Consider the following 141,965-nt stretch of genomic DNA (forward strand, 5'->3'; position numbering starts at 1 on the left):
GGAACAAATAGAGCAGAGCTGCTCCTCCTCTCTGCACTTCAGACACCACGCTCATGTCCTAGTTTTTACTTTTTTTGTGTCACCTCAAGTTTCTTGTTGTAAGGGGGTGGCCTTGTTATTTCACTGCTCTCAAATTCATCTTCATGCAGAGGAAACTTTGTGTTCTAGCTGCCCTATAAACAGAGGGGTTGGGGACAGTGCTCTGTTTTTTGGGTTTGGGCAATCTATAACAAAAGTAAAGAATATATCTTGTCAAAAAGAAATTCAAGGTTCTTCACTTCACGAAAAAATCCAATGAACATCATATTACTGCAAAGAATGTGGCCAAAACTGCCAGGACATGCCACAAACCCAAAGTAAAGTGTCTGAAAGTATTAAAGTCTTATTTGTGTTATTTAAGCATACGAAAAAGTGTGAAGGGAGTTGTCTAAAAGTTAACAAGCAGTATTTACTTAAAACACTTTCCCTATCTTGTTTGTGACATTTTCCAAAAACAACACTTTGGGCAAAGAAAAACTGAATTTGACTAAATCTCTGGAGAATTTAGAAACATTTGTTCCCAACAGCAGGTACCTAAACTTTGAACAAAAGAGAGATTTATTTCACTTTAGCGAACATATGGTGTACCAGGAAAATTAAAAAATTGTAAATATGATTGCTGCTGGCGTACACTAGAGCTCCTGCTCCAACACCTCACACATTGGTGTTTGACCCTCCTCAGCTGCCCCTCTCCGTCTCCTACTTTAGCTCGAGATTTAGCTTTTTCACTCTTTCAGTCTCCCTTGTTTCCTCAAAGGCAGAAAAAACTTTCCGACTGTAGTCACATTGATTGTACATCTGTTTTCACTATTCAATAACAGAAAAAAACAGCTATTTACAGTCACACCACTCACTGAGTCATATGGTCCCCCTCTTATCTGTCTAAATCCTTCAATAACCCTCCATTTCATGTTGAATTTCATTATCCCAATTGCGACAGTCACAGTGGAATTCTCATAGAGCCGAATGTAACACATATAAATGCAATTGAGTGATACAAATGTACGTTTTTAATGATAAACAAATAATAGTATATGCACAATAGGGAGTTTATATTCCCAGAGCTCTCATAAATATAATATGTTAAAGCAACCACTAAAAGTAATTGTTCAGATTTGTTCTGAAATTAACAGAGATCAATACGTACATCAGTTATATCGATTAAAAACACCTTAATTTTAACAGTATCCCTTATAAGTTTCATCCTGAATACATTTTTCACGGAACAATTTAGTAAAAAACACTAACATTTATTTTATTGCTTGTTTTATGTGCTTAATACAATTGGGACTACATTTCCCACAATTCCACTTGGTATTTGCTCCTCGCTGTTGGTTGGCCCCAGTTGATGACGCTAAAAACATGCGCATGTAACCTTGTGCTAGTGTGTAGTTTTGTTGTAAAACCAGCTATTGAAACGGCGTTAAAACACATTTGAATGTTATATTTAGCATTCATAGATACTCGGTAGTCATGAACAAATATATTTTACCAGTTTCTGTCTTTGGGACAGTGTTTGGAGTTGCTGTTTTACTGAAGTGAGTACAAATGACTGTCTCTGTATCATGATGTAACTGTACATTTCAAACTGCATGTGTCACATTTGCTGCTGAATACAGTGTTAGCTTTACATTCAGACTTAGTTAACAATATATTTACTTAATATAATGTCTAGTTGGTTCAAAACGTACTTTTTGTTGTACTGGTTTGAAGGTAGCTTAATTGGTTTAGGTTTTAAGTGTGCTTAAGTATTATGTTATTTCCTCCCATTATGAGTGATTAACTCTTAAGCTGTTATATATAAACCAGTACACAACATCTTCACAAAGAACAGCCCAGTTATATAAATATATCTTCTTCATAAAGGCAGCTTTTATAACAGGGTGGATGTATTGGATTGAGTAGATGTAAAGGTGTTAATGACATTCTGCTCACTCATTCACAGTTAATAAGGATTGTGTGAACGCTGGGGAATTCTTTGTTTTTATGTGTGTTATCTCACTTACAGTTATGAGCCTCAATAGTTCATTCAGTTCAAGTCAAGGAACAAACACCTTTTTTTGAAGGTGAGGTCAAAAGTTCAAGACTGTGATGAAAACAAAAACATTGTGTGTTTCAGTCACAAAACTGGATTCATGGCAGAATAAACCTACAGTATGAGGGGATTTCTTGGATATAGTTCAGCTGGTTGGCCCCAATTCCTCCCCATCTTTATGCAATTTGAACAGTATTAATAGGCTGGTTGTCCCCAAGTTTGTTGTGCAACCAATTGAACATATCCAATATGAACCATAACACTGAAAAAAGGACCTTAACTTAGATTTTGGCCCACTTTAAAAACACTACACAGCCATAGTCAATCCGCTGGGGTTGTTTCCCTTATGTTTATGATTAGGATTCATGCATTCATTTTACACTTAGCTACGGCCCTTATTGGATCAGTTAATATTGTGATTAAGTGCTGCATATTCCCGAACCAAAATAGCACAAATAATTTTCACAGTAAACCCTGAGCTGTACTGGGCCTCTGCAGTTGCTTTGCCCATTTGCTAAGTCTACCTTGAGGTGACTGGACTGGATATAACTTGAGTATGACTTTCCTCAATATATGTTAATTCCAGCCTCCGGTACAATATTTCATAATTTCCCATCTGACACAGCTTGTAAAAGAAGCTCTCTATCCTGCTGTATAAAGATTTTCCTGAGTAAAATTATTGGGCTGATCAATTGGCAGCTGTTATATTATGTAAACAGACAGGTAAGGTAGACAAGATAGAAACAGTTGAGTCCAGGCTCATTAAGAAGCAAGAGAGACATAACTGAGATTTCCTGGTTTCCATGCTGAAATAGGAGGCTTGTTCAAACGCAATGGCACTAAAATAATTATTCTTATAGGGAACATATGACTGGAGGCCGGTGTACTAGTAAAGCTACCTTAACTGGGAAGACTGTGGTGATAACGGGAGCCAACACCGGCATCGGGAAAGAAACCGCCCGGGACCTGGCAAAGAGAGGTGTGGAGCATTTGGTCATACAATCTTCAGTTGTTATTTTGCTCACAATGACATGCTTCTTTCTCCATTCTGGTATCATCAGGGGGTCGGATCATTATGGGATGTCGAGACATGGAAAAGTGCGAGTCAGCTGCCAAGGAAATACGAGGGAATACCCTGAATCCTCACGTTTATGCTTGCCAACTCGACCTGGCCTCAATGAAATCCATAAGAGAGTTTGCAGAGAAAATCAAACAAAGTGAGGAAACAAAACAAGTCACCGTCAGTACAGTTATGTGTTCAGTTATAGAGATGAAGCACACCGTAAAAGCTTATTTAATATGATTGTAAGTTATAGTTATACCATTTTAAAATCATATGGCTGTTTTTATCAGTAAGTGATTTATGTCTGTTGTCAAGTTTTGTGTGGAAACCAGGAAGAGTGTGGGGATCCTAATAACATCGTAACATCCTAAAATCGATGTTATTGTCTTGCAGAGGAGCAGCGTGTGGATGTTCTGATAAACAATGCAGGGGTCATGAGATGTCCAGAAGGGAAGACAGAAGATGGATTCGACATGCAGTTTGGAGTTAACCACCTAGGTACCTAATTTAAGTCAGAGTGAGTTTTTCTAAACTCTCCGAATGTACGCTTTTTTGAATGTAAATATCTGAACTCGATCACCACCTGATTCCGATAGCTTCTCTCTTCCTCCAGGCCACTTCTTGTTGACAAATCTTCTGCTGGATAAGTTGAAAGAATCCGCCCCCAGCAGAGTGATCAACCTGGCCTCCCTCGCCCACATCGTTGGAAAGATAGACTTCGAGGACTTGCACTGGGAGAAAAAGAAGTTTGATACCAAGCAGGCGTACTGTCAGAGCAAGCTTGCCAATGTTCTGTTCACCAGAGAGCTCGCCAAGCGATTACAAGGCGAGTCCACTGGCTGCTGCCTATGTGGGCATGTGTGGGAGGGAGTAGGGACTGTGCTCTTGTTTGTAATTGGCCATTGGATGTGTGTATTTTTAAAACAATGGTGTGTGTGTGTGTGTGTGTGTGTGTGTGTGTGTGTGTGTGTGTGTGTGTGTGTGTGTGTGTGTGTGTGTGTGTGTGTGTGTGTGTGTGTGTGTGTGTGTGTGTGTGTGTGTGTGTGTGTGTGTGTGTGTGTGTGTGTGTGTGTGTGTGTGTGTGTGTGTGTGTGTGTGTGTGTGTGTGTGTGTGTGTGTGTGTGTGTGTGTGTGTGTGTGTGTGTGTGTGTGTGAACAGACACAGGAGTCACGGTGAATGCTGTGCACCCGGGCGTTGTTGCCACGGAGCTCGGGAGGCACACCAATCTGCACCAATCACAGTTCTCCACCACTGTGCTCAGTGAGTATCCTGCTTGCTTCTTGGAGTCTGAGTTTAGAGAAATCAATAAATGTTAATCTAATGCAAATGCACAAATTACCTTGGACTGTATGAACTCTGTTACATGGCAGTAGTCTATTCTCATCTACTCTGTATGTATAAATACACTTTAACAGACTGCACTGCTGCCATAAAAAGTTTCCTACTGACAACCAAGTGTAGATGCTATTTGATTTAAAATGATTTCCATGGTTTAAAGTATTGGATTAAGTATTTAGATTCTTTGCTGAAGTAAAGGTAGCAATACAACTTAAAAAACTCCATTAACCACCTTGAGATATCTTCAGTAACAAAGGTATCTGTTCATGTATTACATATTTATACATATGCACATCATTAGTCTACAGTGTTTTGTTTTACAGTACAGTATTCCAGTACTTGTTCCATCCTATATTTTCATACTTTACTCATTCCTGCATTTTATTATTGCACTAACTAATTAGGTATTCTCTATGTTGCATTGTTGGATGAGCTTTCGATTTAATATTGTTACATCAACAACTATGCTCTAACTGTATGTATGAATATAAATAAAGCATTTACATTTTGAACCCCCCTACAGGTCCTTTTTTCTCGCTGTTAGTGAAGAGCCCAGAGCTGGGGGCCCAGCCCAGCATCTACCTGTCCGTGTCCGAGGAGGTGGAGGGGGTGACGGGGGCGTACTACGATGTGATGACAGAAAAGGAGCCGTGGCCTCAGGCTCTGGACGATGACGTGGCTCTCAGGCTGTGGGAGGTCAGCAGCAGGCTGGTGGGTCTGGAGGAGGAAGGACAACTGAAGCCCCCGACAGAGGTCCAGAACAGAGCCGCCCAGCCGGCCCTCACACAGCCGAGCGGACAGAGCGCAGATGTGGGAGCTGAGGGGCTGTAGCTGGCCTCTGGACCTGCAGGGGATAATGGACCTTTTATGGCTTGAGCTGAAACAACTCTCTGTCTGAGTCTGAGTGTCTGCTTGTCTCTGTAAATGTATTGTTTTGTACAAGCCTTCATGTTCCTGCATCAGGATATTTTCTTTAACACATGGCAGCCTTTAAAAGTGGACTCTGACTTCTTTTCTTTCTTTTTCAAATCAATCAATCAGAATCAAAATACTTTATTTATCCTGGGGGACATTGGGTTTTGTGACAGTTGATTTATTTTGAAATTAAATAAATAATGTTAAAGTAAAAAGGTCCAAAACAAGATCAAATAAAGTCAGCACATTGATATGCACATAAGAAGTTTATGTAAAAATGTGCACAGTGTACTCCAATAAAGTGACACTATGTAATATATTAGCACTTTCATTACCCTGCAAAGGAAAATGTCATAAATAAACACACTCTTTAATATACTCAGGGGTTTGCTTCTTCCGCCTCATTTGGTCTGATATGACCCGTAGCCTATAGAGGCTAATGTTGGCAATCTTTCAAAAAGATATTGCCATGTAATGAACATTAGTGAGTCACTTTGTTTCTTTGACTTTTCTACTTATTTAAGGGCTACTTTTACACAATACTTTAGTGTTATGCCTCCTGGAGAATTCATCCCTGAAATCACATTATACATAAGCACAGACAGTATCTCACACAGACATACTGTAAGGACAATGAGTGAGTCAAGTCTCAGTCAGTAATTTAAACCACATGTATTTACAGCAGAAGGCATTATTATACATATTTACTGCAGGTTCACATTGAGAGAGTTGCAAATGTTTATTATTGTGGATTGAAGCAGAAAATAATGACAAATTGCGCCATCTGGCTGCTGGAGTCTAAATACAGACGGTAGTTTGATGTTTTACAGATCATGCAAACAACACTGCTCATCATGTATCTAGGTGTGCAGATTTGTTCAAGTGTGTAAATGTTTTCTTTATATTGAAAGCCTTTGATTGGATGTATGTAAACCTGATAAGGAAGCCAGTTTGTAGATTACTTTTTGTAATCCATAATAGAAATATGATCTGCTTCAAACGAAAATCAGATGTGTAAATGTTGCATGGTTATTCGTTGCAGATTGCATTGGACTGCAAATCACTGCCCATACAGTACAATTTTATTATAATATTCACAACAAAATCAGAAAATGCTAAATACTTTTTCTAATTTTCTGGAATTGTTTGTGTAATGTATTATACTTGACTAGAAATATTGATATTGTAGAAAAAGCTAACACATTCAGACATATAAGTAAGGTAAGGTAAGAACAGTATAAGTTCATTTGAGGTAAAGCCACACTGTTTAACCTTTCTCTGGCATAAAATGAATTAGCACTAAACTAATTTAGTTAACTTTTTGTTTTGCTTTGGCTCTTGTTTACTCTTGCCTCTTAAAAAACAAATCAAGTTACAAAAGCACTCATCTCATTTTCTAATCATCTCAGACCTCTCAGTGCACAGAAGAATACCCATCCCAAAAGTATTTGAGAGATCCATTGCATAGGGCTTTTTCCAACAGTGAATCCCAAAGTACAGATCAATACGGGACACTCTCTGCTCTAATGCACACGATCATCATTTTCCCTGAAACTGTAAACCCTTGATCGTTTATTTCAGTGTTGGTTTACCAGTGGAGGCTCGCGCTGGTGCCTTCCCAGAGGATGATGGTTATTGTAGACGAGCAACACAATCACTGGGCTCTTCTAAGCTGTCCATATTGTTAGAGACTGAACACTCCCTGGAGCATGGTGCTGTCAGATATACTTTCTAGAATTAAGTAAAAATCAACTCTGACCTCTAAAGTCTACTTATACTATTTTCTAACCCTGTTTTATGTGTGTATCCTTCACAAAGTGGACAAAGAACTCAAATTGTTTACTTTTAAGTACAATTAGTTATACCACAGTGAAGAAATACAGTTTTACAATTAAAAGTCCTGTGTTCAAATGTTATTTCAAATACGGTATGAAAGAATTAGCAACTAAAAAAAGAACTCATTCTGCACAACAGCCCATTTGAAAAAAAATGTATATCTATGAATACTCACTACTTTTTTTTTTACAATATTCATACATACATACTTCTACTATTTTCTAACCCTGTTTTATGTTTGTATCTTTAACAAAGTGGACGAAGAACTCAAATTGTTTACTTTTAAGTGCAATTAGTTATACCACAGTGAATAAATACTGTTTTACGACTAAAAGTCCTGTATTCAAATGTTATTTCAAATACGGTAAGAATTAGCAACTAAAAAAATAACTCATTCTGCACAACAGCCCATTTGAAAAAAAATGTATATCTGAATACTCACTACTTTTTTTTTTTTTTTTTTACAATATTCATACATACTGCTGGGTAGCTTGTAATTTTTATCGAGTTGATATTTCAATCTATAATAATACATGATCTTTTATGATTAGGTTGTCCAAAGAAAGTCAAAAGGATATTATTTGCCTCAGATTTTCTGTGGAATAAATAGTATTTAGTAGCAGGAAATGGAAATACTGCATTAAAAAACAACTGTTTCAAATTGTACTTAAGTACAGTTAAGAAAATATGTTTAGTTACTATCCAGCACTGACATTCTTCCTATATTAACTTTGTCTGAATCAACAGTTGGACAGTGAGGTATCAGTGCCCTTGAACATACCCCTACCGGACTTCATTTCCCAGAATGCCTGGCTAAAGAGGCAAAAGTTAGCGTCCAAGGTACAAACAATGTCCTCTGCAAAGAAACACCTAATGAGTGAGTAATACATGTGAAGGTGGCTCGTCAGAGAAACGTCCTGTTTCGTGTGGAGGTCGTGTATCTTTGAAAGGAGTTGGACGGTCTCAGCGCTAACAAACTAGCTTGGCTTTTTCCAAAAGGTAAAACTACTGCAGCAGCTAGCTTCAACTAAACTTCACTGCGCAGTCCTTACATTTTAAAACTGTTGCACTCTGCAGATGTAGAAAGCATTACAATAACTTGATATGTTTACAGGGATAGACAAAATAAGATACAACCATTACATTATGATTCAGTCAGTTGCTAAAGCCTTGAAGTGCATCGTTGTGATAACTGCCACCATAACCTTTTTTATGTAACTGCCTTGACTCACTTTTAGTTTAGTTTTTTTATTTAGTAGGTAAATGACAATGTGAACACAAGTGCTTCGAATCAGAAGTTCAAGAGGAAGTTATGCATTTACAGCCCAGTCTTATACTGCTTTGTGATTAAAGTCAATTTAATTGCTAAACATTTATATGCATTATCTATCAGCATGGCAGAGCCACAGAAAAAAGGAGAAATGCTCCCTGAAGATGTTGGATCGGATGACTGCCTGACTTCATACACACACATCTACAGTCCAGATTTGTTAAAGTACGTATGAAAATAATTTTCCATGGACTGGCCAAAGTGAGCTAGTTGTTGACATGTTTGTTGCTGTTCTAATTACATTATCTATGATGGTTTGCCCCTTATTTTCCAGAGATCAGGTGGCTTTTATCACAGGTGGTGGATCTGGAATTGGACTGAGGATAGCTGAAATCTTCATGAGGTGAGAACACGTATTGTTTTGCCATAACATGCCCAGTGCAAGAACATCAAACATATTATGATACAGGTACTTATGAGTGCATGTGTTATAATAGAATAAATCCATGTTAAGGAATAAATGCTCTCTCAGCAATATGTTGTCACTATTTATCAACAGCAAAATGTGTGACTGAGATAGACTATATGTACTTTAAACTTTCTGGTTGTGTTATCTCACAGCCTGACATTCATAATTATGCTTGTGTGACAAAGTTGACAATACTCATGTGGTAAAAGTCTCTCTTGCTAAATTAGTGGAATACTTTGTAACCTTTTACAAGCAGCCAGATTAACATCAAATGGAACTTCTGCTCTTGACACTAATATTTATCAATTATTGTTATTTTTTGTGTGCTTTTGGCCTTTTATCCTTTTTTTTTTTTTTACCTTGCATTCACTTACTTCTGTCCCTCACTCTTGTTAACTATTTCATCCTAAATGAAATGTCTTCCCTTCAGCTGAATCTATTCAAGCATTGAGAATTCACTTTTGTGTTGTTATTTGAACTCTTTCTTTTCTTTCAGACATGGCTGTGACACAGTGATTGCGAGTAGGAACTTGGACAAGCTTAAAGAGGTGATTCCTCTAACTTATTTTCCATAAATTCTGTATCTCAAATTATAACTAATTGTATTAGCCTTATACAATCTGATCTTGTGTCACTCTAGGCAGCTACGAAGCTGTCTGCAGCATCTGGACGCCGCTGCCTCCCTCTGTGTATCGATGTGAGGCGGCCTGAGAGCATCGCAGCTGCTGTGGAGGAGACCCTGAAAGAGTTGGGCCGCATTGACATCCTCGTTAACAGTATGTAACACTTTAAAACATGTCTAGAAATGATCACCTAGTTTGTGTTGCCAATACATTTAAAGTTGTCTGAATGGTGAATATGTGCAAATGACCTTTAAACAACTATGAACGTTTTTGGTTTAATCATCAACTTTTCTGATTCTGTGTATCTTTATCTTTGCACCCTAATCTCCTTAACAAATTATTGCGTCACTAGCTTTAATGGCTTTGGTTAAAGTCATGGTTACTATTGTTGACAGATGCTGCTGGAAACTTCCTCTGCCCGGCTTCGTCACTCTCCTTCAATGCCTTCAAGACAGTGTTGGAGATAGACACTATGGGCACATTCAACACCAGCAAGGTGGTGTATGAGAAGTGGCTGCAGGTACAGTATTCTTTCTATCTATAGGACACAATATGTCTCAGTTAAGGACACACTAGTCTTAGTTAAGTGTTATTGATCATTTCAATAAGATTCGCTCATTGCAATTCAATTTGGTCACCAATAGAGGACAGTATAGATCAGAGATTATTGATTACCTTGTGTCTAAATGAGATTTAAAGTGCTGCTTCTGCTGTCTAAAGCTCATTTACCCATGCCATTGTTTTTGACACTCCCATCATTTTTGTGTGAAGGATCATGGTGGTTGCATCGTGAACATCTCTGCAACACTTGGATACAGGGGGCAGGCCCTTCAGGTGCATGCTGGCTCTGCTAAGGCTGCAAATGGTAAGAACTTTTTTAAATGTTATAAAATAATATTAAAATGTGATTCTAATGACTGAATTATGCCGCTCTTGTCCCCCAGATGCCATGACCAAGCACCTGGCGGTGGAGTGGGGCCCCAGTGGGGTGAGAGTCAACACTGTGGCTCCCGGTCCTGTCTCTGGCACAGAGGGCTTCCGCAGACTGGGTAAAGATTTAACACTATATCGACAAAAAACAGCTGATTTATGGGTAATCCATGAACACTTATGTCTCACGCTTAAGGAAAAATGGTCCCCATAAAAACCCATGTAAACCACACTTTGATTTGATCCCATGGCCATTACAGCATAAAAACATCAATTGTGTTACATCACACTTTTAAATGAATGTCATTGGCTTAAAAACCTTGCTTTTTTTCTACTATTTCTTACAAGATTGATCCATTATATCATGTTTTTTTATTTATTGGCCAGCTACATGCTATATTCCTAGACACAAACAATGCATACAATTCAAAGTTTATGCTTATCATTTCAATTCTGAAAAGAATCACACTAGAATATAGTAGTAATAATACTACTACAGTAATTATCTTTTGTAACCCTGACCCTAACAACACTGGTATTTTGTAAAATAAGTGGCATTTAAATAGATATTATTCATAAAATAAATGATCATTTGGTAGCTAGGATCAGCACATATGTTTGTTAAATGATTAAACTTGTGGAATAGGTATTTATAATATTTGTATGGCACGTTTAACTTGGAGGATTAATTAGCAGTCTTTTATAAAATAACAATAAACGGAAGCAGTATTTCAATGTAACTGAGCTTGTATTTCTTTTCTCTTAATGCCCCAGGTGGCCCCAGAGGCGAGGCTGCTGGTGCGTTTCAGTCCATTCCTCTGCAGCGAGCGGGCAACAAGACAGAGATGGCCCACTGCGCTCTCTTCCTGGCCAGCCGGGCCTCCTCCTACGTGACGGGGGCCATCATGGTGGCTGACGGCGGAGCGTGGCTGACTTCCGCTAACGACGTCTCCATGCTGATGGGTATAGCCTCTAAATCTGCTAAACTCTGAACAGGGGACACTCTGTCCTCCTCCTGACCCAGGTGTGTAGGAGGAGGTGCAGCTCTCCATGTGGAGAGACTGTGTGACTGAAAATGTGAATGTTCTGTGCATTGTATCACATCTCTGATATAAATTCTGATGACAGGAATACAGCAGTGTAACCTCTATTAATCCACTTGTTTTTATTTTCTTTCTTTTTTTCAGGTTATTGGTCATCTGAAAAGAAAAGAGACAATTGAAGGCTGAAAAAATACTAATTTAGGGGCCATCTGTTGGCCATGTACAGTATTTGCTTTAAGTATGTATTGCTGGTAGAGTTTAGCACAAACATATACGAAATGCTATATTTTATAATCTTAATAGTTCAATTATATAACAATTCCGGGTTTTTTACCCATTACAATGCTGTGTAGCGTCATCATGCATTTCATGTATAGTCATGTTTATCAAATGCCGTTTAATGTGATTTTTGTAATACATCTCATTTATAAATAAAACATTAATAATTACAGTTTACTATGGCAAATCATTTTGTTTGTTTTTAGTAATGTACAACTACGGTCTCCATCTTGCCTTCTTTTCTATTTGACTGGCATAAGGGCATGCTTTACTTAATCATACCTATTTTATTGATGCTATGAATTCGTACTTGTTTTTTTACTTTATATCTCGTTATTAACTGACACTTCAAAAATTGTTCCCTTATTTATTTATATTAATAGGGCGAATATAAATTATATAAGTGGTTCCCTACCTACCAAATCTAAGGTGCCACAAGTTGATTAAGGAAAATAGGACATTGGTGGTACTGTTCCCTTATTTTATTGTTCTGACTTTTCTCTTGTGAAAATTTGGATGTTATAACATTAATATTTGAATTATAATTTAATATAGTTTGTTCTGGTGTTCCTCAGACTGTATCATTTGATTTGATGACTAAAATAGGATAAAGCAATTGCACACCTGAAGACAACAAATACTTCTGAAAGTCAGATGGGGGCGCCAAAACATTACATTTGCAACCACTTAACATGACCAAAACACATCTCTCTCCACTTGAGGTCTGCCAACTATTACATATTGTTTTAAATGTACATTTATATTATTTTACTGAATAGTTCATGCTTACAAGCAGAGCTGGGATAAGTTCTCAGATCTTGTACTTAACTGAAAGTAGAAACACCAGAGTGTGGGATTCCTCTGTCATAAGTAAAAGTCCTGCATTCATAATGTTACTCAAGTAAAAGTACAAAAGTATTAGCATCCACATGTACTTAAAGTACCAAAAAGTAGTCATTATGCAAATTAGACCGTTATGCAAATTAGCCCGTTTCAGAATAATGTTATATGTTTTGACAACAATTATTGATTTGTTTATCAAGCTGGTAAAGGTGCAGGTAGTTTTAATAAATGTGTATGCTGCAGGGTAGCCTTTGAATTTTACTCCAGGTGTGACTAAAGTCTTATTTAAGTGTTGATTATATTTCACAGACTGAAACTTCTACCATCCTGAAGTCCCTGAAAGCTCCTCCTGCTCACCCTGAACTTTAACCTATGTGGTGCAGGGATGCTTGCCCACAATGTATGCATATTTGTGCAGGACGATGGCTAGAATAAAAACCTTGGGTATTGTGCAAAAACAAATCATAAGGCATCATTTGATAGCTAGTATGAAACCAGATACTGCGGGGTGTTTTGTACGCTTGCGTGAAACGTCAGTGGTGTGTATGCGGCTGGAGGAGGAGGAGGAGGATGGTACACTGCTGATGCTGATGCGAGAGCTTTCCGTTTTCTGTGATCAACATCGGAGGACTGACTGCCAAATGATGGAGCTTTTTAGTCCTATTTCAACCCCTTTTTGTTCCGTTGTTGACCTCAAAATGGGACGCAATGGCTGATGTGTTTTGGAGACGGATATCACAGGAGAATTTGAGGTGGAATCATCGGTTTCGTCTCGTCACTCGTCTGGCCTGACACAGGTGGATTTGCCGCTGGAAAAACGGTATCGAAATGAAGACATAATATTGGACTATAACAAAGGCAACAGTGTCTTTAGCTTCCTATTAAAACAGTGGAATATCTTAGCTACCATTTGGTGTAATATAACACGGAGAGGTAGGAGATAGACTGCTTTTCGTGTCTGCTAGCTAATAGGCTAATTTCGCTAGCTAGTCAGTTAGCATCTTCTCTGGCCAATGGCACGGCAGAAGTGGGATGCTCGAAGGAGGAGTTAACGTTAGTTGTTAGCATAAATTCATTGGTAGTTCTCACTGTCGGTGTTATATTTAGTTTACCGCTTTCTAATGAGAGATTTGAGGTTTTAACTTGAGGTTTGTTCAGCTTACAGAAACACATCGCTGCTCTTTCGACTCCTGTGAAAATTAGCTTGCGATGCACAAGATAGGATAATCGGCTAGTTGGAGCTAATGTTGACAAACTGTTGACTGAACGTGTTAATCTGTATTTGTTCAAATTGGCTCACGGTTGGATATGTTGTCAGTCGTTTTTGTTAGTTAATTTCTGAGGAGTCATTGCTGTGATATGCCAGCTTTCAGGCCGATGTGAAGCATGTTGGCGTTGGATGGTGTGAAGCGGAGACATTTGGAAACAACCAGGAGAGGACCTGCCATGACAGAGAGTCACATAGTAGGTCAAAACTCATTAAAATCAGTAAGGGTAAGACAGTAACTTAGTATGACTTTATTATAAATTTGGGTAACAGTGTTGTCAAGATGTGGATGGCAATTGCTGAAGTTAAAACACAATATACTTTGTGTTAATCCGTTGCCTTTCTGAACCTCTTTATCAATTACCCCTACTACTCTACATTCTAAAAAAAAATACAACGCCTCCCAGCATTGTTTTAATGAGGTAGACAATGCTTTATATACTTTCATATCATATCTGAGATGTGTAATGCCATTTAAAAACATGGCATTAAAGTTGAAGAGCTGGATCTGGACAGTGAGATAATACACCAGCTTTTGTGACGTCTGTAAAGTGGATCAGCTTTATACATGGAAGCGACAGTCCTGTCTGGCCCTTTGGGGCACACACAGTGGGAGTCAGAACTGCCATTTCCTCTCGGGTTTCACTCTCTGGAATCAGACAATGGAGGTGTGCTCTGTCAAAACAAGGGTGGCCAGACAGGTTTGGATTTCTTAAACTGCGATCAAACATCACAACAAAGTGAAGAAGAACACATTTACCAGGACAATCCGGCAGGGTTGGACAACCTCATAAATATCTCTGCTTTTTCCTGTGGAGATTTGCAGTTTGAGGGAGATCAGTCCAATATTTCCAAAGCTTCTCTCCATGGTTCTTGTATAGAGGAATTGTCCTTCACAGAAAAAACTGAGCCACCTGATGAGCTAAGTGACTACACTTTGTCATGGTTATTTTCTCCTAAACTCACTGATGTGGTTGGAAAAAACACAACCCATGAGGAATTGACTTTGACGCAGGAGACCCCTCTTGAGAGCTCAAATTCCCTTAGTAGTGAAGCTGGGCTAATAAGTCTCAGCGTACCGGGCTCTCCATTGAGAATTTCCAACACAGAAGATCCATTTTTGTTGGTAGATCTCTTCTCATATGAAAACTCTTGTCCCCCCGCAGAGTCCTTGGGTGAGTTGAACCCGCAGGGTGTCAGTGAGGAGCTGGTGGACCTGTCACAGGAGGAGCAGGCAGGACTCCCTCCCTCACCGAGCAGGGAGACTTTGTCACCTGAAACCGGAGACAAAAGTTTATTCCCTGATCAAGTGACTGATCTACCTGTTACCTGCAGCATAGGTTCACTTGAGAACTGCCTCCCACATGACCACGTCAACAGCACACCACTGGAGAGTTCGGCAGGATCTGTGCCTTTGTTGGATTCAGAGGTTCCAGATTGTGACAGCAGTCTCAGCCTGTGCCCCGCCAGTCCTGCCTCTGTTATCTGGACAGGTACGCCATTAGAATTATCAACAGAGGAGTCGGAGGTGGAACATGCAGGAGCTACCGTAAATAGAAATGTGACTTCACACAAACAAGGTGAGAATGACTCATTTGCTCTGGGTCTGTCGGCTGAACCTCCGTCACTGACGGTGCCTGCGGCTGGAGATGCCTTCATCCAGGGTGAATCCACCAGTGAGAGTTGCCATGTGGAAAATGAATCAAAGGATTTAATGGATGAGAATATTTGTTCTGAAGCCAAAAATCAGGGGAACGAGGCAATGGCTTTGGATCTGTGCCTGGCTGCTGAGGAGGTCCACGGCGAAGACATTTGGGACTTGAAACCTCAGGAGGATGTACAAATTGGAAGTATTTCCGATACAACAACTAAAGAGAAGGAAGAGGAGATGTTTACGGACAATAACCAGCTTGAAGGATCAGATTGTCACGACATGGCTTCTTTTGATTTTTCAGTTCAGGACTTACACAATTCTTCTCCTGAGGCAGGATGGACTAGTGAGCAAACTGTGGAGACATTATCGCTCTCTAAGATGGTGGGAAGTGACTCACTGCCAATGGTCTCAGCTGAGAGTACGAGGGAGGAAGAGGTCTCCCCATTAAAAGCTGTGTTCGATGCTTTGGACCAAGATGGCGATGGATTTGTTCGTATTGAGGAGTTTATGGAGTTTGCTGCTGCCTATGGGGCCGATCAGGTGAGATGCCTTCCTTTTCTGTTGACTTGTTTGCCTCCAGCCTGCAACTACTGGGTAATGCATGCTGAGGGAAGTTCTGTGCAAAACCATATAAAGCGTCATATATACGTAAATGATTTATAATTGATTTTCTACTTAACCTCTGAGAGCTTCCTGCAAAAAGCCTGCTTAATTCAATCAGCTGAAATCCGTCTGGCCGAAGTCAATTTGCTACGAGTGTTTCAAGTCCTTTAGGATGTTAATCTCTTTGTTTTAATAAGTAAAGTGATTGAAGGTGGTACAACTTTATATAACATTGTATAAAGGCATTTTAGTATGTTTCTAAAACTCTGTGATTTTGAACCTCCTGTTTGGTGCATGCATGCTTCCTACATAAGAAAGAAGCTCCTATCATTTGGTGTTATAGATTTGGTTAATACTGCGTCATGTTATTAAAACAATGCCTGGATTAGTTTGTCATCTATATTTGGCCAGTTTTCAAGAGTCCGGATTTGGGTTATCATCCAGATAAGTATGTCAAGCATATTGACTGTAATTAATTCTCTCCGGCCCGTCACTTCTCCATATGTCAAAGGACAAACCGTCATTGCCACATTTGCATATCCTGTGGATTGGGGATAATCTCTAGAGAAATGGCTGATGAGCCTCTCTCCACCCATCACCCTCACCCATGTGTTGCTTTTGTGAAATAGTTTCACTGTTACTTGCAAGTGAAGGGACAAGGAACAACTCCTAAACATAGGGCTGCTCGATTATGGCAAAAATCATAATCTCGATTTATTTGGGTCAATAATTGTAATTGCGATTATTCATTGACTTTGAAAACATAAATTTATTGGAGAAAAACAATTTGAACAGTATGTTAACAGTTGATTACCCTGAACTTTAAGTATAATTCAACTGAAAAAAGTAAAAGAAAGAGAAAAGTAATAATAAAAAAATAATCGTTTTATTTGGATTACGTTGTTTTCGTAATCGTTGCAAGCCGTAATCGTGATTTAAAATACGATTTTAATTGAGAAGCCCTATCTAAACATGAAACCTTTTGAATCGGATGGTGTCACGTAATGATTGAGATTGATAATTGTAATTAGTGAATCATGTATGTAATATTGCCATACTGTATTACATTGGTCTTTTGAGCATGGTAGACTCGTGCTCTGGGGTAAAAAAAGATGACGTCAGTTTCTTTTCCTGTCAGACGTGCTTGTCTGTCTGGATGTTTACAAGAACTGCAATGAGCTTCAGCATGTGATCACACCATTTGTAAATAACAGTTAAAGGGTGGATGCAAACGCAGATGTAAATGGTAGCAGGAAATTACCTTAACTATCAAGTGTGCCCTGATGAGCATGTATGAGATATTTGTTCAACTGATTTCTATTTGTTCATGAGGCAATAAGAATAATAGTGTCACTTATAGCATTTTTGATCCATTTGAAAATGTTTTGTTTGTCTTGTTTTAAATATGGGGCTGATTCAGGCAACATATTTCATTCTGAATATATTAACCAGCTTAGTTTTACCTCTTTTTGCTGAACTTTGTTCATGGCTTTTGGGTTAGGATGGGAACTAGTTGGTACTCCACACACAAAGTGTATTGCTGGCTCACTAATGCTTTTTAATCCCTTTTCCCCCAGTTCAAAGTGCCTCTGTTGCCCCTGATCTGTCCCGTGTCAAACCGTAGGTATCTGTGCCTCCCCATGCAGACAATTTGAAGGATTAAGAGTAAAATGTATTTTCCTGAGTCAGAGGGACTCCATGGTTTAGGTACAACTGCCCATGACCTTGTTTGTTTTGCTAGGCAGTGTTGAACAGGAGACATTTACATGACATCTCTCATAGGTGTGGTCTGTGTTACTGTTATTTCATAGTGTTTGGTTTCTGAGTTCTCCCACATCTCTCCTCCCAACTATCTAGGTTCCAGCTGTTTCCTTTGGATCTTTGTCTCTTAAAAGGTTTTCTTTGTACTGCCAACCAGATTGTACAGATTGATTACTTGTGCGTCTTTTTAAAATGTTTCGGCTATCTGGTTCGCAAGCGCTAATTTGTGTCCTTGCAAAAACTCCTCTCAGATTTCTGTCCTTCTGTGATCAGAGACGGAGACATAGGCTTTGGCGTGTTTGCCTTTTTCATTTACAATAAGTAGGCATGCAGGAGACAGTCTTATCTTCAGAATGTGTGGAATGTTATATAATGGATGTAACATTTCAGTGGATTTGGTATTCATTAGCTGAACTCAAGGACCAGTGGGAAAGTCAGGTCTGATCTAACAAGGCCGACATGCAGCTGAATTAAGAGTGCGGTTTGTTTCTTTGCTGAGCTAGAAAATTGTTTAATCTTTTCATATCAGCTTGCAATATTTATACGCTTTTCATATTTGAATAAGCCCTGGTATGCCCTTTTATTTTATCTGGAATTTAAAGTGGTTTCAATGACTTTCAAGCCTGGATCAGATTAGTGAAATTATACTCTTGCATCATGGTGGTAAAACAGGTATTTTAGCTGTATGGTTGTGAAAACCAAAGGGCAATAGGTCACTCTTAATTTATAAGGACATCCATAAGTTTGCTTAAAAACGATAAAAGTTTTAAATTGGACATTGGGATGTAAGCCAAGTGGAACTGGCGTTAAGAGCTGCACTTAAGATGTCACAGGGAGTTTTCTTAGCAGGATTTATTGTGTGATTAACCACGCTTGGTTTAGTTGTGATTTTCTTATTACATTTTCTTTTCTGGTGAGCATATACACAGGAGGTTTTCATATTTAAATGGTCAGAGTTTGGTTGTTTGTGTTTTACTGTATACCACACTGCACATTTCCCAGCAACTTGTCAGGCACAGCAGGAAGGTATTCATGAGGTATTTGCATGGATGTTCAGCTGGCGCTTGTCTGCTAAACATGAAAATATTTTATCCAGAATAATTCCAGGATATGATTGTGACCATGGGCAAACACACATTCTGCTTTGTGTGTGGATTTGATATGAGCATCCTGTCACATAGAATCATAAGAAGACAATATAGTCTATTGATAATGGGGCTGCAACTAATGATTATTTTCATAAACAATTAATTTGTAGATTATTTTCTAGATTTGTTGTTTGGTCTATAAAATATTAAATAATGCCTATCTATAAAACTGCCAATACTCCACTGATCTAGTCTCTCCTGGTGTCCCTCAGGGCTCAGTCCTTAGTTCCCTTCTTTTCATCCTGTGCAAAAAACTGCATTTCTGAGAGGTTTTTGATGTCATTTCCTGCAATTTTTGCATCAAAATGTAGTTTAACAATTATTTATTCTCCCAAACGGTATGTGATTTGATTTTTATTGACTTCTTGTTAAGACGACTAATTGAAAAAAAGTGTTGCATCTCTAATTTTAAACACATTTAACTTAAAACATGCCTTAAAAGCGCAGCCTTTACCACTTCTTCTTGGTGAGACATCTTTTTCAGGAAAACCACTTTGACTGGATATCTAAAGGTTGCAAATTAACATTCTTATTGTAAGTCTATGCCAGTGTCATAAAACAATATTATGTATAGCAGTGATGTGTTTAAGGAACACTTATGAGGAGTGAAAGCTGGGGTCTACTAATCAGGTACTGATCTACTTTTTGATGAATACCAGAAAGAAATGCCCTCAAACATGAACTGTCCTGCAGGCATGTGCCAAATCTGTGGATTCAACTATTGAAAAGATTTTCCTAGCCACCACTGATAGGATTCACTCACTGGTTTTGACCCTAATTCTGCACAATAGCCGTATTGAACTGCATTGTGGTCGTGTCTCTCTTGTCAGTCGACACTCCGACCCCACTTTGGCCAGCCTCGCTCCCCTCACCCGCTGCTTTTATGTTCTGCCCCTCTAATCCACAATGGAATGTCCCATGCCCTGAAACATCCCCCTCTCTTGAGGTCACCTTTGTCTGTTATGTGTGTCAATGTTTTATATCCTAAGAACCATTCTGCTTCTTTTTTTTTTTCATCATCTTTTGCCAGCCCACTAGGCTTATGATCACGGTTATCAGAGTTTTGTGTAGGAACTATTGTGAAGTCCCCTCCAGGAAAGACTTTCACCAACGCGTATTCTTCTCATGGGGTTATGCACAACGGCGGTCTGTGTGGAGGCGGTCAGGCGTGCCCCGGCACTGATTAGACGCAAATAGAGGAAACAGAAAAACCACAGTGCCTTCTCTGCACCGCTGAGCAGTGGAACTCACAGAGTTGCCTAAAGTTAGTTTAGTTTGTATCTGTCTTTCCACTGTCTCTCTGGGCTGTGCTTGTTAGGTGTAACAATTACAATTATTACATAAGACATTATCAATTAAAATACTGTGAATTACTACTATTTAAGAAAACAGAGAGACAGATAAGACATCTTTTAATACGGTATTCAAATAATACACATCTAGAAAGTACCAGTTTTTATTAAGTAAAAAGAAAAAAATGAGGCAGGTAAACTATAAATTAAGAATCAAAACAAAAAAAAGAGAACACAAATTGACTATACGTAACGCAGTGTTTTCAACAACATTAAACTAATGCATTAATAATAAGTTAAATTGCTCAATTTGCACTGACCCCTTTTTATATCAGGGTTTGCAGTAAACATTATCAATAATTTGCTTAAATGTTTTGTTTCTGTTTGCTAAAAACCTTTGAATAATGGTGACCAAGGATCATATTACCCAAAATAGTTGTGGTTCTACAGTCAGATTTTTGTACTCCTTTTTTTAACAGAAGATAAATCAAGTGGTTAACCAATTATGTGATAAATGGATAGCATACTTCAAAGAGTCTGTCTTCTCTCAAGTAGAGGCGAGAGGCTTTCAGTTTGCCAGCTTAACATCTGTGGAGAAGCTTTACCAGGGTCCTGGGGCAGCAATAAAACTTGACTGGAATTACTATCACCTCTAGTTTTTTAGGTTAGACCTAGGAATAGCCACTACGCTCTACTCACAAGACCTGAGGGGCCTGGCACTGCTGCACAGGCTTAACAACTCTGATGTAGGCCATGGATTGCTTCCATATTATAGTAGGTTTACAGTGCTCTGGTTGCTTTGTCACTTTGGTTTTTCCAGCTGTATAAGTTGTATGTTATCCAACACTGGCTCACTATTTTACTGCAGATGCAAAATCTAATAATATTTCAACTGAATTATGACAGTTTCTGACACTCATCACACCTCAGTTTTCTCACCTCACCCAGCAGAGGTGTTTCTGAACAGCTTCATGGCACATTATTTTCAGTCAACTCTGATTTTCCATTGTGACACGAAACTAAAAGCTAACGCCCACCGTTGAGCGCAGCCGCACACTTCTTTTCACAAGTTCAATCCTTTTTAAAGAAGTCATTTCTTCACCCGCCCTTCTTCAGCTTACAGTATCTTCTGTAGCAAATCTACTGGAGGTTCAGAATTGCAGAGAAAGAAGTATCATGCGTCTTGAACGCAGATGTTAAACTTAACATTTCAGTGTGAACATCCACTCAGATAGTTCAGCCACTCCCCTCCTCTCTCTCTAAGAACAGCTGGCCTTAATGAACCAAACCCAGATCATAAGCCACATGGGTTTTTGGAGTCAGTTTATTAGGAGTTTCAGCTTTCTCAGCCTCCCTGAGTTGGAGCTCAGTGTTGCTAAGCAGATCAGCTTGTTTTCATGTGTAACCGATACATACAAGTGTAGGAGAGAGGCCGCACACACACTGAACATCTCGGTGAAAAGACCGTGTTCTCGTTGTGTGCTAAGCTTCTTCGAGGAATAATGTGAGCTGAAACCACAGAAACCTCGCCCGACATACTCCCAGGCTCCTTCCAAGTTTGTCAGTCATACACCCCTTAAATTATGCTGTAATAGTGGGTTAGCATAATTTCGTGATGGATGACATTTGACTCGGTCTGTTATTTGTTTAAATAGGTTTCGATTGCTTGGCGCCACCAATAATTCTGCAAAGAACAAAGCGCATATTTAGTTCCCAGGTCTTTGTAAATAGGGCAATCTGCCAACACACAGATGAAGGCTCATATCAGATTTAATTTCATTTACAGTAGGAGTCGATTTTTTTATTAAAAATAAATAGTTGATTCATGCACATTTGTGTTTTATCAATGATCTGAGTTCCTGTTGTTACTTAAGCGCACATCCGCCTGTTGCCAGGTTACAGCCTGAAGAATATACAGTATGTATGTGCAGTTACATAAGCATTAAACCAGAGTTCAGCTAAGTTTCTGTGCACACAAGGCTTTATTGCTTTACATTATATAATGTTCATGCATGCATTGTAATAGATGTCCTACTTACTTGCTTCCATAAGCGATCTTTAATTGTATTACTTCCGATGGTGGTAAACGGCAAAGCTTTCAGTAACTGTTTGCATGTTCAAAGATAATAAAAGCTGTACCCTTTGCAAACCTGTACCCTGTTAAACTCACTCGACTCGTCTGCTAAACTGGTTTCATTTTAAAGTTCAAAAGTTGTGTTTATTGTTGCCGTTTTGCTTCTGTAATCAATCTTTGCAGCCCACGTGCTGTAACTCTGCAGTAAACCTGTCATGTTACTGAAATGACCTCAAGAAAGAGTTCTTAGTAGATGTATGTAGAACAAATCAGATCCAGTTCTGGCTGTTTCTCCTGCATGTGCTGTTTTATTGAAGTCAATGTGCTAACAGTGCAGTTATATCATTGTATCCCATGGGCTGAAAACTTCCCTTTACATAATCTATGACATAAACTTGAAGTATCCAAGAACATATGATAAAGCTATGGATGAAGGATGTTCTGCAGCTGCTGCCATGATGGAATTGAAGTTTTAAATGTCGTGTTTCTTTACTCTTTCAGGTGAAGGATCTGACCAAGTTTCTGGATCCCAGTGGTCTGGGAGTGATCAGCTTTGAAGACTTCCACCGGGGAATCACTGCAATCAGCAATGGAGGTGAGTTATGAGATTTTATTTTCATGTCATGCAAGTCACGTGTCTCTTAATGGTTTCCCTTCAAACGTATTATCTTGTGTTCTCTCGTTGTGCACCTTTTGGCCTGCTGTGGAAGTCTCTGTGTTCTACATTGAATGATCTGAAAAACCTACCTACTAAAAAAAATATGCTGACATAGAAATGTCACGTGTAACGAATGCTTTTATTGGATATGTTAACACATTCATCACAAATCAAAAAACGTGGAAGGGCAAGGCAATTTTATTTATATTACAGATTAAAAGCGAAAGACATTTAAGAACAAATGCAGCATAAATACGTTATTAAAAAGGAATTTAGTTGCTACATGGTGAACTTCTGCGTCCTGATGCTGGAATTCTATCTGTTTGTAGTACTCGGTGTGTGTTAGAACATTTATTTTCCTCTTTATATTGGCTAACCTGCCGTTAACCCAATTCTGCTGTAAAACGAAAAACCTGCCCAGGCAGCAAATACTTACACCTACATTTAGTCTCCAGCGTCTGGCTCAATCTCTCCGCATTCCCCATGGCGCTCAAATCATGTTGTCAACACAGTATGTTCACATCCATCGCTTAGCGGAGGGATTTCAAAAGGAAAGGCAGAAGACTGACCCAAATTCTGTGGACTCAAACTACTGTTATTCTGTCTTAAATCGCTTTGCTGCACTCCTGTTCCACTTTATACGCTTTAAAACTAATCTTGTAATGATATTGTATTTCCTCCTTAAATGGGAACACTTGATTAGCCTTTCTTCACAGTTATGTTATGGATTTAGAAACCCCAAAGTGACATCACTACCAGCAGTTTACAGTAGGGCTGCTCGATTATGGCAAAAATCATAATCTCGATTTATTTGGGTCAATAATTGTAATTGCGATTATTCATTGACTTTGAAAACATCCATTTATTGGAGAACAAAAATGTGAAAAGTATGTTTTTAACAGTTGATTACCCTGAACTTTAAGTATAATTCAACTGAAAAACCCCCCAAAAAGAAATTATTAAAAAAATTATCGTTTTTTTTCGATTACGTCGTTTCCATAATCGTTGCAAGCCATAATCGTAATCGCGATTTTTAAAATATGATTTAATTGAGCAGCCCTAGTTTACAGCAAACGCCGGTGGTGTTGACACGATGCACAGGTTGTGTTGACGTAACAGCGATAGTGCCCCGTTTACCTGGATCCACCCCCGCATATTGATTGGTGGCCTTCTTACCCAAGGCTTTTCTGGGTTGCACAGCTCCGGTTACTCTTTTCATTAATAAGTCATGCGCTGGAAAGCATGCGATGCACGGACACATGGGCTCGTTGGCGAGGTTTCAGAGCGGGAGTGGCAGAGAGATGGGGTTGGGTAGAGAGTCCTATTCAGCTAAATAATTCACTGTCCTCTCCCTCTGCTCTGGCCTCTCTGTTTCACCCGTGTCACTACTCACAAAGCTTTGTTGTTAAGACAGAGCACTCAGACAGGTGTAAACATCTACAAAAACACATTGTTGCGGAAATAGGAAATAATATGCCTTTTTTAAAAACACATTATATAAACTCCTCTGCCATTTATTCATTGTAGTCGTGTGTCCCTGAATCTGAATCTGTTGTGTTGCCTTGTTTTGCTAACTCGCATATCATGTAACCATGATGTAATGAGTGAGAATACAACAGGGGATCATTGACAATGCTCCCGTTACTCACTGTCCTCCTCTCTTAGCTCCCTCCCTTCAGTATTTCTCTGTGTAATCAGCCATGTGGAGAATGCATCAGTTACTTCCTCACAGTTTCCCATTAGTGTGTGAAGATCAAACCTGAACTGTAACTTCCCAGGTCGTTCACACACTGCTGAAAGAATTCCACTATTCTTGTTAAAGTTTTTTTTATTTTTTTATTTTTTAGACCAATGTTATGTTCCCTACCACAGTTTCTTCCCCATCTCTTCTGTGACCAGTTCCTAACCAGTCGTCTAGTTTTAATATTAGCTTGATTACACTCTGCTAAATCTTCAAAGATGGGTCAATTTATCCCTCAAAGGTAGGGTAGGTAAGATTGGAGAAACCAGCTCGAGTGCGCTAGAATTTGAAAGTATGCAGCCGAAAAAAAATCTGCCCCTTCCTTCAGACTTCCTTACAGAGCCCCTCCTCCAACACACACGAACACGCACATGACCAATGAGGGCACGAGATAAGTTTGTGCACAGATGGAAGGCTGACAGGCAGGTAGGCCATCCAGTTATTTTAGCCAGGCCGGCTCTGATGATTGGTCGTGCTTTTTACAGCGCCACAGTTTCCACAGATGACATTATTTTAATGTATTTATTGTCAAAGCACTTCATGTATTCTTTGCTATCGGGATGTTAAGAGCATTCCATGGAATATAACAAAAAGTGTTTCTGAAGTGAATTACCTACCCCACCTTTAATCGAGAGACAGATAAATAATCCCCAACTGTTTCGATAAATGGTTGATCAAAAATGTCAGAAAATGCTCTTTTCAGCTTCTCAAATATTGAGATTTCCTGCTTTTTCTATGTTTTATATCAAATTAACGTGAATATATTTAGTTTCGGACTGATACAAAAGGACATTTAAAGACTGCCTTGCACTCCGAGAAGCTGCATTAACATCTTTTAATTTTTCTGACATTTTATAGACAAAACTATTTATCTACGGATCTAGAAAAAATATAGTAGATACTCTGGCAAGGCTAGAATAATCAATGAGAATAATCATTGGTTGCAGGCCTTCATTCCACCAATTTCCTTCCTGCACAACTATTTAGTGTTCCTTTTTAACAAAGAGAAGCCTGCAGGCCATGGAAATGCCTTGCTCCCTGTAGTGGCTGTGGCATGTCTGCAATAACAAAAGTTGGTCTTGGAAATATTCCAGATATTTTGACATCGCGCCAAGAAGCTGCTGTTGTGTTGCTAAAACAGAAGCTAGCGTTTTGCAGACTCACTGCACTTAAATGGCCTGCGATGTGTACGAGTCTCAAAGAGCAACGGGTTTATGAGACCAGGGGGGCACAAAACCCTGGGGTCTGCTGGCGGCTACTGAACACAGTTTGTGCTCCTTTCTCTCCGCAGGGTGCTACTCACAGCTCTGTTTACTAGACACAGGAGCCGCAGTGGCTCCATCTTGCCGCTCCGCCTCAGGTTACACTGTTTGTCTGCAGGTGCTCCCAACAGAGGCCTGTATTGACAAACGTGCATTGGATATGGGTTGCCTCTTGTCCTTTGTGTATTGCTTTATTTCCCCACATACACTTATTACATGATATTCCTCGCCTTTTTGAAATGCGAGTTTAAAAGTTACATAATGTTTACTGTCACATTACGCTCAGATTGCTGACTGAACTAGGACATGCACTCTAAAATGTGCTGAGCAAACACATTACAGGCAAGGATATCAGTTTGACAAACAAAGGTTTGACCATTTATTCTGTTAAGAGTTCAGTCAAATGTATTACTACTTACACCAAGAGATGACTTCACCTGAGAGAAAAACAACAGCATGTACTTAATGGCTTTTATAATGCATTCCCACAATACTTTTCTTTCCCTTTTTGTGGGTAAGAACAGTTCATTTTAAATAACTACAAATTAAAGGATACATTATAATGTTAAAATCTTTAATGTGAATTAATATATAAAACATTCAGTGATAATTGCATTATATTTAACAGTATATAAGTACTATACTGTAGCAGATTAGGTTATTTTGATCAGGGTGAAGTCTAATCATAGAACTTCTATATATGATATTAGCAGACTTTTAAATGTACATTAAAATCCAATTAGGCATAGAGTTGGATTGTTATCATTACGTGTCTCTCTGTAAAGATCTTACAGTCTCCTTTGCATGTAATTGCTTATCATGTATTCAATGGTTATTACATTGCAGACTGCATATGAATTGTCTCTCTGTGTATTTTCAGTGTGTTAGCGCTAGCATGAACCTGCTGGGACACCTTCTTTCTTCATGGAGCCTGCTTTGTTTGCACCAGTCCTGTTTAGGTGGAGCCTCCTTTCCTGTTTGACTTAATGTATTTGATCTGCGCACATTAAACCTTCCTTCTTCCTCTCGTATCCACAGGTCCGGAGCCACAGATCTACAACTACAGTCCGGGTGACGGAGCGGTGGGCTGTCAGGAGGAATACGACGAGGTGAGCGCCGCACAGGAAGCCCCCCCCCCTCTGTAGCCACGCATGTGGTCTAGTCTGTGCTCCCAGTTGTTGCACACAGCAGCGCAGTGTGACGCTCACAGGCTGAACTCCCCGTGCACTCTCACTCTTCCCACTGAAATCCACTGGGCTATGATTACCGCTCTGGTTTGGCTGACACTGAATAGCTTCTGGCTGGCTTTTTGAGTATTCCTTGACAAATATTGAATTAGCTGGAATGTGCCAGAGTTTTTTTTGCATGCGTGTATGTAGACTTGGTGTTTTTACAGTGGCGGTTAACATATCTGGAATTCCTCTCTCCCTGGAACTTGTATATTTAACCATCATTGTTGCTGGCCTCTGCAGAATTTAAGTGTTCCTGCTATTGTGTTCATTGAGAGCACTGCTGGACGAGGACTGTTGTTTTCATGGCTGAACACGGCGCCCTATCAGCTCCCTCTCTTGGTAGGGTTTAGAAGTACAGGCCCATGATTCGGAGTGTGAGTGGGTTCCCAGTAGGGCTGCTCCATTATGGCAAAAATCATAATCTCGATTTATTTGGGTCAATAATTGATATCACGATTATTAAAAACGATTATCCGTTTACTTTGAAAACATCAATTTATTGGAGAATTTTTTTTTTAAACAGTATGCTTTTAACAGTTGATTACCCTGAACTATTAAGCTGTTAAGTATAGTTCAACTGAAAAAACAATAAAAAAATAATAATAAGTAATAATAAAAAAATAATCATTTTATTTCGATTACGTTTTCGTAATCGTTGCAAGCCATAATCGTAATTGCGATTAAAATATGATTAATTTAGCAGCCCTAGTTCCCAGCATTTAATCTAGTTTATGAGTTCATAAGATGATCATTCTTTGAAAGAAGCAGGCATTTGTCTGACACTAACACAAAGCCTGATTTGATTAAATGACCGCTCAAGAACACAGTGAAGGTTGTTAAGAACATTTCGATTTGTATCTTGAACTATAAGGGATAGGGTGAAATGAACATGATTTGAATTACTTGAAGTTGTTAAATAATCAGTTAATCGTATTGCTTTATCCATAATCCTTGTAAACAGAAATAGATCTTCCTCTCCTACATTTTCTTGAGAACTGATTTTTGTCCTTATGTTTCATAAAAAAAACAAAAAACAATTGGACCTGAAAATGAACACTAACAATGAGTAGAGCGCAGTGATTTATGAAGCGTCCTTGCTGTTTACTGGAACCTGTGCGCAGAGTTTTTGAGGAAGTTTGTGTTTACGCTTGAAGTAGACGCCACACCTGTGTCCCCGGCCTTGTTTTTTCCCTCCAGTTTCTGGCAGAAAAAGGGTTCCTCTCTCTCAATGGCCGCGCTGTTCTCACCCTGTTTGCTTTCAAAACAGGCAAGGTGAGGCTGTTCCGCCTGAGCCTGGCATCAGAGGAAAGCAACGCCCCGTCCACCACCCCGTTTTTACTGCTACTAAATATGTTCTGCTGCTGCTGCATTTCCCTTTTGGATTCATAAATAGAAACATAAACAGCAGTAATTGTTTACAGGGATCCAGGTTATTAACCTACCTACTGTACTGTATGTTAGTTTTTCAATTGGCACACAGTCCAGAAGTTATGAATGTTGTGATATCTTACACTCTTTAACTGTGCACTCTGCAACATTAAAGAACATGGCTTAATGATTTAATCTGTCACACCGGGCCAGGAAGGGAAGCTCACGGGAGCCAGAAGAGATTATTCAGCTGATCGTGTGTCATTTGAAAGCGTAGAAAGTCGGCTGGTTGAGCATTACAGCTGACTTCTGCCACTCTTTGGACTTTGCCTCTGTCTCCTCCCCTCTGACCACCCAGTGGAGCTCAACGAGGTGTTACAGTATTTTTTCCACTTTTTTCTTCTCTCTCTCTGAGAGTGAAGAAGCATTAGTAGTTATTAGCTCTCATGACAGGCTGGCTTCTCTTCCTTTGAGAGAATGGTTCTGAGCATGGTGGATAGCCCTCTGGGCCCTGCTTCTCCCAACGCTGCATTTATAATGGTACGTTATGTTTTCTAACATGACTCACCTCTCTCGGCTTTATTGCTGCTTCACAGCTCTGATACCTGATAAAGTGTCTCTTGTTGCTAATAGCTTCAGATGTTCTTCTTGGCATGCCGCAGTGTAGCAGTTGGTATTTGTTGCTTACTCATTTAGTTTGAACTTGTTGCTTATAGGTGTTTATGCAGCAGGTTTATTTTGCTTGGAGCAGCCATCTGAATCACAGCAGAGCGTCTCTGAAGTGTGTTCTCGCTCTGTGATTCGTTTGGGCGTAATTGGCATCGTTACCTACTGAGTAGACCTGAACATTAAAAATAGATTTTTTAAACTGTATCAACCCATAGGTGTGCTATCTGCCTTTCGCTTCACAGGGTTGCACATCATCCTGATTGCTGCTGACATTTAAAAGCTAGAACCAGAAGTAATTGCTCGGCTTGTTTATAATTGTAATGATGATTGCGGCACTAATTGTTTATCTGCAATATTGCTGCAGCAAAGCAGGATTGCTGTGTTTTTTAAATTTATTTGTAAAATACTGTCTTTTAATGCCCGCTTGTTGCCATGGTGAAATAGAGATCAGTGTTGTTTTGTCTGTTTACTGCTTAATAGGCATACTGTAATGTGTTTATTCTTTGTTCTTCAGCAAAATGAGGTGACGGACAGTGCGTACCTGGGCTCCGAGAGCACTTACAGCGAGTGTGAGACCTTCACCGATGAGGACACGGGGGCCCTGGTGCCCCCCGAGATGCACGAGGAAGTGGAGACGGACAGCGGCATCGAGGCCACGCTGCACGACCCGGAAGATAGTGGAAATAGGTCTGTAAAATCTTCAGCCATTTACACTACGTATATATGTCAACATCTTTGTGTTAAACGCTAAGAAGGCGAGTTGCTTCCCTGAATGACTTCTGCGATACAATTGTAATCCCCTTGTCTTGAGATCAACGTCATAATGCTGTCACTGCTGGCTGCAGAACTTTATCGTAAATGTGTCAAATCTCCAGCAAGGGGTTGGCTCTGGAGTTGCCCTGCGTTGAACTTTCACACAGATCATATGGTCACTTTGGTCCAACAGACAGACAGACAGATCAAACTTTTGGTAGAAAGTCGAACACAGAGATATTTATCCTACTCTTCTTTTTCTTGGTTTCATCCATTTAAGTGCAGCTCCTCGTGTATTGATACTCAATGTATTGTCAGGGAAAGTCTGAGGCCACACTCACCCAGGCAGCACAATCAGTGGGGACATTGACTGTTGATGTTTTCTGTCGGTCTGAACAGGAACAGCCCATTCAGAGATAACTCTAAATGAGCACAGTGTGAGCGCCAAAGTCCTTGAAAACAGCAAAAGCCTTCCACCATTCAGTGTGTCTGAGAGGATCATCATTTTGTGAAGGCTGAATAGGACTGAGATTCTCTCTCAAATCTAAGCAGACACTTCCACTGACACTGAGGGGAATACAACTAAACCTAAGCATTTTCAAATAGATTTCTTGTCACATTTTGTATGTCGCATTCTTTGGCGTTGGATTTGGATTCTTCTCATATTATTTCCTTATGATGTTAAGTGTTGGCTATTATTATTAGCTATGTGCACCTCACAGCCTGACTTAAAACCACCACTGTCCACTCAAAGCAGTCACAAATAATACACATCTCTTGCTAATGAGCCTGCTGCCTGTGTCATGAGGCTTTTGTCTATTAATAAATAGTCTGAATAATAATGGCTTTTGTTGGAGTCTTTTCCATTTAATTAGACCATATTAAACAGAGTAGCACCACAGAAACAAAATGTGCTTCTGTGATCCATTATTTGCATCAGAAAAGTAGGATGAGCAAGAGCATTGATACATTTTAAGGTGCACATCAAACCCTGATTTCTATCATCTTGATTCCTTCTCTCCTTTTGTCTACGATAGGTAGTTACTGTAGATGATGTCTATACATCTGGAACCCCTTGTTGCTGTAGTGTTAGGTCCAACATGAGTGAGGAAGTGCACAGCGCTGAGGCCGTTATCTGCTGACTCTGTGACCCGCCTGTCCGGCTTGGTGACGGCTCTGAGTGTTCTCCCTGACAGGGATGTGTTTGGACTTCCTATTCCATGATTGAGCCTTGAATTCCAGGAAGTGTTGAGTTGGCTCTTTTTTTTGGTTGTTTTGCCTTTTTCTCTTTGTGTCGCCCTGGATAATCTCAGTCTCTCCATCGCCTCTGCTTACGGGAACATTGTATGACCCTGTGACCTTTTTTCATATTCTCTCATTTAAGGCAGTCTGTTTGTGTACATCAAATTGTGATGACTCATTGCTGACTCACATCCTTGGTATTTTTTCATGTATAAACCTTTTTTACAGGGTTTTGCAAGTCACAAACAATTAGCTACTGTGAGTGGTTTTAATAGCTAGTAAATGCAACAAAAGGATCAATACCTAAACTTGATTTGTTGCCATGCTAGCTCTCGCCATATTCAGAGTTGGATTATACTGTATGCACTGGACGGGGGATTAAGACTGTAACAGGATTAACCTCCCCCACACACATTTGGCCCTTAGAAGGTCAGCGGACTGTCTGTTGGCCGTTGCTTAGCCTAAAGTCTGATTAGCCCACTCGCGGTCAACCCTCCCTGGTACCCGCCCCCTTCGGGTGGCACAGACGATGAAGTCATGTGGCACTGATTGGCAGCTCATTAGGAACACAGACTAAGCCGTTTTACAAAAGCAGACCCTTTTTTTTTTTTTTTTGTTCCCTCCCAGCTGGAGAGTCGTGGTTTTGTTTTAAATCAGTGTAGCCTGTGAAACTTCAGAATTCCACTTTGGTTGTCGGGGGTGTTGACTCCAGTTGCTCCACGGCTTTCACGCCAGAGCAGCGGAGGGCCTTTAAAGATGCCTTCTCTCTCCTCGCCGTCCCCCTTTGCAAGGGACCTCAATATGGGGCCATGTTGTAAGAGCCCGGAAGAAGGGTAAGTCTCCAAAGTTGGTTCTGTTTTTCCTAGTGGAGCATAGTGTTTGCAGAAGAAATTGCTGCAGGTTAAACTTCATGGATGTCTGGTGAAAGCAAATTAGAAGGGACATTTGTCTTTATAAGAGACTACAGTTTTAGGTTTTGGTGGTTGTGTTTTAGCTTTGAAGTGAGCACTTTGTCTTGTAAACAATGAAAAGGATCTTTGTCGCTGTGTCATGAAAGGGCAAGCTTTTCTGCTGATTTAGACTTCCTCGTCCTGTGTTTGCTTAAGACATCCAACGTATCCTGTTAGACAACAGGAAAGGCCATCTTTCCAGCTTTCCTGTTAAACAAATACAAAGGACTTTATTAACTTAAACCTCACCATAACAGGCAAAGACTTCCAGAAGAGTTTTCCTCAGTTGTGTTAGATACCCGGCCAAAGCCAAAGTCAAAACCTGTTTTTTATCAGCGATGTTAATAAAATGTCTTAAAGGTGGGGTATGTAATTCACTTCAGAAACACTTTTTGTTATATTCCATGGAATGCTCTCAACATCCCGATAGCAATGAATATAAAAATGCTTTGACAATAGATATATACAAAATGTATTTCATCTGTGGAAGCCGTGGCGCTGTAAAAAGCAAGTCCAATCAGCTGAGCCGGCCCGGCTAAAGTAACTGGATGGCCTACCTGCCTGTCAGCCTTCCATCTATGCACAAACTTATCGTGTGCCCTCATTGGTCATGTGCGCGTTCGTGTGTGTTGGAGAAGGGGCTCTGTAAGGAAGTCTGAAGGAAGGGGCAGATTTTTTTTCGGTTCTCTACTTTCAAATTCTAGCGCACTCGAGCTGGTTTCTCCATTCTTACCTACCCTACCTTTAAGGCAGACTCACATGTAATGTTCGTCTCACGTCTCAAGTTCTTCCCTCGTGGTTTTGCATTACCAGCCAGGAGATCTTTAGTTTCAACCGAAGCAGACTTTGGGATTAATGTGAATTAACAGATTACCTTTGAAGTGATCGTTGAACTTCAGACTGCCGCTCTTTCTGGGTGGAGCAATTGTACTTGTTTGAGATTTACTAAAGGCTCTAGTTATTTCCCAACTATTGGGTCCAGCACACACACACAACTTGTACTATTGCTCAAATATTATGGCATCATGTCGTTTTTCTCAACTCAAACGACGGGGCTTGTTTGTTTTGGCTAATGGCTAATGTGTCTATATCCAGTCAGACGTCCATTTTTATCCCGTCTAAGCTTGACACACTTCCCTTTATTTTTGGCCGCGGCCTAAACTTAACCGTTCCGTTGTTGTGTACACATCGGATCACACACACGCTAACACGGTAATCCTTTCCTCTGTGGCCCCTCAGGTTCTCCCTGAACTCGGAGCTGCACAACCACTCGCTGGTGTCGGTCATCGGGGGAGAGGAGGAGCACTTCGAGGACTTTGGGGAAAGTAACACCTCGGAGTTACTGGAGAGCAGCGTGGAGGGGAGGGAGGGTGAGGGAGTCTCCCCTCTCGAGAAGACACCCGCACAGAACAATGGCTCCTCACTGCTCTCTCCCAGGTATGACCTACACGACTAAACCAGAGTACCTCTTTACGGACATGTTTTAAACGTTCTGATATGAGGTATTAGACTAAGCACAGGTAGCACAGGTGACTATGTCAGTTGGCTGCACAAGTAAATATTTGGTCTTTTTGGGGGGGGAAGTTTGGTATAGATCAATGAGTCGGTCTATCGCTGCCTGAACTCTTTATCAGTGGAGTCAGTACGTCTGGTTGTCCTTTACTCTCTCTTCTCATTTTTAAAAATAATTAGCCATAGGCTGCTATGTTTTTAAAAACATTGACAGCAAATGGATTGTTTCTTAAACCTTTACGCCGATGCTTAAACTGTCCAGCTGTTTAAAATGAGTTTAGGTTGTACTTTTTCAAAATGTGAAGGTTGGTTTATTCAGTTCACTTTATCTACAGTATGTTATTGAGGTCTTTTCACTGCTCCCACAACTGCTGTATGGAAAAAAAAAACTCTACATTATATTTGTTGATCAGCCATAGACCGCTTTACTTTTGAAACACGTTAACAGCTAAATGTATTGTTCGGTAGAGCTCTACGTTCACCGTATGTTTTTAACTGGTCTCAAAACCCACACAAAAGAAAAAACATGCTCGTGTGGACAAGTGATCCATTTACACTGTGAACGGAAAAGCAAGCAAGGTTTTCTTCTCGGAGGCCCTCATTGGGTCTTGCGAGCTAGTGGCTACGAAGTGAGCACGGCCCTCCCATGTTCACTCATTAAGTTGAATGTTGAGATTTTGGAGGCGGTGTTGGAATCGAGTGTGTCTGAGTTGGACCGGGTCCCCAATGATAATTACGAGACATTTTTAACTCACCAAAAATGGATCGGGTATGCAACGATTTTGGTCGCAGTCTGGAGCTCTGCATTTTAAAGTGTTGGCAGCCTGAAAATTATTAAACTAAGACTTTCTTTGACTCATCCCTGCTGCCTGATACGAGGTGTGACGCTGTTACATTCTCAGCTCCGGTTTAAATGTCCTTATTTATGTTCTTTGGAGGAAATGTTTCTCTTTTAACAAAGACACAGAGGACAAATGTTGATAAGAGCTTTCTGGAGACTTGCTTATCAGGCTCCTTTTCTCGTGAAGGGCGAAGATAAATCAAGTGTATACAAAGTTCATTCCATCAGTGTTGCTCTCACTGTTGAAAATGTGGGGCCAAATCCTAAAACTGTGCCTCCTTTGGCCCTTGTTGTGTGATCCTGAGAGTAAATGTTTTACACGGTTTAATTCAGGGTGAACAAGACATGTAGGACGGACAGGAGGTGGCTGTTTTGTTGGGCTGGGTTCAGACACCAAGAGGAATATCTAACAAACTGGGCTGGTGGACAGTGTCTGGGAAACACCAACATACAGCCACATTTCTACACACACATACACACACTCCTCTCTATGGCACCTGTCCTTTTTGTTGAAGCCCCTGTTGTAGACTTTCCCCTGGTCATCTTTTTCCAATCCTCCGCCTCAGTTTTCACCAGAGACTAAAGCAAGATAATGAGTAATTCCCTCTTGGGTGATATTTCCGTGATCTGCCTCACCGGGATGCTCTTAATGTTCTGAGCCTAGTTTTTGTGGCTCTTTGACAAAATGGTAATACGCGTTTTAAAAAAAAACTTTACTTGCTTATAAGTAGTAATCTGGTATATTGCCAAATAGGTTGCTGTGTAATGGTTCAAACATAAACACAGTTATACAAAACTATGTTTAGAAGGTGTATAACATTTAAAAAATATAAATAAATATACACAACATTTTCTAATATGTTATAGTAATTATTAAATATAACTATTAAGTATTATAACAATTATTAAATAATGTACTATTTATTTGAATATACAGAAAAGTAAGTATAGCAAGATGATGACAAGGACAATATATTAGAAGGTTAATTATCAGAGTTAATTAATATTACAGGTACAACATAGTCTTAATGGATATTTGAACTTGCTTGTTATGTTTTTGCATATTTTTTACCTTAAATTATGGTTAAAATTGAAATGAAAGTCATAATTGAATCACATACTGCCTGTGAAAGATCACATGGCGTACACGTTGTTGGTGGTTAGGCTAAAAAAGAATATCATGCTTCCCACAAACTTCACCCACTCACTGTGAATGCGTCACTGTGTTTTGGGCCAATCGTGCTCACTGATGGCGCATGTACCGACGCTGCCTACACACACACACACACACACCCCCCCCACACCCCCACATGTATCTACATATCACAGCGCTTTTACTTCTGCTCAACAGAAATGGCTGTAAGCAACAAAGTCATCCTTCACACTGTCAGGGAACAACAGCGCGTACGACCATCAAGTGGCAAACACTTGAGAAGTCTGCCCCGCCACGTTTTTCTGCCTACATAAACAGGAAGCTGTGTCAGCGTGTTGCATAATGAATGCCTGACTCTCTGCCTGAATGGACAATCAGCCGGCGGAGGTGATGTGAGGAGAGGCCGCAGAATCCGGAGCAATGAAATGATAGGCTGCGTGTTGCCTTGGTTTGCTCGAGAGCTGAAGTTGTTAGCTTAATTGTAACCAGTCTGTTGGCTGTCTGCAAACAGGCCAAGGTCACAATGAGGGAAATGAACAAAACAGCAAACTGAAGAAAAGCAACCCAATCTTCCTCTGATAACGTTTTGTCTCCTCTCACAAAGAAACACAGCCCCTCCCACTTTACTCCTTTAAATTCTCCTGTGGGTTTCACAATCTCCTCCTGCACCCCCCTCAAAGGTGTTCCTGTCCCACCTCACTCACCACTTCCTCCCCCCCCTTCCTCCCCCTTGTTTCCTCTTTCCAGTGCCACCGCTGCCTTACCTGACTGCTTTCAGAGCTTCCTCAGGGAGGAGGCGCTGGACTTTTTCTGTAGCCAGTGTCACAAACAAATAAGTCGCCTGGAGGACCTCTCCACTCGCCTCAATTTCCTAGAGATGACTAGGTAACCCGTCATTCACGCCCCACGCAGGCTCTGTGAATGTGTTTGCGGTGATGATTTAAACGCAGTGTCATGCATGTTCTCATCGTGTGTGCATGCTGGCAACAACATGGTGTGTGTTATGTTACAGATTGCACTTTCCAGTGTTTTTTCATCTGCGCCCTCTTGTTGTGTGATTTGCAGTGTGTGTGAACATTCAACCTTTAGTGTTTTAATGATGGAAAATCGATTTTTCAGTCGCTCCGATTATTATTTTTTGGATCATGGTAGTCCATTGTTACTATTTTGGTTTGTCACTCATGCATAAAATACATATTGCTCATCTCAAAACAAGCTTGTAAATGTATTGCGTGATTACAAAATAATGACCCCAGGTATTACAGGTGAGTGGCATCTGTTTCAGTTCTTCTCTCCACATCGTGTCATCATGCTTCGTTTGAGTTGTTGCAGAATGACTGCTGGAAGTGGAGCAAAGCTTTTCAAATAACTTGTTTTTATCGGAACAGCTGATCCAGGATTACTGACCAGTAGTTGTGTTACAGAAACGTACTAATACTGAAATCCTATTTGTTGGTTCAGCTACTTAATGGCATGATTCAGAAGTTTGGCATTTCCTTTTAAAAAAAATCTATTAAACCCGGTTTAAGTTTCTGTACTGCCGTGACCGGTCAGAACTGATCCTTAATCAGCACTTGATAGACATTGTTAATCCATGTGTTTGTGTGGGATTGCTGTGAAACAAGTGATTTTTAAGTAAAAATCCACATCATCGTGCCTTTTTGTTTTCTGTGGGGTTAGCAAATGGAGGGTCGGGGGGTTAGATACCAGGAGATGGCGTCTCTTTCCTTTTTATCCTTTTTCTCTTCCTGACCTTTTTTCCTGTTGTTCTGTTTCCCCGTCCAGCGCTGGCAAGAGGCTGTCCAGCAAGAAAGTAGCAAGGTAAGCCAACTGGTGGCTCTAATTCCAGTGGGCAGGGTGTTCATATTTCTACAATCATTGTAATTGATAGTTATGTTTGGCCCACAGAAACAAAGCAGTGTATGAAATGTGAACTGGCTCTATGGATTTACGTTTTTCTCCGTTCCTCGTGCAGACATCTCCTCCAAAACAGCTCGATGACTCTGGACACTGTGAGCGACCTGACGCGGGACATCCTGGAGCTCGCAGATAACGACATCACAGACAAGGTGAGCTGTGGAGGAAGTTAACGGATCATATTTTTCTGCAACGTTTGCTTTTTCACAATCCTCCTGTTACTTATTTTGATCTGTGAGCAGCCACAGCTTTCACCTGTTACAGTCGCTGTTCCAGATACAAGGAGCATTTCCTACTGTCAGTTAAAGGGGCCTTATTATTATATATATTTTTCGTATCTTTCCTCTCCTGTAGTTTGTTATTTAGGTTTTTTTATTCATGTAAATGGTCTGTAAAGTCTAAAATCTCAAAGTTCACTTTCTCCCCCCCCCCCCCCGGACTCCTTTTTTTACATCCAGAACACAGTGACAACACTATGTAACACTTGCACTTCTATTGGCTAGCGCTCCAACACATTGTACGTGATAGGCTAAAGGGTGGGACATCTCTTAGCGGTTGACCAATCACAACAGAGCCTGAAAATGATCAGAATAAGGCACCCTTTAAACACATGCTTTTACAATACATTTCAATGTTAGTCACTAACCTTTTTAAAAATGTGCCTATTCCAGGTGTTGCTCCTGGAGCGTCGAGTGGCGGAGCTGGAGAAGGAGTCGGAGGCTTCGGGGGAGCAGCACACTCGGCTGCGGCAGGAGAACCTCCACCTCGTGCACCGGGCCAACGCTTTGGAGGAGCAGCTGAAGGAGCAGGAAGTCTACGCAGACGAGCAGGTTCAGCAGGAGACCCGGCGCCACAAGGAGGCGCTGATCAAGCTGGAGAGGGAGAGAGGAGTGGAGCTGGAGAACCTGCAGGCCAGGTGAGCGGGGGAGGAAAGACGGGTTAACGCGTATAGCATTTAACATCAAGAGTCATTATATCTTTTTTTGAAAAGGACATTTAAGGTTTGGTGCCAGCATAAAAAAAATCTACAGATTGATTGTTATTCTGTTTTGAGGTCTGCACAGACTACCTGGGATATGAAACGCAATTTTATAATAATCATGAAGATAATTATATTTTATGTAATTCATATAATGCTGTTCGAAGTAAACTATAAAACAGAAAGCTGTTAATATCTGTGATATTTTGTAAAAAAAAACGTTATATGTTTTTGATACTTAGTGATCATTTCAACACTCACTAGTACCCTCACTAGTTTTAATGTTGTGCCTTTGTTGCGTTTGCTGTATGAGGTTTAATGGCGTACTAAACACATATTTGATGATTTAACACCAAACGTTTTCTGGTTGTTTCTTGGAGGAACCGAGGCTCTACACTGCCACCCTCTGGCACTAATCTGCTATAGGAAATGTCCCTGTGGTGTAGTGTTGTTTACAATAATCAAACAGGATGTGTTGTTGTTTCATGGCTGTGCTGTTGGTCTCTAATGAGGATTGTGTGTGTGTGTGTCTCAGGCTGCAGCAGCTGGACGAGGAGAACAGCGAGCTGAGGTCGTGCGTTCCCTGTCTCAGAGCGAACATCGAGAGACTAGAGGAGGTGAGAGAAAACACATCTCATCTCCTGGGTGTTTTGCTTTTTCTGATTTCATTAACCATGTGTCTGAACGCTGCTCGTCCTCCTCACATTTATTTCTGTGTTTGCGGTTGCCAGGAGAAGAGGAAGCTGCAGGATGAGTCAGAGGCGCTGTGCGACCGGCTGCAGGAGGAGACGGAGTCCCGGAGGAAGATGGCCGACAAGCTGAGCCACGAGCGCCACCAGAGCCAGAAAGAGAAGGAGAACACGCAGGAGGTGGGGGCACTTTCTCTGTGTGCAAAACAAACGGTCAACAGAGCTCTGCAGCATTTCAAGTAGTTGTATTCTCCTAGTCTTGTCAAGTTGAGACAATGTGTAATACTTTGAAGCATGTGTATTTTTACATAAATCATTGCAGTGCAGTAAAACGTACAACATTTCCCTCTGAAGTGTCCTTAAACCTTGATATGAGTTCATAGCTCCCCTGTCTCCAAGAATAGGTTTTGGTTAGATGCCTGAAAAAAGGTCTTGAGTTAACGCCTTCCTAAAATATTTAGCTGTTCTACGGCAACACAAAATATGTGAGTCGGTCACACTTGTTTTATTTTTAAGCTTTTATTTTTCTCAGAGAAGTCAGTTGTTAACAATGTGACTGAATGACTGAACAGGTTGTCAGAGACATTAAACAAATTATGAAAATCTAATTACAAGTCGATCTATACAATGTTGTTGTGCTCATCCTGGCAACTCAAACTTGCCAACTTGTAAATGAATCAATGCATAGTACTTCAATATCTTTTTTGAATATAACTTAATGTTAACGTTATACTTCTGGCAGTAGCATTTACGCTTCAAAAAGCCTTTATGGTGTTCATACAGTATGTGTAGATTGTCTTGTTTATCGGAATGTTTTAGTATCATAAACGTTTGTTTGCCAGCTAAAGTGTGCGGTGGTGGCGAAGTCCATAGGGACTTGGCTTGGCAACTGGAAGGTCACCAGTTCAAGTCCCGGCAAGACTAAGTGCTACCGAGGTGTCCCTGAGCAAGGCACCGTTCCCTACACTGCTCCCCGGGCGCCGTTCATAATGGTAGCCCACTGCTCCTAACACTAGGATGGGTCAAATGCAGAGAAGCCATTTTGTTACAAAGTGTGTAATGACAATAAACGTTCAAAAAAGTATACATGCTAATAAAGAATCACGGAAACGAGGGCGATGCTAACTTCCGTGGTAGACATCAATGTCTTGTCTGCAGCCAGTCTAGACTGTTTAAAGCTTTACTCTCATGTGTCAAATGTTCCTGTCTAAATTATAAAGTGTGTTTTTTGCCTCATTCTGTTATATTTCTATCAACTTTAATAACTGATGTGTTTTGATTTGTTCGTACCTCAGCTGATTGAGGACTTACGTAAGCAGCTGGAGCATCTACAGCTCTACAAGCTGGAGGCCGAAGCAAAGAGAGGACGCACACCCGGGGCCGGGCTGCAGGAGTACCAGACCCGCACCCGAGAGGCCGAGCTGGAGCAGGAGATCAAACGACTCAAACAGGTAGCACGCCCATTCTGAGAAACCCGGAGTATCCATGTTGTTCTCCTTCTATCACTTTGACCAGACTGTTTGTTTGGAAATGGAAGAATGATTTAGGATGCTGGTTTTACGATGTGTTACGTTTGTGTCATCGTCTCCAGGACAACCGCAGCCTGAAGGAGCAGAACGACGAGCTGAACGGACAGATCATCAACCTCAGCATCCAGGGAGCCAAGAACTTGATGTCGGCGTCTTTCTCCGACTCGCTGGCAGCTGAGATCAACAACGTGTCCCGTGTAGAGGTGGGTTTCAGAGCACAGGAAGACGCAAAACATATTCCTTGTTGGTTCCCCTTTTTATTCATAGGCAGTTGGAGAATAAGTACCGATACATTACTGAGGTAAAATAGGGTTTGAAAAAACTCCATTAACAAGAAAAGCCCAGATTTTTAAATATTGAACTACAAGTTACAATAATACAAGTATTGTCATCAAAAAAGTGCTTCAAGTATCAAAAGTTGAAATATTCATGGTCCTAAAAGTCGCCTTTCAAAGTATTATAGAGCAGTAATATTCAGTTTTTACCACCAAATATTGCATTTTAGAGAGTTGCATTCTTCTAGTCTGGTGAAGTTGAGACCATTTTAAATACTTTGAAGCATAGCATGTTTAGTTTTACATGTAAAAGTGGGTAAATCATTGCCGTGCAGTAAATATTACAATATTTACCTCTGAAGTGTAGTGAAGTAAGTCCATAGAGTATCACTAAATGGATCAAATATATCGGGCTATGTCAAAATAGTAATTTATTACTTTTGAGTAAATATCCTTCGTGCAATCCACCACTGGATATGGGCAAGTTTTATTCCGTGTTTTCACTTTTTTCTCCTCTGACTTCTGCCTCTCTGCCTGCAGTTGATGGAGGCGGTCCACAAACAGGAAGAGATCAACTTCAGACTCCAGGACTACATCGACAAAATCATCGTGGCCATCATGGAGTGCAACCCCTCCATCCTCGAGGTCAAATAGACTCCAAGCAGCCAGACGGCCGCAGCACAGTGACTCCTCGGGCTGTCAAAAACAACCGGAGACTTAAAGAAAGCTACCAAGGGAGGATGTAAAAATACTCAGACACCATTTTGATAGGAAAGCAAGGACGCACTCGACTCATCCCCCCCCCCCCCCCCCCCTTAAAGAGAAGAATCTAAGAAGTCTGACGGTGAAAATCAAGCAGTTTTCAGTTCCATATCCCTTAAGTCTGTGCTTATTTGTGAGTGTGTGTGTGTGTGTGAGAGTGTGTGTGTTAGCCCTCCTGAATGCACTTGGGTTCTGGTGACCTCCATGTATTTGGCTAGAGGGACCCGAGTCTTACTGTTAAAAAGTAGAGAATCTTCAAAGTGTCAATGTCTGATTGAGCTGAAACTCAATCAGACAGGTACATAAAGGCCTTAAATGAAAGGTGATCCAAGTATCCATTATCACATGCCTCAGTTCAGTCAGTGAAGTGTTACTGAGATGGTGGTAAGTAAGAGGCTTCGATCCCCTGAACCAGGCTGAATTGTGTTTTTATTCACAAGAGAGAAAGCCGTATGAAGCTGGGCGGGAGATCGGAGCGGCGGTTCCTCTTTTGATTTGTGTTTAAAGCTTGCGGTGCTTCCTTAATTCTGTCCTCTAACGGTCCTTTCCATCGGACCCAAGTGAGGGACGTTTCTAGGCGTCGAGGATCAGAAAGGCCCTGAGGGATCTTTGTGTGTGTGTGTGTGAGGTGTTTGACATTTATTTTGCGCAGTGTTGCTTAAAGGTTTTGAAAAAAGCTTGGTGACACTAGCGAGTAGTAATATAAGCTTCGATGTCCCAAATGAAGAAACTGGGTTGTTTATGATTTGCTTCAATTTGTTGTTTTACGATGAAACAGGGTCCCGGAGCTCAGGTGGGCTGGAAACCTCAAGTGTTGAAAAAAAAACTACATTTCCCATCACTCCCTCTGGCACAAATATTCAATAAGTCACTAAGTGAATGGTTACTGTAACTGACAAATATACCCTGCTAATACTGACACGTAAACACTTGAACTACGCATGAAGGGAAACTGACGAGTGATTCTGGGATTTGTAGTTTTTTGTTTGTTTTTTTTAGTTCAGCCCACCTGACCCCAGTGTTCTCTTGCTGAGTGAAAGTAATGGGGAGCAAGTTAATCCAGGTAACCAACCTTAATTTTTTGCTGCACAAGTGATTTAATGTCAGTCAGAAAAAGTTATTGATGACTGAAAAATGCTGACATTCGACAAGTTGTATGTGAATAATCAAATGGTTGTACTTTGCACTAAGTTTTGTTTTGATTTCATTATTGTTTTGTTGATATATATATAAAAAGAAATGTCTATTGTGAAGGGATCGAATCATAAATGAAGATAGTTTTGAAGACTGTATGATAGTGAAACCCATTTCATTTCAAAGTCATCAAATCGATTCAAGAATACTACATTTCTCAGCCATGTCTTAAAAGGTTTCATTTCAGTTACATATTGTATTTTTTCAGCCGTCAGGAGTTCAGATGAGCTTTTCTCTGCTGGTTTTTGGTCAGTTATATCGTTATTCAGACCTGGAGAGACACGGCAGACTTTGGTAGCAATAACGCTTGGCAAGAAGTGGACATTGGTGGAGGGCAGATGGAACAAACATGCTCTTTATTTCCTCTGCCGGAGCATCATCTGCCTTTTCCAATCCGTACGGACTGATTGTGGACTGAGGCCGTGCTTAACGGTACTACGCAGCCATTGGTTTTGGACAGACATCTTGAAGGATTTCTGGTTTAAAGGAAGCCGGTTGATGTGTTTTGTTCAAACGGCATGGCATTCTTCACCAATATGCTAAGAAGAAGTCCTATTTTCTCACCTCTCACCGCTCTACTTCACCTGCCACTCCATGGAAAAATGGCCTTGGATGTAAATGACTTGTACATGTAAAGTTTTTCTACACTCATTCTAGATTCTAGGTATTTTTATAGTGGGAAGAACATTTCTTCTTGTCTTATGCTGAGAGACAGCTGCCTGTATTCTTCTCTAGCATGTAGCGTGTACAGTATCTCTTTATTTTTTTTCCTTCTCGTTTTGAAATCACATGCAGATATTTATTCATCAATTGACACAAACTCGCACTCTGTGATCTGTTCTGCTGAATATATATCTTTGTACATTTTTTTTTTTTTTTTTTGAATTCACAAAGGGAGAGATTAAATGAATCTTTGGGAGAATTTGACTGGATTTAGAGGAAGCGTTTGCCGTCGTGTGCAAAACGCAGAGTGGTCGTTGGTCGAGGTCGCGGCGCTCTTCCGTTCACGGCCTCCTCAGGGTTGTGATTTCAGACGTTCTGCAGTTTCTACTGTTGTCTTCCCAGATGGAGTCAGGTCCTGCATGGAAACACAGATTTGTATTGTATATCTCTGATTCAGACCCTTTTTGTTTTGACTGAAAAATCTAATTAAGAGACCTCCTAATAGCCCCAACTGATTTAATTCTTCATTATTTATGCTAATTCCTCCTTCTTTGGGAAGACACTTGAACGCAGCAGGTGATGCTTCACTTAGTTCTCTCCCTGCTTCTTATTTTAGTGTCTGACAGATAGTTTGAGGCAACAGAATAAGTAAACACAGAGCTGTCAAAACATTCCCTTTTGAGCAGAGCTGAAGGTGACTGCACTTTAACCACCAAATTTACTCCGAATGACCAAAGACAGATTCAACGTTAACTGATTATTTTATCCATCAGAGTCCGTAATCTTTCGGTAACTGTTCTAATAAATCAACACACTCTGAAAGGAAAGGAAAGGAAAACTGGCCTGCTAGTCTAAACACTGTGCCTCTGTGTCTCAAACTCTGCCTCTAAACTAACCTGACGATGAGCCCTGGGGAAAGCACTGACCATGTGACTCTCAGTCTGTTAAATTATAATGATGAAAGCCTAAACTGTAAATATGAATTGTCATTTTTTGTGAACTTTTTCTCTCTCTCTCACGCTCACTTCCAGTGTCCAAAGAAAGTCTGCTCAAGGCACAAACATCACTACTGGAGTAGTGCATGGCTTGCCATTATGCGACATGGGAAGATTAAAAGAGAATATTGTTGAAAAGAGAAATTGTAAAAGTTAAATTTATTCCTATTTTCAAAGATAAATGTATAAATTATAACAGTATTGGTTACAGCTGTATATTATTTTTCAATATCCCCAAATGATCTAATCCTAATTGTTACTGGGGGAATATCATTTCAGTCATTGTAAAAAAAAGAGAACAATTTAAAGGTAAGCAGTGAAAGTAAGATTAGAAAAATAAATGGAATAAAATTAAACTGTGTTGTCTCGTTTCTTGCATGTGTTTAAATTAGACTGTGTTTGCATGTACTGTACCGATGCTGGCAGCACAATATGGGTTTGATTTTAAAAAACATACTATTAACACTTCAACAATACACGTTTATTTGTGCAATAATTCCACTGTGCAACTCTAGCATAAATACTGTATTTATTTAAGTATATTGTAGCTCTAAACTAATATTCTTATTTATACATTTCTAGCATGTCAACACTTAATCATCTCACTTCAGCATTAATGTGTTTTACATCGGAGTTATGTAAGTTGCTCACAATTAATCAAAAGTAATTTTCCTTTTTTAGGATTAGTATGTAATCAATCTTATCAGGTTGGCACATTCACTTCCACATAAACCTAAATAACTGAATTCCACATTTCAATGTTCTAAAAGTTAGATTTATTCTGCTCTTTATTTTCGCCCATATTTATTATTTCACCATTCATGTTAAAGCTCCACAGGCCCTCCAGTCTCCAACCCATCAGCGCCACCTGCAGGTTGTAGACATGTACTGCATGGACCCTGTACAGATTGCTCATAAAGTAATAGTTTTAGCTTTTGTAAATCGTAGTCCACTCATATGACTGTTAGGAAAACCTGAACCCTTTATTTCAGATTCTGAAATCACCTCTTCAAAGTAAGGGGATTATTTACTGTATCACTCAATGTTGTGTTATTCTTAAACAAAATACATGACATATGTAATTGTGTACAGTCTTTTGAAGAAAATATTATTCCTTACTTTATGTATAACGTCTTACATTTAATGGGGCACAACATCTAGAACAGGGGTGCCCAATACGTCGATCGCCATCGACCGGTCGATCGCGAGGGTAGTGTGGGTAGATCGCATGGCATTGAAAAAAAACAAAGAAAAAAACAAAAACAAACTATTTTTGCTTTCTTGAATGCCTCACGGGTCAGACGGTCCCGGAACCTTTCTTCTCCTCGCTGCTCACTACGGACGTATTTTGATGGAGCACACAGAGTGAACACGGCGGGATGCTCATGTTTAACAGTCAGTAGGAACAGAACATTTAACCTAAAAAATTACGTTTTAATGTCAAAGAAACTTTAAATGATATCCACCTATATACTATTTGTTGAATCATGTTGTTGATTGGTTAATACAAATGCCCAGGTACGTATCAATGTTGACAGGAAAACTGTTGAAGCTAACATTCATTCAGTTTTAACGTAAATTGTTGTGTGTTTAAATATTGACATTGATAGTTAACGGTACTTTGTGAACAGAAATTAGTCGCTAAATTACGCTAAATGACCGTTAACTACAGGTTAACGTTAAAAGGAGAGTTACCATGAAACACAATTAACTTGATTATTCTGCGTTAAGGCTTAACATCCACAAAGTGTTGGTTTGATACTTTGATATTCAATTGAATTCAAATAGTTGTATTGGCATGACCATAATGACATACATTATTGCCAAAGCTCTATAAATATTAGGACATCTATACATACATTTATATATTTGGATTGTACTGTTATGTTCATAAACAATTTGAACAAAAGCAAGAATTACATGTTTTCTTTACAAGGAAAACAATATACTTTCTGTACATGAACTATAACTATAATAAACAATATAACTAGATATTGCCTTCAGCTAAATACACATTTGCAAAATAGACTCATAGTTACTTATTTATATCTACAACGGTGAATTGTTTTGAGTTAGTTTCATACTTATTTTTTGGAATACCTGTTCTCGGTTGTTTTTCGGTGTGAATAACTATTTCTCATGTTTTTATTTAGCAGGTAAAACCAGCTTCTTCCCATTTTAAAGATGGACTCCCTTGCCCCTAACACTGAGGTTCGTGTGGCCGTGGCCCAGTGTTACCGGACCCTCTCTACATCCACAGAACCCAAAGACATTATCAGCTCTCTTCAAACCCTCCACTCTTTCCTGGATGAAGGGCCAGAGAGCAGAAGCACCCCGGATCAGAGAGCAGAGTTCAGCAGAGCTCACTTCACCCGCACCCTTCAGTTCCTGCTCAGCAAAATCCAGGCTGACTGGCTGCTCGGCCTCTCAGCCGCCCAGCGCACTGACCTGTGGGACGGCCTGTTCCTCAGAGGCCCCCCCGAGCAGGCCCTGCTGGTGCTGATGGAGGGAATATCAGAGCTGAGGTGGGTAGTGCTGCAGAATTTCTTCTATGCTAGTAAAAAGACCATTAAACTACAATCGTCTACAATTCTCTTCAATGTTGTAAATTGTGATATTATATACATTCATTTTTCTCCCTCAAGCTTAAAGGTAAGGTACGTTTATTTATATCAGTTCATAGTGCTTTACATTATCATTAACATACAACAAAAAATAACACAGAAAACAAGAGAATACATAAAAGACAGAGAAAATACATACAAATAAACATTGTTAATAGTACACGAGAGGTGGAGTAATACAATATTATAACATATTTTAATAAAAGCCTTTTAACTGTGAATCCCAGTGTCCTGCACTTCTTCATAGGTAATACATTTCTTATTCACCATTGCAGGTCATATGAAACTGTGTGATTGTGCTCCTTAACACATAGAATAAAGCAGCAATCTATTTAGTTTATTTATAAGCTCTACTACAAAACATTTATTAGCTATGTTTTTTAGGTCACAGGACAGTTTAACATCAACTGTACATCTTGATCAACTGAAATTGGAATTATCATGCTTCCTCCAAATCAAAAAAGCTCAGAAAAAATGTGACGAGCCGTTTCCTAGTTCACTTTGACATTTTAAAAGAATGTATCTATGTATTTGCAATCCCACTTGTACTGCTTAACTTTGAAAATGTATACTCCCTGATCCCCTGTCCATGCTTAAACAGTATTTCAGAAATGATTTTGTACACAGGTCTCTCTTGAAAAAGAAAGCCCAGATTTCAATGGGACTTCCTCAATGACGGACAAAATAGAGGATGACATCATGTTAACCATGAACTAATCCTTTCTCTTTATTGTCTCTCTGCACAGAGCCAGCACTAGCCTGGACCTGTTGATCAGCATCACAGAGCGCTTCCTTCTGAGCGGCCGCCTCGCCGCGCTGCTCTGGTCCTCCTGTCTGCAGACGGCCCCCTCCGACTCCCCCCAGCTCAGGGAGACTCTGCTGGCTCGGATCGTGGCGCTGCCGGACCTCACCGCCAACCGGTTACATCTGAAGAACAAGCCCTGTTTCTGTCCTCAGCAGTACTTCACCCTGCTGGCCTCAGAGATGCTCACTGCGCTGGAGCGGACCTGCCAAGCACTGAAAGGTGAGGGCACGTCTCTCACCTATAATAAGAGCATGTGATGGATTTATGTAGAAGATTTATTTTTAGCATATCAAAATGATAATTACTCATCATTTCTATTTTGAACAGACGGCACAGACTGCTCCTTGATCTTCGTGGCTCAGACCCTTGGAAAAGTGTGTGTCCAGGGCCACAGTGGTGAGTTCACTGTACATTTAGCTGAAACTACATTGAATAGTGGTTATGATATGTGCCGGCAAATACAAATTCAACTCCAAAGATCTTTTTAAATAAAAGATAATTACATACATAATCTACCACAATTGTGATAATAAATGATGTGTCGTGTATCAAGAAAAAATGCCAAAACATTGTTGTAGATGTTTTACATTAATTTAAGATGTAATGGTTTTGTATTACATGTATGTTTATTTTTAAAATATTTGGTTGAGATCTGAGAAATTATTATAGTATTTTTGACATATTCCAATCCAATCCAACTTTATTTATATAGCACTTTAAAACCTTCAGACCAAAGTGCTGTACAGAGAGATAAGCTCACAAAACATAAAATAAATACATTTCAAATAAAAGATACAAAACAAACCAGAATAAACGTAATAATTAAAAAACCACTGAAAGCAAATAAAAGCAACAATCTATTTGTTTACGAATGCTAAGGAGAAGAGGTGGGTTTTAAGACGGGATTTAAAAACAGACAGTGTGGGAGCCTGTCTGATTAACAAGGGCAGGTCGTTCCACAGTTTAGGGGCGGCAGCAGAGAAAGCACGGTCCCCTCCGCGCTTAGACTTTGTTTTTGGCACCCTCAGGAGCAACTGATCAGCTGACCTGAGAGTGCGAGTTGGCGTGTAGCTGTGTAACAGCTCAGAGAGGTAGGGCGGGGCCAGGCCATTGAGGACTTTAAAAGTAAATAAAAGAGTTTAAAAATGAATCCTTGAATGAACAGGCAGCCAGTGGAGTGAAGATACAAAAATATATATATATTAAAGACCAAAGAGGGCATCGATTCATGGTTATTGGTTTATTTGTTAATTTCATAGTGTTTTATGAATCCAAAAGCTTTGAATTGCTCTAGATGATATTGATTACTTCTGATAGGCTGAACTGTCATCCATAAAACTGAAATTACCATTTACACTCTCTAAGAAATAATGAGAATTGTTTATTGAGACACAGAATGCATGTTTACTTCCTCCCTCCAGGTCCTGTGTTTGCGGTGATGGCCCCCCGGCTGTCTGTGTGCACGCGCTCCGACATGGTGTGGCAGAGGGTCTGCTGGAAGCTGCTGCAGAACGTTCCTCAGCGCTGGATGGAGAGCGTGCTCACCGGGCTGGTGCAGGCCGTCAGAGGGTAAACAGCTTGCAGCTTATACAGCCTTAGTTGAGTTTTCAATTTTCCCTTCATGACCCCAGTTTCCACCTCTTTTCTTCAGACCTGAAGCCTTTGGCAGGATCATTGGGAATCTAGTGTTAACCAATAAAAAAGCCCAGTATGTGGTCACTCACAAACTCCTGTTACTGCAGTACAAGTACGAGGTAAGAAGATACCTTCAGCCTGACTGTAAAAATGATAACTTTAAGATGAACTAATGAAGATTTGTTGTTTCTCCCTAGACTCAGGTTTTGAGAACTGTCCTGGGTTACCTCGCAGCCGACAGGGAGCGGAGGCCACTGCTCCTCCAGGTGAGTGCATCAGGATATATAGCACTATAGGTCTTTGGAGGCTGTACAAAGTCAATTATGTTGCATCTACGGGATGAAAGTGCACAGAACTAAAACAATTTGTGTGTGTGTGTGTGTGTGTGTGTGTGTGTGTGTGTGTGTGTGTGTGTGTGTGTGTGTGTGTGTGTGTGTGTGTGTGTGTGTGTGTGTGTGTGTGTGTGTGTGTGTGTGTGTGTGTGTGTGTGTGTGTGTGTGTGTGTGTGTGTGTGTGTGTGTGTGTGTGTGTGTGTGTGTGTGTGTGTGTGTGTGTGTGTGTGTGTGTGTGTGTGTTCTCTCAGGTGCTGCGGGCTCTGTCCCAGGCCTGGGCTAACCCCAGTGCAGTGAAGCACACACCTCTGGAGCAGCAGCTGTATGTCAGTAAGGCCTTGCTGCTGAGTGTGAATCTGCTGAGAGACGCCGAGCTGCAGGAGCTACGCTCAGGTACAAGCAGTGTTCAAAGCCTCAAAGCACTCAGTAAACCAACAGTTAAATGAGAAATGAGAATGGCTCCACATATTCTTTATCCCAATCTTTATAAACCCGCAGAATGTATCCTTTTTTAATGTACCCTTTATTTATGCAGGGGGTTTATGATGAACGTGTGCAGATGATTTTTGTGATTATAGTCAACGATGCTATTAGCCCCCAGTGTAGAATAACATAGCTACATTTTTTTTGTTTTTCTCTTAAAGTAATGTCCACTAAAAAGGAATCTGTGATGTAATTAAAAATATTTGCTTCCCAACTTATTGCAATGTAAAATTATCCTAGTATGTTTGCTTGCATTTGAAGTGTGAGAGTATAAAACATATTTTGATGTTTATTTAGAAAAAATATTGTGGATTATTTTGGCCAAGATAATTCTGATTTGAATTTGTCCCTCAATAAGATAATATCAATTTAGAGGAGTATAAAGCATGTTGCCTTCAGCTCTGCTCTTTCTGCTGTGTCTCAGAGTTGCTGCAGTGCATGCTGGGAGGCATGCAGAGCCACCTGGACAGCAGCGTGGTGCGGATCAGACACATGGGCATGGTGGTGGGAGAGTGCCTGAGCGCCCGCATGGACCTCAACAAAACCAAGCTCAAGTTCGAGGTACAGTTGCTAAAAACCCAAACATATTATATTAATCATCTGAATGAAATGCCATTGAGACGTGTGTCTGAGTTTGTATTCTGTATGTTGTAGTACGATCAGGACGAGGAAACCCTGGAGCTGCTTTCTCTGATGACTCCCATCTCTAGAGAGGAGGAGGAGGAGGAGCCTGAGAACGGGTAAGGGTCTTTTTCTAATAACTGTTACGCATCTTAGTCAGAATATCTGCGATAAAAACACAAGGTGCAATCTTATTTATACTCCTTAGCGGATGATACACTTGTATGCACTGTGCTTTCACTCAGCCCTCTGGATATCAGTTTTGTGTAAGATTTGAAAGAAACACTTAAATATTATGAACTAAACATTACTGTTTGGTAGTTAAGCACTTTTTAATGTCTTTTTTATGTTGTGTTTTTTCTTTTTTACATATTTAATGAGCCTGGTGAAGGAAGCCTCAGATCTTTGTTAATTAACCACACATTTCCATGCCAACAGCTGCTTCTCTGTAATTGTTGTGTACTTGACAATAAAAATCTAAGTAGCAATTATAAACCGTTTTTTTCTTTTATTACTAAGTTTAACAGAGAATTTGAGAAAATGATCTTCCAAGAAGGCACACTGTACTCAAAAACAAATGGTCATATCTCATAAAACTTGTTCCTTATATATGTATTTGTAGGCATTGATTGTATTTAAGAGAAGGTCTTTCATCCACAGAGTCACCAGTGAAAAAACTCCATCTACCCAGAATGCATCATCTCAAAATAAGTCCAAATCTGACCCCGGCTCCGACCTGGACAGGTAAAGATGATCTCTTCTCTGATATACTTTATGTATTTATTGTGAGACAATTTTTTCGTAACTGAGTCTTTTCCCTGGTGCAGCGACGACGAGTTCTCTCCGTACGATATGTCTGCGGATCAGGAAATGACTAAAGAATCTCCGCGCTACCTACGAGACTGTCTGGAAAGTATGGCTCCAGAGATTCAATTCCATCTCATAGATCACCTTGTATTTTCAAATCGAATTTGCTTCCACTCTAATCTTTTTCTTATCGGTTAACCCCTCCAGCTTTAATTTCCTCTGAGGACTCGGTGCGCGTGGAGCTCAGTTTGAGGGTCGCTGAGGGTTTGGTGAGGAAGAACGTCTTTGCAGCCAGAGAGGTATGATGGGAACACACGACTAAAATGACTTTACATATCTTTTGCTTTTAATAAGAAATCAGAGCAATCACTTTCCTTTAAAAGATGAGTCCCATATCTGTACCATAAAACAAACCTTTTTCCTGAAAATGTCCTCTTACATAGATGACGTTGACTCTATGTTTTATGATTGTTTATATGTTTTTTTCAGATCAGTGTCCAGCTGACCAAAGTGCTTCTCCACACGGAGGATAAATACAGCATACGTGGCTTCCTGAGTCTCAGACAGACGACCATGGTGGCGCTCACGGTCACCGACTGCATCCCTGTAATAAGCATTAGCTTAGTTTCTACAATAATCATTGCCATTCAGCTTTATCGCCATATCAAGCACATATTCTGCTTTTTTACATTTGATTTAATTGTATTCTGGGATAGGTGACTCAGTATTTGACCACGGAGTTTTACTCCATGAACTACGGTCTTCGCCAGCGGCTCGATATCTTGGAGGTAAATAGAAAAACATCTACACTTTTCATTTGTGGGTGTGCCTGGAATAACAAAACAGTGATTCATTTAGGCCTGCAATTTAAGATGATTTATTATAATCAATTAATCTGCAGATTATTTTCCAGATAAATAATGGTGTATAAAATGCCCCGAAAAAGTGATACAAGAAAAATAATTACCAATATTTTAAAGTCTAAAACCCATTTTCTTCCGTTTTATTAAATTACAAAAATATTCTTTCTGTCGATCGACTAATTTTTTCAACTCTAAATCGATTTGAACTTTTAGTTTTTCATGTCTCGGTTTTTGTTTTGCTCTCTCAGGTCCTTGCCCTGGCAGCACAGGAGCTTTCTAAGCCAATCAGTGAAGAGAGAAGTCCTTCTGTAGGTGTTTCTTCCTGCACTGATCTGACCCCGTACCCCGGTGACAACCCTGTCCACTGGAGACAGGTGGTAGAGCGGCGGATTCAAAACAAGACAAAACGTCTCGCTAAGGTAGTCAAAGTGGACCAATGTTTCCCCTTTTTTTCGTTTTTTCAGTGAAGTTTACTCCTTCAATAACTTAATATTCATTTATTATTTTGCTGCAGGGGGCCACGCAACCTCCAGCCAAGGCCACACCTAACCGCTACGCCCCGGTTGCCGGACATTTCTTCTTTCCTCTTCTCAGCAACTATGACAAGTAAATATATTATTTATGTCAGGATTAAAGCTTGAAACTCAAAATGTGTTTTCCGTACAATTAAACTGGAGTGTAATACCTTCCTGCCAGGCCTCAGGTGACCTTTGACCTGTTGGGCGGCGACCATCTTGTACTGGGCAGGTTGATCCACACCCTGGGGCTCTTCATGCACCTGGCAGTACATGCACCGGTAATATTATCCATTTGGCCATTTTATATGTGATATCATTTCAATGTTAAGCTTTTTTTTTATCTCAACAGCACCCTTGAACTGCATTTCAATATGTATTTTATTATGAAAGAAGAAATTAGTCAAATGATTTATGAGCAGGTGGAAAAGTTGTATTTCTGTACCTTTTAAGACCAGATTTAGGCCTTGACACAATAAATAACAATGTCACATTTGTTACATTTTTGAATATCAATTTTCCCAGCTCTACCTCTTTCTGACTTTTATTGTGTTGTTTTTTGTTGTTGCAGGTAGCTGCACAGATGGGTCGTGCTTTATTGGACTTTGTGTGGGCGGTGCGCTACCACGTTGACCAGTGCGTATGATGCATATAAGTGTTTCAGACTACAGTTAATTGATAAAAAAGTCGGAGGAATCTATTTGTGTTTATTTACGGCACTGTAGTGTAGTATTCATGTATGTCTACTAAACTGGAAATGTGTCTGTTGCAGGATGGTGAGACGAGGCGTCCTCTTCGCTGTTTGCTCCGTGTTTCTGAGCATGCCCAGTCAGAACCTGCTGGTGGACCTGAACGAGCAGCTGTTTGAAACCAGAACCTGGCTTGCAGGTAAATAGAAAACACTGCCGGGGACAAAAGTTAGTCTTCAAACTTTGACATACAGTACATCTATTGAGATCTCCCTTACAGTTATAGGACTGTTATTTTAGACTTGTGGATTTAATTCAAAACTTGCACATGAATAAAGCAATACGCTGTTTATATTTACTAAAAATAGACTAGCCTTCAGTTCAAATGCATGATTCTTGTAAATGAGCGAATGTCTGAGGCTGCACCTGCAGAGTGTAATTCTGTCAGGGATGTCCTTTCAATGACACACACACACACACACACACACACACACACACACACACACACACACACACACACACACACACACACACACACACACACACACACACACACACACACACACACACACACACACACACACACACACACACACACACACACACACACACACACACACACACACACACACACACACACACAGCTGGACTGAGCATTTCTGGGAAACAGAAGAGGAACCAGGATGTCCTGTACTGCAGGACCGTCCATGACGTGATTGGCCCAGCAGCAGTTTGATGTTTCTTTATCCCTCTGAGGATTAAAGTAGTTCCACATTGCAGCTGAATGACAATTGACACAGTTTGTCCTCCCACGTACGATTGTTAATTGTGGAAAGAAAATGCCAGGATTATATCCATATCAACGATTTTGCTTTTGCTTTCATTATCAGTCCGAAAGATCCAGGTGGTCTTTGAGCTAAAGATGGTAATAATATTTTCGTGCTGTTAGAGGGATAATTCAGATTTTTTCTTTAGGTGGGGTTGTATGGGGTACTTACTTTCCATACTGTTAACAATACAGCTGTTATTTCCCCCCTTACTTAACAACATAGTTGCTTTGTTTTCTTGTGTTATTGTGAGACTTTTATGAATCCAAACTAACCAAAGGAGTCTGGTAGAGAGCAAAGATAATGATTTTAGTTCCCCGATTGAAAGGCCTGTCTCAAGGCAAGGTAAAGCGGTCAAATCAACTGATATTGATTTTACTATGACGCTAAAAGAATGCCCCCGTCCTCAGCAGTGCATTGCTATTGTAGGTCATAGACTGACTATGAATAAGTACCTTATACAACCCCACAGACTATCCCTTTGTTAATTTCCACAGATGTGGCTGAAGGAGACCCTGATGAAGACTGCAGAAATCTGGCCATACAGAGTTTGGTCCTGCTGGATAAGAGCCTGAAGAAACAGCTACAAGATCAACAAGCACTCGGCATGGAGACATGATCGCAGCAAAAACAATGAACAATGAAACACCGAATCTGTCTCTGATGCTTGGGGGGGCTTCACTGTACCTCCGTCTCATCTTCACCCGGAGGACTGAGGTCAATGGAAGTGATGCTCCGGATATTTGCCGACACTATCCTGGAACACACAGGCAAAGGCAACACACAGAGAGAGGGCAGAACTTTTCCAAAGTGTATTTACCTTTTTGTTCATAAATAAATCATGTACACTCTACATTGTTTAGATGAACATAGTGTATCATTTATGAACCAGATAAAATATTGATTGAATGGAGAATAGGATGCCATTTGTGTCCACCAATAAAAGTTATGAGGATATCCTTCTCCACCTCTTTCCTGTACTGGCATGTCCCTGTACTCTGGTTGTTTGTTTGCAAAGGACATCCTGTGAATATACAAAAATAGTGGAAATACTACTACTTCACCCTGAGACAAATGTGTGTATGTTCCCAAACAATGACTTTTTTTTAAAATAAACTGTTGTTTATAGTTTTATTCTCAATTTCCTTGACTTGATTTCCTTGGCATGTTTCGTACAAAGATTGGCATTGATTAGTGTGATTATTTTGTAGTAAATACAGATGTAGCTACTACAGAAGATATTTTATAATAGATTTTCACTGGGCAGTAGTGAACAGTTCATACCAAACGTGAATCAAATAAAAACAATTACATTCCATGTAGAGTTAGGATGTGAAATACCCATACCTGGCACAGTAATATAATTATGTATGTACCAACAACATCAAATCAATCTTTTTTGCAGCTTGCTCACCTTGAAAGGATCTGGATACATAATGACTATACATTACTGTTCAATTTAGACTGAATTCATTTTTGTGCTCATTGCATCAGTAGAGTTATCTTCACATTCAATTTGAAGCATTTTTTTTTTCATGGGTACAATAGCAACAGAGTAGTTGTTCCCAATAAAAAGAAGTCCAAGCAGTGCAACATACATAATACATAGACGACATAGAGAATTGAAAACATGCAATTGACACAATGGTACAAGTGAAATAAAGGAATACGAAATGAGCAAACTATGTACATAATGGTGGTAAAGAAAGCTGCTGTTTGTTTCAATAACATTTTAAAATCCCTCTACATTAGCTGACCAGAGGCAGAGGAAACAACATTAAATGGAATATTATTTGTATGAGATTAGAAGAAAGGATGCCTACTACCTACTACTGCCCCTAACCTTCGACAATGACTCGGGTTTCTTCGTTTCTTCCCGTAAACTCCTCCTCCCACCCCGCCTTCGAGGTTGTCAGGGGCAACTGGAAGAGACGCTTCTTGCTCACACAGGAGGCTACACAACAACACCAAGTGACAGACGGTCTGTTTAAGTTGTTTTGAGATTAAACAACTACATCGACTGTTACCTGAAGCAAACGGCAGTAAGGTTGGTCTTCCGATAATTTAACAAATCGTTGAATTTCATTCTATTATAGCGAGGGCTGGACAGGAGTGCTAACTTTGGCTAGCTAAGCTAATGTTAGCAGCTGAAGCTAACTTACTCATTAGTCACATAACGCTGGTAAATGAAAATAATCCATAGCTAAATGTGTACGGCGCTATGTTTCTATTCCAATTTGTGTTTTAGTCCTAGTCCAGTCGATTACCGTTACATATAAAGTGGAATTATAATGAAGGTAACGTTACTTTTAAGAGATAACTAGTAATTACCCAGATTTGAATTAGCCAGTCAGCTAAGTAGCTTAAAAATCGACATTAAGCCACAAAACAGATAAAAAGATGTGAAATCAAAGAATGCACCATGAATAATAACCATGTATAATATCCTACTATGTATAATAGTAGGAGTTACCTGGCATCCCTTGTTTCTTCCCTCTTATCCAGGGAGGAGCAGAGGGGACATGGCGGTGTATTTTGACCACCGTATCGATGCCCCTGAAGGCAGTCAAGTGCCCTCTCAGTTGACATGGCACTCGTCCCTTTCTGTTCTGGCTGTTGCCTCGAGCAGCTCCACCAATGGAGGCAATGTAGACCTCTACCTGCAGCAGGTAAACACTTTGCAGATGAACACTGACACAGATTACCACTTTGTAATATCCTATATGAGTCCCTGTGTGTGAATATGATAAATTACAGCATACTTGACAACGTTCGACATACTTCATCCTTACAGGGAGAGTTTGTGGAGAGATGCCATTTAGAACGTCTTCACCCGCCCACAGTGATGCGCTGGCATCCCACAAAGCCTCTGCTGGCTCTAGGCTGGGAGAATGGAGAGGTGGTGCTGCTGACACACCCCTCTGGAGATCAAACTGTCCTTCCAAGCACACATGCAGCCTGCATCACACTGCTGGAGTGGAGCAGCTCCGGCAGCCGCTTAGTAACTGGGGATGAGGTGAGTGTATTGCAGTGAATATGCTGGTAGGCCTGATTCCCATGCATTATAAACATGCATTTTGTGCACAGATGCCATTTGAAATTATTTAAACTTCACATTCCTTCTTTTAAAACCACTTAACTTAAGTGTGATTATTATTATTAAACACAGACTGGAGTGCTTGCGCTATGGAAGGTAGATGCTAGAGGGAAACTTCAAGGAAACCATCTTGTGAAGCATGAATACAAGAAACCTATCACTTGCTGCATCTTCAGACCGGCTTCACCTGGGGAGTAAGTCAACTGGATTCAAAGCTCAAAGTTGATTATTCTTCTTGGCGGGGAGATAATATTGAAAGCATTGTCATATCAATATGCTCTCTTGATCTGAATGATGTGTTGCTGACTGTGGGTCCTAACTCATGTTACAGCGATGTGGCAATGCTGGCCCGGGCGTCAGTGAGTGGAGATGAGAGGGCTCTGGACAAGTTCAGCTGGAAGGGAGCTCCTCTCAAGATGGGCCCACAGGAGGGGCTCGCATTTTACGTCAGCACTGCAGATGGTAAGAGATTTGTGCAATATCATAATGGTAATGCTTAAATAATTTTTACAATATCTATTGGTGATAATCAACGTTTTTAAATGGCCTTTCTCAACCTCCTTAAGGGTGTGTCATGCCATGAGTTAAAAATGTTTGGGGGGAATACTTCTTAACATTATTGACTAAAAGAACATCTAAGGAGATTTCGATGAATTTTAATTATGAAAAGTAATGCATCACAGAATACTGTTATTGATCTACAAAGCTGTCAGTTCATTAAAACAGATAATGCTGTTTGGGCTACAAATATGTTAATCTTTAACCATGTATCCCTTGTGTATAGGTAAAGTCCACAGTGTGGATGAGAACTGTAAAACAAGCACACTTCTCAGTGTCGATGGTTCAATCAAGAAACTGCTCTTCCTGGAGAAACGAGAGGTGCTCGCTGTGATCACAGAGACCATGATGCTGTCACAGTACACACTTGGGCCTGAAGGAGGGGCCCAGGAATTTATGAAGGTATACAAACATCACCAAATATGTCATTTAGTTTTATCTTCGGGTCAGTTTAGTTTCTTAACATGTTTTTTTTCCTGACAGGTGAAGTTGAGCAGCAAGAGTGGGCAGAATGTGGATATTGTCTGGACAGAAAACGGTCTCCTCATCACAGCAACAGGAGAACAGGTTATCAGGTCAGTGAACAAATATGGTTTGTACACACACACACACACACACACACACATACACACACACACACACACACACACACACACACACACACACACACACACACACACACACACACACACACACACACACACACACACACACACACACACACACACACACACACACACACACACACACTTTAAATGTCTTCTTTAAACTTGAATAACTGTCTTTTCTTTAGGCTGTGGGACCTGGACGGAGACGACAACTATGTTTTGGCTCTCGACGAGACTCTGGGGTTTGAGAGAGGAGAGATGATCAACTGTGTTTCATACTGTACAGGAAAAGGTAACTGCTAAATATATTCCCATGGTGACACGCATAATCAGTCCCCGGCCCTTGATTAACAAAATGTTACAACTGGTTTGTGTATTTGTATCTAACCTCATTGTATTTATATATCTTCAGAAATCTTAGCAGCTGGTACCAGCCATGGACGCATAGCCATGTGGAAGATGGTGCTGCAGCCCGCTGGAAGAGGTGACACCAAGGCCTTGTGGAAGCTACGGACACCGACAGAAATAGAAGGAAATGTCCTTCAGCTTCAGGTACTGTGTGGACCAGCATTTTTACACATTGTAATAAATGGAAAGGTATGTACGATTCGGTAATATGCTGGAAAAGTTAATTCAGACCTTCCATTTCAGTGGGGCTCGAACCTGAATCTGCTGGCGGCCAACAATTCCACTACAGTGCTGATCCTGTGTGAGCATGTGATGTCTGCACACTTCAGCCAGCAGGTGGCAGCGGTGCAGCTCACCCCGACGCAGCTCAACATCACTCAGTTCAGCTCAGGAGGGCACCTCCCTCTGCAGTCCGACATGCACATCAAGGGAGTCTGTGTGACTAAGGTGTGTGGAAAGAAAGTGCAGAATTGAATATTTCTGTTCTTTAAAACGTGTTAATTATATTGTGGTAACTTGATGTGTGTTGTCATGCCAACAGGATACAGTAACAGTATGGAGTGGCAAGCAGGTGACTGTGTATGAGCTTTCAGGAACATCTCTTCGCAATACAGGTAAACCCCTTAAGCCAAAGACCCCCGAACAGACCAAGTAACATTCTATACATTTCACATTCTAGAAATTCAGCAGCTGCCTTTATTTAAACCTAGTGGTTTTCTCTAAACTTTCTTTCGTCGCCTATCTTTTTCCCAGGGTCGTTTCCTTGTGACTCCCCTGTCGTAGCTGCACATGGTGAGAACCTCTACACTGTGGAACCAAACAGAGTCCAGATTCGAACACCACAGGTCTGTTGTCTCAACTTATAAAGAAAAGAAATAGAATAGAATGTATGAGCTTATACACACAGCGAGTGGTATCTATCACTAGATGTTATCATTCGTTGGATGACTTTCTCCTCTCTTTTCTTTAGGGCACCGTGAAGCAACTGCTGACCTTCTCCAAGGCAGAGGGCAACCCCGTGCTGCTCAGTGTGTGTCAGTCTTACCTGGTGGTGGGCACAGACACCGCACACATTAGAGTATTTGACCTCTCTCGAAGGTGTGATGTTAATGTGGATTATGGTTACCTTCAATTGAAAAATAAAAGCATCTTAACTTCTGTATTGCAAAAGTCTCTTTGTTGATATTTTCTATATTCCAAGTTACTTTTTGTCCAACAACAGCAGTTTTCTGTATGTCTTTACAGAGATGCCAAAGCTCAAAGCAGTGCTAAGAACCTGGCTGACCAAATATCCAATCTGGGGGCCCTGAGTTCGGTCAAATGTAACGCCAGCGGCAGCCAAGTCAGCATCCTAATCTCTCAGGTGAATATGTACTTCATACAATAGTCACCCTCTCATTTAAATGTACTTCCAAGAGCTGAATATGTAAGTATCTTAAGATTTCATATGAATATTTCTCCTAACTTCAGCTCTTACTCTTCCTCTCAGCTAAACGGGCGGCCGGAACACAAAGTGTATTTTTATGACGTTGAGATGGACACTGTGACACACTTTGACTTCTTCGTTGGCCGACCATCCAGCGGTTTATTACAGACAGAAGAGAGTGAAAGGTAGCTGACGTTGAAATCTATGGACTGTATTTCTGCCTGTGTGGACTTTTATAACGAACGTATATGCTGTGTTTCAGGCAGCAGTTTCAGGGAACAGAGCTCAGCGGCCGCTGCCCTGTGTCTCACTTCTGGGATGAGAGTGAACCTCGACTCTTTGTTTGTGAGACAGTGCCGATCAGCTCTGAATCTTCATCAACTAGTTTCCTGGATTCGGTAAAGACTGCTCCTAACCTTGGTTGTGTTTGAAATTGTGCACTAAAATACTGCATACTAAATGATCTGCATGAACTGTGTCGTGGCTTCCTTCCTTATTTTCTTCCACGCCAACAGACGCCTTGAACAGACATTTCTAACTCGCTTTCTTTCCTTTATATTTGTGTCACTCACAGTTGATGAGTACCTTGGCTTCCGATGGTGGGATGATATTGTGCAATGGGTTTGCTCGAAATAAAATAACAAACTTTTTACACATGTAACAAAGAAAACAGGCCTTTACAATAGTCAAAACAAATCAAACAAAAGAGGCAAAACTCAAATTGTTTGTTTGTAGCCTTTATTTAACCAGGTGAAAATCAACGATCTCTTTTTCGAGGGAGACCTGCTGATAAAATAAATAAATAAACTAATAAATAACTATTCTTTCTTGCTTTCTTTTTAAACGGTAGTTGAACGGTTAAAAACTGCCTCGACGGCGTCTTTCTACCGATCTATGTCTCTTTAGAGGAGGCGCCGTGGGAATTGTAGTCTTTTAGACTGCGTTGACTACAGACGTCATAGAGAGGCGAAGTCCCTCCCTTTCCGGTGACCACCATGGGACCTTATTTGGGAAAAAGTATGTATTGAAGTCAATGCGGAAAGAAAAATTATCTTTTGATCCCGTCTGAATTTTGAGACGAATTACACATATGAAGTTTGTCGATCTTAAAAAATAATTTCCATGTCAAAAAAGTCACAGTTTGTCGTAAAACTGTTGAAATATAAGACTGTGAAAAATACGCAACTAGAAAGACTACAAATCCCAGAGTCCCGGTCCCGCATGCTGGCTTTTACGGAACCCACTAACTCCCCTTGTGTGTATGTACAGCTCTCAACATGTCCAGACTTGTAGTGATTTTCACCTCTTTTAATACTTTTCGCCTCATTCTGAAAGAAAGAAGTGAAATGTGCCAATGTGACGGCCGTCTTGGTGTGTGGTGCGAGACGGGAGATGTAGTTCATTGAGCGGTTTCACACAAAAAAAAAAGTGTTACTTCACAGTTTTACGACACATTTTAATTTTTTTACTTGCAAAATTATCTTTTAAATCGACAAACATCATATGTGTAATTCATTGCACAATTCAAACGGGATCGAAAGATAACTTTTCGCTCTCCATTGACTTCTATACATACTTTTTCCGAAATAAGGTCCCATGGAGCTCCCCCGGAAAGGGAGGGACTTCGCCTCTCTATGGGTGGCCTTTTTTATAAAAACAAAATACTGGTTCTAACAAACTGCACACTGCCTACTGAAGTAATTGAAATCAAAGTGAATTTAAAGTTATTTTTTGAATGTTACTTTTCAGTTAATTCTTCTTTCTGCTCAGATGGACGTGTCGGTGGTGACGCTCTTCTGCACGCAGGAGCACGGGATCCTCCTGCAGGACTGCTACCCCAAACCCTCCGGCCTGCAGGCGCTCCTCGCTATGGATGTGCCTTATTATTATTTCAGCTGCAAGGTGAGGACGCAGTGTTCTGCCTCTTTCTCATACTGCAAAATGTACAGCAAGTGTTTTCAATATGTTTCCCCTAAAACATTTATTGTGTCTTTGTTTGCATCATCACTATTTCTCATGTAATACTGTGTGTGTGTTTGGACTTACACACCCCCAGCTATTATTTCGGAGGGGGGGTGTCTTTTTACCAGAAGTAAGTGTCTGTCCCCCACAGTCCGTTCAGAAAGCTTCAGTGTTCCTGACTCCCAGCAGCTGTGGTTGTGTATGCCTTCTGCTGCAGTTTGCCAACATTGAAGTGTTGGCTCTCTCTCAGCAGCTCAAGTGCATCCCTGAAGTATCTAGATGTCATTCAGCTGAGTCCAGTTCCCTCCACCTTGTGTTGATGAATAGATTTGTTCTGTGATGTTTCGTTGTTGTCTGGTTTCCTCCTCTTCTTATCCGTTACCCATATCCCCCAGGATTAAAGCGTTTTACCTTTAATGGGCCTCATTCACCAATATATTAAATGTGGTTTTGAGAAAGGTTCTAAGAAGATTCCAGGTCCGATTCCTGACAGTCCTGAGTGTAAATGCACAGTTAGCAGTTTGCAGGTGGACCTGGGTTTGGGTGTTTTGTTAATGCAGATTTGTTGAGAGTCCTGCTGGCAGCATATACTCTCAAGACAAATCTTTATTATTAGATTCTAGTGCTTTTTTAATTTAACATAATTAGTTCTGCTTTTTATTGAAAAATCTTGTTTTTTGTTGTATAGCTATCATGTCCAGTGACTCTAAATCAGTGCAGCATTGTCTAACTACCCTAAACAAGTAAGACGCACCTCTTTAATTTGGATTAAGTCAATTTAGGTCTATTTTAAACGAATATTTTAATCAGAAAATCTGTAGTTTCTTTATTAAAGACCCTTGATTTTCTTTCAATAGCATCCATATTATGTGACCGTATGACTCCAAATCAATGCAGAGTTTTATTATTTCATCAAACATGTAGGACACATCTCTTTTTTTTTTTAAGGTTTTTGTAGTTTGTGAAAAAATGTAAGAGTTTCTTTATTGAAAATGCTATGATAATTTCAATAGCATCCATGCAATATAACCTGAACAAGTAGGACACACTTCTCTTTGTTGAATTTTACTCCACTTTTCATTTGATATGATGTATTATGAATAATCAGCAGTTTGGCATTTCACCCAGTGACTCCAAACAAATCCCAAATAAGAAAGCATTGGTGTTAGTCACCACCCAAGTGGGTTTCTAGAAGACTTTTGTTCTTAAAACTGTTTGGTGAATGAGGCAACTTGATCGTACCCCATGCTGCATTCATTAACTAGCTGTGATTCACATGTTGATCAAATATTTCCCCACCTGCTCTGCCCCTCGTCAGCACGGTGAGAAGGACCCAGGGTCTGCAGAGATTTCAGCCACAGCCCCAGGTCCTCCACAGAAGAGCCAGCCCCCCACCATGGTGTCCAGACGAGCTCTCAGAGACTTTGTGGGCCTGGAGAATTGCGAGAAGGCGACACGCGACGCCATGCTCAACTTCAGCTTCTACCTGACCATCGGAGACATGGACGAAGCCTTCAAGTCCATAAAGCTCATCAAGAGGTAAGGCATTTACACCATCATTACAAGAGTCAGCTCACAGAGAGGAGACGTGCAGGATGGCATGCCTCTGTTCGATCGCTGTCAACACTTCTCCCAGCATTCCTCTCCACAGAAGCTCAAGTTCAAAGGCTGAATAAAGGCCACGGGGATAGCATTGTTGCTACGGCCTTCACTATTTTCACAATGCTCCACAATGGTTTGCAGTAGGAGAGCTCTACCTAATTGCTTGAATTGTTGCCTCTTGCTTTTCCTCACCCCTTATTTCATTCAGCACCTACAGTATGTCTTTGAAGGTGGACATGGAGGAAAACGTACAAATGAGGGTCATTGTAGTTAAAAATAAGTAAATACGGAGCCGAGGGAGAGGGTGAGATAGCGAGAAAAAACTGATACGTCGTGCTACCTATTTCTCTTTAAAGTTTTTTTTTTTTTATCCTTATGTAATATTAACAAAACTGGCACTTCACAGGTGAATTAATATAAATGGTAACCAATTGTTTATGTATTTGGAAAACGTGGACCATTTACAATACTGTAAAAGCAAAATCCAGTATCAAATAAATAAATATATAAAGAGATATGAAATATATAAAACTGTGTTCGTCTTTGGATGTATCATAGCATGATGCAACTATCACATCAGATCCACCAAAGCATCGCTTTTATTTGTGCATGTAGGGTAATTAAATATTAGTGAAAACACAGGACACGATCAAGGACTTGTTCTGTGTCTGTGCTTGGGGAAGGAACTCTTCAATGTGTATGTGACTGTTTCTGTTAGTGTGCGGAGGGGATGTGCTTTTCTAAACACACACACACACACACACACACACACACACACACACACACACACACACACACACACACACACACACACACACACACACACACACACACACACACACACACACACACACACACACACACACACACACACACACACACACACACACTCACACACACACACGATCTCCCAACCAGTTTGGTACAAAAGGAGTGCCCTTTCCATTCTCGCAAACATTGAATCAGGTCACTAAAAGGGTGTGTGTGTGTGTGTGTGTGTGTGTGTGTGTGTGTGTGTGTGTGTGTGTGTGTGTGTGTGTGTGTGTGTGTGTGTGTGTGTGTGTGTGTGTGTGTGTGTGTGTGTGTGTGTGTGTGTGTGTGTGTGTGTGTGTGTGTGTGTGTGTGTGTGTGTGTGTGTGTGTGTGTGTGTGTGTGTGTGTGTGTGTGTGTGTGTGTGTGTAACGTTTACGTGATTCCAGCAGAGATCTGATATCATCTCTAGCAGAATACGTGATTGAGGACACTCGGTCTAAATGTTGCTGTAGCGTTCCTTTCGCACTTCACATTAAAACAAACAAATAGGAACATAGCATATCCCGCTCACTGGATATTCAAAAGACTTTAATAGGCTTGATGACAGCTTTACTAAGTTCTTCATTGATGGCTATTTTTACTGTTGCTTTTTTTCGACATTGTGTTTGATTCCCGCATATATCCACCCACAGGAATATGTATTTCCTGCAAAAGTAACCTGTACCTTCTGGGACTCCGTGATCTTTGAACTGATACAGGTTCTAATATGGAGAGCATATTTAATCTGGCGCTTTTCTCAGCCTCACCCCTGGATGTCCTGAATTATAAAAGCTATGACAATTCTCTTCATTCAAAGCAAATATTTACAGTATGAGAGTCCCTTTGTCTCCCACAGCAGATACAGGTTGGAATGTCTTTATTCCGTCCAGACTGAGCTGCTTCCTCTCATTCATGTTGTCCTTGACTCTAGGTGACATGCTGCAGGGTTATCAGCCCACAATGAGTGCAAGCCTTACTGTCTTTTTGACACTGCTTTGGCTATTTAAAAGCAAAACTCCCCCCTTTCTGCCTCAGGGAAGTGTTCAGGGGTGAAGCTCAGACTGATGGATGATGTTATTCATCATAACCCGCTGTACATGTGAACCCCATGCTCTCACTGTATGCCATTTATCAAAGGGAAGAATGTCATTCACAACATTTCTTTTCGGTTGTTAGTCCTTCGTTCTTTGATTAAAGTGGCCCTATTATGCTTTCTGGGGGTTTCCCTTTCCTGTAGGGTGTTGTATAGGTTGTTGTTAATGTAAATGATCTGCTAGGGCTAAAATCACTGTGTTATCTCCAACACCCCCCCCCTGCCTGAAACGCCTCCATTAGACTCCTTTGTTTGTTTATATAACATAGTGATATCACTATGTAACACTCGCGCTTCTATTGGCTAGCGCTCCAACTCATTGAACTTTATGGGCTAAGGGGCGGGAGATCTCTAAGCGGGTGACTAATCACAATAGAGCCGGCCAGCTAACCAATCAGAGCAGACTGGGCTCTGGTTTCAGACAGAGGGTAAAAAGAGGTGCTGCAGTACAGGCAGTGTGAAAAAAATAAATAGCTTTTTGAACATTTAAAGTAGGGCTGCTCGATTTATCGTATTTTAATCGCAATTGCGATTTTGGCTTGCAACGATTACGAAAACAACGTAATCGAAATAAAACGATTCTTTTTTTTATTATTATAATTATAATTATTGTATTTCTTTTTTTTTTATTGGTTTTTCAGTTGAATTCTACTTAAAGTTCAGGGTAATCAACTGTTGAAAACACACTGAAAACATCCATTTATTTAAAAAAAGAAATGTGAACAAAGTAAATGGATAATCGTTTTTAATAATCGTGATATCGATTTTTGCCATAATCGAGCAGCCCTACATTAAAGCATGGAGACATGTCACAGTAGAGGCACAACATACTAATGTGAACCTGAGAATGAGCATCAGAGGGCCCCTTTAAACTATTCCCGCTTCCTGAAGCAAACAATAGAATTTCAATTTAAAATGATACACCTAACACAATATACCGTATGTAAGTTAGTATGTGAACCTAAATCTAAAAAAGATCATACATCTTAGTCTCTTACTGAAGTTTAAAGTTATACAAAAGCAAGTCATATCTGTCATTTTCAAATGTCAAACAATTGAAGTTCTGTGTTGTCCATGTGTCAGGTGTGGTGTTGGACACCTTAACAGCAGCAACAACAACAAAAACAACAACCACTTCCTTTGAATATTGGCAATACATTTATTCCATTTATATAATATTTACTTTATTTAAGTGTGCCCCTATGTTTGGGTTATTTTCAAAATAGTTATTTTCAAAATATAATATACTCACAATAATAATAATACTAGTAATGACAACACTATTTCATTATACAGCTATATTATATTAATTTAATTACACAATATGTACCACAAGCAAGCAGAGTTTCGTATGGAAATGAAAATTGTATTTGAATCCTTTCGTCATTTCGAAATGCATTGCCCAAACATACCATTAATAACATTAATAAAAGAAATACTGCTTTAACAATCCAATTTAAATACATTAATTGGCAGGTCATATATCTATTTATTTAAAGTTGTATTTATTTATTTGATGTGTTAATGACATTAAGGAAGAGTCAGATCTGTGTTCATTGGAATAAAATATCACCTCTCATTGGCTGTTTTTAAATGTTCTAGACTCTTCTGGCTTTTACCTTGTTACTTAACCTACTTGCAACATATATAATTAATAGTAAAATAAGTCTAAAATGGATGAAAGCAATTATGAGGTATTCTGTTATTGCATTTCTAATATATTTCATACTTTCCAATTAATAAGTATGCTTGAAGCCATTTAAGTGCACATATAACACAACAGGTCAAGTTCCAGCTTGATCTTTTCATAAGCAGGATGTTTCATATAACACAGTCCTTATCCAAATTCCATATTTAGCTACAAATGAGCTCACCCAAGCACGAATAAATGAAACAACAGACCGTGTTGAATATGCCTAGAAGTTTTAGGGCAATCATTTGGGTTATATCTATGAATTTCGTGCACCAAGCAGCAAAAATGTCTGATAGTAATGAAATATAGAGCTTAAAATGTGCAGGTAAAAGTTAGTCCAGCTGTTGCCGAATCACAGGAAAGTCCTTTTCTCCTGAGAGTGACATTGCAGTCTCCTAGCTGTAGTGAAACGTGAGCACAGTCTAGTCGGTGTATTCTATATCCTCTTCTTTTTTCAACAAGGCGACTCCACGTAGTCATTGTCTAGGCGCGGGTGGAAAGGCGAGGCCAGTGAGCGACTGATGATTATAACTCGAGGAGCGAGGCAGTCATCGCGGCGATGTAAAATGTTCCAGATGAGCATGGCCGCAGCCAACGTGGCCAGCAGGCAAGCGGCTATGTCCAGGTAGCAGGAGTACGACAGGTGTGTGTACGGCCCGATCCTGTAGAAGGTCACGAGTCCAATCACCAGCACAAAACCTGAAAAGGAAGACCAAAGAGAATAGGCCTCAGTCAGCGGAATAGCACTCATTGGAAGAAGTCAAAAGAATGGGAAATTCCAGTAAGTTATTTCTGAATGTTCGGCTGCTGGTGTGGCTAAAAACTGGTCACAGAGAAAGAAAATGGGTCCTGTAGAAGGTCAACATAGATTTGCGAAACCTATCCTAACCTTTGGCAAATCTTGGGTTACTTTTGAGCCAATCACAAGCACACATTCAGTCAGGCAGAGGAAGGAGAAGATATTATAAATTCTAGTTTTATATCTCTCTGAAAATCAGACTTTTTAATGTACTAGTTTTTGACAGATCGGGAGTTTGGCTTCAATAACATTTCTTTCAGACTAGTAATAAAAAAACATCCTAGATACACATTACATGTCTTTCTTACTTCCCCTTGTATGTGTGGCTATGGATTTCACCTATTTCCACTTAAAGTAAGCATGAAATCAAGCTTAATTTCCATATTAAGAAATACAATTTCATAAAACAAACAGTCTTAATATCTGTAATAAACTAGAGAAGTCTCATGTTGATAACTATGAATCTTTTCTTCAAACCCTATGTACCCGTAGTGTATCTTCTTAAAGGTACAGTCACTCTTTGAGAAACTCCACACGTTCATAAAGACATTTCCATCCCTTAGCCTTGTATTCTCGGTTCAGCGGGAGCTCTGTGGGAGGTCTTTGAATTTAGAAACCTGCTTCCTCCGAGGAACAACTTCTGAGATGTGGAGATCAAAGTTCTGAGTAGCGTAAAAATATCAGAGCGTGAATATATGAGCGGAAAAGCCTTTGAGACCTCTTATCTCCCGATTTCTTTAATAACAGCCACTCACGCCATGAGGAACTCCTGTTTGCATGCGAAGGTAGAAAGCCTTTGATTCCATGCTGTTCCTTTGATCTATACTTTGTTTATCGGCAGTGTGCTCTCAAGTGGAAAGCCATTCACTGTCTCCGCACCTTTCCTCATTCTTTAGAGATGTGTATGAAAAGCCCACAAAGACCAATGCTTCAGTATTCCTTGGATGTGTTCTGGAGCCATTAAATAGTCCAACAGTGATACATGTCTTGCCCCATACACAGAGATATAAATACAGGGACTAAAAATAATCACTGGAAATGTGGATGTTGGTCCTTAAGGATATGAATCAGTCAGTTTCCTGAATCAGTCAATAGGAACCATGGGGGGAATGTATTTGTATTTCTTTCTCTACCTCTAACGTGAGCTGACTGTCATTGTTTTAAATAAGGATGTGAATAATTGTGTCTGTGTATCATTGCGTGTCTACTGCCGGGCGTACGCGAATGTTTGCTCAATCTATTCATGTTTAACCAGTCTGGCTCCTTATCCCAGAACATGAATAATCTCCTGTCCAGGTTCCAGGCAGCCTGGGCTGTGTGAAACTCTTTTTTGGCACAGACTTATCTCCCAAACTTCCTTCCCCTTCTTCCCCTTTCCATCCTTCCTTCCTTCCCTCTTCTCCACACCCTAAGCTTGGAGGTTGATATATTCGCTGGAAGTTTGACATGATCTGTCACAGTCTTATCTTAAGGCCTGGTCTTGGAAATTCATTTCTTGGTTTGTTTTCCTTCCTGATAGTAGGTGTAATTATTTAGAAGGTACAACATTGATTGAGTGAATAACCTGCCTGAATGTCTTGCTTAAACTATCACTCCATTGTTAGCAGGAATCTCCTGAGCCACGTATTTATGGGAAATTAAACTCCCACAGTTTGAATTCCTTAAAAACCAAGAGTAACGATAATGTGCCAAATGACCTGCAGTGTTGAATTTTGACATGTTAGAGCTTCGGTCATTCAGAAAACACATTCCAGAGCCGCCTCCCGGGCTCAAACAACCAATATTGAGCTTTCAGCCGAGACCTGCCAAATACGCTGAGATATCACTGAATAAGAATTTGTTCTTGATTTTCCTGGCTAAATAAAGGTTCTACTACTACTACTACTACTACTACTACTACTACTACTACTGGAATTGGATATTGTTGTTCCATAGCCTGCTTGCAATTGCTGAGCATTTTGGCACGTCTGAAAATGAAAACATTCCTCAGAAAGGGAGTGATGGGTAAAAATATCTCCATTCAGTCGAAGCTGAAGCCCAATCACTGACTCTGTGGGGGAGTCCAAATTAGGAAGAGGGAATGGATTACCGATTGGTGTCCTTGAATAAATGTATTGAAGGAAAGCCCTTATCAATGTATTTTGAAGCCTTCACTTTTCAAATATTCCTTTCTTTTTTAAGACAACTAATTTCCTGTTTGTCTGAGCAACAGTCTAAAACCCCAAACTATTCAGTCTATACTTTCAGGCAAATACAAAGAAAAGCTATGGGACAAAGGAAACAGCAGATTTGAGAAGCTAGCATTGGTATTAGCCATGCTGCTGGTGTCTGTTGTCTAATGGCAATGCCAGTCTGATGGTTGACCTCTTCAAATGAAGAAGTCTCCTTTGATTTCTTTAGTCGTTTGATCTTATTTGTTAAAACTGAATCACTTATTGCCAAGAAGTAATAAACACATCACATAAAGTGGTGCTTTTGGCATTCTCTGTGGAAAAGCTCGGCTTTACAGATCAGTCAAGATCGTTTGAAGGTGCCAGAGCATCACGATTTTTAGACGTCAGGGAAATAGGTGTGGTACTGTTTATTAACGTTTAGACTTGTCACGAATGCAAACATGTGTGATCTTATGATGAGGTCATGATTCTGGCCGTATGATCAAAAGAGCCATTAATGTCCACCACCCATGTTGGTGTTAATGATTTATGTTTATTTTTGCCATTGTCTGTGTTAATGATGCTTTGGTGAGATGAGTTCCTGGTGACTGATGTTTGGCTGGTGCTGTTGTCTAATATTGGAAAATACTGTAATGTTGGGTGGGTCTCAATCCTCTGCCAAGGTCTTCGGATAAAAGCCCTCCTCCCTGAGACAATGTCCGCCGAAGACGCTCACGATGGAGAGGAGATTCTTTATTTGTTGCTGCTTTTGGACATTTAGTAAACAGAGACAAAAAAGCTTATCTAGACAGAGTCAATTCCCACCCTGCTGTTGGACAATTCTCGACCAACACACACACACACACAGACCTGCATGCACAGAATCCCTCCTGCCAGTGCGCACACGAACACACAGTCCCTGTCGAAACTGTCTTTCCCGTGCATGCCCCCTCCCCTCTTTTTCCTTCTCCAGCTCGGGGGTTTGCATAACAGGTAGTCACAGACATTTCCTCGTCCTGAGCAGGGATATCCTGGCGCCCGACAGTCGCTCCCCGGTTCGCTGCAGCTCTGGCCCATGGACTCTGGACTAGGACTAAATTTAGACCCCGAGCAAACCCCTTCATGCCGCTCTGCCACAATGATACCAACCGGCTGAGGGTCCGCTGAACACAAAACAACACACTTCCTCAGCACGAGCTCTGGTACAGCCAGCTCTTTGTGTGGCACAGTGGGAAGGATGGTGGAAGGGGGGGGGGGGGGGGGGGGGGTTGTTACCATGACTGCGCTAAGTTATGTCCCTACAGTATGTACTAATGAATCACCAGGATGGCTATCGTTTTGTTTTCTAGTTCCTCCTATCTTGTTCTTTCTTATTTTAGCTGGTCTGTTGATTCCTTTGCCAAAGAGGTTTGTTGACGGGTTTTCGATTTGTTGGTTTGTTTTTCTATTGGTCAGCAGGATTATGGGAAATCTCAATGCACAATTTCCATGACACTTGGTGGAAGTTTGTAGCATAGGCCAATGAAGGACCCACTACATTTTGCAATCTCTGGTATTTGGTTAGTTATTCATATATTTCTGTGTTTAAAGGAAAATAATGATGCAGTCATTTTATATTAAGTTGAAGTTTGTCACATTTTACCCACATTATCTACATTTTCCCATGGAGTTTGACTTTCACCTCACAACAACATTTGTTCCAGCCCCAATATTACATTATTTTGTACTAATTTAGCTCAAAAGGAGAAAGGTTCCTTCCTTTTTGCTTGAGTTTTAAACAGTGTCTTCCTGTAGTATCTGGCAGCAGAAACTAATCTCCAGTGAGTCAGCCAGTCTAGCCCCCCTGTGATTTGATCACCTGTTTCTGGCACTCTACTTACTAGAGAACATGTGACCTTTGCCCTTCGTCATCTAGATAAATGATGTGCATAGCTTGTAGGACAGAAGAATACTTTTGCATTTCAATCAGAAAAGTGGCTTGTCTTTCTGCTACGTAAAGAAGGTGTAGTCACGCTGGTACTCACTGGCTAGCTGGAAGAGTGCAGCAATGGCCTCCTCCCACCACTGGGATTCCTGTGTGATGAAGGGCAGCTCCATGAGGCCCAGGAGGAAGATCAGCTGACCGACAGTCAGGGCCACCGTCGCCATCAGGTTGCATGCTCGCATCATGTCAAACTGCACTTGAGGGACAAAAAGAAAGGCTGTGTCATTTACTTTGCACTGTGATCTAAATGCATGGGTCGGGTTATGCAAGACAAAGACAAGAGGTCTTGATTTTCGCATTTGAAGTAATGTGACTTCACAGTGTTATCATGAATGGTGAGGCCTTTCTTTGTCTGACGTCAGTAGGCAGTGCTGCCCTTTGTGCCCAGAAAGTGCCTTCCTAGACTTTATTTCCTTGAATGAAATTTTTCTCAATGGAGCGAAATTTAGTAACACCAACTCTGGCTGAAAACTCAAACAGATAGGGTTTGTATTCAAAGTATTTCAGGAAATGTACAAAAGCAAATGATCCAATTGGCTTTCAAAAGAATCGACATACTTAGAATTGTTGGCTTGTTGCCATCTGTTTCTGTTTACAGTAATACATCAGACTGACATGACTTAAAGCAAAGCACTTAGGTAGGATTCATGGATGTTGTACATGACAACTTGATCTGTTGTATAATTTATTTCTCACAGTGAAACAAAAGTCACTTCTGCTAATAGGACGAAAAAAAATCTAGTTGTGCATTAGTTGCCGTTTAGACCTTTCTCATCTTAGATATACCAATCAACGAGTCAACCATGATGAGAAAGAGATTAGTTTGCAGGCGTATCGAGCACTGTCATGCTGAACTTTAAATCAAAACTATCTTGCAAACTTACATTTGACCGTGCTGCGGGACTCCTGGTAGCCTGAGTAGTCGGAGCCCCATCCCAGGCCTTCGCACTGCCTCCGCTGGCTTCTCCTGGCGGCAGGCTGCAGGTCCTCGCGGCCCCTCTCCCCTCCGGTCGGGCACATCCTCCAGAGTCCCACACTGCGCTTGCGTCCGTCCTCCAGGGCCTGCAGCACCCAGCTGGGGGTGAAGGCTGCCACATTATTTAGCACCAGGGACAACAGGGCTACCGCCACGGCTGCCGCCACCAGCCTCTGAACGGCCATGCGCCGCCCGACGCCCGCCACCTCTCCCCCTCCCTCGAGTCCCTCCTGGTCCTCCGCGCTGTCCTGCCCGCTTTCTTGCCTCTCCTCTGGGGCAGAAGCACCAGTAGTCCTCTCCTCCTCCTCCTCCTCCTCCACCTCCTCCTCCGCCACCACCTCCACCTCCTGCTCCAGCTGTCAGCGAGTGTTGTCCCAACTCACACAATCGGCAAGAGTCTTGTCTTGAGGCTTAGCTAAAGAACATCTCCATTCATCCTCATTCAGGAGTTGGTTGCCATCGCAGCAGATCCTCAGCCCTCCTCCTCAGAAAGCACTGCAGGTACGCGGGGGTTAATCCAACTGTCACCTAGGTCCATTCCCGTGGCCCCGACTGGCTGCAGCTTGACTCTTGGATCTCGTTGCTGCTTTTCCTTCTTCAGTGCGTTTCCTATTGCACTGGTTGGTCTTCTGTGTGTGCAGCTGGCTTCTCTGTGTAGGCAGTAGATATGGTTTTCCCTTCAGCAACTTCACTTTTCCTTCAGAAGAGTACAGATGTAAAAAGCAGTTTGGAGCCGACTTGTCAGTTGCTTTACTGAGACATACCAAGACTGTCTCTCCACTAGAAGAGCCCCCACTGCCTGACTTGAGCCAGAAGTCCTTAAACCCACCTTCTACTGTTTTCTGTCTTTCTTTCTCTCCCCTCACTCACTAGTTCTCTGCAAATCCTTGAGGTCACGGTTGAAATGTGGGGGAGTTGCCGTTCGTCAAAGTCCGAGACATCAGTCTGCAACCATAGCAAGCTTTAAACAGGCAGCTCCCTCCTGCATGATCACTTGAAGTGTGTGTGTGTGTGTGTGTGTGTCAGCGTGTTTGTGTGAGAGAATGTCCAAAAGACCCCCTCTAAGACGTCACTGTTGTGTATTCTTTTGTCTGGAGCCCAGGGGGCGTTCGCTAAAGTCCTCTCTCTCTCGTGTGCAACAAACACATTGGCCGCCACACTCAGCCAGCAACAGGATGTGTTTCCTGAGAGGAAAAGAGGATGGGAAGAGGGGCCAAATGTAGACCTGTTCCTTCTCTTGTCTTTCCTTTTCTGGCTCTCTAGATCTTGCCGCCCAGTGTGCAGCTCACTCTGTTTTTCTCAGCATTTTAAACTATCTCACACTTTCTTTTCAGGCTTGTTTTTTTGTGACCATATAGAGTAAAACTTGCAGTCACTGCTCTTGCTTTCTTTCCCCCCCCCCCCCCCCCCCGCTTATAGCAGGGCCCCTAAAGATTTGGGGTATTTCCTGTTGCCTGACTTTAATAAACAGCCCACATCTGTATCAGCTAAAGCTATGAGGAGGGAGGTGGACGCAAATAGAGACCAGATGGCTGTGGAATCTGACATTTGGAATTGAAGCAAGAGAAAAGGGGGCCGATTTACGTCAGCAAGACAAAAGGAAATAAAGGAAAGACAGACATAGAAAAGTAGACCTCTCACTTTGTGTTAAAATCCTGCACACATGTTAGTATCTCCATATTCGTGTGCAAAAGTTATTTGGTGATCCTTTCTTATAATCGTGAAAGATGTTGAAATAATACTACAGTAATGGGTTTACAGTTACATTTTTGGACACAATTTCTCCTTGCATACTAAGGGTTTGGTTCTTAAAATATAAAAATAAACTGTAAATATGCGTAGCTGTCAAATAACACAATGCCACTGCAGGGATCTACACATTGCGCTTACATTCGAGCCATTTCTCTTTTCCCTGTAGTGAAGCGGTATGGGAAAACATGGCGCGGATGTGTGTGAAGACCCGCCGGCTGGATGTGGCACGCGTGTGTCTTGGGAATATGGGAAATGCCAGGGCAGCAAAAGCACTGAGAGAGGTGGAGACGGAGCCTGAGCCAGAAGCACAAGTGGCTATGTTAGCCATTCAGCTCGGCATGCTGGTAAGATCCAAGTATTCATGTGTAAATGTACAAAGACACAAACAGGCTAATCGAGTGGCTTGTGTGCATATTCTCTGTGCCCTATTCATGGAGTACCTTACATTTTTGGCTGTAGAATCTTCTTTCATTTTACATTACAGCTTTTGTAGATTCAAAATACGACATGAAATGTTTATTTAGTGAGTGACATATTCCTCTTTCTTTTATTCAGCCATTCTTTCTTCTGTCATTTAACTTCAGACAAACACAACATAAATTCAAAAAACAGATAAGCAGGACGATGCAATAAAGCTATACAAGATAATAAAAGTGGAAAGACAATCCTTTTACTTCAAATCTTACTTCTCTATTCTTAATAAATAACCCCAACATATGATGCCACATCCTTTAGCTCACGTCCTCTTTTTAGGCCTAAGCAGGGCACCACACAGACTACGGGACTTTCCGCACCAAAAGCATTTATCTTTCCATCATCTCTTCCTGTGCTCCAATAGGAAGATGCCGAAAAGTTGTTCAAGTGCTGTCAGCGCTATGACCTGCTGAACAATTTCTACCAGGCTTCTGGCCAATGGAAGCTGGCTTTGGAAACAGCAGAGAGCCACGATCGCATCCATCTGCGCACCACCTACTACAACCATGCCAAATACCTGGAGTCCATAGCCAATAAGACGCTGGCCCTGACATAGTAAGACACAATCTGATGTGGTTTTGTGTCAGAGATACAGTATCAAAACATGGTCAAATGTACAATGGAAACATAGTGTGACTGCCAACTGCTAACTGCTAACTTTCCGGCAGTGGCTCAGTCAGTAGGGGCTTGGACTGGGAGCCGTAGGGTCGCCGGTTCAAGTCCCCAACCAGACCTAAAATATGGAGTGTGGACTGCTACTTGGAGAGGTCCCAGTTCACCTCCTGCCCTGCCGTGGTGCCCTTGAGCAAGGCACCGGACACCCCCCTTCCCCCCTCACTCCCATTGCTCCCCGGGCGCTGTACAATAGCTGCCCACTGCTCCTAGCACTAGACTCCTGGTACTAGGATGGGTTAAATGCAGAGAACAAATGTCACTGTGTGTGCTCTGCATGTGTGACCATTCATATTCTAACCTTTTTGTTACAGTTATGAGAAATCAGACACACACAGGGTCGAAGTTCCCAGAATGCTCCAGGATGACACATCGTCTCTAGAGATCTACGTTAACAAAATGAAAGACAAGTAAGTCCAGAGCTTCTCTTGATAGACACAAATGTTCCTCTGAAGATTATGTCATGTGATTTTCATACTATATGCGTACACTAATCATGTTTTCTCTTCAGGAACATCTATAAGTGGTGGGCTCAGTACCTGGAGAGCCAGTCAGACATGGACTCAGCGCTGCGTTTCTATGAGAGAGCTCAGGATTACCTCTCTCTGGTTCGAGTCCACTGCTACATGGGAAACATTCAGAAGGTGACATAAGTTTCTATAACGTTTGTAATATTTTATTAAATCAAATAATTACATTTAACTTATTTTTGGGAATTGCACACAACAAACTTGCTTGCTTTCATAGATGCTCTTTATTTTGTAATTTAAGTGTGATTATTTGGTCTTGACCCACAGGTATGTATTGCAGTAGGAAACACAGTAATTTTATTGACATAGTAAGAAGCACTTTTAGTTTATTTGCTCCATAATTAAAATACATAAAAATGGGTAAAAAAATAACACGTGCATGAGAGAAAAAAAAAATATTTACTCATGAAAAAAAAAAAAAGTTTTACAAACAAATATATAATAACACAGAACACACAAACTGAAGCATCGAGTCATGAGATTCAACATGAAATAAGCAATTGCTTTACTGTTGTTGTGAAAAGCTTGCCAGAAAAATTTCATATTCAGTCAATATCATAACTGTGGACTCTTTCATTTCATATCATTTCATAATTTTCGAAAGTATTTATTTGTTACACCAGGCATCTGAGATAGCCAATGACACAGGGGACAGGGCAGCGTCCTATCACCTGGCCAGACACTACGAGGGCCATGAAGACATCAAACAGGCCGTCCACTTCTACACACGAGCCCAGGCCTACAACAACGCCATTCGACTTTGTAAGGTAAAGCTCTCCATTGCGCAGTTTTCTCCACATTTATCTTGATGTTTACCGGAAGCAATGCTTTTTATTCTCTATTTCCTCAGCATGTTTTTTTCATTCATTGATCTTGTTGTGTTTTCTGTCATACTCTTGGTTGGTTGTTGACGTGTGTGTATCGTGTGTACACAGGAGAACGGTCTGGATGACCAGCTGATGAATTTGGCTCTGCTCAGTAACGCGGAGGACATGATGGAGGCGGCCTGTTACTACGAGGAGAAAGAAACCCACATGGACCGAGCCGTCGCACTCTACCACAAGGTCCCTCATACATTTATTTAATTTCTGAATGACAGAGGTTACGTTCAGGTTGATGCATTCTAAATCATTCCACCAGGGGGCAGTAACAGGGCATAGATGTTTCATGTGATGGGTCCATTTTGAGTTAGGGATATTTTACTTTAAGACTAATGGAAACAAATATAAACCAAATAACATTTAGCCGCTTAATTCACTAAAATCGTTTTTATTTTGTCAGCATATTTCTCCCAAATTCCCTAAAAGTTAGTAAAACATAATGCCTAATTTGCATATTTAAACATACAATTTCAGAAAAATTGTAATGCAAAATATAATTGACTTATTGTAAGTAAAGATGTTTACTTTATTCACACGTAGTGTCCTACAAAAGTGTGGTATTTTAGACTATTTTAATTAGTTTTTTTCTTGCACTCTGAGCCAGAAATCTCCACTTTTTCCACTTTCTAATTCTGGATAGGGGCCAGGGGAACACTTTCTAACAGTATAATGGTTTTTTTGTAATTTCTCCACTGCAGGCTGGTTATGTTTCTAAAGCTCTGGAGCTGGCCTTCGCCACCCAGCAGTTCTCTGCCCTCCAGCTGATCGCTGAGGATCTGAACGAGTACTCCGACCCCGCCCTCCTGGCACGCTGCTCCGACTTCTTCATCACGCACTCCCAGTATGAGAAGGCTGTGGAGTTACTGGTAGCAGCAAAGAAGGTGTTTGTTACACATTATCTTTTACACATGGAAATATCAGTTTATATGTGTGTGCTCATATGTGTCTTTTCCTTTGTGTGTGACCAAAGTACCACCAGGCCCTGGAGCTGTGTGTGACCCAGAGCCTGACCATCACAGAGGAGCTGGCAGAGAGGATGACGGTCACCGACTCAAAGGATTTATCTGAAGAGGCTCGAAAGGAGCTGCTGGAGAGGATAGCAGACTGCTGCATGCGCCAGGGGAATTACCACCTGGCCACCAAGAAATACACTCAGGCGGGAAACAAGCTCAAGGTAACACTGTGGTGTGAAGGAAACACTATAGGGATTCTCTGCACGCTTACAACGTGTTTGTATCTTGGCAAGAGGAATACTTTGATCTGCTCTGTCAACCTAATGTAGCACAATCGAAATGTGCATAACATGCGATTTGAAGGGATAGTTTAGATCAGTGGTTGTCAACTGGTAGGTCGCGACCCAAAAGTGGGTCGCGGACCCGTTTCGAGTGGGTCGCGGATGTGTGAGTGAAGAAAAAAAAAATTGGAATTCTTTTTTTTTTTGGGGGGGGAAAAGTCAAACTTCTATTTTGAAGGCCCTATTTTCTAACATGCATGCAGTCGGCGTTGGACTGGAAGTAACGGAGACCATAAACGGTTTTGAAAACTTACGTAGTGATCATCTTCTCAATAAAATATCTTTGCTGATGTTTTTTCGAGTCTTCTGGCCAATCAGAATCAAGATTGTTGCCGGAAGTCCCCACGGAGAATAACTTTGCGGTAGAACTCTTCTTTATACATCCATGGATACAACTTCAGATAAAAATGAACACATAATGAAATATGACCCCCGGTTTGATGATTGACAGGTCACAGAACAATGGGAGCTATCTACCCTGACCCACAATTTAAAGTAAGTCACACAGACTATCTCCTCTTTACTCTTCTCGCAGCAAGATGTCAGAACAAAGTGAAAAACAAACAACGGCATAAAATATTATTAATATGTCGGGTAGTAATAAATTTACTTATTTTCTTCTCAGAGTGTACCAGAATGCATAGTTTGTTAGTATTTCTAAAAATCTCCTGGGGGAGAATCCCCCCAGACCCCCCTGCTGGGGTTGGGTTTTCAGCATGTGTGCCTTTTTATATAGTTCAGCTTTGATTCCATCATCTCATTAAACCTTTTTTAAAAGCATACTTTAGTTCTGTGAAGGCATATATGCACTGTACTTCACTTTTATTAATATTGTATGCTGAAAAGCATATATATTACAGCACGTTTTTTGTTGAATAGATTTGAGTGCTTCAAAATGTTGGGTCGCGATGTATTGACCAAGTAAAAAGTGGGTCCCGATGCCTGACCAGTTGAGAACCACTGGTTTAGATGATGTGGGGTTGTGTGAGGAACTTTTCCATAGTCAGTCTTTTAATCACAGTAGATGGCAGTCGAAACGTCCCCAGTTTTGTGAAGCAGACAGTAGTTATGGTTCAGGATCAAAGCAACGTAATGCTGTTTAAGTGGATGTTAGCAAATTATGTTTTAGCCACCTCAAAGTAAAGCCCACGCTAGAAAATCTATATCAGTACAGCACCAACCTCTGTGTTCTGCGAGGTAAACATTTTGTTGTTGTCTGACTCCAAGATTAAGCAGTGAATTCAAAACATCCAAACCTTTCTCTTTAACATATGAAATATTTGTACCTATATAATGTTTGATTGTATTTTCTCCAAACAGGCGATGAGGGCACTTCTCAAATCGGGCGACACAGAGAAAATTATATTCTTCGCCAATGTTTGTCGTCAGAAGGAGCTTTTCATCATGGCCGCCAACTACCTCCAGTCTCTGGACTGGCGGAAAAATCCGGAGATCTTGAAGACAATCATTGGTTTCTACACTAAAGGCAGGGCACCGGACCTGCTGGCTGGCTTCTATGAAGCCTGTGCTCAGGTAGATCTGAACCTCATAAGAACATCCCTCCATGTTATGTTAATTGGTACTTTCCTGGTAACAAATTGACCTTAAGCATTTTGAAGCTGCTCATTTCAATTCAACATTCTTAAACAAGCATGTTCTACAGGTAAAATGTTGCCTTAGACAAACAGTAGGGTATAATATTCTACAGATGAGATACTGTGATAGATTTTCTTAGTTGCCACTTTAATTGAGAATGCTCAAGGAAAATGACAAGCTTTCAAAAAGTGTATATTATATATTTGCTGCAGTTATATTTTTGTTGAAATGATTGACTGGAAAATAGACTAAAGTGTTTGTTTGTATGTTAGTGGGGTTTTTCATTTTTTTCCAACAATTTATTATAAGAGCTTTAAATATAGTCAGATAAAAAATACATACAATTATAAGGTTGCTTTGAGGCAAATTATATTCATTTGAAATAGAAATTAAACAAGTTTCCTCTTTTTGATCATCATCAAGGTTGAGATTGATGATTACCAGAACTATGAAAAGGCTCTAGATGCTCTGACTGAGGCCTTCAAGTGCGTCTCAAAAGCAAAAGACCCTTCAGCGGGAAAACAGGAAGTGAAACTGGCTGACCTGCAGCACAGAATCACACTCATCAAGAAGTTTGTCCACGCACGAATGTAAGAACACAACTCATACTTGTTCTCTTTTGTATACAAGTTATTTGTGTTGATCTCAATCTGAGTTTTGTCTTTTGTCTGCAGGTTGTATGTGGAGGATCCTGGTGAGGCGGTGCAGTTGTGTGAAGCGCTGCTGGAGGAGCCGGAGTTGGACCCTGCTGTCAGGATTGGAGATGCATATGGTTTCTTGGTGGAGCACCACTGTCAGCAAGGCAACTTCCAAATGGTCATTCTTTTTTTCCTAGCTTTTTTATTCGGTGAAATGACATGTTGGTTAAAGAAAATATCAGCAACCTGTCATAGGAAATGCTACTTTTTTTAGATGAATGGTTCTAAAAACTCCTAAAATAAACAGTCAGCTCTGTATCCTCTTCCCATGTTTCTTCTCCAGGCCTACCGTAAGCTGGAGGAGCTCCAGAGGCTGTTGCCCTCTCAGAACGTCAGGTACTACGTCAGCCCGGCCAGCCTGGAGTCCCTGCAGAAAGAGATGGGTGTACTCATGGACCGTGGCGACAACAGACCCATTGCAAAGGAGGACGATGAAGTGGAGGAGGACTTAAATGTATCTTAAATAGGTCTCATTGATCATTTTCTATTTTGTAAAACAATATAATATATTTATTTTCATATTTTTGGAGTCTTTATTCATGTGTATGAAGAATCTGCATGTTCAAATGCATGAATATGCAAGAGTCTCAGACCGGGAACAACTGTGCAGTTTAGACGCAACACCATGAGCACATGAGATTATTAAAAACACTTCCACACTCATTACGAGAGCTGACCTGAGAGAATGTCTTCTACCTCAAAAAAAAATGTTTTGACCTGCAATACAGTGTGACTGAACATCCCTAGTGTGACTGAGGACAAGTTGAAGGCATCAACACTAGAGACTATAATTGTAAAGCTTTGATGTATTTATGCTCATGTTAAGATAGATAGAACAAGATATACCAAATTCTACAGAATGTTCACTATTCAAAATGTTTAACACATACAAGAAGTTATCTGTGTTAATCCTTAATTTTAGAGCTGCAGAATTGAAAAAAAAAACAGGTTATACCTTTGAGCTTAATTGCTTGATTTTATATCTAAGTTTTGCATTGAATGTGTGATTTTCTAGAGTTTTAATCCTGGTTCTTATCATGTGGTTTTCATGAATTTGGTAAAAATGTTTTTTTTTGTTAAATCAATGCATTAATTGTAAGTATTCTCTCAGTGGCATATCTCTGCAAAGCATTTTCCAGCTATTTTTGATAACTTGTAACAAATCCTACTTAGCACATGTGAACCCAATGTGTTAAACATTACAATGCATTTTTCTGTTACTTTAATAAAAATACTTTTTAAGAATGACTTTGCCCAGTTTGGCTTGGAAGGTTTTATAGCTGTAGAGGTATTTATATAATGTCCCTCCCCTGAGTGTTGAACCTCGAGCACCTGCATGAAAAACCAATGCATAGGACCTCTGAACCACCAATGTGTTTTTAAAACAACGTACGCCGAACTATAGGTTTTGCTGTGATGTGATTTTGAGTGAATTTGTACCTTTATGCACACAACGAGCACACAGGTATTGAGGACAGAGCATGACATAAGTAGAAAATAAATAAATGAATAAATACAGGAATAAATAAATAAATTTTCATTTACATATTTATGTGTCAGTGCCTGTTTCAGACCATGTTGTTTTACTTGGTAGCCTTGTATTCTGTGTATACGACAACACTTATAACAAATGTACATTCAATTGCTCTGAAAGTGCACGTGTCTTTAACAATATCTTTCCGTTCCTATAATATGGGACATAAAAATGGGACAAAAATAAATAATTATTATAATAATAATAGAATCATATAAAATAAAAATAAATAATAATACAAAATGTAATAATACAAATTCTAGAATAGAAAAAATTAACAAATGAATTAAGAAAATTATAAACTAAAAAAAGAAAGTGATAAAAATAAGAATGATATACATTACTTTTAAAAAAACATTCTTATATAAAGAGTCTCTGGGTCTCATGGGCCCTTACAGTGTCAGGCTACAGACTATTTTTCGTAGGAACCATTATGTGTGGCCATGGGAAAATTATTGAGGAAGCCAATAATCTCCGTCTTTTTTTAAGTCTTGAAAAATAACATTTATAATTTACACTTTCAAATAGTGTCTCCAGGAACCCCAGCGCAAATGACACCCAGTATTTAATAAAAAGTTTCTCGCAGTGATATTGTTATGTGTATATCTTGGCACAAGATGGCGCTGCAATGACATGTACCAACTTTCAGCCTCTGTGTTGTTCAGTGTTTCAGAAGCGGTGTCTCAAATGCTTTATAAAGGAGAGATGCTTGTTCTTCTCCAGGCTGAAACAATAAATTACTTTATCAATTATCTCACTATAATGCAGCTGCTGAAAGTTCCTTTACATTAAGTTGTTTGTGATAAAATACGGCAAAAGTACCGTAAGATAGCTGTAGGCCTATGTTAGGCCTTTTCATCCAACTGTTAGTGGTGAAAGTAAAATACACTGGAAATGGATTTATTTTTCACTGTCATTTCTACAGTTCTTATGGTGATGTTTCGTGTTCTCAAATATAAAGATAGGCAACACATAAAACAAAAACAGTGTTGTGTGTTGTTGAGGCCATGGCAACTTAGTGTTGCTGGATAGGCCTACAGTGAGTAAGTTAGCTTTAGCCGTTGATATAGTGAATACAGATGGACAAACAGGACCACCAGCTAAATTGAAATGAGCAACTTCGAGCTTTAACAGAAGAAAACGTAAGTACAAACACTACACTGAGTTATTTCAGGCCCGTTTTGTCTAGGAAATTGGATAATGAAGTAAGCTAATTTGGCTTAATGGGTGAAATATACTCAGGCCACAAAGTCAGGTGGTGCTATGCTAACATGCTAATTGTCCTTGATATGAAGCTGCAAAATATTGAAAACAATGGAAATCTTATGTGGAAAATAAGCCTTTCTCATGTCATTGTAGAACAAGTGTTTCTGTTCACTTTACTTTAGCAGAAAATGAACGCCTTTTCACCAAAGTGGGCTACCTGGAGTGCAGACTGGGAGACCTGGCCAGCTCCAACACAGATCTGTCCTGCAGATTGACCCAAAGTGAGGAGGACAAACTCAAGGTAGAGTTCATGAGCATATACAGTAAGTGCAAGTTCAATGTTCATTATAGAAACAGAATAAATTGTGTTCCCATCTTCCAGATATCTAAGGAGCTCGTGGATGAGAACATGCAGACAAACAAGATGAGGGAGCAGTTTGAAGAAGGGAATTTTGAGCTGAAAAACAAGGTGAGGGTTTGCTAGAAGAAAAATGTATTTGCCTAAAAAGTTGGCATTTATCAGGGTTGAATTGGGTTAACTCTTCATACCCACACATAGAATCACTGACACTGATGCACTGTATTTCCACTTCTTAGCTATTGAATCAAGCCAGTGCAATAACGGAGCTTGAGATGGAGCGAGACAACTTATCCAGGGCATTCCAGTCTGCTGAGGCTTGTCTAAAAGTGGGAGAGAAGAGTGGCCAAGACCTGACGGAGGAGTACACTGCCCTGAAGAACAGCTACTTGGCTCTGGCTGATGCCCATGATAAAGAGCAGAACCAGGGTGAGAAGCTGAGTGCTGAGCTGCTGGCTCTGGCCCAGGCCCAGGACGCCCTCCGTCTGCAGCTGGAGGAGCAGCAGCAGAGCGCGGAGACCTCCACCCGGGGGCTGCATTGTGAGCTGGACCGGGTGAGGGCCTTGATCAGCAGCATGTCACATAACAGAGTCAAGGTGAGACAGTATGTTCATTATTCCTCACAGCTCTTCAGATGGAAATATAATTAGTTAAACGCACTTTTATTTTCTAGATTACTTCCTGAGTTCATGTCACTACAATAACAGGAACTTTAGGGGCTTTTGTTGTTTTGTTTTGTTGTATAAAATAAAAATGGTGTTGTGGTTTAAACCTCTCAGATTTTAGCACAGATGTCGTTAATTCCAACCAGCTTTCCTAAAGAAAATGTTGTTTGCCCTGGACTCTAAAATAAGCAGGGCATCTTTCGTCCATGTATGTGATAAAACTGAATGTGTTTTTAAAAAGATCATCTTTCTCACATTTCTCTAAAATACATGCAACCAATGCAATATGATTTACTCTACCATTGGACATATATATTTTCCACATAATGTTACATGTTCTACTCAGAGAAAAAAGCATTGGTCGTGCAAGAAATTGGGAAAAAGATCATGTTTATAAAATACATTTTCTTTTCACTTAAAGAAAAAAACATTTTGGGATTTTAAATTTAAAAAGAAAATTTGAAATGTTATACTTGCCATTGGTTAATTCCGATTGTAAACATCACTGTTTTGACAGCTAGAGAATCTGGGAGCTTTGGACAAGGAGCAAAAAACTATGCAAAACACTGTAAGTCTTTTCATACAAAACACATACATCAATCTTGGGAACAGTGTCCAACACATGTTTTACGGGCATCAGTAAACTAATAACCTCCTTTGCCTGTTCATTTATATGCTCTCCCAAAGCTACTTGGAAACCAAGATGAGATCAAAGAAATGCTGGAGAAAATGAAAAACAGCTACGAGGAGCAACAGAAGAAACTGGAGGAGAAAGTGTGAGTATGTCATTTGATAGTGCACAAGCTCAATTTGGATTAGACATCAATATCTTTACATTTCCAGTCACCAAACAGCCAAACCCATCTCAGGATGTTTGTTCATCCTTTGATTTGTGTCCTGCACTGTGGGTTTGTTTGCTGTGTGTGTGATGTGGTCTCCCCTTGTGATGTGGCTGTCTGCGAATTTTGGTTGGCTACTCTCTTGTTGTTGAGCCTGTGTTTGGTCATCAGGGTGGAAATGGGTAAAGAACATCAGGAGGACAAGAGAGCGATCCGTAACCGCCAGCAGGAACTGTCTGAGCGGAGTGCTGTGAGCGTGAACTGATTTCCAGAACATTTCTCAAATGATTATAGACATTATCCCCGTTAACCACCCTCTGAATGAATGTTTACTTGTTGTTATTTCTCCCCAAGGCCGTGATGTGCTCTCAGAGCCAAGTGAAGGAGGCGGAAGAGGAAAACTCAAAGCTGCAGCTTCAAGTCAAAGAGCTGAATGAGGAATATCGCTCAAGACTCGTGTGATATTTACAGGACTTATCTGTGAGTTTCAGTCCTCACAAAAGCCTCTTTGCAAAGTATTACTGGACTTTAAGGTGTTAACATAACATCCATTTACATGTCTTTTTAATTTAGGAGTACATTGATGGACTAGGAGAGGGTAAAAGCCCACCAGAGGCTTCTAAGTTGAGGGCACATGTTGACAGCATGCTTCAGGATGTGCGTTCCTCCTACAGAGCGAGGGAGGAACAGCTGGCCTCCGCTGCTCGCTCCTATAAGAAGAGACTTCAGAAGATCACCAAGACCCATCATGCTCTCCTTATTGCGTACAGGTGTGCTTCACTGTCGATTGGACACGGAAAACCGTATTTTATGTCCTGCGTTTAACTTTCACCAACCTTTTTTTTGCAAAACATCCCTAAATGCAAAGTCATGTCTACTCGTGACCCTTTTTAAAAAGTTGCATATATACAAGTTGTGATTTTCCTTAAACAAAAACCTACAGATTAAAGATCTAAAATTAAAGGAAACTTTGTTTGTAGCAGAATTGTACTTAAATGTATTTGTATAGTCATCTGTATACCCTCTACATCAACATCTAATCTTAGGATGTCTGACCCCAGGCTGAGATAAACATTTTCAGCAATACTTAAAAATTAAAATGCCTTTTTATATTTGAATTGCTCAACCTAATCATTAGACCTCTCAAGTCTCATTTTGCCAAATTTGATTTAAAGTAGTGCTGTTGCATTCAAAGTAAACACAATTTCAAAAGACTCGGGCACTATTTAAAAATTAATTAGATTTAGCTTTGATAAACCAGAACGAGTACCAACCCTGCCATTAATAGCACATTCCAAGTGAATCCATGATGAGTAACTGGACACTTTGAAACATTGTGATCTTCAGGGTTCAGAGGGAACAGATCTTGGCCCAGCCAGAGAGCAGTCTTGACCCTGGACCTCCAGAAGCCCCCTTCAGCCTGGAGCCCTCTGAGCTCAGAGAGGAAACAGAGAGGGAGCTCCAGCAGCGCCGTCAGGACGAGGCTCAGCTGCAGGTAGCTCTAAAGAAACATGGCCGCTTTGAAGTGGCTTGATCTGCTTTTGTTATGTCTGGTGAATGCTTGTATTTGGTCTGGGGGATTCTTCTTTGTGTCTAAACTTTCCATATAAAGCACATTGTTTGTTTTTGAGCGATGAACTGCACAAAAAAGTGTGTATCCTACGGCAACAAAAAAGTTCAATGCTGCAGAGGAGGAGTGCAGTTCATGTCAGGGCACTGATTGATGGGTAATTAAATCCTAACTGGGTGGTTGTCACAGTGACTGTCTGAGCATCTACTGCAGTCAGTGTTTATTTTAGATGTGTTTTTAAAGAAAACTGTTTGACATTTAGGGGGAAAAAGTGATTATAATGTCATTAGATGACTTTCAAACAACAGTTTTCACTTTTTAGTAGCAAGTAATCGCAGCTCAGATTCAGGCATTTTCCGAATCTTATCTTGCATGACGTCATCTTTTTACATACATTGACGTGTTCTTGTTGATTCAATACGTTCACCTTGTTTCTGTTGCAGACGGTTGTCCTCAAAATGCCTGTTCAGAATTTGAGCCGTCATGAGTGAGTGTCAATTTAGCATTTTACCAAATGACAAATGTGAAATGTGGTCAGCTGTGGATCATGTCATAAAAAAGTTTGAACTTTATCAGATTGGCATGCGAGGAATCCTGGCCGGACTTAAGGAAGCACCTGAAGGAGATCTCAGACTCTACACTGGTAAACAAAGCTCTCACCCCTAAAGCTATTTTATAACCTCACTTTGGTTTGAAGGAATAAACTCTTTTTCATACTGAAAGTGGTTTGTATATCTTTCTGTCTATAGGTGAGTGTAGAGAAAGACCGAGCCCTTCTCATCACCAGGGTTTCAGTTGCCGAGGCGCAGGTGTCGGAGTTGCAGGACTATATTGACAATCGCCTGGGAAGGTCAGGAAGTCACTCAATGTGTAATTTTTTTTAAATGTTCACTTCTGGAAGATCATTATAGTGAGCTTTACCACTGCCTGCAGGTATAGGGAGGAGATCTCACACCTCTGCAGACTGCATGGCACACAGGAGGCCGGGCGTTCCCAAAGTGCTAATACAACTCTCCATTAAGAAAACTGGACACAAAATCTGAACATATACTGCGATGTAACTTCAAATGACTTTTTTTTTTAAAAGTACAACTCCTACAGGAAATGATAAGCACGCATTTTAAGTGAAATCATACACAAACCAGTGATTATAACCTGGTTTTATTGAAATTTAAAACACTTTTTAAGCCTTTTTTAGTGGATATAATTAATTAATCAATCTAACAGAACCCCTTGTTTAGACCAGAGAGCATGTATGGTGTGTGTTGACCCCATCACTAGGGGGTGCTGCTCATTCTGGTGCTTTTTTCTCTATGAAAGACCCCCAAAAGAAATCCGGCCTTGAGAAAAAAATGCGTGGAATGTTTGTAAAGCTTATGTCAATTTCACGAGCTCGGGAGAAGAAAGCGCGGTGACAATGAGGGGTCACCCTGGTGAGAATAATGTCATTACATGTTACCCAGACACATACACGCCTGTGAATACCTCTCAATGCCGCTCTGAGAACTATGGAGCAAACAATCCAGGCTTTTTCCAGAATGAGGGTTCATATTTATAACCTCGGGGTCGGCTTGAATAGACATCTATTCCCTTTAAACCCCTTTTTAACAGTGAAAGGGTCTGCATTTTTCGCCGGTGTGTTCGGTAGCTGGGTTTCCTAGCATAGCTGGCATAACTTTAAAATATTAAAAGCCCTGTACTTTGGAAAAAGGTTTGGTTATAAAAATAATAAATTGTCTGTAAGATTGATGTTGAGTTGTATATGGAAAGACATAAACACTTTAAGTTAAAATACTCTGGGGGATGCTGGGAAAGTTGAGGAGATGGAAAAGAGTCATACTCATGTCACCCCAATCCCCTTTTCAGGGGGCATGCCAGCCGTGGGAGGGAGGGAGCAGGGGTGTGAAAGTTTGAGAGGAATGGGAAGTGGGAGTTCGGTGGTAATGTATTACACTCTCAGGGCCCTGGGAAAAGGGGTGGGGGGTGTTCAGCTTGGGCCGATGCCAACATAGTCACTGTGCCAAAGCGCTGGGTGCTGGGGACCACTCCTCACTGCGGCAGATCTGTGGGAAAATCAAAACCAGGTTGTTCTTTGCTGCTCCGCCAACAAAGACAAGAGACACCATGCGCCTGCAGCGGCCTCTGCAAACATGCACAAAGTTTACTATGAGTAAAGGTAAAGCAAGAAAAGTAGTGGATACGTTTTACAAATGGTTACATGAGTAGATGTTGAAGTCTGCGGCACCACAGCTGGTCCCGAGGCCAAGAGCCAAGTTTTCTTCCAGACTTTTGAAAAAGTTCACTTCTTTGGCTGTGAACAATGTTTTACTTACCACATGTGTTTCTGATGTAAATACAGATTTTGATAATGATTACATAAGATTCTTTTGGTATCATAAATGTGGAACAAAAGCACTTTTAATTCAAATCATGATTTAGCCACCAAGTTTAGAATATAAAAAGTCAAGGATATTAATCGTTAAAAAAAGAGTTGACGGTGCTGCTGTGAATTTATGAAACGCATGTTCAGAGTTCTGTAAAAACAAAAAAAAAGACTTGCGATGAGATTAGTTTTAAATCTAATGAAAATAAAAGTTAATGACGGGGAGATCCTCATTTCCTCAGCAACATTGTAGACAATTATAATGACATTTGTGACAGAAACCCCCCAAAATGCACCCAAATCTGTAGTAATTGAGTGATAAGATGTTACTCTGAATGATTTAATTAACGGTCATTAAATGTTGTTGTCTTGGACGTTTTGTTCCTTCTGTGTAATGCCTTTTTACTTGCTCATACATTTCGAGAAGAATGTACATCTTTCCGACTCATCAAAACTGAGCATTTCAAGCTTCACTAAATATCATTTATTTCAGGACTGGTGAATTACAATGCCATATTAAATCAGGTTAAGCCATTGTTGTAAATCATGTCCTGCACTCGACTACCATCTTTACCACTGACATTGTTTCTCAACAGTTACACATTGTCTGAAATTAGCAAACAAAATTATATTCTGCATAAATCGTTATAGTCTAATAGTTATTTCAGTCTATAAAAATGACCCGCGTTGTCATGTGAAATAAAATAACTAGATATATTTAAATTCACACTAACGTTAGTCTTTTGGGAAATAAAACCTATCACCTTCATAATATATAGTTGAGCTCGTCTGTGCGGTGTACGTTTATGAAAAGGAAAATGCAGCAAAACACTTAAAGGAACGTTAAATCATGAAATGCTACGAACAAAACTACACATACCATTAGCTGGTTTGTGTGAAGACCCTGACCTATTCAACATTCACTCTACAACTAAGCGTTTGATGCTTATTCTCTACTCTGTTGTAGTCGATGCTTTGGGCCCAGATTTAGTTTTGTGAGCAGCACAGTGGGAAAGAGGTTGGATGAATGTGTGGTTCTGAGGATGGGAAGCAGGGTGGAGCGATGCAGAGGAAGTTCCTCACATGGCCTGCGATGGGCCTGGTCGTCAAGAGGCCCTTTGTTTTAGGAGGTTAATGCCTAATTGATACAGGCTTAATGAGAGCGAGCTGTGTGTGAGCCGGGGGGCTGGACGGCCCTGCGGTAATTGGAACGGACAAGCCTTGTGTGGAGGAGTGCACTGGGAAAGGATTTATGGGAACGTAAGGAAAGTAGAGGCAGAGTGGGAGCAAGTGAGGAAAGGAAAAGGTGAGAATAAATAGGAGGAATGTAGACGCAGTGGGAGAGGAATCCGGTGTGATAGTGAGAGTATTGCAAGATCATGAGAAAGAAATGTGACAATGGAAAATTGGGGATGAACCGCAACCAGGATGTTCCCATGGTTGTTTAGTTATTGCTCATTCCAGTTCAATGGTTTCTTGAATTGTCCCCGTGAAACTAGAATGAATTTTGATCGATTTTAAGCTTTTTGCACATTAAAAGTGATGGAATGAGTGTTTTTATTCATGTTTTATGTTGAATTTTAATTGAGTAATGCAAAAAATGCCTACATACTGTAACTGTCTGTTTGCTGAGACACCTGTCTTTTCTTTTCTGATGAGCTGTCTTTTCGACCCCCTCTTTTCAGTCTGACAGTCTCAGACTATTCATGCGAGAGTCCCCAGCTTCCCCCCCCAGACAAGCTTTCAGTATGGAGGCTAGAGAGGCATTAAGAGGGAGGAGGGAAGGGGCAGGAGAGGGGAGCACAGAAGAACTGTGCACTTCAGAAAACCTTGAAGAATCAGGACTGAAAGCTATGGACATTCTGGGTGGCTTAGAAAGAGGGTGAAAAAAGAATGAAAAAAATAAAGGGGTCAGTGCATAATTAGAAATATGAGAGGGCAAACAATAGGAAATGGATTTCTGAAAGTGTGGCTTGAACAGAAAGACAAATTGGAAGGAATAAAATGTTGAGGAATTAGAGAAAATAGGGTGAGAAATGGGAGGAGGAAGAGCTACAGTAACAGGGGGAGAAATACAGGGGAGGGAGGCAGCTTGATGAACAAGAGCGAGTGAGAATGAGGCTGAGTGTCGGTGAGGGAAGAGAGAGGGACAGAGCCTCTGTTTCCCACAGTCGGTCGGTTCCCACAGCGGACCTGGCTAATCCCTGTCTTAATTGGGGGAGAATTCCAGCGCACATGTTCCCCAGGAATGAGCGTAGAGCGAAGGGAGAGAAGGTTTGCGAGCTTCTGACACATCAGACAGGCCTCAGCGGCTGGGCTGGTGCACAGTGTGTGAGGGCACTTTGTTGGAGTGTAAACACGCCGCCTGACTGTCAGCACGTCGGCTGCATAAATGGCTTCACCAGATTTCTGCTTCTTTCTCCGCTCACTCAAGCCCGCGTGAAAAATGCTCTTAGCAGGCACTTAGCATTGCTGTGTCAAATCGTAACATGTAACTTTTAACGTTTCATTACACGAATGTTAAAAAGAAAAAAACAATCTCACTCTGTTAAAGTGTCAGTTCACCAAAATTGCAGAAATGACATGTGATTGTGTCTTTACCGCTAATGTAATCTAGCCATGGACAGTTTTAGTTTTCTGCCAAGACTTCTGGGGATATCCAATACAATATAATTTAATGGTGTGCAAAATCACATTTGAATGGCATTTCACGGGTATTTTATTAACTGTAAAAACTGCTGTTAGTGACGTCTGTGGCTGGACATCATTGTTATAATAACTAAGACTTCTGGAAAGAAAGAATTTTCTACAAATGGAAACAGTTTGCAACTAGCTGGTAAACATAGTGGAGCATTTAGCAGCTAAAAATACAAATATTACCTTCCTGGAGTTGGAGACCAAATCTGAGCTAAAACAAGAGTGACCATTGGACACAAATAAACAAAATAAATGCTGATTTTGATCTACACTTTATCGTCTGGATGTGGAATAGGCATCAAACAGGCACTCTATCGAACTAACCAAAGTTAGCGTACAGCTTATTTCAGGGTTTAAACTGAAAATATCACTAGAGATAAACAAAATATATGTATTTGTAAGTTTGGTGCTCTGGTCCTTTTTGGAGTAGATCCTCATTTCATATTCTTAATTCAACAAACAATCAAATACACGAGATGATAACTGTAACCATCCATAACTGCCTTAATAGAGCCGAATCCAATGCAGCTGTAACACTTGTTGAGCAGAGAGTAAAAGGTTACCAATGCCACATGTTCTTTATCCCGGATGAGAAGACACAACGTCATGCTTTTTAATGTTGATTTTTCAGATGAATTATGGGGGAAATGATTATTTTCGTAGCAGTACAGGACACAACTAATCAATACCAGTTTATTGTGTAACTTCCATATGAAATGATATTGATAAATGAACACCTGAATACATTTCACAGACGAGCGGTATTATATATCATGTTTTCACACATTTCACAACACTGCGCACCGGGCGTATCTGTTGACAAACCCTGCCCTGAGGCTGAGAAATGCAAGTAGATACTAGTAACCTAACAAAACCTCTGAGTGGCAGTTTCGTTCCAGCCTACCTGTTTCCCAGATAAACAAGTGGAACAATGGCCACAGTGCAAAATGTCTCAAAGGAGGAAACCCAAGAACACGTTTTCTCTGAGCAGACAGATAACAGGCAAAAAAAAAAAAAAAAAAAAGGGTGCAAACTGGGAGGCAGTTTTTCAGGATTACACGAGAGAAACAGAGGTGGGTGGTAGGTAGGGAGAGAGAGAAGAACTGAACTGCTCTGTCGAGGAGGTTTCTTCTCTTTGTGCAGACCCTCAGACAGGTTTAGTCAGAAAACCATAATCCGTGTGGTGAATTGTCGGAGTTATAAGAGCAGGTCCAAAGACAGGTGTGCTTCTTTTAGTGGGTAGACTCTCAGTCTGGGGTTTAGAGGGCTGACGTCATCCACATGGGGAAATGAGACGGGAGTTTTAGAGTCATTGTAGAAAGAGATGTATTTATAGATGAGGATTCTAGCAAATGGTTAACTCTAGGAAACTTGGTTATCTTTAGGAAATGTTCATATAGGTGGTGCTACATATTTGTATTTTTTAGAATGCTGGCAGCATTATGGACGTTTCTGTTGATGGGTCCACTAATCAAATGTCTGTTGACAAATTTAATTTTGTACAGACATTTGTCGTCACTAGGGTAACCCTACATAAGGTCATCCTCTGACCTTTACCGCATGAGGTTCACATTTTTCGTTTTTTAATGACTTCTTTCTACAACTATTGAATCAACTGCTCAAAAAAGTTGCATTTATGTAGCACTCTGGATGAACTGTACTAACTTTGGTGACCACTTCACATTTGAGCGCCATTACCAGGTCAGAATGTAAACTTATACTTCTATTTATACCTACAAAAGCTAGAGACATTCCCATCAGCCTCTTCTATACGTTTGAATTTAGTGCCAGAAGATAACATGTCAGCCAACATGGTAAACACACCTGTTAAACATCAGCACTTATCTACCCATGCATCTCGTTTCTACTCTGTGAGCCTGTTCCCCCTCACCCTGCCTCAGTGAAAGTCTCTAAGTAGCCTTATTAGAGTATGATGTCAGCGTTTGGAGGGTTTGTGGTTGTGCCCCCTGCAGACCACGTCAGCCCCAGGATACGGTGAGGAGACGGCAGCTGTGTTCTTCTCAAACTGAGGGGTAGCGAGCAGGCCTTCCTTGAAGGGGGTCGCAATTCATCTCCTCTGTCTTTCCTACAATACTTCATTTTGGCGGGAAGCAGCAAAGACGCTTGTTTGACCCAAGTTTCTTTGCAGGACCCCCTCCCTGAGAAAAGTGTCGCCCGCCTCCACTTTCATACACCATGTCTACCCTGTCTTGATTGATTTTCAGTGCGCATTTTGGAAGGGATTACAGCCATCTGCAGGCTCTTGAGGAACAAAGGGGGCTCCTGGCTCTCCTCCTTTCAGTACTTCAGAGGGATAACATGCCAGATAAACTTGCTCTTGCACCGCTCTGCACTTGTTCTCTATTCTGCCTTGACCTCTCAACCTACCCAAACTGCCCACTCAACTTTGAAGCTGACCAAGTAATTCTCTCCTGCCCTCACTCAGCGCCGTGAATAGAAGCTAATCATCAGTCTTTGTAAACTGTTCATTATAGAAACACCAATCCCAGGTAGTGCCTTTATACAAACTGTTGCACTGATTTCAGCAATCTTTATTTTTGTTTGGCTGAAGTTTTGCATTTTCCTGGATTCATGAAAATACTTATAAGGCAAATTAGCAATTTCCCAGATGAGAACATCCACAGTTTCCATTCGGGAATCATCACTCCCAGCTGTGCAAGGGTGTTATGGGAACCAGATATTGTCAGCTGGGATTCTGGGATGCCAAAGTGTGGTCGTGGACTCCATGCTCACTGTCAGCTGGTGCTGAGAGGCAGCAGGATGCACAGACACTGAGTCACAGGAAGAGGTGGACAGAACTCTCTGCCTAATGTTTGGTTGCGTCGGGATAGATTATCAGAATGGCAAAGTGACTTGTTCGTGTGGAAAATATAGCCTGGCTAAATCCACAGCTGTTTGTTTCCAACTTCTTACTAATCTAGTTGGTGCACACACTGTGCGTCAAGTGTGTGGCAACCACTGTTTTGGATCCACAACAGCAGCTGTGGACCAAGCTGTGGGAAAGATTAGAGGATGAAACCGTGAAAAGAGAGATCCAGGTGACGAAGAGTTTATTGAGCACTCGGACAGATCAGGCTATACGACAGTAACAAAATGCTTTAAGAGATTCTTACAATGTCCGTGGATATAAATCTTTAAAGAGAAGCTGAAGCAAAATCAGTGAAATTCCTGAAGTGAAGGTGTTTGTTTTTGCTATTCTGCAAACAGAAATGTCATCTTGAACATTGTGAAATGTATTTGTACATGCCGGAAAAAAACGAGGAGACGGAAAAAACCCTGGTTTACAGAATAGTTTCCCTACTACTTTATTTTGTTCTGGAAACTCTTGACCTTTCAGTCCTTGCAGGGCTCAGAAATGTCAACAACCTCAGCTATGAAACCTCCATCCAATAAAGAACATCATATAATGGGAAAGCTCCAAAAACAATATTGGGTCTTGTGTTGAGATTGTGTCAACCACAATACTTATAAGGCAAATGAGATCACTGTTCTGAGGTCAAGAATGTATGTCCGCAATCGAAGGACGCATTAGGAGTATTGCAAAAATAATGCATGTAGATAAAGCTAATACCAGACACAAGTAGAGGGTTCCTTATCCCTCAGTATCAGGGGTTTGCTGGTAGGATTTGTAGACCTTATTAAAGCTGCATAACAGAGAGAGTTTTTGCTGCATAAACAGGACCTGGGTGCGGTGTTGTTTGGCTTCGATATGAGGGAGGGTCCAGGAGCACTTTGGCCCTGTCCGTGCTCTCATCTCTGGAGCTTTGTCTCTGGCCGCTTCCACCAAACTCCCCCAGGGGCTGACGGAAGTCCACACCCAACACTCTCTCTCTCATTGCTTCAGTTTCCCCTTTCCTGAGTGCTTCCCGCCCCGCTGTGTCCGTACCTCACCTCAATAACACAACGGGAGAGAATAACGCCAGCAGTGGGGTGGACGGGGGGAGGGGGGAGGGGGGGGGGGGGTTATTGTGTTTCTGTAGCAGTCTGCAGAACATCATCAAAGCATCAGTGTATGCAATCATCATTGTTGTGGTATTTGGATACCTCCCTTAGTACACTTCCATGTAAGACACTGTTCATAATTGAATCACTTGTCTGGTGCGTGACTTTTGAAAGAGTAGGCTTAGTTCAAATTGAACACGGCTGTTGTGCACTTGTCGGAAATTACGATTGCAACATTTGCTGGCTTATTGTCGATTTCTTTTTAAGGGCAAACTGCAACTGGACAAAGCCTTACGACAACATTTGACGTATCGTGGCCCACTTGACAATTGTTGTAAGTGTATCGCTTTTTTATTAGAGCAACGGCTGCAGCCTAATTGAGTCCCATGTTTTCTCCAACACAACCATTGAAGGTGAGAAGTGTCCCATGCGCCAACCTTTTGTGCGTTGGGAGCAAGTGTAAATATGGAAGAAACGTCTTTAGAGCATTTTCTTTCTGTATTTTTAGTTTTTTTCACAAAGTTTTATTTAGAATTAGACAGGTTTATTTAGCAATAACTAAACTCTGCGACACTGTGTCAACGTGGACACCCTGACATTAATACTGCAGTTTTAGGGGTTCAAGCAGGGGTCACAAAGAAGCGACAACAATGCAGGAAGTTGAGCTTTGTCCAAATGTGACATGATGTATTAGTTGTTGGAGTATAATTTGAATGCTCTTTGTTTTTGGCTTATCAGCCCTGCAGCAGTAACCTCAGATGTACTGGTGAGGAGGGGGTAGAGGTGTGTGTTTGCAGGGCTGAGCAGCTCGAGGCCCCCCCAGCTACGGTATGCTTTAAAGGAGCACTGAGGCAGTAAATAGCTGGGGATGTTGGAGGTTCCCTCACATGAACTACTGATGCGGTGGCAAAGCAGTGTCAGGTTTTCTATGGGAGATAGCCAGCCAGACATGGAAGGCATGTTGATCTTTTGTGATTCTCCTTTTTACACATTGAACCAAAACACCATGTAAATTCCTCAGCTGCTCTTTTTCAACTGGATTTACTGGGTGCAATACATTTGAGATTTTATTGAGGTGTGTGCGTGTACAAGTTTAATACAGAATTTTGCAAGAAGGAGAAACAGGTGGTGATTTTATCATAAAAATAATATGGATGTGCCATCCACCATCCTCATCTGTTCAGGGAAATGTCCATGGTCTGTGATGCTGCTGGAGAAATCCTAGTTGAGTTAGGAGCCAGAGTTTAGCTGGAGCTGCATGTGTTATGTGGCGTGGAACAGAGATTTGGTTTGATTGTGTTCTCGCGTACACGTGGTCAGGACAATGTGAGCGACTGTGTGGCACCTCAGCCGAGGCGAGTCTGCCACGCCGCTCCCTTAATGGCAATTTATTGCTTCCTGAATCCTGAAAATGGGAGTCTGAGGACAACAGAATTCCTAACGCTGTACTCTACCTCCTTCCCCGTCCAAACCCCCTCAAGGTCGTGAACGCTCCCTAAATCTCCCCGCCTTCAAGGCCTCTCGCTCTCTCGGGCACGCCGTTTGTTCTGAGCTTTCGAGGATTTGATTCATGGGTACTTGAAGTGACTTATGTCTGAGAAAAGTTTACCATGCTACAAACCTTTGGACCCAGATACTATAGTGTAGGTTAAACTGTATTGATGTTTTCCGTGAGAGGTTTAGAGCACTGATAAATTAATGATCCGGCTGCATAATAGATGTGGATCATAAAGTGACCAAAGAAAGAGTTCAAAGTGAAAAGAAGTGTTTTCTCACAGTATATTTTATTCACACAGACAAACACAAAAATAATCCACAATAATATCACAATGTTGTTTTTTCCACAGGCTTTTTTTCAATGCCGATGCTTCTAGAATTTCTTATTAACATATTTACAATCATATTGCTATTAACATACATTTACATAACAAATAAACAGCGAAAATGGCAGTGTTTACGCTTATAAGACATACCGCTTTAGCACATTACGGTCATTTGGTATGAACCTCTCCCCTTGTTGATATAGTGCACATTAGATATAAAACATTAACGGAATAGAATTGTATACATTAAATGCACATTTTTGCATTTCTCTTGAGCTAGCCATTGTTATGACTTGTGTTTTTTTACCAAAAGCAGTTGTTCTTTTTAATCCATAGCAACAGGTTTATATCATTATAACGCTGGACTGCGGTTATAAATGGCTGTTATGCTTATTACAGTATATAAAAGGTGAATTTCGTTATGTGGTTCATCAGCAGAGAGCAGGGAATGACTTGACAACACAACTTATAAAGGCTTTGGCAACACTGCTACAACTCCACTTAAACATGTGTTTCAAATATTGTTTTTTATAATGAAATGCAATGAAATGAAATTGGTTCAATTCAGCAGAAATATTGCATGGCTACTGAAATGTACTGTTATGTTTCTGTAACAAAGCCTGTATGTCATCACAGAGGCAGAATCTCCGAGTTGGCTGAATATGAAAGTGCTCTCAGCTCTAGTTTAAGCTGTGAAACATGCTCAGGTACTGTATGTGCCTTCATCATCTGTACATATATTAAATTCTCAATTGCTCCACTTCGCTATGCTACATATAGTTGCTTTTTATTTGGTTTTCAGTGCTTGCAGCATCACACTTTCCAGATAATTCCCTTCCCTTTATCAGTGCAAACATACATTTAGTGAGGACTCTTTTATAATCTCCTTAATAGTTGTAACACTGAGGATGACCCCAGCAAACTTTCCCATGGCCAGACATGGCTGAAAATAAAGGTGCCTAGAGTGTACCCTCACTAGGATACTAACTAATAGGCAGTAAGCTTTCTATAGAAATGTAAATAAATGTTCCTGAGTTCAACGCGAGGTCTCTCAATGGGCCTGATTTAATGGCTCGACTTATTTTATCTCGAATGGAAAGCTTTTCAATAGATTTTCTCTGAACCTGCATAATGGCATCACTTTTCAATACCAAAAGCGTTTGAGTTCATTTCAACCACATCCCTCATGTCACTTGAACAGGGTATTCCTGACCCGGTGACTGCATATTGCACTGAAATGGTGTTGGGAAAAAGTCCATTTCACTCCTCAGTCCTTTTAGGAAGACGTTGGTGGCGCCATGGCTGCATGGGGCGCACCATGGCTTCTTCCAAAACATGGAGCAGGGCTGAGTTTGGCCTGGCTTTCAGAACGGCCTCAACTCTGAGTGGTAGACAAGCTGCTGGTGAGTTGTTACACTCAGTCTACCGGCAGTTCACAGGGTATCTGCTGGGCTGCTTTGGCTGCCATGTAAGCCCTCTGGAAGTCCTTGTATCGGGGAGCGCAGCCCAACCAGGCCTCCCCGAAGTGGACCCGTCCGGTGAACAGGAAGCTGCCGGGCCCCGGTTTGACGCCGCACTGCAGCAGCGTCCTGACTTCCCCGCGGCTGCTGAGGCGACTGTTGCCGGTGAACAGGGCGTACTTCTGACGAAACACCCGGGTGGCACTGACTTTGATCACCGCCGCTCGTAGGTTATCGTCTTCCACCACTGAACGGATGTTGCCGCGCACGACTGTGGATAAACAGGATGTTCAGGTTAATTTCTATGAATATTTCACAACGCAGAACTTTGTTTTTGTTCCTTTTGCTCCATTTTTTCATGTAGGTTGTTATATCGTCCTACCGGGGCGATTCTTTGTCGACCACCAACTGATGTCTAAAGACGTACTAAGGACCAAACCTCCTCACTAATCCTAACTTTTGTTGCCAGCTGAAATTCTCCTCAGTGCCATAACAGCTCAATAAGAGGCCAGCAGATTAGTCCACTACTCCTTCTCTGGGGGGGAGATGTCAGGATTAGTCCACTACAGTGCCTCCAGTAGGGGTTCCTGTGTGTGTGTGTTGGGGGTTGCAGAGAGCTGCCGTTTCACCTTTCACCTTTGCACTTTTGAGAGGAGAGGATTTGGAGGCACCGGGGTCCGCTGCCTTTTTAAACCGATTCGACCCATTTATAGATCCTGATTAGAAATCATTATGATCTTCGGATTTGCCGCCACGACTTTGTGGAGGTCAGGTTTAATTTATTAATCTAGGCTGGATTGGAAGGGTGGATTTCTGAGTGACAATGACATTTCATTTCTGGTTTCCTGTCATATTAGTAACTTGTTACATCATGTTACTCACCAAAGTCACTGGTGCAAACGGCCATCAGAATCTCAGTGTTGTTGCAGGGTCTGCAGGCCTCTGGAGAGAAAACAAGGGAAGGAAGAAGTCAGTTGGTGACCTTGCATAACACCGTAAACTGCTATAAAACACATACATGCTTGTAATTAAAGCAAGCTTCTGGAAATCAAAGACATGTCCAGATCACATGCACAGGAATGTGAGATAAAACTCTGCAAAGACGAGCGACAAAGGAGAGACCACCGTCGCTCTGTAACAGACAGCTGCTACTTTTACAGTTGGCGGAGGAGGACCAGTGGAGCTTTAAGGTGCAAGGCTTTTCCACCCCAAACAATTTAATGGCTAGATGAAACTTCCCCCCTTAAAGCCTTTCAGGGTGTCTACAGTCACACCTCATCAAAGCCATGTAGACAGGGGCCAAACAGAGAAGGAGTGGGGGCGGACTTCAAAGACCTTTTTAAGGGGTCACTTCCCCCAAAATACTCTCCCTTCTTTCTTCCAAGGCTTCTCTTAAAAACTGGAAGGACATTTTTTTTTTTTTTTTTTAAATATAGTTCCCCTAACTTTAAGTCCTAACAAGATTGGCAGATGGCCACAAAAAAAATTAAAACCATCAAAGCTCTGTCCGTCTGCATGGACTAAACTGTGGGTAGAATGAAAAAAAGTCCTGGCATTTTTTAAAGTTCTCCTTGTGGTTCTTTGGAGGCCCCCTTGCCCACCCCACATATTCTCCTCCTTAGTGAAAACCTCTTGATAAATGAGATTCCTTCCTCTCTAGCTAGTCCACAGCAAACCCCCATCCAAGTGTGTGTGTGTGTGTGTGTGTGTGTGTGTGTGTGTGTGTGTGTGTGTGTGTGTGTGTGTGTGTGTGTGTGTGTGTGTGTGTGTGTGTGTGTGTGTGTGTGTGTGTGTGTGTGTGTGTGTGTGTGTGTGTGTGTGTGTGTGTGTGTGTGTGTGTGTGTGTGTGTGTGTGTGTGTGTGTGTGTGTGTGTGTGTGTGTGTGTGTGTGTGAGAGGGGGGAGTAAACTCCTACAGACAAGTCTCCCCACAGAGAGGCAGCCTGACAAAAGAGGGGAGCATCTCAGCTGGGCAGAGGCCTCCCTGTCTCCTAGGAGACGGCAGTAATCCCAGAATACTCATGCGGCACCCATTCAAAGTGCTGTGGACTCTGGAGAAAGCCCCACATACTGAGCTTTTGTCCCCCTCCTCCCCACTCCACGGCTCCCCTTCTCCTACTCCAAACCCGCACGCCTCTGGGTAAAGTTTGGCCACTTCCTCCCCTCTGCACTCTGCAAGGCTGCGGAAAGTCCAACCAGCCCACAGAGGCCTGCTATGAATTATGAATCATCAACAGGGAGGATTTTATGGAGTGTAATATCATCACTGGTGGATTGAATAAAACCTAACGTCCCCCAACACTTTTCAGGAAGAACTCTGATCACAGTGTGTGGGTTTTTAGGAACTTTTGTTTCTTTCATCTGACAAAAAGAGACAGAAATTAGATTATTTATAGATTACCGCTTCAAGGTAGAATATACAAATTGATTACTTTTTTCATCCTATATTTGGTAGTTATTGATTTAAGAGATAAAATGGTTCCTCTGATACAAATGTATTGTCTAGATAAGGAAAAATTAAAGTATAACCGGGTCATTGTGTCTCCCTATTTGACCTCACACTCAATCCAACATGGCTGCCTCACTGCCTCACCTTCACTGCTGATGGGGTTGTTGTCCAGTGACAGGCGGGCGGTCCAGTCTCCTCTCAGCTCGTATCTGAAGGATGCGATCCTCCTGCTGATGTCCTGGTGAGGTGTGGCCTGCAGGAAGAGAGCCACCCTCTCCCCGGGCAGGCGGCTGAAGCAGCGGACCCTCGGTGGGGGGGAGGACTCCAGCCGGTCGCTGATCAGGAGCTCCAGGACCCCGTCCCTCTCCAGGTAGAGCTGGGCTCCGTGAAAATGCTCCGAGGGCTTGACGCAGGCCGTGATGAGGCCCGAGCTGCTGCCGCCGGGCCCCACCGCCACAGAGGGCAGGCGGGGGGACAGACTGAGGCGCAGGGCCCCTTTGGGGTACAGCCAGTCCAGGGTGCCCTCAGAGCAGTGGAGGAAGATCTGCTCCACGCTGCCCTGCTGCTGGGACAAACCACTGTGAGGAGAGACAAGAGAAAGGAGGAAAGGTTAGATAAAGTTTACATTCAGGCAAGGCTTAGGGCTTAAACATGAGTCCCTTACATCAGCATCGGCAGGGCTTAGTTTCCTGAAATAACTGCAAGATGGACTGTGCAGGTTGAAAAAGAAAGAGAAGAAAAATAAACTCCTAACTTTTCATAGCAACGACTACAAATAATATAATGACTATAACACTTTTTTTTAGTAGAACTTCTGTGGATGAAGACATTCCCATGAAGGCGCCGCCTACTGGCATTCTGTGGTACCAGGGGCCAGTCATTGCATTTTAAGGGCCAAACGATAAAACTATAAAAACTAAAAGTCCTCTGCAGGAATTTTTAACAATATATTTATAATGAAACTACCCTTCAACAAGTGCATGCACCACATGTTATTTTCCTCCAGTCTCAGCTGTAATCCTGCAGTCTCCTGCCTGTCTGCACCCCCCATGCCTCCTGCAGACAGCCCGGAGGCGCGAGCGCAGCAGAGAGAAACATTTTACTGCGCCCTAAAGGCAAGTCTCAACGTGTTGCATCCAAACAAATGTTGTCCTTTGCCAGCGGGACACCTGTAGCATCTCTCGGTGGCATTTTTCAACATCATCCAGGAAGAGCTCTCGTAAGATAAAGATACTTGCCTTCCTCTCCAGCTGCACTGGTCTTCAGAGTAACTTGAACAAGCCAAGTCACAACCGGTGAAAAGTAAAATCCAAATTGCGTTAATCCAAACTCCGAAAGCAGGCATGTTTCACGGTGGGTGATGCAGAGTTAAAAAATAAAAAGTCGGAAAAAAATATTCCAAAACTGAAATCTCTGCAAGCAAAACTCCTCTATAAAACAAATCTGACTCTATTTGTGATAAGCTCCATAGTTTAGTATCCTCTTACCCTGATGTGTAAGATAGGAGAATACTCTAACTGTCTCTCTGAACTCTCCGGCTGCTGTGCGTCAGGGGACTCGGAGCTCTGGAGTTATTCATCCTCGGAAAAACTTCACGGACCAATCAGAGCCCGAGGAGTGAAACTTTAAACCACTCACGCAGCGGAGGGGGAGGGACGTCTGACCTGCAGAATGAGACGCAGTGTGTGAGGGTAAACTCTCAATTCACTATTGTGTTAGACATGTCTGCATAAAATACTCATTAACTCACATGCTGAGTGGGTTTACATAGACTGTCAGTTGGTTTTATTTATTTATTCTTCATTAATATAATATTAAATTACTTGATTAATAGTTGTAGGCCTATCTGTTTTTAATTAAATATCGGATTTATATACAGGTGTTATCATTTAAAATTATAGTGGAATTAGCCTTGCCTTGTGCATTGTGATCTATTAATAGATCAAGATTATTTAAAGCCCCCCTTCATTTTGGGTTTTAAGTCAAACTGCTATTCATTGAATAATGTTTTATATTATATGTTTTTTCAAAATAAAACACTTTTGAATTCTTCACAGTAAAGAGTACTTAAATGACATATATTAGTCCATAAAAAGCTAAATACATAAATATTTATCATTTCAAAAGTTTAACTAACGACTTAATACAATGTTTCTCCTAATGCACTGTAAATCAGTTGTCATTCTAATTGTAATGTTATGTTTACTATCAGCCTCAGCTTGAATCAGATCTGCAGCCCTTGACTGTGTGTCATCCCCTCTTTATCACCTTTCAAGTTTATTTCCCATAAAACAAAGCAAAAGATGGATACCACACTTGTGTAAGTTTCATATTGGAACCATGATTAGCTTCCCAATACCATATTTACAGATGCCTGTGTTAGTTAGATAGATAGATACTTTATTTATCCCAAATTGGGATATTCTTTTGTTCCAGCATCCGTGTCAAGCATTGCATGAGTTAAAAAAAAATTAAAGATACAAATGTTAAAATGAACATTAGCAGCAAGTATATTTAGTAAGAATACAAAGTGACACGAACAGCAAGTATTTACAAATTCACAATAGAAAAGAGATTGGATTGAATATACATTATAATTTTGCAAATAGCTGTTGTGTAAATTATTCAAAGTTCTCTGCCAGTCAGAGGTGAGTTGTTATACAGCTTTATTGCAGTTAATCTGATATTTGGGGTAAGTGCAGAGAAACGCTCCGTTCTTAAAGGTCCCATGTCATGCTTTTCCGGTTATTAACCGTCCCCTTGTGTGTTATGTAGCTTTTTATGCATGCAAACGGTCTGCAGAGTCAAAAACCCTCAAAGTACACCCTGTAGCGAGTAAAACTCTAACACAGAAAAGACCTGTCTATGCTGCCCCAGAACGTCTCGTTGGATATTTCTCTTTTTCCATTGTTTACTTCTTGGGTATAGTGACGTATTTCGGGTATAGTGACGTAATGTAACGGCTCCGCAGATTGGTCCATTTGAACCAATCTGCGGAGCCGTTACGTCCGCAGATCCGTTACGTTTGGACCAATCCGCGGACTTCCTCACACACACACACACTCGGCGGGACGTTGCAAGGCTCGCTGCTGCGAGGAGCGGGACACTGTGAGCTGGCTCACAGGTGTGGGGTCGGTGAGACACCGCGGAACTCAGCCTGGGCACACACACAAACTCCCAGCCAGGCTGCGGGTGTGTGTGTGTTTCAGGCTGGGTTTCGCTGTGTCTCGTTGTCTCGCAGACGGCCACTGGGCTCACAGGGAGGGGGGGGCAGGAGCTCCAACAAGCCGTGTAGGACAGAGAGTGAATACACATACTATACAGAGATGCTGTATGGGAAACCAATGTACACAATATACATTTATTTTAGTAGACCTCAACAATGGAATTATGATCAGTAGAAATGGCCATGACATGGGACCTTTAAGCAGATTCATGCGGAAACAGTGTTAGGGTTTAACTCTATTTCTTGTCAAATGTATGTCCAAGTGAGTCACAATAAGAAAAACGCACTTTTGTGCAAGGGGGGCTTTAATTACACCATATAAATGCAGGTTTATAAATGTTATATAAGTTCTTATAATATTCTATAGATTTACTTTCATACCCACTTTCTAATGAAGTCATAGACTTATAAACACAAAGAAAATCCTTTTGGTATTTATAATGAATTGCCTTTTTTATATCCCCAAGTCCACTAAATTGTATCTGTGGCACACTTAATGTGCTTTATTCTGCAAGACTTTTGAGTTTTGAACAATACCAGCCATTCCAAAGGCCTCTGAAATGGTAAAGATTCTATTATCTCCGTGAGATTAAATCAAATGAAAAAGAGGAGACGTAACGCGCTGGTCACAGTTCGATAATGCTAACCTGATTTTCCGACGCACTATGTATGATGGTGATGATGGCGAAGATAAGACTTCTCTGGTTGTCGTGGCCTCTACCCTTTACCCCGCTGTGCTCCTCTTTCATGTTGTGGTATTTATAACCAAATCAAATATTCTTTTGTGCCATCACCGCCATTCGTCTCTCCGAGCCAGTGACTTTCCATGTACGTGTGTGAGTTATCATGTGTGCGTGATGAAAGTCTAGGCCCCTGCGATGGAGTTATGACAAGGCCTCAGACCCACACAAAGGCACATGTGCAGAAATCCAGCTGCTTTATTGTCTGCAGCCGGACGGAGCTTTGTTTTCTGCAGGGCATTTCAAAGCAGCAGAGTTTAAAGTGCAGAGCGACGGGGGTGGCTCAGTCAAAGAGAAGGAAAAATGAATACATTAGCGCATAAACTTAGTTATGGACATCATCAATATGTCATATCATCCACGTGTGCTCAGTGTATTCAGAGAGGACAGTCAGATTTACACACTTTGTCACATCAGTGTGCATGCATTCATACAAATGTCCATTAAAACAAAAGCACACACACGCTTTGTGACCCTGGTACGACCCTCAGTGTTATCCAGCCACCATCATATTCAGTGCTTTCATGTGGCGTGTGTTTATAATGCATTGATGTGTCACTTTAATCTCCATCTTTTGTCCCGGAACAGTTCAAACATACCGTACTGAGATCTAACTCTTTTGATGTGGTTAACAACTCTTTTTTTTTATCACATCGTGAAATCTTATTCCCACTTTTCTTCACCAAAAGAGTCATAGGGTCTGGGATGGAAAGTTGGAAAAAACGTAATTTAAGTTTAAACCTTCATTAGTAGTACATTTACTCAAGTATTGACGTTGGATGCAATTGTGAGGTTCTTTACTTTAATTTTATCCTACTTTATATTTCAACTCCAGTACATTTCAGTGGGAACTATTAAACATTTTACTCCAGTATACTACACAAAAAGTGATATGCTTAAATGATATAACACAATGCTATACTACTATTTAACCCAGTTGTATACAAAGTGGCTTCTTACATGTAACTCACGATTAAAAAAAAAAAACTTTCATATGCATATGATATTGCACTTTATATATATAAGTACCTTTTTCATTTAGATTATTACAGTACTTTTTAATTATATTACTTTTTAGGCTTTGATATTTCTACTTTATTTGAGAAATTGAGAATCTAAAAACATTTTTTTGCTTTTCCAGAAAGTTCGATTAGAAAATGGATTCTGCTCTCATGTTTCTGCTGCAACCAACTTGCTAATTAGCTTACTTTAGGAAATGACATGTCACTTGTTAGATGCTTGATCCAAAGCGAGTTACATACATTCAGTACTGTGGCCAATCCCCACAGGAGCAATTTGGGGGGAAGTGTCTTGCCCAGGGACACAACGACATGCTGACTGCAGTGGGGCTCGAACTTGCTATCCCCTGATTCGAAGTTCAGTGCACTACCCGCTGAGCCACAGCCTCCCATACTGGAAATATACTGGACATGGGGGGGGAACAGCTAGCTTCTCGATGTCTACGTTACTATTAAAGGCCAGTGTAAGGGTGAGAACCATCAGACCTGGTGGTTTCCGTTCTGCATCCACAACAATGCCATCCTTCTCTCTAAAGAAACACTGTCTTGTTGTGCTCGTACTGTAACCACTGAACCAGATTCCCGCAGAGTTTCCGTTCTCGGTGTCCGCTTCATTTTCACCTTTCCGCCAATGAGAGCGTCTTCAAACAGAGCTGCTGTACGCATACGAGAGTTTGCATGCACGTGTTAGTGCTGTGTGTATTTACTCGGTGTACTGTATTCCTCTGAGGGTTTCTGTGTGCCGGCAAACATGGGGACGATGTAGTGACAGTGTGGTGTCGCTGGCATTTACGATACCTGTTCTCGCTGTCTCGGACACAGAAGCTATTATCAAAGGTCCTATAGTTTTCATACTATGCTGAGATTTCATATATTAAGGGGAACGTACGTAAGCAACCCAGACCAAAGTGCTAATTGAAAGAGGGTCAATCAGATTCAATATAATGTTTGTAATCAGAAATGTACATGGAATCGGCCAAGACATTTCATGTTGAATCCTAAACAAACATGCAGTTAGCTTCCTAGTAATTCGAAACTTTATATTTCGTCTTTTTTACAAAGTGCAGGGCTGAAAACCCACTTTTTAAAGCACGTTTTGAGTACAAGTACTTTTTCCTTGCTAGAAACAACCAATGATTTTAAACATTGGTATGGTTCTGAATCCTTTGAATTTCAAATGTTTGTCTTAACAAAAGTCCAACATTGCTGATATCTAGAAATCAAATCATAACAGGGATTGAACACATCCTGTATATGACACATGCTGCTTTAGACAGAGGGCTGATGGGTCTACAGTTTGTATTCATATATCTGAATCTGAACGTGTCGGCTAAAGACTCCTGACCTTATCGGAGTTGACAAGTTGTCTTCGTTCCCAGACTTTTCAGCAGCTTCCCATGGCACCTCGATGCTAATCTGGTTGATCTGACATGGCTGCTGTTTGTTTTCCTACACACAGTCATCTATCTGCTGGTAATGAGATCCAAGAGCTTGTCAGGACACTCTGACAATCAGCCGACATTCACGGTCACAGAAAATACCCCTTCTATCTCGCCATAGGATTGTGCTGCGTCGTGCATTTTTCCTTGTCAGATTGATGTTAGTCATGAGAAATAATGTGTTTACGTGGCTGTGAAAAAGGATTTATTTTAGGGTTCAATTACAGAAACTTTAATATCCTGAGTGCCGGAATATAGAGAGAGTCCCGTGTTTTAAAATACAGTTGCTGGATGTGTGTATTTAGATATCAAGCTAAAGGCATATATACACAACATGTAGCACAAGCATGCAGATTTCAAATGATCTACATTTAAAGTAAAGCTGTCTCATAAAGTGTATTTCTTTTGTCAAATTAAAAGCGATGCATATTTTGTACAGGAAGTCAACGTTTTTAGCTCTATATTCATAGTAAGCATGTAGTGAAAGAGGCTGTTTTAGCACGTTCCCATACTTCACTGCTGAGTTTTGTGTTGTGATGAGTCAGTGAGAGCGGTGAAGCTGACGTTTTCCCAGCTCTCCATGCAGGTGAAGGACTCCTGGTCTGTGGTCAGCGTCTGTGAGAAGAGCTCGGAAAAACTTGTGCTGATATTTACCCTCCGAGCCCCCATGAGAGCCGCATGTGAAAACTGACACCTGCTCTCTCATTGCACTTTCTCAGGATCCCGGTTGTGTATGTGTTTGTTTGTATGACAGTACATTTCTCTTTGTGCCCCTCGTGTGTGTGTGTGTGTGTGTGTGTGTGTGTGTGTGTGTGTGTGTGTGTGTGTGTGTGTGTGTGTGTGTGTGTGTGTGTGTGTGTGTGTGTGTGTGTGTGTGTGTGTGTGTGTGTGTGTGTGTGTGTGTGTGTGTGTGTGTGTGTGTGTGTGTGTGTGTGTGTGTGTGTGTGTGTGTGTGTGTGTGTGTGTGTGTGTGTGTGTGTGTGTGTGTGTGTGTGTGTGTGTAAAGCCCAGTGGGAAACTGAATACAAGAGGGCCCTATACCAGATAAACAGTGTCAGAGAGGGTTGATAGCAAACGCAGCTGGAGGCGTGCAGAGACACCCTGAGAATGCTCTCTAAACGCTTTCCTAAACATGTAATAGATCACTTGGCTTCACTGTCTAAATACTCTTATACGGCCCGTGTGTGCTTTTATCTCCTCCATCGGGATCTCAAGTAACTTATGCACAAGTTGAGTTATCTTGTGATATAGTCACACAAGACGTTTGTTTGTGGCTGCCGGGTTTAAGTCTCAGTTTTCACATTTCTTGCAGCGATCTCGCTCAAACATTTCCTTTTTCTTTGTGACAAATTCATCTTTTCAAAACACTTTGAAGATGCACGGTTAAATCTTCTTTATAGCTCCACATATTGGGATTGCACTTTTTTTGCATTCAGCAGCTCCAGATATACCGTAACCTAATTATAGTGTCTGGGGTCAGAGGTCACAGCTGGGCGCCCTGGAGACTTTTCATTAGCAGAAATGGAGGGAAGAGACCGCAGGTGTCCTAAATGGATCCCTCCATCTATTGTGTCCCAATTCAGGAAGCTCTCTGTGACTTATGACTTTTTAACTTTGGGGTTGTCTATTTGTGATCAGTTGTTCTTATAACGGATATACTTGTTGTCACATCAATAAAACAACTTGCATTATCCCTTGTGTTGAATAGAAGTTTTGACTTTTAAAAAAACACAATAACCAAGTTTGACTGCAGTTTTGAAACTGGTTGTCTGTAAAGGTGTAATCTAAATACATTAGGGACATGTTCTACTTGTTCCTACATTTGAAAAGCTAGTAAATGATATGCATCGGTATTAAAGGTCTAAATAAAACACCAAGAGGGAGCAGTTTTCTGTATGTTAATGAGTACTTTAACTGTTGATATAATAAGTTAATTAAATAATTTACACTTCAGATTTTTACTTAAGTAAGATTCTAAATGCGGGAGTTTTACTTGTGCAGCCATTCCCTGCTTTCCCCCACTGTTTGCTTGTTCCTAAATGGAGCTAAACTCTGGTGTGATTCAACCCTGAAATTGTTTAGCTTTGCAGCTTGAAGTGCTGATTAAAACGGCGGAGAGATCAAACTAACAGTAACCCTCATAGCAATATCGCTGCCAAATAACTTCTCCAGAAACATCTGCTGACTTCTAACAACCCGTTAGGCTTTTCTGGCTCCTTGAGAAAATGATCAGTCACTATTTCTGAACCCCACAGCTCTTCTACATCTGCAAGTGGAATTGGCTGTCCTTAAAACCTAATAATTATTGTCTCCCTATCTTGACAAAGAGATAGATCCACTCCCTTATCTTTAGTGTAAGCAGATAATGTTAGTGTCATTGAACTGACTTCACACAGCGTCAACACTGCAGACAACCTTCATGTCCTTTGCGTTGATTCTCACATTCCTCACTGTTCAAAAGCACACAAGGGAATAGTTTAGCTGGAGGGTAAACAGGCCAGACTCCTTTTTAAGTGGTTCTTCACACAATGTCTCCAGTGCTAACTCAAGAGGACTCTACATTTGGCAGTCAGTGCTTTATTGCGAGCAGCAGCCAGGGAGGAAAAAACGGCAAATGAAAACACTTTCAGAGCGGCCGCTGAACGCACAGGAAGTTTCCTGCGGTACGCGAGGTTTGAGGGTAAATTTAGACTACAAAGCATTTGCATTCAGTTCCGCAGCTCTTAATTGTAGCCAGATTGAAGCAAGCATGTCATATCCCTTTTTAGATGCTGTATTTCCCTCATTAGAGCAGCGCAGTGTGTGTGGTGTGGTAGCTTTCCGTATTTATTTGCAAAATCAGAATGGGTTCGCCTGCCTTCTTTTTTTGGAGGGAAACCCCCTTTAGTCGTCAGCCTTTAGAGGACTGGATGTCCGACCCCTTTCACTCCACATTTATGGCGCTCATTAGCTGCAATTAAGAGAGCGTCTCCCAATCTCATTATTTGGAATCCAGATTAGAGTAATATAATCAGCATCCCAGTGGTGCTATAGTGATGCTTTAGGCCTGGTGAGTTTGATAAGCAGTGTTGTTGGAGCCCAGCTGGGGGTCAGACAGAGGTTCACCGCTGCCTTTATTGCTGCCTGCGCCCCAACCCCCAAACCTACTCCTAATTGGCTGAATCAATTTGGAGGGAAACTTAACAAGAAGCTGGATCCCTCCAAAATTGACAATAGGTAAAGTGTTTTACATATGTCCACAGGGAAGACAGATGTTGTCCCTCTCCACCACATCCACATTTGAATACCCTTATCTTGATACAATGGTCAAGAATACAAAGGGGATATATTTTGGCGGTCAAGTCAGTTGCATAATTTTTGGCGGTCAAGACGCATTGCTGTTGACTTTTCATACTTGATGCTGTGGAGCGTTTCATTCAAATGGCCATTATACTTCTGATGTGATTGATTGCTTGCTCATAGTCCACTTCTGACAGTTGTCCACATCAGTTATGCAGAAAACAGGGTGGTCTCCTGTCGAATGCTGTGACTTAGAGTCATCTGATCCTTAAGATGGGTACTGGAGCTACGTCTCTTTCGCCTATGATGAATATTTGTTTCATATTAGACCATTGCTTTACTAAGTCATTTCAGAAGTATCATCTTCTCCTGTCATTAAGTTACTTAGAGTTCAAATGTATATTTCTGTGAAATTGTTTAAAATATTTGTTGTAAACAGACTTCAAATTATACCTTTAAAGAAATAACTATTTGAGAGGAAAAAATGTCTGGAATAATTTCACATTTTGGTAAATAAAATGTTATTGTTTTTTTTAAGAATAAGTAAAGTAGTTAGAGGCCACTCTTATATTAGGGTGGTAAATATTAAGCTTAAACTCAGCCCAGATATCTTAACCAGTTTAGTTTTTTATTCTAAATGAAGCTAACCACCTATGGCTGCAGTTTCATATCAATAATACAAATAAATATATGAGGACAGATATGATAAAAGGTAAATGGGCTGTATTTATATATCTCTTTATCCAGTCTTTACCACTCCTCAAAGCACTTTTACAAGTCATCATTCACTCATTCACCCCCCATTCACACAGAGGATGCCACTTACTCAAAGAAGCTAACATTCACTCACAATCAAACCCACAACCTTCCCATTGAAACACAACCGCACTACCCGCACTATAAGAGTGGTATTGATATTCTCTTTAAGCAAGTATGCCTGCCTTTTTACAGAAATGTTGAACCATTCCTTTAACATTGCTATATACGCTTGTGACTACTACTACTACTACTACTACTACTACAACAATCTGATAAATCCTCATATTTCTGTGTTCACAAATGTTGCCATTACACCTCAAAACATCTCATTTACTCACTTTCTTATAACATTCTATGATAAAATTGATCAAAACTGAAAAGAATGGATTGTCAGTTTTCCTTTTGCTGCCTGACTAACTGACCACCTCCTCCTCCTCCACCACCTCCTCCTCCTCCTCCTCCTCCTCCTCCTCCTCCTCCTCCTCTGCACTGCATCCTGCTCAGTGAATTAAGTTTGGCCAGGCTAGGTCATCCTTGGCTGTGCATAATAGAATTAGCCTGCCTACACACATACACAGACACACATAGAGACTTTAAACTTTAAACCCCCCCCACCCCCCCTTTCCCCCTCTATACAATGGCCTGCTCAGACAATAGACACATGCCAATACTCTGACCCCCTCAGCTATTTCCCCGTGCACAAAAACCTCCCTATTCCTCCTAAAAAACCCTCCGCTCAGTCAGCAGAATAATGAGGCTGATAAGATTACATTTTTACCGATCACATTTCACATCATATCGTAGAAATAATACCGAGCTTAACAGGTGCAGCTGTTCCTGAGGAGGGTTGAAATCCGGCCGTTGGTCAGAATTACACTTGACGCCGCCTCGAGGTATTAAGTTACAAGTCATAAAATGAATAATATGACTTGGTTTCAAAGCTATAGACTGGGAAGATTGAGCTGAGCTTTACCTTTAAAAAAAAACCATAAAAAATAAAGCTTTCCCAAGGGCCTTTTTAGGCTGCGGTTAATAATTTGTGTGTTATAAATAAAATGATATAGCATGATCGGAAGAAAAAAGTGTCAATGTGAAAAGTAACAGGATTAAAGGTTTAAATGAGTGTAACGATTAAGAGATCATTCCTCAAGACTTAGCAGTAATCCAACAACCTTCACATTTCATCCCCCAGATGACAATTAAAATCTCTGAATAGGGGATGATTGCACACCAAATCTGAATCCAGAGCATCTTGTATCTCCCACCATCTTTCACCGACTCTATTCAGACTCCTGGTGGCCTGCAGCTCGTCCCTGAACCCCTTTTTGAAGTTTTTTTTTTTTTGAAATACCGTCGCACACGAGCTGCCCTCCAATTTAGTCTCTGAGCACCTGCACTTCAGTGTCCTCCGGCTCATCAATGGAACCTGTCTGTTAAAAACGTATGCATCTGTTGCAAATGAGGTAGCTATTGTTGGGGGGAAACCCTTGAGGGGACCGCCAAAATTAAGTAAACCCCCAACCCCCAACTTCTCCAACACAAACACACACACACCTCTTTCTTCAGGGGTATCATATCACCTCTCCCTCGGGGTGTGCAAGGCTGCATGTTGTCATTATAACAGGTGGATTTGAATTTACACAACAGGTGGGTTTTGTGCGGTTTCCTTCTCTTTAAAATTGTTTTCTACTGGTTTTACTTCAATGAAGCAATGTGCTTTAATCTCACAAATTCAATTAAGGGAAAAATTGCAATAATCGTGTTTATCTCGTTTGAGGATATTAGAAAATCTGGAAAGCATACCAGAGGCGGTAAATATTTATCTCACAGTTCCAAGTGGTTGTTTGGCTTCATTTTCCTCCTCTGACCCACGACTAATGAACGGAGGAAGCTGAAATAATGGGGGAGTAGAGGAGAGACAAAAAGGAGTCCGTCCTCTTTTTCAATAGTGGTTTTTGAAGTCCTGCGGAGAGCTGCAGACGAGGTAGAGAGGAAAAGGAATTGCTGAATAACTAGAGCATTGCAGACAGTGCTGAGTTGCCACACACATGCACAACTGCCTGCACACACACATTTCCTTTATATACACGTACACACATGAGAACACACATTCATGCATGGCTCCAACGTAAGGATTCCGGGCCCTATCTGCTCATGTATGCAGGCTAATCAGGGCCTCTCCGCAGACAGAAAGCAAAGGGTCATACGGGGCGAGATGTTTGTGATGGAAATTTGGACGGCAGGCGTAAGAAAACAATGCTGGAGACAGGACGCCCCAGAGACGACATACTTTACATATGAGATAAGACACATTGAGGAATTACAGAAGAAAATTGGATCGCAAAGCCCTTCTCATTCATGTTAACCATAAAGAGCTCCATTGCAGGCACTTTCACGAAATAATCAGAGAGTAGTTGGATTTAGAGAAGATTTAGTTTGTAGATTTCATTCTGAGTGGGAGGAAAAGAAACATATTTTCACCAAATTATAACATTAGAAAAAGCTTTAAGGGACAAATACACAAGGTTCAGAACTAGGGATGTCCCGATCACCTTTTTTTGCTCCCGATCCGATTCCGATCATTTGATTTTGACAATTTGCCGATACCGATTTTTCCCGATCCGATCTTTATGCAATGCATTAAGAGAAAAAAAAGAAAAAAAGCATTCAAGTTGTCCCTTAATGTTATTTTTTTATTTAAATTAGATATTCTATCCAACATGGATATTGCTTCTTTCTTTCACAGCAGCATTGGATCAGTTCAGTTGTGCAGCATTGGATCAAAACAAAATAAAGCTTATCAGTACTCGTTAGCTTACTGCTACAATTAGACACTGCGCCCTGCCCACTCTGTTGCCAGATTTGAGAGAAATAAGCAACCAGGTCTATGAAAACAAGCCCCAAAGAAGCAACACATACATGATGTTCTGTCATTTGAAACCAAAACTAAGGCCTAAGGGTGACTTTAAGACTTGAACATGGTCATTTTTGTTTTGTAACATTGAATTCAACATTTAAAAAAAAGTATTTAAAAAAATAAAAATAAATCCCGATCCCCGATTTTTTTCCTCCCGATTCCGATCTTTTGAAAATCACGTGATCGGCTCCGATCCCCGATCACGTGATCGGATCGGGACATCTCTATTCAGAACTTAAACTGTCTTTAAGATATTACAAAGTATGCATGATATTTCATTAGACTTCTAAATTCAAGATTCAAGGCTTTGTTGTCATGTGCACATTAGCTACAGTGTAGATATGGCAATGGTAGGCTCCTCCAACAGTGCAACATGAATATATATATAGGACATAGAACGGGTAAAATAGTGCAAGAGAATTTGTTGAGATGTGCAAAAATGTAAATACAAAAGAAATAGTGCAAGAAGACTCTATATACAAGTCAATGGAATATGATATATTAGATAAAATAAACAAACAGATGAAAATTATTGACATATTGTTTCCTTTCTTAAAAGTTGCCTCAAACAATTCACACTATACTACTCTTTTTCAGCTTTTTGCATCAACCAGGGAGGTGCAAATTCCTCCACTGATTGCACATCATTTAGGGGTGACGGTTTTGCATCGGCCTCCAACTAAATATGCACCGCTGGAGCCCAGGACGTAGCGTTTACTGGGCGCATTAGTGCATAGATCGGGGGCATTTGATGGAACCACCGCGCTTCACTGAGGAATCACACAAAGATGGGATTTAATGGCCCTTCGATTGAGCGATTTTGAAAAGCCAACCTCTGACCCCCAGCCCCGACCCCTTGCAACCCCTCCCATCCTCCAGGGTCCAGTGCTTGTCATTGGTCATTTGTCAAACTCCTCGCACTGATCTGATTACCGTCCAATTTGGGATCTGCCGACTACACACTTCTAGGATCAAGAAAAGCTGCTTTCAGCAACTTTACATGACAACAAATAGCTGGATTGTTGCGGCGAGAGTAAAGAGACAAGTTTCTGTTCTATTCAGGCGATGGAGACGGACAAAACTTAAGCTGGCTGCCAACCTTGGTATCTACTGATGTTGAAACAGTCTAATGAGGAACAGAGAGGAATAGTGTTTACTCCATAGATGTTCAATAAAACACACTATAGTCATATGTCATGCTGTTTCATAGGTAAACACAAAGAAACCTCATAATACAAAAGGTCCAGAGGAAAAAGGTTTCCTTTGTAAACTTTTTTGTTGTGCGCGTTCAATGAGCAACTTTCGTTGGACTGAGGGAATATGTTTCTCTGTAATACATCCAAGGCGAGGCTATCTGGGGAACTAGTGGACGGACGAATGGCACGCTAGCCAAGAATATTCCAGTTCCAGTCATTTCCTCATAAGAATACTAGTAGAATAAAAGTGGTGTTGTTTCGATCTACCGTGTGGGACGGCATAACTTCTATTCTTTTTAGCTAATGTTAACTATGTTGTCCTGCAGAGAATTTGCAGACGAGGGGGGTAGAAAGGAGGAAAGGTCACTTGCTGAATAACTAGAGCATTGCAGACAGAGCTGAACTGCCTGACACATTCATGCATGCACACATACTGTATGCATGACTGCCTGCACTCACACATACTTTCACTCTCTATACACATGCACGTAGACACACACATGAGAACACACATTCATACAGAGCTTCAACCTGAGGATTTTGAACCCTATCTGCACGTGTATGCTGGTGAACTATTGTAGCTGGCAAGAATATACGAATAGCACACAAGCTAAGAATATTCCAGTTTTTTCCAGTCATTTCCTCGTTAGAATGTGTCCACATCCCTCCCCCCGATGTGTTGTGACCGGTAGAAGTTGTAACGTTTCGATCTGATGCGCATCAGTGAAAGGTCCCATCCAAGAGGACAGAAGATAAACACCCAGTAGATAAACGTCTCTACTGCAGTTGCTAACTATCAGCTAATGTTAGCTCTCAGTTCTCTTTCACTGTTTGACTTATGTCATCACAATCAAGATGGTTGGCAATGATTCAATAGATGGAATTTGAGTGGCAAAGTTTGTCAGAGTTGATTTGAAATCGACATGAATACAAGTCCACTGATTGCTTTCATGATTTCAAGTGAAAAACCACCTAAACTGGATGAGTATAAAACAAATATTTTGGTTTAAAAGAAATCCCAAATAACAGAAAAATAGAGAAGCAGTAGCAGACCTCCGCCAAGACCTTTTCTATGGAAGTAAAACTATTGCATGTGTGCACTTTGAGATTCAGATCAGCTCCAAAGTGTAATCGCCCTTTCCCTGGCTAATGCCACACCATGCCACTAAGTTTCATGACAATGGGGCCTGGAGTTGTTTTGTAATCGTGCTGACAAACAAACAAACGTTTAAAAAAAGAACAGGAAACCTAACCTTCTTAAGGTAAATAATATTGAAACATATACCCTATATGACTTGTATGCAACAAGTAGTGTTTATAACTGTAGGCTATGGAGAGCATTGGTTTCATAGTAGAGTGTGTGTGACTGTGTGTCACTATAGATGTGTCCTTGCATGTCTGACTCCTCTGAAAGTCTTTTCCAAAGACCTGTCAGTCAACACTCGCCTTTTCCTGAGCTGCCCTGAAGGACTGTGCAAGATTCCCCCCCCCCCCACACACACACACACACAAACACACAGAAATGCACCACCCCCCAAAACAAACCTCTGTCTGGCCATCACACACACACACATACTCACAATTAGCCCATAGCTCATTATGTCTGCCTTAGCTGCTTTGGATTGTGTTGTGGGGTGGGGGTTGGTGCCGGGTGGGGTTTGGTGACCCTGGAGAGCATGACCTAAGGGGACATTCAGAGAGTTACGGTGGGGAGTGGCAGCGAGGACAGGGGGATGGGAGGGGGACATGCAGGGAAGTTGCTCACTCCTTGGTGCCCCTGCTGGCTGGGCTCACCCCTGTGAAGAGTCCCATTGATTTTCTAAGTGGAAACCCACTGATTAGTCATCACTACTGACTTGCATGAGCTCAGAACAATTGCTTTTGTATTGATAATGTGATGGGACACAGCTAAAAACAAAGCTCATTATAATGTAAACAACTCAATCTTGTGTTTTGCACCCTGCAATTAATAACAATCGGTAAACAAATATTGTTTCCATCTGGAGGAAGTTGTTAGTTTTATTCGTCGTTAACTTTAATATAAATGCACTGAATTGGAGGAGGAGAAGATGGTGTTCCCTCTCCATCCCCCTCAATTGCTGAGGCTCAAGAGTTTCGATTTCCCTCCAAAAACTATTTTGTAAAACTTCTCCCTCGCCACTTATACAAGCAACTCAGCAGCCGCCTCCACCCCCAGCCGCCACACATCAATCCATGGGGTGTGTGGGTGTGTGTTTTGAGATGCAGTGTGCTGTCAACCCCCCAGGGTGTAAAAGATTGTTGGACTAACATTGCAAGTTTTAAAAACAAACTCTTTGGTTTCAGTTTACTTAAGCCTCCGTTTTGAGGTCTCAAGCCAACTGATGCTAAAAAAAATACACGAAGGTTATTTGCAAATGTGTGATTAAAAGTAAATGTATCTAATGCACAACGTTGCTTAATGCACATCTGCAATTTGTTTTGTTGCAGGGTACAACATCTCCTAAAATCGTTTCATTCTTTGCATGATTTTTGGCATCTTCAAATCCTAGTTCCCTCTTTTAGATTCAACTCCTCCTTAACAATCCACATTTTGTTAGCTCCCTGTTTGTGCGCACATTCTGAATTAGATGAGTTATTCCACCCCCTCCCTTTGTCAGGAAGCTTAATCAGGGCTGCAGAGGTGTGTGGGTGACCTTTGACCCCTGGGTATCTCTGGGCTTTCTCTTACTTGCCTTTGGGCTAGCATCAGGATATCCCTCATTTAACGACCAGTGGTTTCGAGTTAAAGCATGCACACACAATGTCAGTTGTTCATTATAAATGATTACCAAACACTTTTAACCAATGATGGACTAAAGTGATTACAAGTTACACATTAAATAAACACAGGTTGCCTTTCTCTGCAGTTTTTGGAGTATATTAGAGACAATTGTGAGATATTAAGGAGTAAACTTGTGTAATGAACATTGAAATATGTAGATCTAAAGCTATTCATATTGAAAAACGTGTGAGAAAAAAAAATAGTTAGTTAGTTTTTTTAAGTTTTAATTTACAGATTAAAGTAAATGTACCCTGTTGAACTGACATTTCAAGTAAACTTTGATTTGTAAACGAAAAATATTCCACCAAAAAACAAATCCTTAAAACTTTGTTCACTCCCATCAATGTTCCTTTTGAAAAAGTGAACTGTAACTTAAGGCACATAGAACATTTAATAACTTTTTACTTTGAATACATATGAGTAGGGAGGCTGTGGCTCAGTGGATAGTATGATGGACTTCGAATCAGGGGATAGCAAGTTCGAGCCCCACTGCAGTCAGCATGTCGTTGTGTCCCGGGGCAAGACACTTCACCCCAAACTGCTCCTGTGGGGATTTCCCACAGTACTCAATGTATGTAAGTCGCTTTGGATAAAAGCGTCTAACAAATTACATGTAATGTAATAAGTGTGCCCACTGTATGAGTACAAAGCAGCTTCGATTCAAGTTTGAGTTTGTGTCGGTGTTTTGGCACAAGAGTTAATTAAAGGGATGACTAAGTGAATGTAAAGATGGACGTTGTGATTGACAGGTGGGCATGTGTCCTTTCTTTGAGGTCGCAGTGTGACGGACGGTTAATTAGAGTTTCTTGGCAGGCGTTTTGTTTGTATTTTATATTACTAACTGAAAAAAAAGCAACATAAAAGATGTATTCTGACAGTATGACAATATAAGCACACTTCTGAATCCGATAATCAAAATGCAACGGCGACCTTCCCTTCATTAAGCTGGTCTATCAAATGAGGCGTAAATGGAAACAATAATTTCCTACATTTCCATTTTCTTTCAGTTGAGACTGTGAAACTATTCTTTTACTTTTGTGTACAGGTTGCATTCAGACCCACTTGAACAAGTCTATGAGCCTTTCCCCTTCCCAAAATGAGCAAACCCACCAAACAAAGGGCCACCATTGTGGGTAAACACAGCTTTTGTTTTACCCATTTGAACCTGAGGTTTCCCTTAACGCCGCGGAGAGTGTGTTCACCCTTTTTCTCTTTTCAGACGCGTTGGCGCTGAATGGCGGAGACCACTGCCAAATGGGAAAACGACTACACAGGCAGAAAGAAAGACCAGAATCAATCAGGAAGTGGCTGCTTTTCAGCTGTGCCAGAGGAGCCGGGCAACTTCCTGGTGTTGTTGCCAAGGTGACTGGAGGCTACGCCAGCTGGTGCAGTGGGCATCAGTTTTGAGGGGGGCAGAGGATGGCGGTTGGGATGTTGGACAGGAGGCGTGTGCAGAGAGCTCGTGAGTTTAAATGTAAGCAATGAGCCCTTCAAGCTGCATTCACATGCCCCATGCTCCACAATGTGGAGTTCCTGTTTTGTTTGAAATCTTTGCAAACAATCACCTAGTCTCTCCAATAACTCCCAGCTTCTGCTATGGCGTGTGTATGGCACATTATTTTGTTGGATAATTTAGTAAAACTGTTTATCTTTGTATAACTTTCTCACATAATGAACAAATGCTCTGATGGAAGTCAGACTTTCAAGTATTTTTTTTCCTGACTGAATACAGTAATAACCACGAACTCACACATGAACATGAACTCAGAGCAAGAAAAGACGGGTACTGTAAAGACATTTACTAAGCACATTTTAACATTACTTGTATAAACGTACACAGAGCAGTAATTTAAATAAAATTAAGTGACAAAGGTTATTATTATGCTCTTTGATGATTGTTCTGAGTAAAGCAAAGATACCAGCACATGTATTGCTCAAATGAGTCTTGCATGATTTTATCTGCTAAAATTTACTTTAGTACAATTGTCACTCAGAATTAAGACATATCACACACTTCATTTAGTTTCTAGTTCATAAGTTACACCTTTCCATACTAAAATAAATACTAACTTATGAGGGTGTTGAGTTATTTCTATAATTGTATCCACCACATGTATCTCAATGAGGGAACACTTTTTATTTGACCCAGATATTTGTTTGTAATTGCTGATTTTGCCCACAGATTTCTCTTATCTTATCTTATCATAATTAGATCAAGGCTACACAATTTGAGTATAAAGGGGAAAGTGATTGTATGTCATTTATTGAGCGCTGAGTAATTATTTGTTTCACTGATAACAGTTTCACATCTCTGAATCTAATCTTGCAGCAGTCAGTCTCTGGTCTAAAGCCCCACTTTAACAGATATTGGGGCTGGGTGTTCTGGGGGATCAGGGGACCGACTGGTGGAGATGGGTAAACACAGCTGGGGACACACTGCGCTGGTGGGTCTGTGGCTCAACGGCCCCCTTCACACATTTATCCGTGTGTTTGCTCAGGGGATGTGCCTTAATCTTCACACACTGATCTCTGCGCGGAGCCTTCCAGAGACCCAACCGGCCCAGATGAAAGTGACCCCGTCCACAGCCACAGCCCTGCTAATTCCTCCATGGCTAAACTTGAATGTTCTTCACTTTATAAAGGTTCATAAAGGTCATATATGGATCTGTGTGTGGGTGAATTTCTCTGTGGGTGGGATCTCCCTGATAATATATACAGAATGATTGATCATAATCTGCCCCATACAAATGAATAGACCATTGTCAGGAAGTTTCAGAGTTTAGGCAGAAATAAAATCATATCTGAGAGATAGAATATTCAATATGTTTGCAAATTATCTGTACTTACTGAGAATCACAACTTTAGTCAGAGTTAGCTGCTCTAAGTTGACTACACGTTGAGTGTATGTATGTGCGTTTATGTATGTATGTATGTATCTTTCTAATGAACTATCTAACTATCTGTCTATCTGTCTATCTATCTATCTATCTATCTATCTATCTATCTATGTTTAGATGAAACTCTGATTATAGACCGCCATCTGCCGGTGATTACTGTGTGTTGCGTTGCTTTCTGTTAAAGCCGTATTCTCTCTTTTTCTAGTTTATCACATCGTTAAATACAAATATTGTCATACAAAGCACTATCTCCGCATGTAAGGCTCAATCAATGACATTTAATTAATCGTATTATGACTCAGTGTCTTATGAACACAAATATTCTGGGAGGCAGTGGTTTGCTTTGAGAGAAAAACAACCCTTTCGGCTTCCGTCGACTTCGCGTAAGCGCTTGACGTCAGCATAACAACAACCTGTCATGACAGCTCGTATGGGAAAAAATATATCGATAAAGCTATCAAATCATATACAATCGGTTTTACCTGGATGTGAGATTGCTTCTACAAGGTAAGGAGTGTTAACCGCGATTCTCAGAGACAACCACTAACTCTGAAGTAGCATAGATAGAAGGGAAAAAGGCTGTGTAGCAAACAAGCTAACCTAGCATTAGGTTAGCATATTTCTCTTTTCTCAGGTTTCTATGATGTGAACGTAAGATAAATGCTAATATGCCTTTTTAGGCCCGTCATACATATATTCCAATCAGCTTGTGATTAATTGTGTCACTGAAGGTAATACAGCTGCGTAGGAAGAACGGTCCTCACTCGAAAAACGATTGTCGTATAATCGACAACATACCTCACTATGCTAACCAGCTAATATCTAGCTAAGCACCGATCTCTTCTTCGCTGTTAACTAAATTTAACGACATTGTCACTGTTTATATTATTGCTTCTACAACACATGCATCCCTCTGTTAGTGGGCCAAACGTTAACCCTGCGTATTTGTTTACAACATCTTACTACCATTATGTAGCAGTGGTGTACCGTTACAGTGCAGCAGCCTTGCATTAAAGGCAGTGAGTCTTTAATATTTAGCTAGCTCTGCTTCTCATGTAGTCACCACGGACGTCCTTCACATGAATAGTTAATTCGCTGTCAGTCCAACCACCTCGCTGTGTTTTGTGTGCACAGTCAGCAAATTAGACAAATGCCTTTTTCTGGGTGGCATCAAAGACTGACTGCACCTAATTCTCCCCAAGACGCGCATTGCAGGTGCGTTGCAGTGAGTGTTACACACAACGTGAATGTTGACTTAGCTTCACGTGTATTGTGTGTCTTTCCTCTCAGTTTGTGAGACCCAGGAGATACAGGGCTTTCTTTAACCCATCAGCTAGCCAGCCGGAGACACGGGGAACAGGATAGGGAAGCAGGGCGAGGCGGGCCCCGCGGAGCCGGTGGAGAAGATGGCCGGCAGCCCGGAGAAGAGTTCAACCGCGCAGGAGCTGAAGGAGCAGGGGAACCGGCTATTCCTCTGCCGCAAGTACCAGGAGGCTGCTACGTGTTACAGCAAGGCTATTGTGAGTGTCATGCTAATGCTGGAATTACGTCTAAATAACTCAAACATATTAAAATGATATTGCCCTGGTCTACAGTATCTAATTTTACAATATGTTCTTGTTTATGTGATTATATTTTACATGTATATAGACCTTTACTTGGTCACTTGCAACATTAAACTTATTGTATTTTATGTGTACATAGTTAACTTCTCGTGCATTACTTGCACATTGGTCTTGCAACACAATCTTGCAGTATTTTTATTTCTACTCTGTTTCTTCTTGCACTATTTTTTGTTTCATGACCTATATATATTTAGTTGCATTGTTGGAGAAGCATGGGACTTAAGGTTGTCATTGCGATAACTACACTTTAGCTGCTGTGCCTATGACAATAAAGCCTTTGAGTCTTGAATCTGACATTGCTATGATGTTAAAGTGCATGTGTATTTGTCTGGTTTCTCCCAGAACCGTAATCCATCGGTGGCAGTGTACTACACCAACAGGGCCCTGTGCCATGTGAAGCTGCAGCAGCATGACAAGGCTCTGGCTGACTGTAAGCATGCGCTGGAGCTGGATAGCCAGTCAGTGAAGGCTCACTTCTTCCTGGGCCAGTGTCACCTGGAGCTGGAGAACTACGACGAGGCCATCGGCAACCTGCAGAAAGGTCAGAGAAACTACAATAAGATGGGGAAACCTTTGTTTCATCATGTTCAGCTTGATCATGTAATGCACAGTGTTCCTCATGTATTTCCTTGTTTATACATAAGTCAACGTGTTTCTCTTTTAAAACTGGTTTAGTTACTTATATCAGTTATTGTACTCTGAGGAATGTTATGGGCACAGCAAAGCTTTGTCATTGTACAATAATAATAATAATAATACAGAATAAAAGATAAAACATTTTTTATTATACCTAACTTTTTGAAGTGTTGTCAAAGGAACAAGAAATGAAGGAAATAAAAGTGAAAGAGAAACTTGAGTGGTAAACAGATGCTAATGTTCTAATGTTTCTACAGCTTATAACCTGGCAAAAGAACAGAGGCTGAATTTCGGAGATGACATTCCCAGCGCTTTGCGCATTGCGAAGAAGAAACGTTGGAATAACATCGAGGAGAAGCGTATCAACCAGGAGAACGAGCTACATGCCTATCTGACCAAACTCATAATCGCTGATAAAGAAAGGTGAGACAATTATCCAGCGTGCTGTGCGTCATAGTAATCTTTTGATGAAGATTGGTAATAATGATTATTTCTAATAAACTTTTTTTTCTTCAGAGAACTTGAAGAATACAAAGAGAAACAGGACGATAACCAAAATGGAGGCGATATTGCCAAGATTTCAACAAAAAATGTACGTTCTATTTCTTAGACTATATCAGTTTTCATGCTTTTAAATGAACATAGAAACAATTCCAATAGAATATTCATGAATATATTCGCTGTGGCCTACTTAGGACAAGTATCTAATGGACATGGAGGAGCTCTTCTCTCAAGTGGACGAGAAAAGAAAAGTGAGTATGGAACTATGAGCATGTAATAATTGTGTTCATTCATTCGGTCGCTTACCATGTCCACAGCATGCATTGGGCAAGAAGCAAAAACAAACAAACATCTTTGAATAGGTCACCATCATCCATTACAGGTCTAACAAATAGACGCTGATCACATTCACCCACATAAATGCATCTCTGCTTACGGTAAACACCTACATCCCACCACCTTTGATCGTTGACATAGCAACAAGAGAAATAGACATGAGCACATTATGATGCCGCATTTCAGATTTGTTTTTTTTCTATCATAGGGACATTCTTTTTGCCTTGCTCCTGTGTTGTATATTCAAATGATCTGCTACCATTAGCGGTTGCGATTGCATCTGTGAAAAATAATTCACCTTTACTCCAGACAGTAATGTACTTTCCCTAGCCTGAGCTGTTTCTATGGTTACCATCACTATTTGTTTGCAAGGGCTTATGGTGTTTAATTATCCTGGCTATGGATAGTTGCTGCCTGAACTGAAGGAGTTGTCATGTAATTGTCAGGAGAAAAGAGACCGCGCTGACTGACAACAGGGCGATTAGCTTCTTTGTGTTAGAAGGTGTGAAGGTTTACTAAACCCTGACGAAAGAAGTGTGTTATTCACTACCTTCATTTCACAACTTCATGATATCATTAGTGAGCTCACTGATGCTTTCATATCATATTTCCTTGGACTGGGGAAGTGTTTTCAGAGGATAGTGTTGGCAGCTCTTCTGATATTATATCCATATATCTCTTAGCGTCCCATCAGTGTGACTCTTGCTGCGTTTTGTCGTCCCTTCAGAAGCGGGAGATCCCAGATTACCTGTGTGGGAAGATCAGCTTCGAGCTGATGAGGGAACCCTGCATCACACCCAGTGGGATCACTTATGATCGCAAGGACATTGAAGAGCACCTACAGGTAAAACCTTTGTCAGCTGCATTATGTTTTAGGGTTTTCCGTCCGTCTGCCGTTACCTCAGAAAAAATGCACTTTTGTACGTCTTTTATACATGAACATGTGTCCCCGGTGTTCCAGGGAACTCACCAAGTGTCAGAAAACACAACCCTCTCTATGTTCCTCCATACCCAAATCTCTTAAAAAGGGGCTGCAACGGATCTGATACAGACTGATCCAGATTTGAACACTTCTATGACGTCACAAAAGTGGCACTACGGCTATTGGGCCATCTCCACCAATCAGGAGGAGACAGCCACGGACATTGCCGTTCGAAAGCGCTGGAGACGCTGTAGTACATATGCCAGGCCTGTAGATGGTGCTGTTCTCACAGAATCAGTCCATGCGAAATGAGGAATGGCTAAAATTCATGATCTGTTTGGTATTTTGAAAAATAAAAAGTATAAATATGCCTTATATAGGTATGGTCCTACACTATATTATTAGAATATAGCGTGATCGTTCCACCTTAAATTTGGCAGAAATGTCCACTTAGGCTCCAGAATGAACTGATTTCCTTTTGGTAATCAAAGCTCAAGGTCACTGTGACCTCACACATCCATGTGCTTATGACAATTTTACACAAATGTCGCTGAGAATAAAACGATGAAGTGATGACACCCTTTCACACTGAAATGGCTGTAAACTGCAACTTGACGGGTTGCTGGAGGCAGACAACCACAAGGCGGTAGCTCAAGTTTCTTTTATGACCACTGATTTAGTAATAAGTTCTAAAAAGGACAAATTCAATTTCAAGAGGGGAATTCAGACCACACATTTTCAGAAGTGGCCTCTGTACACATTTGTAAACATTTTTTTTGAAAAAGCACTTTGAGCTACACCTCTTGTCTGAAAAGATCTCTGTAAATGTAGATGTGTGACTAAAATTAAATGACTGTAGATATGCCCAAAAACGGTCTTATTTGCATGAATTAGCTATACAACCTAGCAGTAGCTAACACTAGCATATAACCTGCTCTCTGTGCAGCGGGTGGGTCACTTCGACCCGGTCACCAGGAGCCCCCTGACCCAGGACCAGCTGATCCCAAACCTGGCCATGAAGGAGGTGATCGATGCCTTTATCCAGGAGAACGGCTGGGTGGAGGACTACTAAAGGGACCCCCCCCACCACCATCCCCTCCCATCTCTCAATCCATACTCCCCATACTCAACACAAAGCCTGGACAACACCTGACTATAGAAGACAGATACACCCCCCCCTGGATTATGTACTTTTACACAAGAAGGAAACACCACATTATGGACTACCAGATGGGAGCCATGTCTGCCTCTTACCCCCCCCCCCCCCCCCCCACATTTGATCTTTGCTGTAAAACTCCCCGCTCATACTTTCTGAGGCTCTGCTGCTCCCTTTAAGACCCCCCCATCTCATTCTGCTCTTTCTTTACCTTCTCTCCTCCTTCCTCTTCCTTCTCTCCTCCTTCCTCTTCCCTTCTGTCATGCTGTATTTCTCCAGCCTGACTCCCTTCTTTTCTCTCAAAAAGGGGCCACACTCTCAGGTCTCTCTCTCTCTCTCTCGCTCCCTCCCCCTCTCTTTCTCTGAGTGCCACAATCCTTGGAAAGCATCAGCATTTGCACTCCAGTGTTTCACACACACCACCAATATTAATATATTACGTATGGTGGACATTAAGACATAGGCCTTGTATTTGGCGTTTACTTTAGTTTTTCATATACATTGGAGCATTTGCCCACTTCTTAATGTACATTTGTTAAAGTGGGACCTGAAATGCCAAAATCCTTTTCTCCATGAAGGTGTATGCAAGTTTCACATGATGAGAATTGAAAACTAGTCATGTAGGGAATCAAGTCTCTTCTCCACCTGCAGGTGGCGCTCCAAACATGCCTACTCATGTCTCCATGTAAGACTCTTAAGAGGATGGTTAGTTTTTGTTCTTAGCATATCAATCACACCCCGTTACAGACAATTTAAATACGTTGAATGTATGCATAATGTACTCTTTAGGTTTAGGCTTGACCTACAGTAATTCAACTTGTTTTTTATCGGGACGATACATGAAGGATTTCATGAAAAGCGGCCTTGAACTGGATGCTGAAAACCAACGGAGATGACCGCTGTATAAAAAAAAAAAAAAAGTTTTCACATTGCTGGATATTAATTGAAAATGTTTGAATATTGATAGATGACATTAGCTGTGGAAAACCATGCTTCGGAGGACGGTCTGTGCTGTGTGTGTTGTTCATAGAAACAAAAAATTGTGCTTGGACGTTGTGTTTGGCTCGTGCTGTTTGCCTGGAATGACCGTGGACGCTCACATCAAGCATGACGTGATTTTTTTATTTTCCTTTGCAAAGGCAAGAGGACGGTTTTCATTGGTCTCACCGTTTTGCTGTTCGTGTTATTTCTCATGGTTGCAACATCTTCTGTAAACCAATCACCAGTGTGGGACAAAGTTGTGTGTTGTTGAAGGGATTTGAGGTTTGCTAGTATCGATGTAACAACGTCCGTGTTTAAAATGCTGGAAGAGCTCCGACCATCTTTTCTCATCCTTACCTCAGTCCAAGTTTTTCGGTGCTGGTTTCCTTTCTGTAAAACACATTTTCAGTTTACAGGTTATTTTCCCGCCGAATGTGCGTCCGTGGTGAATCCGGCCTGTCGTCCGTGGTTCATGTCGGGGTGCAGGTAGTGTAAATAATTTGCTTGTGTATCTCAGATTTTATTTCTTGACAAAATAGGGTTCTTTTTTTTTTTTTTTTTTTCTTGAGAAATCCTAGAGCTTGAGAAACTGTATTAAATGTAGATATGTTGATAACATAAATGCCTGGTTCAGTTTTCATTTGCCCCCATTAAACCGTGAACTTTGAGTTGTTTTTTCTGACTCCGTACAGATACCACCATTTTGCTGCTCCATAGAGTATTATTGCAGCTGTGCTACAAAGCAAAACATGATCAGCGACACAAGCCCTGCAATCAATACACATTTGGTGAAGTTAATTTAGTTTTTTGACTTGATCTCTATTTTGAGTATGTCACTTCTTGTAGACAAAATGTCCCTTTGTCTGTCTTTGAATCGACTTTAGTGTTGACGCAAGCATTTTTCTCATCTGTTTTTCCTGCCGGCAACTGTCTAGCCCCCTCATGTTACCTTTTTTCTTCTCTGAAACAAACTTTATGATAGATCTTAAGGAAAGCACACTTGACATTTGTATCAGAGCTGAACTGATTAATCATCCAGGCTGATTAACAGATATTTCAGTATCAGTCTGATGCTAAATGTCATTGAATAAGTAAAAGAAAGTAGGCTATTTATTTTCATGGTCAAAACAGTTTTTATTTCTTATCAGTCAAAACTTTAGAGCTTACAGAATGTATGTTTATTGGATCTAATTTTGTTAATTTGATATGACATTGAGTTTGACGAATGGTTATATTTAAAGCCAAGCATGCTCAAGAATAAGCCTCTCATGTCCTGGCTGTCAAATAGATGGAAATTATGTTTTTAACTGACTATTTCTTCAGTAGAAAGGCAGTGAATTATTCAGATTTAGCTGGAAGTTAATTTTAATTTTTTTGATAATCACAAACAAAATGTCAATCCTGTTCATTTCAATTGGCAATCATCCCAGACAGATCTCAAAACACTGTCATTTAAAAGTAAAAAAGTATCTGCATAGTTGAAACGACGAACAAAAAGGGGATAAACATGTCATAATGACCCTTTAAGATTTCACAATGACTACAACACCTGCAGAAATGTCTGCCACAGATCCTGTATAAAACATTGTTCTCAGTGTGTGAGAACACTGTGTACGTCTACCATGTGATGGGGACACAAACACATATGTGAGGGTGTGTGTTTCAGTCACATGTAGACAGACACACAGCCCTAACACACACCAGGCCTATTGTCAGAGTATCCGTCTGATGCTGATGTCACGGCCCGTGTCAGGAGGGAAGAGGACAGAGCATTTAAGAGCGGACTGAGTTAGCAACATCCAGACAACACAACAACATCAAGATGGTGAGAAAAGCTGTTTCCTTTTCATATAATTTGGTCTCTGGTGTGATGTTTGTGTTAAGGGATGAATAGGTCTTAATTCTGGATAATGTGTTTTGTTTCTTTTTTAAGATGGTCAACACTGTGAGGTTTGCTCTGGTTGTTGTTGGTGTCTTTGGATGGTCTATGATGCTCCCCTCTGCCACCCAAGGTATGAAATTAACAGGATGTCATTCGAAAAGACTTCACCTCTAGATGTATGCCACAGCCAGGCTCTGGGGACTAACGGCATACTTGTAACACAATTTTGTAATGAGAATACAAACATTTTTTAACTGTATTCCCTAACACTAATCAGATTACTGGTACACACATGTGGATTACTAGCAGAATCAAAATGTTACAAAACATGTCAAATAAAGAACCATATATTAAGAAGCATAGGCATTGAAACACTAGACACTTAGTTGTTATTTTTTCTTTACATAATGCACTTAAGTTAAAGCTGTCTTATTGACATTTATTTTCTCAGATTTTTTCAAATTCCATTTGATATTGAGTTTATCCAAAAGTAACAGAAATTAATCAGGTTACTTACAGTAGGTTACATTACTTTTAACTTGTTATTCTTAGATAAAGTCACTGATAAAAAATGTTTACAAGTAACTAGTAATTTTTCTAATTTATTTGTATTTGTTATCAAGGTTTGTCCATAAATGTACTTTGCTCAATAAACAACATTCATTCCATTACCGGAGATATAAAACAAAGAAACATGCCATGTTGAAGCTTTAAAACTGAAACCATTTGTTTTAAGTGAACACAAAGAAAGAAAGAAAATTGAGTAAGGAAAACTTGCCTACTTACAGTAAATGAATAATAATTATAAAAAACAACCAAATAATTATTAAAAGTATGTGTTTAAATAAAATTACAACATATATACATATTGGTAATTATAAGAGGGACTACATTAAAAAAATGAACATATTTACATTTTGATAATAGTTGATTGCAAAACTGTGATTTGTAAAGGGGGCCCTTGCTTCATGACAAAGTAAAAAATAAGTCTATATGAAGAGCCGAGCAGTGAGATAAACATGAGATATTTATAAGGCTAATTGTACTGGAATACATTTTTCTAGTAACCCTCCCACCCTGACCATCTCTCTCTGTGTCTCACTGACTGTATCTTCCCTGTTTGTGTTGCCAGTGGGTCTGAGCGACAAAGTCCTGGTGTTCCCTTACGAGACCGACTTCAGCTTCGTGTCCCTGATCCCTCAGAAGGAGATGGGGCTGAGGGCCTTCACCCTCTGCATGCGGGTGGCCACGGAGCTGCCTGAGGACCGTCAGATCATCCTGTTCGCCTACCGCACCGCCGACTACGACGAGCTGAACGTGTGGCGTGAGAGCGACGGACGCGTCTCCTTCTATATGAGCGGCGACGGCATCTTCTTCCACCTGCCGCACATCACCACCTTCCGCACCAGCCTCTGCCTCACCTGGGACTCTCGCACCGGCCTCTCTGCCTTCTGGGTGGATGGGAAACGCAGCACCTACCAGGTCTACAAACCCGGGCACAGCATCCGTCCCAAAGGCTCCATCCTCCTGGGGCAGGATCCAGACAAACACCTGGGGGGTCTGGAGGCCGGGCAGAGCTTCGTTGGCGAGATGGCGGATCTGAACATGTGGGACTTTGTGCTCTCCAGGAGCATGATCCAGGCCTGGCACTACGGACACAGGGTGCCCAAGGGAAACGTCTTCGACTGGGGCACCATGGAGTACGAGCTGAACGGGAACGTGATGGTGGTGGATGATGACTGACTGGACGTGGAGTCGGGGGCAGAGAGGAAACAGGCTTTAGAGATCTGTGTTGGACTGATACTGATGTGTGGTTTCCTTTCTTAGATTCAGTACTGTTTCATGTTAGAGCCCTTTAACTGAGCTTCCAAAAACACAACAACTCTCAGTTTAATTTGACATTAAGGAACGGTTGATCATTAATGGATTATTTGAAAGGCATATCCTACAAAAGACCAGGAGCCCGAAGTGTCCTCAAAAATAACCGCGATGATACATATAACGACCACAGAGACTGTTTAAACCGCTGCAAAGAGACACAAGGGACAGATGTAAAATGACTAAACATAGTGACAAAAAAACGACATAGAACCAAACACAGATGCAAAAAACAGGATGACTGCAAAGTGCAAAGCCACAGACAAAAATAAATTAAAACGATCACAAAACAGACACAAAATAACAAAAAGGCTAAACAACTATAACTCGTATGTCTGGCTCCTATGTCGGAGAGGTGTTGGGGCCTTTTTCATGTCTGTGCCCAGGGGCCAATTCGTTCATCCCCCTCCCATGCGCTTGGTTAAGAACGTAGAAAGGAGTAGTGTTTCAGAATATTGACTGAGAAACCTCCTATGCAGTAATCTGTCATTATTTTAGACAACAAAATGCACTAGCCAAAAACTAAAACAAATCTTTGAGGTGAATTTTTTATCAAAATGTACATCAGAGGGACTTTTTCCAAACGGTACCTCAGTTTAAGATCCTTGTTTCAAAAGTTAGCATTTTTTTTTTTGTTGTCTTTTTTGTGTCTCCAAGCTTCATCCTTTTTGAAAGACCAACCTCTAAATATGGAGCTTTAAATGTTGACGTGCCAGTTGCATCCATGGGGTGGCACTCTGCACTCGTTCATATCAAACAGAAACGTGTGTCAAGTGAAGCGTTATCATGCATCTGCTAATGTGATATAGTTATGAACCGAAGTCCACCAATTACTGATTACGATCTGCTGCTATAATGTATTCAAAACTATTTTTCAAAAAACCTTTAATGTGTTTTTAATGGGAAACTATAATAACAAAAATACAGGTTCAATTCAAATCAAATATTTTTGGTCAGAATTGCAAATACAGTAATTAATCAAATGAAATCCCCAAACCGTCATGCACTCAGATAGTACAATTTAGTTTGTCCAATGATATTGATGAGAATAGGAAGTGGGTATTAAAACACTGTGAGATGCGTTATTTCTTAATGATTTACTGCACTCAGAGACAAATAGCAATTATCATGTTTAATATCCACCGCCGTAATGTTGCCTCCGGTTAGCGTATACTCACTCATGAATTTCACATGTTTCCACTGATGTAAGAACGCTTTTGGTTCTGAAATAAAACCTTGCCATGTGCATAACTAATAATGTTTGTAATTAAAGGGAATATTTCGTCTTTGAACTCTTTCAGCTTCCTTTTCCTAATAATCTGTTTTTGGGACACCTTTTAAAGGAATAATAACTTGTTTACATAATTCGAACAAGGGACTTTTTATTTATTTAGGAAATTAAAGAAAAAACCTTTTCACTTATTCAGCTGTAGGAGAAAGGGACAAACTTCCACCAAGATAGAGAAATACCCAGTTTTCAATCAATCAATATTTACTGAGGAAGTATAAATTAAGTTTGACTTATCGGACAGTTTTCTAGGAATCATACTGACATGTTCATTGATTTTGAAATACTTGTGCTCCATTGATAACATTTCAATTTCTAGAAGACAAAGCTTCTGCTCCCCTTGTTTCTATAGTATGTTCTCATGTCTGTGTTAAACAGCAAAAATAAGGCGGACGGACGGTTACATGTAACTTGCAGAAATCAAATCATATGGAGCTGCTTCACTAACAAACCCCCTGAGAATAACCTCAAGGGCAGATCTTCTCCATCCAAGTGTAACACAGTAACCCTAAGTTCCAGTTTGCTGCTCCGCTCTTCCTCCTCCTCCTCCTCCTCCTCCTGCGCAACCATGACCTCCTTGCAGAGATGAGGAAGAAGTTTCCAGCGTGCATGCAGGCTCCCTTGAGGGTGGGAAAGTGCTGCGTTGTGTGTGTGTATGTGTGTGTGTGTTTATTCTGACCGAATCACCCGTCGGCTTTCTCGCAGCAGCTAAATAAGGAGAAGGCAGGGCCAACGAGTTCTGACTGCGGGTCAGCAGCCAAATGTTCCACCTTCTTGGATGTTGCAATGCATCAATCGCGGTGCCCACTCACTGTGTGGTAACACCTTCGTGGACCATCTGCCCATGCCTGGCTTCTCAGCCCTCTGGTACGCACACAAATACACACACACACACGGTCAACACAAGGTCTGTTATTCCCCTATTTTTTCGTCTCTGCCCAAGAGGGGTAATAATTAGGGATGTAACGATCTATCGAATATTGCGGTAAATAAATGTCTCAATACCGTCGTGAGACTGACAAAATATACCGCGATTTCTTATTTTTTTAATAATTTATTTTTTTATTTTTTTAAACCTTTATTCACCCAGATGGTCCCCTTGAGATCATCAATCTCTTTTTCAACATGAACATAAAACAACAGATCACAATAAAGGACATCGTATTTACAGGGCTACATACATACCTAGAGACATTGACAAGTACCAACAGTATATTTATATCTCGCCCTGTCAATAAGCCTCACCTTCTTGGCAAAAACTGTATTGTTTTTGAAGTGGTGGAGAGACAATGCACAGTTTTACCCACTGCTGTCACCGATGGCAGAAGCATATCTCTCTGTCCCAGCAACATCAGTACCAAGCAAGAGAGTTTTTTCCACAGCAGGGGATATTGTAAACGCCCAAACATCCCAGCTTCTACCTGGAAATGTGGACATGCTCATATTCCTAAAAGATAACCTTGATGATGCCGAGTGAGTGAGTTAGAGTTGAGTTACTTGAAAAACTGAAGTGAAACTTGATTTATTCTATTGCAGGGTCTGATTATTATATTGTTGACACTTTAAAATACTACTATCCTACTAAAATGAAGTACAAATCAGATTTATTATTTAATAAAGAAAAAAAAAAGAAAAAATTCACATATTTTTTCTTTATTTTTCAATAACCCCATAAATATCGTACCGTGGACTTTTTATCGCGATATTATCGTACCGTGAGTTTTTGGTATCGTTACATCCCTAGTAATAATTCTTCATACCCACACATATGCAAAAGTTCCCACTTATTACCTTAATTAAAACATTTGTTTTGTTTTAGTAACTTTATTTTAAAACATCTCAAAATCTGATCTTCACATTTCTTGCACTGATCACAATACCTGCAAATACAATTGCACATTGTCTTTTAGCAGCACAAGCTTTTTATTTAAATGTTGGGGCCACACACTCCACTGTTTCGGCACTAGAGGAGACATCTTAATATCCTGATAACAATGTGCTTCTCCTTAAACAAATCATTTTGTGTCATAGCTTTTTTTTTGTTACCAACTCAACCTTTTTATTTCATGTTAGTATTTAGGGGCCACACACTGCTGTTTTCTGCACCAAAGCAATACTCATGGTGTGTAACAGAAGGACACAATAAGTGGCCGTGCGTCTCCACAGACTGGATAATTAATCCCTCTGTGTCTCTCCATGTATTATCCAGCTAAGCAAACAGTTGCAGGGCTGCTTGTCCTGCTCGCGGACAGTGTGTGCCTGTGAGATCTGCATATTGGCCCATGGTGGTTTAGGCTGTCTGAGGCGAGGCGGTGCTACTGACTGTATGTCCATGCGTGTGGAGCTGGTGAAAATGTTTCCACACGAGAGGAGATAGACGGCGAGAGGGAGCCCCTCGTGAGGCGGCGAGGGGAGACAGAAGGAGGGCCGTTCTGGATTCCTTCGAGCAACTCCAAATAGATTTCCAGGCAAAACATATTTGCATACGCAAGACAGTGCTACGAGCTATCTGTGAGCTGTGGCATGTGTGCATTGAACAGATGGATAATTTTTTTAGAGTTTCTTGCATAAATATTCAGCCCATAAAATTAAGATCTTTTTCACGAAGCTCACAAAGAATCATCAGGGTCAAGTTGCTCTTGTTTGTCAGATTTAGTGCTTGATAGATAAAAGAAGATGATGTAATCGTAACAGAAGATCATGTTTTAAACATCAATTCCTGGGAAATAATGTTGTTACAATGCCAGTATTTGCATTCAGAGATTCTTTTGTTAAGTAAGACATTAATGTCAAAATGTCCCCTTAAAACTCCCCTTAAAAGTCAAGCTGTCAAATTGATTGAACGTTTGCTGGATGTTTTGTGCTCTCTTATGATGATCTTTGATCTGCTATGGGCACAAAAGGGATCAAAAGGGCTATCCCTGTTCAATTATATCTCGTATTGTTTAGCTGTACCTTGTTTTTGTCCCCAAAAAAAACATTTTATGGCAAATTGCACGACAACAATGTGATTCCAAAATCTTGGGCAGGGCTGGTTTTTGGCATAGGCGGTTTTAGGCGGTTGCCTAGGAAGCCAGATCTCGGGGGGGGGGGGGGGGGGGGGGCGCCGCGCTGGTAGCTCTGGGAGGGGAAAAACATTTTTGACTGTCAATTTCACTTTACAATAACACTAGGGTTTACGGATAGTTTGTAATTCATTTATTAATTAGGTTGTGAACACTTTATAAATCATTAATAAGCTTTTATAAGACATGAGATAAACAGGGCAACTGTGACCGGTTGCTTGCCAAATAGTGAGCCCACATTTATCTGTCCTGCTAAGCCTGGCTACCTAGCTTACTTCGTCTTCTTCATCAGCCAGCATCCTTGGTATCTGTTGTTCACTGATACACATGTATATTTAAACATACAAGCTTTTCTCAGACATAAATGAAAGACTTGGTAAGACATAATGGTACTGGAAAGGCTTTGTGTGTATCTTTGAACAAGCGTCCAAGCAGTCCATCAGGGTGAGCAGAGCCAAGCCAAGATGACCGTTCAAGAACCTTGAGGTGTTTCTCCAATAAACTCTCTGTACGGTTTCCTCTCAGTCTACGGACATGTCCTTTGACGGTCAAGCAAGCTCTTTCTATATGTTGGGTATGACTGCCAGACTGGGGGTTCACAAACCTCCTGCTGTGGTTTATGGTGTAGTGGTTGTACCCGACGTTACTCAGCACTCTCCTGTCTCCTCCACTCATCACTAATAATGCTACTTCCTGACTTAACATGCCGTCTAATCAGAGGGACAAGGTGGCATCTTGATCGTTTCTCCACTAGATTCAACACTAGTCTTTTGTCTTTAACTCCCATCATTCCAAAGACCCATTTCTTCCTTCTCCAAAGCGTCCAGGTGCATACTAACAAAAAAATAAATCCCAAGATCAAATTACAGTAAAAATTGTTGCACATCATGTTTCAAAATGCCATACTTGTTTATCGGGTGCATTGTATAACATAATTTAAGGATAATTATACAGCAATGGTCCATATTGATTTTTTTTATTGATTTTGTATTCTCTTGTACAATAAAGCCCAGTCTATAACTGTCGAACATAGGAACTGGGTACACCTTCTCCCAGACACAAATACTCAAATAAAATAGTTTACTTTATCAGCATTGGTATTACCAATTAGACCCTCCAGAAAAACGCGGTTAAAAATCCATGATAATGCGATTAAACATGCGGGGTTTTTATGTGATTTTATGCGGTGAAATTGCGGAAAGTTGCGAAAAAGAATAGATTTTTTTTTACATATTGGGCTGTCTTATTTATTCTCTCTCACACACAACCTGCCACTAACGTTAAACCCCTTTCCTATTCAATTAAACACATTCAATGTTTATTTATTGTAAAAACAATTGGGCTATTTTAATCACACTCTCTCACACACACACACACACACACACACACACACACAAACACAAACACACACACACACACACACACACACACACACACACAATTCTCCGCCTCATTCTGTTTTCATTTACTCGTTCGTTATCTGACCAGCTTCAATCTTGTAGGCTACTCACTTCGTTTCTTGTAGCCCTCGAAAGGGTTTTGGAGGTTGATGCCTCGGTGAACGTGAGTTGTTTGGCTTTCTTGTCCGCAGCAGCAGAAAGCATTTTCGAATGTTTGAATGAATCAAAGTGGCTCGTCACCGTCGACTTTCTCTTATGCTCCAACTCACAGTTGCACGGGGTGCAGAATAGGTTCGCCCCACTTTCGTGAAAGACATCGGGGTACTGCTTTGCCCGGTCTTTAGCAGAAATGTTCGTCGGTAAATGATATGGATCAGATTTTTTCATCTTGGTGTTTTCTCTCTCGTGTGAGTTCCACAGGTTCACTCTACGGTGTTATTTACCTTCTGTGATGCTGATGCTGGTGACGTCGCGTCATCATCGTCACTACTTCACGTCAAGACGAGTTAACCTTTTTTTCTCTCAACTTTGTGTGGAAAAATTCGGGGATTATGCGGCCTTTTGATAAATATGCAGCCTTTTAAAAATCTGCGCCATTTTGCTGATTATGCGGTAAATTCTGCGATCGCATAATCGCGTTTTTCTGGAGGGTCTAACCAATTCTTACTATTTATTTGATAGTGGAGCTAACTGCGCCGCAGATGAGGCCCCCTCCGCGAGATGAGGCTCCCTCCGCGAGATGAGGCCCCCTCCGCGAGATGAGGCCCCCTCCGCGAGATGAGGCTCCCTCCGCGAGATGAGGCCCCCTCCGCGAGATGAGGCCCCCTCCGCGAGATGAGGCCCCCTCCGCGAGATGAGGCTCCCTCCGCGAGATGAGGCCCCCTCCGCGAGGTGAGGCCCCACGCAGTCTGCGTGATCTGCCTGTAGGGAGGGGCGGCCCTGTACACACATCTTATTGTGAGGTTAATTTCACATACACTACGCCGATCTTCAACGCTACTTTGACGTTAGCTTGTATACATAATCGAGCATAGCGAATTTAAATTAATGAATTCATGAATTAGCAATGCATAAAGTTACCTACCTAATAAAATATGTCTCTAACTTACAAGGATTACCTTATTTTACCAACCTCAAACAGAAGCCGTTTATTCTACAGTATTATCCAACCCAGTCTCACAGCATTTCGTGTTATAGTCACGAAATGTAATCTATTGATTCGTGCTCATCAACACGATTTTCCCCTTTTTTTCGTGTCACACAGAACGATTTTAAAAGCAATGTATTTCTATTGGTAGTATGTTTCGTGCCTGCACCACGTCTTTTTGTCCGGTCGGGTCTTGGAAGACCGGAAGCTGTTTGGTTCATAAAAACATTTTCTACTCAATATTATTTTTTTTATTTTAAATTATATAATGTCTGACTTTTTTTGCCGCTCGTGAGGAAAATAAATGGGGCTCAGAATAGCCTACTGAAATCTTCATTTTTGTAATCTTTTTTTCCTTCTAATTTGTTATTCTTTTCTAAATAACACACTGTTATTTACTCAACAATGACACACAATTATCCTTTTTTTTATTTATTTGTTTAATTCTATACAGTTGGGGTTTTTGCCGTCCGTCAGGAACTGAATTTCAAAAATAAAATCATTAATAAAATGATGTATGAAATTATTCTGTCTATTAACTAGAGTGCCAGGTTATGTTATGACCGTCTGTTCTATTTTGCTGTGGGGTTTTTCCATCGGTTTGGGCTTTAAAATATAAAAACAGTAATGACTAATAAGCCAACAAATACTTCTCCTTCCCAGAGCCTGTCCATTCCTTCAGCACCTTTGCAGTCAAGCAATAGGGTTTTGAGATATGTACCTTGACCCTGACCCAACATAACATGCTTTGTATGTGAAATTACATAAGCTGAATATTCTACTTCATGCAAAACAATTGTAATCATTCGGACACGGTGCAGAAGCCAGGACAATCATTTGACTCATGTTCCAAAATGATTTCAGTTCTTCTTGATTCTTTAGGCATTCTTTTTTTTGAATTTGTGCAAAGCTAAAATCTCGCCTAGGGCAGCAAATTGGTCAGGACCGGCCTTGATCTTGGGACATGAACTTCTGTTCAATTTGGATTCACTCATTGGTTTTCCCTTTCCTTTAGTGTTTTATTTAGGTGTTTGTGCATGTACAGTAAATGGTCGGCAAAGGCAACAATTCCTATTTACTTCCACAACATAGTGACATCACTACATAATAATTGGGCTTCTATTGGCTAGCAGTCCAAGACATTGTACGTGATAGGCTAAGGGGCAGGAGATCTCTAAGCGGTTGACCAATCGCAACAGAGCAAGCCAGCTAACCAATCAGAGCAGACTGTGCTCTGGTTTCAGACAGAGGGTGAAAAGAGGTGCTGCAGCACAGGCAGTATGAGAAAATAAAGAGCTTTTTGAACATTAAAGCATTGAAAACATGTCACACACAAAATACAAATATGAAACCTGATAATTAGCCTAATAGAGCCTAATAGGGCCCCTTTAAAATGTTTTTAGCAAATGTGCACAGTAAGCTGTGGGTGAGGCTGTGACCTGATTGCCAGGTTACTCCTCGCTCTGCTGATCTCTTCCTTTCTCTCTCTTCGAGGTTATAATTTGCCAGTATGGCCGCTCGTCCTTCCCCTCTGGGCTGTATGAAAAATTCACCAGGCCTTCCCATTAGAGTCAGTCTGAATCAGGGAGCAGGCGTTACAATGGCCACACACACGACACATTTTTATCACTCGACACTTAGCAACGCAAATGTTATGTTTATGAAGCACAAAATCACAGCAGCGGCGTTTTTTTTTTTTTTTTGCTGCAGGTCAGGTCAAGTACATAGTGTATCTACTGTACACATAGATGCACTCACACAAGCATCTGCAGTCCAGAATTGTTAAAAACAGACGGACTCTACCCTTTTCA

The 141,965-nt window shown here is 40.9% G+C and overlaps 10 protein-coding genes across 17 annotated transcripts; 8 read left to right on the top strand and 2 right to left on the bottom strand.

Moving 5' to 3' along the window:
* Positions 1-342: 342 nt before the first annotated feature.
* On the top strand, positions 343-5,769 carry LOC307023806 (retinol dehydrogenase 13-like). Its single transcript, XM_079657381.1, has 7 exons — positions 343-1,577; positions 2,935-3,053; positions 3,136-3,291; positions 3,531-3,635; positions 3,751-3,963; positions 4,297-4,398; positions 5,000-5,769. Exons 1-7 carry the CDS (start codon positions 1,513-1,515, stop codon positions 5,305-5,307), a joined length of 1,068 nt encoding a protein of 355 aa, XP_079513507.1. The 5' UTR covers positions 343-1,512; the 3' UTR covers positions 5,308-5,769.
* A 2,251-nt stretch (positions 5,770-8,020) lies between these two features.
* On the top strand, positions 8,021-12,018 carry decr2 (2,4-dienoyl CoA reductase 2, peroxisomal). Of its 2 annotated transcripts, none has more exons than XM_079660229.1 (10): positions 8,021-8,226; positions 8,621-8,722; positions 8,832-8,900; positions 9,463-9,514; positions 9,607-9,742; positions 9,985-10,109; positions 10,361-10,454; positions 10,534-10,638; positions 11,294-11,543; positions 11,707-12,018. In XM_079660229.1, the coding sequence occupies exons 2-9, from the start codon at positions 8,622-8,624 to the stop codon at positions 11,509-11,511; spliced, it is 900 nt and encodes a 299-aa protein (XP_079516355.1). In that variant the 5' UTR covers positions 8,021-8,226; position 8,621; the 3' UTR covers positions 11,512-11,543; positions 11,707-12,018. The 2 variants fall into 2 exon arrangements, with proteins under 2 accessions (XP_079516355.1, XP_079516354.1); XM_079660228.1 differs by having other exon boundaries at positions 8,022-8,226; positions 11,294-11,482.
* Positions 12,019-13,246: 1,228 nt separating this feature from the next.
* Positions 13,247-45,223, top strand: rab11fip3 (RAB11 family interacting protein 3 (class II)). 2 transcript variants are annotated; one of them, XM_079657902.1, is made up of 14 exons: positions 13,247-16,145; positions 22,985-23,078; positions 27,183-27,253; positions 29,928-30,100; positions 33,598-33,795; positions 36,612-36,749; positions 37,650-37,685; positions 37,840-37,933; positions 38,453-38,697; positions 39,296-39,377; positions 39,492-39,629; positions 40,745-40,900; positions 41,041-41,181; positions 41,794-45,223. In XM_079657902.1, the coding sequence occupies exons 1-14, from the start codon at positions 14,520-14,522 to the stop codon at positions 41,905-41,907; spliced, it is 3,306 nt and encodes a 1,101-aa protein (XP_079514028.1). In that variant the 5' UTR covers positions 13,247-14,519; the 3' UTR covers positions 41,908-45,223. The 2 variants fall into 2 exon arrangements, with proteins under 2 accessions (XP_079514028.1, XP_079514029.1); XM_079657903.1 differs by lacking the exon at positions 36,612-36,749.
* Positions 45,224-46,178: 955 nt separating this feature from the next.
* Positions 46,179-56,196, top strand: telo2 (TEL2, telomere maintenance 2, homolog). 4 transcript variants are annotated; one of them, XM_079658036.1, is made up of 21 exons: positions 46,179-46,266; positions 47,021-47,392; positions 48,238-48,515; positions 48,624-48,692; positions 49,718-49,865; positions 49,948-50,050; positions 50,129-50,197; positions 50,515-50,656; positions 51,171-51,307; positions 51,401-51,486; positions 52,028-52,111; positions 52,195-52,280; positions 52,382-52,473; positions 52,664-52,780; positions 52,891-52,962; positions 53,286-53,456; positions 53,552-53,643; positions 53,734-53,833; positions 54,124-54,188; positions 54,325-54,440; positions 55,566-56,196. In XM_079658036.1, the coding sequence occupies exons 2-21, from the start codon at positions 47,052-47,054 to the stop codon at positions 55,685-55,687; spliced, it is 2,490 nt and encodes an 829-aa protein (XP_079514162.1). In that variant the 5' UTR covers positions 46,179-46,266; positions 47,021-47,051; the 3' UTR covers positions 55,688-56,196. The 4 variants fall into 4 exon arrangements, with proteins under 4 accessions (XP_079514162.1, XP_079514163.1, XP_079514160.1 ...); XM_079658037.1 differs by having other exon boundaries at positions 46,187-46,266; positions 47,024-47,392; XM_079658034.1 differs by having other exon boundaries at positions 46,204-46,385.
* Positions 56,197-56,960: 764 nt separating this feature from the next.
* Positions 56,961-83,364, top strand: ift140 (intraflagellar transport 140 homolog (Chlamydomonas)). The gene is made up of 30 exons (XM_079660584.1): positions 56,961-57,115; positions 57,574-57,737; positions 57,863-58,084; positions 58,238-58,359; positions 58,497-58,627; positions 58,950-59,125; positions 59,207-59,298; positions 59,517-59,623; positions 59,744-59,883; positions 59,983-60,186; positions 60,281-60,353; positions 60,493-60,584; positions 60,710-60,837; positions 60,985-61,102; positions 61,229-61,350; positions 61,428-61,563; positions 62,936-63,067; positions 64,446-64,666; positions 76,138-76,315; positions 76,810-77,000; positions 77,432-77,527; positions 77,629-77,761; positions 78,271-78,414; positions 78,583-78,711; positions 79,227-79,409; positions 79,499-79,702; positions 81,143-81,355; positions 81,842-82,008; positions 82,093-82,234; positions 82,400-83,364. The coding sequence occupies exons 2-30, from the start codon at positions 57,591-57,593 to the stop codon at positions 82,577-82,579; spliced, it is 4,323 nt and encodes a 1,440-aa protein (XP_079516710.1). The 5' UTR covers positions 56,961-57,115; positions 57,574-57,590; the 3' UTR covers positions 82,580-83,364.
* tmem204 (transmembrane protein 204) lies at positions 67,601-75,467 on the bottom strand. The gene is made up of 3 exons (XM_079660801.1): positions 74,128-75,467; positions 73,284-73,439; positions 67,601-69,006 (listed from the first exon to the last, which is right to left on the bottom strand). The coding sequence occupies exons 1-3, from the start codon at positions 74,402-74,404 to the stop codon at positions 68,762-68,764; spliced, it is 678 nt and encodes a 225-aa protein (XP_079516927.1). The 5' UTR covers positions 74,405-75,467; the 3' UTR covers positions 67,601-68,761.
* Positions 83,365-85,239: 1,875 nt separating the features above from the next.
* ccdc78 (coiled-coil domain containing 78) lies at positions 85,240-121,784 on the top strand. The gene is given in 14 exon segments (XM_079659058.1): positions 85,240-85,325; positions 85,454-85,810; positions 86,397-86,447; positions 86,567-86,655; positions 86,890-86,968; positions 87,073-87,177; positions 87,181-87,198; positions 87,292-87,488; positions 88,066-88,213; positions 88,732-88,775; positions 88,865-88,931; positions 89,038-89,138; positions 121,486-121,573; positions 121,660-121,784. Coding segments are annotated over 13 exon segments (1,371 nt in total). The 5' UTR covers positions 85,240-85,265; the 3' UTR covers positions 121,541-121,573; positions 121,660-121,784.
* Positions 99,097-104,923, bottom strand: metrn (meteorin, glial cell differentiation regulator). The gene is made up of 4 exons (XM_079659059.1): positions 104,301-104,923; positions 103,207-103,640; positions 101,497-101,556; positions 99,097-100,885 (listed from the first exon to the last, which is right to left on the bottom strand). Exons 1-4 carry the CDS (start codon positions 104,405-104,407, stop codon positions 100,572-100,574), a joined length of 915 nt encoding a protein of 304 aa, XP_079515185.1. The 5' UTR covers positions 104,408-104,923; the 3' UTR covers positions 99,097-100,571.
* A 1,901-nt stretch (positions 121,785-123,685) lies between the features above and the next one.
* Positions 123,686-130,162, top strand: stub1 (STIP1 homology and U-Box containing protein 1). 3 transcript variants are annotated; one of them, XM_079659283.1, is made up of 9 exons: positions 123,728-123,844; positions 124,472-124,552; positions 124,628-124,857; positions 125,305-125,503; positions 125,856-126,021; positions 126,115-126,190; positions 126,294-126,350; positions 127,163-127,279; positions 128,304-130,162. In XM_079659283.1, the coding sequence occupies exons 3-9, from the start codon at positions 124,744-124,746 to the stop codon at positions 128,427-128,429; spliced, it is 855 nt and encodes a 284-aa protein (XP_079515409.1). In that variant the 5' UTR covers positions 123,728-123,844; positions 124,472-124,552; positions 124,628-124,743; the 3' UTR covers positions 128,430-130,162. The 3 variants fall into 3 exon arrangements, with proteins under 3 accessions (XP_079515408.1, XP_079515410.1, XP_079515409.1); XM_079659282.1 differs by lacking the exon at positions 124,472-124,552 and having other exon boundaries at positions 123,686-123,844; XM_079659284.1 differs by lacking the exon at positions 124,472-124,552 and having other exon boundaries at positions 123,702-123,844; positions 124,671-124,857.
* An 854-nt stretch (positions 130,163-131,016) lies between these two features.
* Positions 131,017-134,546, top strand: LOC307024850 (C-reactive protein-like). Its single transcript, XM_079659285.1, has 3 exons — positions 131,017-131,319; positions 131,428-131,506; positions 132,509-134,546. The coding sequence occupies exons 1-3, from the start codon at positions 131,317-131,319 to the stop codon at positions 133,117-133,119; spliced, it is 693 nt and encodes a 230-aa protein (XP_079515411.1). The 5' UTR covers positions 131,017-131,316; the 3' UTR covers positions 133,120-134,546.
* The last annotated feature ends 7,419 nt before the right edge of the window (positions 134,547-141,965 follow it).

The sequence above is a fragment of the Notothenia rossii genome, assembly GCF_949606895.1.
Source record: "Notothenia rossii genome assembly, chromosome: 11".
Taxonomy (NCBI): domain Eukaryota; kingdom Metazoa; phylum Chordata; class Actinopteri; order Perciformes; family Nototheniidae; genus Notothenia; species Notothenia rossii.

Bases quoted from the DNA above. Each gene is read 5' to 3' on its own strand.
- LOC307023806 (XM_079657381.1), top strand. From the start codon at position 1,513: ATGAACAAATATATTTTACCAGTTTCTGTCTTTGGGACAGTGTTTGGA. The intron at 3,292-3,530 runs GTGAGGAAACAA...ATTGTCTTGCAG, and splicing joins TGCAGAGAAAATCAAACAAA to AGGAGCAGCGTGTGGATGTT. The intron at 4,399-4,999 runs GTGAGTATCCTG...ACCCCCCTACAG, and splicing joins GTTCTCCACCACTGTGCTCA to GTCCTTTTTTCTCGCTGTTA.
- decr2 (XM_079660228.1), top strand. From the start codon at position 8,622: ATGGCAGAGCCACAGAAAAAAGGAGAAATGCTCCCTGAAGATGTTGGA. The intron at 8,901-9,462 runs GTGAGAACACGT...CTTTTCTTTCAG, and splicing joins ATAGCTGAAATCTTCATGAG to ACATGGCTGTGACACAGTGA. The intron at 9,515-9,606 runs GTGATTCCTCTA...GTGTCACTCTAG, and splicing joins ACTTGGACAAGCTTAAAGAG to GCAGCTACGAAGCTGTCTGC.
- rab11fip3 (XM_079657902.1), top strand. From the start codon at position 14,520: ATGGAAGCGACAGTCCTGTCTGGCCCTTTGGGGCACACACAGTGGGAG. The intron at 37,686-37,839 runs GTAAGCCAACTG...TTCCTCGTGCAG, and splicing joins TCCAGCAAGAAAGTAGCAAG to ACATCTCCTCCAAAACAGCT. The intron at 38,698-39,295 runs GTGAGCGGGGGA...TGTGTGTCTCAG, and splicing joins CTGGAGAACCTGCAGGCCAG to GCTGCAGCAGCTGGACGAGG.
- telo2 (XM_079658036.1), top strand. From the start codon at position 47,052: ATGGACTCCCTTGCCCCTAACACTGAGGTTCGTGTGGCCGTGGCCCAG. The intron at 48,516-48,623 runs GTGAGGGCACGT...TATTTTGAACAG, and splicing joins GACCTGCCAAGCACTGAAAG to ACGGCACAGACTGCTCCTTG. The intron at 49,866-49,947 runs GTAAACAGCTTG...TCTTTTCTTCAG, and splicing joins CTGGTGCAGGCCGTCAGAGG to ACCTGAAGCCTTTGGCAGGA.
- ift140 (XM_079660584.1), top strand. From the start codon at position 57,591: ATGGCGGTGTATTTTGACCACCGTATCGATGCCCCTGAAGGCAGTCAA. The intron at 58,628-58,949 runs GTAAGAGATTTG...CCTTGTGTATAG, and splicing joins TTACGTCAGCACTGCAGATG to GTAAAGTCCACAGTGTGGAT. The intron at 60,354-60,492 runs GTAAACCCCTTA...TCTTTTTCCCAG, and splicing joins AACATCTCTTCGCAATACAG to GGTCGTTTCCTTGTGACTCC.
- tmem204 (XM_079660801.1), bottom strand. From the start codon at position 74,404: ATGGCCGTTCAGAGGCTGGTGGCGGCAGCCGTGGCGGTAGCCCTGTTG. The intron at 73,440-74,127 runs GTAAGTTTGCAA...TTGTCCCTCAAG, and splicing joins GTCCCGCAGCACGGTCAAAT to TGCAGTTTGACATGATGCGA. The intron at 69,007-73,283 runs GTGAGTACCAGC...CTTCCTTTTCAG, and splicing joins TGCACTCTTCCAGCTAGCCA to GTTTTGTGCTGGTGATTGGA.
- metrn (XM_079659059.1), bottom strand. From the start codon at position 104,407: ATGCCTGCTTTCGGAGTTTGGATTAACGCAATTTGGATTTTACTTTTC. The intron at 101,557-103,206 runs GTGAGGCAGTGA...TTTTCTCTCCAG, and splicing joins CAACCCCATCAGCAGTGAAG to AGGCCTGCAGACCCTGCAAC. The intron at 100,886-101,496 runs GTGAGTAACATG...GTTTATCCACAG, and splicing joins CGTTTGCACCAGTGACTTTG to TCGTGCGCGGCAACATCCGT.
- stub1 (XM_079659282.1), top strand. From the start codon at position 124,744: ATGGCCGGCAGCCCGGAGAAGAGTTCAACCGCGCAGGAGCTGAAGGAG. The intron at 124,858-125,304 runs GTGAGTGTCATG...GGTTTCTCCCAG, and splicing joins CGTGTTACAGCAAGGCTATT to AACCGTAATCCATCGGTGGC. The intron at 127,280-128,303 runs GTAAAACCTTTG...CTCTCTGTGCAG, and splicing joins ACATTGAAGAGCACCTACAG to CGGGTGGGTCACTTCGACCC.
- LOC307024850 (XM_079659285.1), top strand. The intron at 131,507-132,508 runs GTATGAAATTAA...TTGTGTTGCCAG, and splicing joins GCTCCCCTCTGCCACCCAAG to TGGGTCTGAGCGACAAAGTC.